Consider the following 144,179-nt stretch of genomic DNA (forward strand, 5'->3'; position numbering starts at 1 on the left):
CTTTATCACTTTTTTTACACATGATAATGTAATTTGAAGATAAAATGGGACAAGAATGCAGTTTTAAAGTTCCATTATCAAAGAGTCTAAAACAGTTTTTCAATTAATTTATTTCACCAGAAATAATGCAAATGTAAGTATTTTTTTTTTCATTCAATTCCTTTAAATGTGATTATTGATACAAGATCAGTTGAAAATTGATATATATATATAAGACTCACATTTACTGATTTATTTAATTGATGTATATATTGCATGTAAAAATTCTTATATATCTTATGAAAGCTTAATCACTTTTTTTATACATGATAATGTAATTTGAATATAAAATGAGACAACAATGGAGTTTTTAAGATTCCATTATCAAAGAGTCTAAAACAGTTTTTCAATTAATTTGTTTATTTTTAATTTCATTCAAAAATGATTTGCTCTTAAATTTATTTAAAATATTATGTTTAACTGATAATTTTATTAGTTTTAAATCAGATATACTTTTGCATTTTAGAAACTACCTATTGTACTTCTTGAAATTTGTAATTTCCTGATAGCGTGTTTAAATGAAAATAAATTTATCAAGATTTGTTGAACTGATATGTTTATAAATCCTAAATCGAAGTACAGTTTCTTTTGAATTATATTTAATTTTTCTTAAATAGTTTTGAATTTTTAAAATGTTATTCTGTTTCGTTAAAAACAATTAAGGATACTAACTGTTAAATTGCCTAGGGCATTCGTTTTAGATCCAAGCTCTCGTAATTAGGGCTCAAGTATTAGTTGGGTAATTGACTTGCCGTCTTTTCCTAAATCCTTCGAAAGCAATTAAAGTTCTTAGAGCTTGTGCCTGAAAAAACTCCTCTGTGTTGAATAATTGAAAATGTGTCGATACTTGTTTTCTATCACCAGACGTTTTTCAGAAAAAAGCAAATTTCTTTTTTTTTAAATTTAAAATGTCTTTAAAAGTTTTCTTTTAAATTTGTAGATGTCTGAACAAATCGTCAATAGTAGTTAGCAGTCTAAAATTGTGATTCCAGATTACGAATTCAAGGGCGTGCTTTAGGTCAAATTTATTTTAAAATCTGTTATTTAACTTTGCTTGTTTCTGGAATATAAAAAAATAATTTTGAAATTGATTTTATACTTTTTTCCTGGTGTGTAAGAATTATGATATATCTTATACTTTTTTGTATATTCGATGATTACATACAGGTTTATATTTTCCAAACATTTAATACTTTATAATCAGTAAGCTGACATTTATTTTCCTTAGAACCGGCGCAACTTGACCTTTTTAAGAAGTAACAGATCTTAAGGTTGAGAAGAAGAAAATAAGCAAAAATTTAAAAAAAATTAATTTAAATAATATGATAAAATGCCATTCCAAATATCAATTTTCATTATATTATTAAACTTCAATTTGAATTGAGCCAAAAAATAAGGAATTTTTAAAAGAATAAGGAAAAAAATCAGATTTTTTAAATTTTAAAATGCTTATTATTAATGAGAAACGATTATCTATTTTTTAAATCAGAATTTATATGCTGTATAAACATAAACGAAAATTTATGCATTTTACGAAACTCAAATAATATATTAGATTCTTTATATATATATTTTAGAAGCAAAACAATTTAAGAATTATTTCAAAAAAAGCACCTTGTAATAAACTAGAGCAATAAAGTACCTTTAACTCAGACACTGTTGGATCTTAAAATTTCTTAATATATCCAACAAACAATTTTTCTCAAATTGGAACAAATGCAAAAAGAAATTTTCACACTGCGAATAATTGTCTTCACTCACAAAAATAAAATAAAATAAGATGAGTGCACATTTTTAGGTAAAATTCAAAATCATATATTCAGTCTGTCTTTATATTCAAAATTATCGTTTATATGTTTTCATTAAACACAATCAATTACATTAAAAATATAAAAATCATGAATATGACAACATATTTACTTTCTGTAAAGAAGCTTTCATTTTTTCTTTATAACTATTGCAATACATGTGGTAATGTTACGTAATAATTATGTAATAAATCCATTTCAAATACACATTTTTGTGGTTGCATATTCAAAATAGTCAGTCATTTTATTTTTTAATTTTTATTTTTTAATCGTTTATCCCATTTTATGCGAACTTTACACACTTTTACACGAATTCTAGACAATTCGGTTTCTACATACAAAAGCATTAAATACATATAGGTAATAATTACAGAATCATTTTAAGTTACTTTTACTATATGATTATTGATTCCATAATCAATCGACTATTTTTTTTTTATCCAGAATTACTGAATTCCCTATCAAATAGGGAAAACGCGAACCAGATTTTTCCTTTTTACGGATTGTTGGGACCCGATGTCGCCAAAATGCCACCTACTTAAAACTTTTAGTGGGTTTATTTTATTTTATTATAAAAAGCAATTATTTAAAATGCAGGTCCTAGGTGTCTGGTACGAGACTCGCATTTGATTTTTAAAATATACATGTATACTTGTTTCTAATTACCACATATAACATTTGTGTCCCAAACATACTTTCAACATTCACAAAATTAAAGTCTTTCTCGAAATAGTATTATACAAGGAGTTATAACTATGTTGTAATAGATAAAATGTAAGATATATGCTTTTATTTATTTTTTTAAATCAGTCAGATAAATTTCAAATTCGACACGTATCCTATTTGTCTCCACTAAGGAAACTTAATCTTATTTTCTCTACTAAGGAAACTTAATCTTATTTTCTCTACTAAGGAAACTTAATCTTATTTTCTCTACTAAGGACATTTAATGTTATTTTCTCTACTAAGGAAACTTAATCTTATTTTCTCTACTAAGGAAACTTAATCTTATTTTCTCTACTAACGAAACTTAATCTTATTTTCTCTACTAAGGAAATTTAATGTTATTTTCTCTACTAAGGAAACTTAATCTTATTTTCTCTACTAAGGAAACTTAATCTTATTTTCTCTACTAAGGAAACTTAATCGTACTTGTTTCTACTAAGGAAACTCAGAATGCCTGTGTTCGCGTTCCACGAGGGAAACATTTAGAGCAAGCAAAGGTAAAAACGTAGGTTGTTGAACTGTACCTTTGAAGCTTTGAATGTGAATCTTAAAAATATTTTTTTTAATTCCTTATTGTAACGTTATTTGAAATTAAGTAATTATTCGATAATATTTTAATATTATTTAAAATCCTTTTTACAACTTAAAACTAAAAAAATAACATTTTACCTAAAAATATTCAAATTTTTTATTATATTTCCACTGTTTAAAAGTAATGAATGAAGAATGTAATTATATTTTTGAATTATTTTCTTAAATCCTAATTTTATTTAACTTTATATCATCAAATGCTTTGTGGGTTTTTTTTTCATATTATGACATGTTCTATTAAATATAATTAGATATATTCTGAAAGTTAAATTATTTTAGCTATTTTTTAAAAAAATTTTGACAGTGTATTTCAACTAAGGTAAAATGACTTTGGATTTAAAATACTTCGTACTTTTTAATGTTGGAATAAATTGTATAGTTCCAATAAAGTGAGAAACTGTACGCGGTGCCAATCTGCAATTAGATATCAGATGGCGTGGACAAATACATTAAATCAGTTGACACCGTTAAAGAAGCTTACGTACACAAAAAACTAAACATTTGTAAGGATCTAATAAAACAATCCGTTGTGTTTATAAAAAGTAGAAGGTCTGATATTTTATGTTTGTAAAGATGAGAAGTTTTAATGTTTTAGGCACTAAAATAAGTAATATAACGTCATGCATAAAAAGAAATATAGTCTCTATTGTTAGCAAAACATCTGTCCAACAAAAATTGCTAATTTATAATGAAACAAAAGTAATTTTTGATGCACTTTTTTTACTAGTCATAAAAGAAATATTCATGCTTAGCACATTACTTTTTAAGTATCTTATATTTTTGCACAACATATTTTCACATCACACAATAAGAATTTTCATATAAAATAGCATTTACAAACTTTTCTTATGGTTTATTTATAAAAATCTCTCAAGTGATCAATTAACTTCTGGAACATTTTTCATTGTGCTGAGACGGTCAATTTAAACTTATAAAAGTCATGTTAATAATTCTTATTCAAAAAAATAAACATTTTTTTTTGTTCAAAGTCATTAAAAATGAGGCACGGAAATCATTGTTCCAGAAAATGATGGATGGATTTTCATGAGGATGAATCGATGAAGGACAATCGATTTGCTACTAAATGAAACAGCTTTGTTCTGTTCTTTTCTTACTTCATCGATTAATCGACCCAAAGAAAGCTAGAACACTTGCTGAATGAATGATTTCTGGAGTGCCTTATTTCTTCAAACATAGATCTAAAACCTTTTGAATGAAATGTATATATTTCCCGTTATATTAAGTATTTTTTATTAATATATATATATATATATATATATATATATATATATATATATAATGTTAAAAAATTTCAGAAATAAAATCACCATTTTTATATCATATTATTGAAAGCAATTATTTTTAGCTTAATTTATCAATTTATGGCAATGTTAAAATATTAAATCTTGGCTACGAATTAATGTCTACTTTATCTTCAAATAATATTAGTAATTCATATTGAAAACAAAAGCAACTATTTGATAAAAGGAAAATTCAAAATGAAATGTGGTGGTGTATGATGTTCCGTATCAAGTCAAAATTCTAAATAAATATCCAGTTAAAGTAAGAGTTTGCGAACCCATTAGATAAGGCTTCCCTTTCGCGAATTCGTTTGAAAGCCGTTGTGTTTGCTCATTGGAACTTGAATTATTATCGGTATCTATTTTTCTGATATATTTAATCAGAAAAAAATTCACCTTTTTTTTATATCATTTTTGAAAGCAATTATTTTTAGCTTCATATAATCAATTTATGGCAATGTTAAAATATTAAATCTTAGCTACGAACTAATGTCTTCTTTACCTTCAATTAATATTAGTAATTCATACTGAAAACAAAAGCAACTATTTGATAAAAAGAAAATTCAAAGTGAAATGTGGTGGTGTATGATGTTCCGTATCAAGTCAAAATCCTAAATAAATATCCAGTTATAGTAAGAGTTTGCGAACCCATTAGATAAGGCTTTCCTGTCGCAAATTCGTTTGAAAAGCGTTATGTTTGCTCATTGGAACTTGAATTATTATCGGTATCTATTTTTCTGTTATATTTAATTATTTTGCCCAGCTTCTATTTTCTTTTCTTTATGGTATAAAAGAGTGTTGAAAGTAAAACTTAAACATTAAGCTTACCAGAATTTGGCAGTGATATTTTAATTAATTGATAAAAGGCATTCCATCGGTTCTACATCTGATACCATGTATCACCCATTCTGTGGCACAAAAGTCATTGGAACATTAATCAATCCATAGACGAATAATTGTAACGAATTTGATGCATAATCTAATTGAACGATGATAAATCAACTTAGAAAATCAACAGATTTTTTTTTCTCGGTCACTGTTTTGTGCTCTGAAGAAAGATGTACTGTTTGGGGTTCACTAGATTTTCAGTGAAAAATATCAAATTACGCAATATAATTCCACAATTAGGTTTTTTTTTGTATATCATTAAAGCACTATATCAAATGAAATATAAAAAGAAATAAGAAGTCATTGATAACATAATTTTATCACTGAGCAAATGGAATAATTTTGTAATTTTAAACGAAACTTTTCATCATTAAGAACACTAGTTTTGAAATGATAGAATTTCAAATAGACGTGTTATAATTCAAAATGAGTTTCATCTATTCATGAGTTTCATCTATTCATTTTTATCATCTATTCATTTTTTTCATCTATTCATTTTTTTCATCTATTCATGAGTTTCATCTATTCATTTTGTTTCATCTATTCATGAGTTTCATCTATTCATGAGTTTCACCTATTCATGAGTTCCATCTATTCATGAGTTTCACCTATTCATGAGTTCCATCTATTCATTTTGTTTCATCGATTCATAGTGTTTAACAAAATCACCCTCAGTTTCAATAATTTTCAGATTGAATAATTTTCTCTGAGTGAGAATAAATTATCAAAAGAAAAAAAAAACGAAGATAAATTTATATTATTTTTAGAAAAGAAAATGGGAACATTCTCTTCACTTTCTCTCATTTCCACAAATAGTAAGCACAAAGATAATAATATTAAAGAGAATATATACATGTGCATGTACCTTTCGGTGTTGTACAGGCCAGACCATTTGACAAAGGAAATATGCATCCCAAAAAATATGCTTTGGAACTTGAATTAAAATTTTCCTCTTTATAATAATAATAATAATAATTTTAGGTAAAACATATATGCATTATAATTTTAATAATAAATTTAAAAATACACATATATGCATAATAATTTTAATTAAAAACCATTTTGATATATGTTCATATTTATATTGATAATTATTTTGCTGACATATAGCTATTTTCTAATTTTGCAATCAAATTCTCAAAAAAAAAAAAAAAACTTTTTAATGGTATTTTACAACAATAGATTCATTGTCAAAGCTAAACTAAATTCCTTTATATTTTTGTTTTTAATATTTTATCCTGGCTTATTTAATCAATTATAATCATAGAGCACAAATATTAGTATTATTTTTTACATGTTGGGTAGGATTCCGTATATGATGATTTAATAATAAAATTTAATAAACTAATAATTTAACAAATATTTTGAAATATTGTGGTATTTACATTTAAGATTCAATTTTAAAATTAGGAGTCAAACGAAATTTTCAAGTACATCCATTTTTAAACACATCCTTTCTTTCCTATGGCAAAATGGTGTAAATAAAGATATAGACAATAAATTAGGGAAATGTCTAACAAAATGAAAAGAAAGTTTAAAGCTTCTAAAACAATATGATTAATAGTTCTTTAAAAATTTGAAGATTAAAAGTATTTTTTGAAATTATATTTTTTATGTATTATAATATAATAATACAAAATATTTTATTGAGTTTTCTTAGCAATAATTTATCCGAACGTAGCAAATGGATTGCATAACCAGATAGTATTATTATAAAACGATACATAATTTTTTTCTCATGAAAGCCTAAATCTAAACTGAGAAACATAGATGAAAATGTACTGCTTTTTAATGTGTGAAGCGCCCGGACGACAATATAAGACAGTAGCGCACACGTACCAATCATTAATCAGTTCAGGCTACTTAAAATAATAAAGAAAGTCTTCCATTATAACCTGGAGGTTATTCTTTTTCTAATTGTTATTTCTAAACTGGATATATTTTACGAATATAGTTGAAAGATCACATATTGAATTTCATTTAATTTAGTCGTTGCAATTTTCAACTATCGCTTTCTCGTACATTTGAAAAATCAGATCAACAACTCATTCATAAATTTGCACCAAAATTTATCCCAAGAAAAAACCAACAACTTAGATGACAGAACTGTATATTAGTCTATCTAACTCTATAATTCCTAGTTTCCTAGTTTCTACGCACACATGCTTACAGTAGGACAAAAATATTTTGATATGCTGACACAGAAAATATTTTATAGAAATCTATATTTTCAGTGTAAGTATCACATCCAATTCATCTCGTGCTTGAGATATCGAGTCTAATACAAACCAGCAACAAGACATACTTCATTTCAAAAGCGTCGTTTTCAAATGTGTGCTTTATGTCAGAATTGTTTTTAAGGATTTTAGTCGACATGGGACTTTTTGACAACTCTGATAATTCTTTTTATTCCTATACTTCTAGGAAAAAGTGATTACTTTTTAAGGAGTTTCATGACTGATCGATTGTGTAGTTGAAAGATTTTCTCGGGTATTAATACAATTTTTAGGCAAGAAATAAAAAGCAGATTAACCTAGATTTATATAACGTTCCTTGAAAGATAGCGCTCAATATATACCATACATACATCTCTGTCAATCTTAAGTAGCAACAACAGACAGACACTGTATGTTTTTATAAATTATGTCATTATATGTCTTTGGAAACAAACATTTGTCACTGTTCTTAGTTCTTCAAAATCTGAAATAGATCACATTTGTTACACTTGAAAAGGCGCAATGTATTTTCTATTAATCATGTTGGATTAAAATAGAAAGAAGAAAGAACACTGTTGAGCATATTTCATGTCAAGAATCTTTCTTTTACCTGGACCTATCTTTTTGTGATTTATGACTCGCCAAGACGGGGAAAAACTTTCCATTCAAGTTCGTTATTAATGATATCAATAGAATAAATCAGGAATTAAGAGTAGGTAATAAATAAAGTCAGACATAAACTGACATTTTATTTAGGTATGTTATTACTATATTTTTATAAATGGTTTTTTTTTAATTTTATTTAGATATCCTTTTTTTTATGAATTTTCAGTTTTTAATATTTTAGATGAAAATGTTTCCAATTTTTCTAAAAGGACAGAAAAAAAATAAAATGTGACAACAAGTAAGCACTCCATGAATTCAACATAAAAAGTTATTTTCTCGGATATGATTTTATTTTGGCTTATTTCTTGGCAAAGCTTTGAAACTCTGCCCTATAGCTAGAAAATATTGATGCATATTCTGAAGTAAGCAAAAAAACATGCATTTACTTCAGACCAAAAGGCTAAAAAAATGAGGTGATAACATATTTTGATCGTAAAGTTCGAAAATCTAAGATAGAAAAATGAAAAGCTCCAAGATTGGTTGATTATTTTCGTTACTCATTTACCTCGAAATTCGTTTAATGGCTGGACATCTAAAATATTTGCACATTTCTTTCAAATTTCTTTAATTCTGCATTAACACTCAGGCGGGGATTCAAACAAGGGATTTTGTCTGTAAGGGGTCTGACTTTTGTCCAACAATATTGACCCCTCGTGACCCGAAAATCTTCTGAAATCGAGGCCTTAGAGATAAACCATTTTTAAAGAAATAAAACAATAAATTACAATCTGCAATTTAAGAAAAATTATAATAACATAATATAAATTATGAAAGAACATTCAGAACCAATTATAAAAACAAAAAAGAAAGAACATACCCGTAGCAAGTAAAATCTCTACAAAAAAGGCTCAGATCACTTTTCCCACGTCATTACTGCCCCTGCTTAAAAATGCTTCGTCATTCAAAATAATAAATAATTGGAGGGTCTCAGCGCCATGTAATGAGTTAGTTGACATGTAACCGAATGTCTGTTTTTAGTTGTGCCAAAAGATTAGTAAGAAGTCAATTCTTCTTTCATTAAAACTTCTATGTTGCAATAGTTTCTGAGAAATTCATTAGTAGTTAAACTTTTAATATTATTTGTTGCTTCAATATCAGAAATTTTGTTATTACAAACTCTTTTAATTGTATTAAGTTGTGAGATAATTAAATTTTGAAGATTTTAGAGTTTAGATTAGAATGGTAATTACTAAGCTTAATTATTTTAAAGTTGAATTCATCCCTTATATATGAACGAATGACGAATGGTGGGTTTGGATTCTAGGGACCATGATCAGTAAAGAACTACTGAAATTTTCCCGAAATGTTGTCATGAGAACCATAGCAATGATAGTCTTCCTATAGGAATTTACCTAAAAACTGCCAATCAAAGCATAATCTTCTTCATAATATCTTCAGTAAGCATAAAGATTTTAAATTATCACGTAATATTAGCGTTGCACAATTTCCTGTCAAGATTTCTTTTCGATTTTTTTTTTTTCTTTTTTGCATCTACAATTTTAATTTTCTGATTTTTTTTTTTTTTTTTTTTTTTTTTTTTTTTTTTTTTACGCAACTACATTGACTCTATAAAAACGTTTAATGTTCTCTATCAACAGTGTTATGTCATAATAACATATTGCTTTAAATGAAATAAAATTGTTGCTTAAACTATCAAATGATAATTTCTCTTTTTTTAGATAGTTAGGAAGAAAATAAATTTTTCTCTCTTACAATTATTCCATCTCCAATTTCTTAAGAATTGGAAACCCAAAAATGAGAGAATGTGGTGGAAAAAGCAAATATTAAGATATTTCTAACGTTATGTTGCAGGATTATATTATATAGCAACATTAGTTATTCTTTCATAATCCCCTTTTATCCAAACTCATGCTTCGTTATAATTTATCATTTCAGTTATTTTTACTTGTAAAAATTTATATTAAAACGTTGTTTCCTTTATTATGAAACACCAAATCATCTTCTTCCTAATATATTTTAACCCATTAACCGCTGGTGTTGCGTCGAGGCAACGGTCTATATAAATAAATATAAAAAAACAACCGTTAAACAAATTTTTGAATAAATTACAGTTTTATGTTAAAGAATAGCACTACTAACAAATCAGTGAAAAAATTGACTTAAATAAATTACTTTACACCTAGTAATCGATGTTTTACGTAAAGCATTTTTTTGTTCAAATTTCCAAACACATTTTTTTTCCAGAAAAAATAAAAATTAAAAACAAATTGGGGTTTGGTTGTGAAATACATTAGCCAAGGTCACTCTTTGTTAGTACATTCCACGAAGCAGGTGTTTCTGTGGGGGAGGAGGGGAAAGTAAAAACAGGTGTTGCGTTCGCGCAATGTCAGCGGAAAAGGGGCTATACTTATCCTAGAAAAGGGGCTAGACTAGAAAGATTTCATTTCATTACTGTGCGTCTTATTAGAAGCAACTTTTTTTATCCTCTGTCGTTTAAAATGCGTAGAACAAGATATCTTACTTTAAAAGAAGCTTTGGAAAAAAAATTCGAACAAAATTCCGATGACAATGATGCAGATTGGACCGATATTGTTGTCGTACCTCCAGAAACAGCAGATGCTAGTGATGAAGAAGGTAATGAAAATATTTTAAATAACGATAATGAAGTTTTACCTAGAGATACTGCAGGGGAAGTTCATATAAAGAAGTTAGATACTCCCAAAAGTTCTGCTGAAAAAACGGAAAAAGGAAGAATTACGATGGACAAGAGAGGAACCAATTGATAGGCCTCAACTAAAAAATGCAGAAAAAGCTTCAATTGATCGCATCAAACAAATCATAGAAGATAAAACTAGTGCAGATATTTTCAATCTTTTTTTTTTCAGTATGAAGAAAACAAAAAAATACCTGTTGTTCGATGGAACAATTCTGTTGTGACAATAGGGTCAACGTTTGAAAAAAATTGAACCATTAAAAAATGTTTCTCGATACTCTAAAAATCAGAAGAAGAAAATATTAGTAGCACAACTACACTGCATTGAGCAATATAATCAGAAAATAGGTGGTGTAGATTTGTATGACAATTTTGTTTTCAATTACAGAATTAGGGTCCATGGCAAAAGATGGTGGTGGCCGATATTTTCAAATTTTATCGATGTTGCACTAACAAATGCTTGGAGAATATCAAGATTTTCTGAAGAAGGGAGTAAAAAGTCACTGTTAGATTTTAGACGAGAGGTTGTACTTCATCTGTTACAGATGCTCTTGGATAGTGAGATAGATAAATAAGAAAAGATCAGCTACAGGACGTCCGAGTAAATTCAGCCTTACAAAACCAATATCCGAAGGACATTTTATTGTTAAGTCTACAGACAGTAGAAGACTACATTTCAAGTATTGCCACAGCCAAACTATTTATCGCTGCAATGTTTGTGAAGTTGCTTTACACCACAATAGTAGTGAAGCATATCATACTTGAAATTTATATCACCTTATTCTTACATAATAAGTTTGTCAACTACATTTATTTGTTAATTTTTAAAAAAATTAAAATTTTCAAAGAAGTGTTTTGGCTATTTTACACACTCTAATAAGCTCACAAAAATCTCTAGTTCTTAAAACGTGAAGAAAATGCGGCGTAGTGCTCGGTGATAACGATCAACATTCGTACTTCTTTTCTGCTGACGTTGCGCCAACGCAACACCCTATATTTTTAAAGGAAAGTGCAGTTTCCATATTTTTACATTAAATTACTATTATAAGTTGTCAAAATAATAACTTGCATTGTTTGCATCGAAAACAAATAATGATTTTTAGTTTTGGCGTTTAATGGGTTAATCTATTTAAAATAAATTCTTTTAAAATGTATTCGCAGTTTAATATATATATATATCAATCACCATTTTGTACCGGGAAACTTACTTTTTCTTGGATCTTACTTTTTTCAATCATATCCTTATACTATTCAGATACTTATAAAAATTCAATATAAAGAAATTATTTTACTATAATAATAACGTTATGCTAAAATGTTCAAAGAATAAGAATCATATTCATATTTTCATTATACCCCATTGCAAAATTCAAAACGCGACTTTCAACTTTTAATCGATTAATACATTATTTTACAGAAAGTATAAATATAAAGTTATCATATTTTAAATTAAATTTTTAATTCATTATGTTATTATTGAATTAATACTCGATTTACATATCGATTCTTTCGAAATAAAATAACTTTTAGACCCTATTCCACGTTTTAATATATATAAAAATCGCTTAAATCAGCAATTAACATTTTGAAAAATGTTTATTGTGCTGAAAATGTCAAGCTAAAAGACACATTTTTAATTCTGATTCCAACAAGAGAAGACATTTTTATTTTTAATGGATATTATTAAAATGATTTACTGAAAATCATTGTTCTAGACAATGATGGATGGTTTCTTTGGAAGATTAATCGATGAAAGACAATCGATTTGCAGCTAAACGAAACAGTTTTGTTCTGCTCCTTTTTTCATTGATTAATGAATTCAAAAGAAAGTTAGAACATTTGTCCAATAATTGCTTTCAATAATGCACTGAAATTCTCTGTTTTCTTTGACTCTATGGTTTTAAAAAAAATTAGAATGCGATGAAATCTTTTTATATTCCGATTGCTAGTAATTAAATATTATCAGTGTTCTTCTAGGTTAAAACGTCACATTTTAATACCGAAAAGTGTCCAAAATATAAAAAAGAGTTTCATATTAAGAATTTATTTAAAATAATTCCATAAATTTTCAACCTTTTGAACATTTTCACAGTAGTATTGAAGAAATGGAAAGGTAAAATGTCAGTGCGGAACCAGGGAATAAATGAATGCCTCAGAGTGTCTAGTAACCAAGTTACTAATGATATTTACTTGCCATTATACCAAGAATAAACCGTTTGATAATTTATATTAACATCTATGCAAGTCTGTTTCAAGCAACCTTGATATTAAATGCAAATTTCAACCAATCTCTACCTTATTTTATGTTTATATTTGGCGATAATTATAGCTCCATTTCTGTGTACTATTGTATACGCATCATTTAATTTTTAAGCCAGGAGGAATGTTGTTCATTCAAATTTCTCGTTGATTTAAGAAAACATTTGAGCTTTGTGTTTAGATCCTTTTAACCCTTAACTGGGGACGTGCGGTCTGTGAGACCGCTAGCGATGGATTTTCTGTCATCCCTATTCTATTTTTAGCTCAATTGAATGGATTGACACTGTAGCTTCCTGTTTTATGACCTTGAATACACATGCACTTTTTCAATCGATTTCAGCAGACGTTTTTTTAAAAAATAATTCAGTTATTTCTTCGAGCGCGGTCTCTAAGACCGCATCTCCTTGTTAGTGTCCCAGTGATAAACAAGGTTTGAGGCTCTAAAACTTGGACCCCGAAATATCATCCAGTTTACAGATCATATTATGAAGCAGTGCTCCAGACACTTTTAAATGAAGAATAAAGTGATTTTAGTGATAACGATAAATGTACAGAAGAGTTTTTCGATGAAAAGTCGCATTCAACTGATTTTGATATGTATGTTCAAACATAAATAATTTTTCTAGTGATAATGTATTTTGAAAAATTTATAAAATATATTAATACACCAAGAGATATATATACAGAATTTATAGGTTGATTTTTATACTAGTTCTTAACCTGTATATTTAAAATGCCCTAGAAAACCGTGCTATGAAAGTCACACAAGCCGATAAAAAAAGGGAAAATTTTACCCATTGTCATTTTTTTTATTTTTCCTATAATTGTTGAATTTTGCATGATATTGTCTTCTATATACCTTCATATACTGTAAAAATAAATATGATTTAAAAAGTAAAAAGTACTATGCTTTTTCAAGAATATTATTTATTGTAACATGTCATTTGAGAAGAAGATGTATGTTCCAAAGCATTTACTTTTTTCAATGATAATATATTTTGAAAAATTTCTAAAACATATCTATATATCAAGAAAAATCTCTGCAAAATATATTGGCAGTTTTTTATACTAAAGCATTCATTAGAAATTTTACATTAAGTGTAAATGAAATGCGGTCTCGTAGAAATCAAAGAAAATCAGTTATATATTTTAAACTGATAAACTGAATAGGGGTCAACATTTTTTGATATAAATTCTATCTATCAAGCCCTTAATATGTATGAGCAATAGCATTCATATCGACATGGATAAAAGGACCCAACAAATATTCAAACTATGAGTGCATTTTATCTTAATTTTCATTCCGATATACAGCCTGCAATATATCCTATCAAACGTGAGCTGCTTTAAGTTAAATGAGTTCACATTCGCATGGATAGGGAAAGAAAATATAGATTCTTTTTGCAGATTGAAAAAAAAAAAAAAGTAGTTTATACTGGTCTACAATTTGCACCTTTATCATGCTCCTGATTTTGAATTATGATGTTCATAGGCATGATAATAGGTTCATAGGCAGGATTATATATATATATATATTGAATGTGATCTGGAGATTCTTAAAAATACAGGGTCAGAACTGTTTCGTGATTAAAATGCATTCTTAGGTTGCTTTTTAGATGTGAGAAAGTAGAATATCACATGAACAAAATAAATTACAATTCGAAGAACCCTTTAGCAGAGTTGGCGAGTCATATGTTAAATATGACTCGCCATTCTTTTCTTATTATATCGACATTTGAATTATATTTTTTGATAATCTGTTTATCTTCTTAGTGTTTGATGCATTTAAAATTAAACATTGTTAATGAATCGATCTTTCAGATTCATTCTGAAGTACTTTTGAATTGAAATAAAACAGAATAAAGGAAATTAAATATTTCAAATCTGCGTAGCGTTACCCCCAACTGGCTTAGAAAATTCACACATTTGCGTTACCATAATTGGCGGTGAAAATTCACGCATGCGCATTGTGTTCTGATTGTTGACAACTCTATTTTCAACGGATACGGATTTGATTTTGAAAGCTTAACATGTTTCCGACCAATTAATTCAAACTATTATGTTTATTTCCTTAGAGTTTCATGCATTTAAAACTAAACATTGTTAATTAATTGATATGTTCATGATGAATCTGAGAAAATTTTGTAGAAAACTTCTTGAGATATAATATAAATTAAGAAATATATTCTTTAGTGCCCATAAGGTTTAAATACTCGGCTACTCCGTTTTCAGTACTCATATTAAAAAAAAATGCCTGTTTTCAGCAAAAATATGTTTTTATATTAATGGCAGTTCAATCATTTTCTCTTTAATTTAAAGTAGAGATTTTACAGGAGCTAATAGAAAATTAGAGAGATACATAACTTAATGATATGGCTATTAATATTTGAAGCTTGAAAATATTTTGATGAAGAAACTATTAAACGACAAGTTACATAAAACATTTAAATGAAAATTTTCACAAACATTAACATTGGTTGAACCGGCTGGTCGCCAAAGGCAGCTCGTTTAAAATAAAACATGTATGCGATCTATGAATTTTCGTGAAATAGGGTTTCGCGGCACACTACGCGTGGGTGTTACGGTAACTGAAGATCCCTTTTCTTGCGAATGATACTTCATACCTGTGAATATCACAAAGGCTGTGAAACCAGAGCCTGTAGAATGTTTTTGCAGATGTCTATACAAGTACCGCATGGCTCTCCATATTCCACTAATACCATTTGCTGATTAACCATTCCCTAACTATTACGTAAGAGTAGGAAATGAAGAAACTTTACAAGAATAGATGAGGATCCCGAACACGCACAATACTGTTACGAACCTGTGATGCTGCTTCCCAGCATAGTTGGTTCCATAGGAGGTCCCATATCTTCGCGACGAATTTGGCGACTTTGGCGCCAAAATAGATTAACCCCGAAACATCGAGAATTTTCGCGAGCCGTCCAGTAGGAACCGAGTTACGCCTCGAACGTTCCTGATTGGTTGAGAGGTTTCTAGCCCCACCTCCTGAGACCTATAAAAGGAAGCACCCGCAGCTGCCGGGCAGTGGTGAATTGAGTCGTGAACCAGATCGGAGAGAGTGGTCGTGAACCAGTGGAGTTGAAGAGTAGTCGGATCCGACGGTAAAGAACTGGCCTTCCAGAGATAAGCGGAGCAGCGACGGAGTGAAGCTAGTCCTGAACTAAGCTGTGTGCTATTGTCTGCAGTAGAGTCTGTTGTATGCTGCTGTTTTGTATGCTGCACATATCGGCTGAAGATAATCGTCTTCTGTGCTGTATATAGTTGTCGTCTTTGTGCTGTCCTGTGTGTCTTCGTGTAAATAAACGTCGTTGTTTTATTTTCTACTGCCGCCTGCTGATTGAGTGTTCTCCACACCATATAACCCCCACTATCCAAACGAACCCCGGAAATTGCATAACAATACCATCTACCATTTCTTGCACACATTTCCTCCCGAACATTGATGTGAGATTTCGGGTCATCTGGGTGCATCAATATCTCCAGAAATTTTGTAGCCCTTGTGATGAGACACTCTATATGTGTTGATTCTCCTCACGTAAGTATAATTAAGATTCAAGACGATGCAACTTACAGTTTTACTAAGAGTTCAAATTTTGTACTCGAGTAAATACTGAAAATAAACAAAAAAATCTGTAAATTTAGTTTAAATCAATTCTTCCGTGAATGGAATGGAATGTTTTGTTGTTTTCATACTCTTGTTCAATAACCAATATTATGACAACTATACAACGGCAAATAGTCTCATATTATTTGTTAAGGACGCAAAAACGTAAAACAGATAAATTATCATTTTATGTTTCCTAAACAGTACAATGAATTTTATCACTCACAAATGCAAAACGTTGTGTCTTATTTCCATTTCGCGTGGAAATAATTATGACTAAAGTCTAGTTGAAAAATAGTTAGTTAACTTGGAGTCTTAAACATATTTCGTAAATTAATACTTCTATTAACCTGAAGTGCCCAAGAATATTGTTTCATTAACTTACTGATATTGACCGCTGTTATGAATATTTTACGTTATCGTGGAAATGTCGTACAATATCTTATGCTTATAGGGACTGTTAAATAAAATCATTCATAAAGTAGATGAGATGATGATAGGACAAAGATAAATAGAAAATAGTAAGAAAAACGTGTATGGTTATCAAAAAAATTTGCTACAAAATATTATAGATTTATGCGATTTTTAGACAAAAATATAGGATAGCGGTCATAAAACAGCGTTCTATTTTTGGAGATATCTATAATTAACACACATGAATGGAATAAAATCAAATAATTTACGGTGATTTCTGTGGGAGACTTGGAGAGATTAAACTTTCATTATATAACTCGTCGATAAGGGGATTTTAGTGCTATTGGAAAAGAAAATGTCTAAATAATTTTAAAGTATTTACAAAAAAGAAATATGAGAATTTTAATAATTTTCGAAAGATAAAATTTTTTATTGGAAAATTTAATTATCATTTTAAGTATGCATATGTATGCGATATTCACTTTCACTGTGTTCATAAGTTTTAGCTACAGAAGTTTAAAAAATCGGAAACGTTATTTGTTGGATCTCCCCCTCCCCTCATCCGTGAACAAAATATTAGAATGTCAATAAATTAAGCTCGTGGGTTAAAATTTTAAATTTTACAATAATGTCTTTAGTTAAATTGTTATTTAAAATTTTATATGAATCATAAAAATAATCTATATATATATATATATATATATATATATATTTAAATTGCTTTCTTGTAGAATAGATATCAATGTCCTGACAATTGAGTCAATCATATATTGGGTTGGCAACTAAGTAATTGCAGATTTTTTTTAGAAAATCAAAGACAATTTTTTCATGGAACTAAAAAACTTTATTCTGTAATGTATGGCCCATTTTGATCAATGACCTTTTGCCATTTTTCAGGCAGCATCATAATCCCACGTTCATAAAACTTCTGGTTTTTATTAGCAAAAAACTGAATCAGGTACGATTTGACATCATCATCATTATTGAAATTTTTACCATTCAAGGAGTTTTGTAATAATCAGATGGTGCAAGGTCAGGACTATATGGTGGATTTGGCAAAACATCCCAACTAGCTCCAATAATTTTTGCTGAGTGACCAAAGATGTGTGTGGCCTTGCATTGTCATGATAGAATACAACACCTTTTCGATTTGTCAATTCGGGCCGCTTTTCTTCAACTGCATTGTTTAATTTCGTTAGTTGTTCAATGTAGATATCAGAATTGATTGTTCGGTTGGGTGGTAAGAGTTCACAGTAGACAATTCCTTTGTAATCCCACCAAACTGATAACAAAACCTTCTTTTGATGAATATCAGCTTTTAATGTTGTTTGAGTTGATTCACTTGGCCTGCTCCACGATGTTTTCCGCTTGATATTGTTGTAAACAACCCATTTTTCATCGCCAGTTATCAGTCGTTTTAAAAATGGATCATTTTCATTACGTTTCTTTATCAAATCGCAGCTGTTAATGAGTTGCTTTAAATGCGTTTCTTTCAGTTCGTGAGGAACCCATGTATCGAGTTTTTGAACATAGCCAAGTTGTTTTAAGTGATTTTCAATGCATGTATGTGATACATGAAGCTTCTCTGCAATCTCACGTGTTGTACTCATTGCTTTGATTAGGTCGTCATCAACTTCAACTGGACGCTCAGAGCGTTTTTCATCTTTCAGTGAAAAATCACCAGCACGAAATTTGGCAAACCAATTTTGTCACTGTCGTTCTTTTAAGGTTTCGTCATCATAAACAGCACATAACTTTTTATGAGCTTGCGATGCATTTTTCCCTTTGCGGAAATAAAAAAGCAAAATATGACGAAAATGTTCCTTTTGATTTTTCATTTTTCAACGAAAGCTAAACGAAAACTACGCAACCGATCAAAAAACTTTTTTTACTGATTGACAGCTGAATTGCCAACTATCAAATAACAAAATGTGTTTTGCATTTGTACTACGTCTGCAAACCTAAAAATTCAACTGAAGCCATCTATGAGTGAAATCCGCAATTACTTAGTTGCCAACCCAATAAAAATGAAAGTTATTTATCATTCTTAATCTTCAATTTTTATTCCTGTAGGATAATGGCATTTGTCAATGATGATCTCCCAAATTTGGGATATTTTAGATTTCTTGGGCTTGAATGGTCTCATTCATTTTTCTATTCATCATCAATGGTTAAGACAGATTGAAAGAAAGATTGTTGAGCATATATCAAGAGGTATTGTATTACCTCGGGATATTTTTTACCTGATTTACGACTCACCAGGAAAAAAAAAACTTTCTTTTCAAGTCTATTATTGATGATGGTAATAAAATACATCATGAATTTACACTGCTGAAGGAATAAAGTGAATGATAATTTGATATTTAATCTAGATGAATTATGTTCATATTTTGTTATGTTGTTTATTGACTTCGTGTTTCAATTTCTTTTTAAATGCAAATTTTTAACTTATGGCTAAAGGTTTTCTTGAGTATATGATCGTATTTCAAAAAATAATTATTTTATCAATTAAGGGAATTAGATTTTTTACAATTGATTTTAAGTCGATTTTTCTCAATAATTTAATAATAATTTGGGTGGAATGATTTGATTAACTCAAAACTTACCTGCAAAATTATCGGAATATCCTGTCTCATAGTTAGTTCTAACTTTAAACCATCCAGTTACAATTTAAATATGCATCCATTTGTTTTCCACAGTAATGATTTTTTATTCCCAGGTGATTTTGGGTGATTTAAAGCAATTTGACTATTAAATTATACACTAGAAAAGACGCCCGTCGACCTCGATGGCTTGGTGGTAAGGTCTGGGCTGCGGAATCTGAGGCTTTTAGGTTCGAGGCCCGATTCCACTATAGAGCCGTAGTATAAGCGGTTGTGGTGCACATTAAATCCATCGGGGCTAAATGCCGACCCGCTGGTGTGGTGTGGAAGTTTGAAGATGTTGGTACCAGCTCAAGCATCGTCCTGGTTATCTGACCATGGTTCATATTTACGAGGTCCATCCCAAAATAGTCCTAGTGTTGCTTTGGAATCGAAACGTTAATACAACCAAACTAAACCAGAAGATGTGCCATACTAGAAGAGATATTAACAGTATCTGTGATCTGATTGTCACTGATCACAAAATAATGTTAAATTAGCCATGCACATTTGGAAATTGTCTAAAATTAATATATATATATATATATATATATATATATATATATATATATATATATATATATATATATATATATATATATATATATATATATATATATATATATATATATATTCACTTAAATAATTAAAGTAAAGAAATTAAATGCTATTTAGACGCACACATATACTAAAGTTGAAAGTTTTGTTTTCTTGCAGTGGGATTTAAATTCCTGGACATTCAAATCAGAATTAATCATTAAAATTGAAATGAAACAAATAGCAATCGATTAACAGAAAATAATTCAATATGAATGGAAAATCAAGGAATGACAAAAAAAAATCGATAACAATAACTTTCTGTTTCATCCTTGAAGGGAAAATGTAAAGAATCAGCATATATATATATACATACACTCAAGAGCCAAAACATTATGACCACCTGTAAATAACGAGTTGGCCCAAGTTTGGCACGCAACACTCGCCTTGGCATGGATGCCACAAGTCCTTGGTAGATGGCTGGAGACAGATTGAACCAAATGTTTAAGCAACGGTCACGCAAATCCGAGATATTGCGAATTGGTGGTCTTTGAACTCTGAGCTGCCGCCCCATGTCATCCCAAAGGTGTTCTATCGGATTGCGACCCAGTGAGTTAAGCGGCCAGGACATTAACTGGAATGCAGCATCATGTTCCTGGAACCACTCCAACACAATTTTAGCTTTGTGACACGGGGCGTTGTCCTGTTGGAACATTCCATTTCCAGCTGTAAAAACAGAGGCCATGTAAGGGTGCAACTGGTCCGCAATGATGTTTAGATACCCTGTAGCATTCATGGTATGCTCTACCACAACCACGGGTCCCAGAGACGCCCAAGAGAACGTCCCCCAAAGCATAATACCGCCACCAAAGGCCTGTGTATGATCTACTGTACATTGAGGGAGCAACTGTTCGCCTGGAAGACGGCGTATCCTGACACGGCCATCGGCGTGATGCATGACAAACCATGATTCATCTGACCAGGCAACTCTCTCCCACTTATCCATGGACCAGCCGCGATGTTCCCGGACCCAGCGCAGGCGCAGTTGGCGATGACGCTTGGTCAGCAAAGGCACACGAGTGGGACGTTTGCTGCGTAGCCCCATATCCAACAGTATCCGCTGAACAGTGTGCTCCGATACTATTCTACTTGGCCCTGCATTGTATTGGGCTGTCAGCTGAGCCACTGTCTGGCTCCGGTTTTGCTTCACCATGCGAGACAGTCTCCGACAACTTTTTTCTTTGATAGCGTGTGGACGTCCCACACCATGTCGTCTACTGTTGCTTTCACCGTCATTTACCCACTTTGCATAAGTACTAACAACTGTAGATCGCGCACAATCCACGAGTCGTGCAGTTTCGGAAATACTTGTTCCGAGCCTTCGAGCCATTACAATCTGTCCTCTATCAAAGTCACTTAGATCCGCAGCCTTTCCCATCACACACAGAAGTAAGTGAAAGAATGATTCTTCAGACTCTCTAGCAGCAGTTAAATACCACTTCCACCTGATCACGTGCCTTGCACGTCATCCAGGCAAGTTCATTGCAAAATGTAGGGGTGGTCATAATGTTTTGGCTATTGAGTGTATATATATATATATATATATATATATATATATATATATATATATATATATATATATATATATAACAGAGGTCAGATTAATGATCTCCGCTATTTATTCATGCTCAGATTTATTCGCTCACTGATAAATCAATCAAGTGAAACATTAAAATGTTTTAGTTGCTAGACACGAAAACCCAATAGGATTTCGCATCCGATAATGATACAAACCTAAAGTGCGGGTATATTTAACTCCACCCAGTGTTACAGATGATCGTGGAAGATTATTTAGTAAATGACGAGAAAATGCATGTCTTTTTTTCAGTGTAAAATTGTTTCGTAATTTCAAAACTATAAAGGTTTAATATGTTTCATTTCATTGAGGATTGCAACCTAAGAATATGTTCACTTTATACTTAATTAACAGTCGCCGGATAATAATTTTATTCTTCTTTTAAGAAAACGTTAATTCATTCATTTCAGGTAAGAATATGTATTTCTTACAAAATTTATTTGTTCTTAAAAAAATCTTTTCCATATATTTTTAATAATGATTCTCCTAGACACATCAAAGACCAGAGATATTACTGAAAATAACTATTAGTTCTAAAACGTTAATGAATGTTTGAACCAAAACAAAACACAGAATGAGACGTGTATCTCTCACGCCACTCCAGAATTCGAAAAGAAATCAGAGAAATTTTGAATTTTTGTTTCTAATGGAAACATCATTTTTTGGCCAATTTCTGAGAACAAATCTCAGTGCACAAGCCTCCGGAAAGAGAAAAGTATTGTAGAATTTCGCTTATCATTGGTACCTATAGGAATTTTTTGATAATCTTTAGAAATCTCTGATGCAAAATCCTAAAAGCGAATAGAAATATGAATTTGGTGAGTTTCTTAGCTTAAAAAATCTTAACAACTATAAAACTAAAGATTCACTAAATAACAAGATTAAAGCCATAAAATAAATTTTAAAAAATGCATGATATGTTCTTGTCGTTAAATTGAGAAAATTCTCGTCCAAGCCCACAAATTAAAATGGTAGACAAAAAGAAATAAACACACAAGATAAAAAGAAATTAATTAACATATTTTATGATGCAATAACAGTTTTTTCGCCACACCATGGATTTACAAGATGTTCATATTTTCTTTGAGTGATAGAAGCAGTTATAATGTATACATAAGTTATAAAGTATACAAGAAATCGTTAACGAAAACAGATAATTTTTGTATTACAAGAGTGCGATAGTTAAAAAAAAAGGCTGAAACAAAGTTCGTAAACAACAAACTATATTCTTGAGATTCTTTTTGAGGAGATTAATTAAATAAAAGTAAGAAATGAAACAAAAAATTAGTAGCGCCATCTAAAGGTGACATCACACAATAGAAAATTTACATGTATAATATGGACAACAAAAATAAATCATCACATTATTAAAAGGATAAAAATTACATAAATATAAAAAAGAAACTGGAATTTTAAATTGTAAACAAAAACAAACAAATAACTGATACAAAGGAACCGGGAGAATTTAAACTGATTTACCATGCTAAATAAGATGTATTTTACGTTAAATAAAATGCTTATAATTCTAATTTTTCTAATTATATTTTATTATTAAAATTTCATTTCATTTCATATAAATCAATTTCTGTGCTATTAAATTTAAAAATCAACATGAATTGAATATTATTAAATTGAGGCACAATTATACAAGAAAAACACAAATAAAATATATTCAGACTATACGTTTCAGTTTTTTAATGCTTAATACTTATTTCCTGGCTTTCGCTTTTAAGAATTGTAACCTTTTTGGAGTTTCTTTTTTTTAAAGAATGCTTGAAATAATATTTGGAAAGTACTTTAAACAAATGAAAGATGTTATACTCCTTCAACGAGATTACCCAATATAATAGCTACTCACCCTAGACAGAGCTTACAGCGATCAATAATATGCTCTAAGCGACATATATTTTAAACATAGATATGAAATAATATAAAAAGAGTGTAAAAAATTGAATTGAAATTGATCCTGTCGAATATACAAAAAATAGTAAATAAATAAAAATTCCCAGCTGTAAATGCTCTATGAAATGTCACTAACATTTTATAACGTTGCAACTCATTTTTTACCAGTGAATTGCAAAGAAATATTGACCTCCACAGAACCTTTTTCATTTTCTCTCCTGTCACTGTATCTTCGACACCCAAAAGGTGCTTGAGTCTTCTATGGAGCTTTTCAACCCAATAATGTTCTTTTATATGAGACAGGAAGAAAAATTACTTTTCAGCCCAACATCTGAAAATAAAATGATACTGTTTGGAAACTTCAAGTTCAGCCGAAATAATCTAAAGGAAGGAAATAAGAAAAGTTTTCAAACTATACTACTTCCAAATAAAGAGGGAGTCTTAGATGCCAAACACTACATTCCAAATATAAGTGAGTCGCTCAGAGTAAATAGAAAAGAGAGTCAAAATTTTTCTTAAAATATGTTTTTCTTATATAATTAGGTATTCATATACATATATATGACTGAATATTCATAAATTGGCAGTCTAATTTCATCCTACTAAGGTACTCACATTACATTTAAATTTGGCAAGATTTTCATATCTAAACATTGAAGTAAAACTAGGTCAACTAAAAACCGTTTAAGGTATCCTACAAGGAACGGAGAAGTTATTTTCGATAATAATAATAATAGTAATTTTTTTTGGTGTTTTTTTGTTAATATAAAATAATGAATAAAAGTGAAATTATTTAAATATATATATAGCTTTTGAAGAAAAAGCATATTTTAATTCAAATTTTAACATTTATTTACAAAAATTGGGATTATTTTAAAGACAACAATTGTTACATTTTTCTTTGTGACATTTCATGTGTAATATATCCTAGAGTGTAAATACCTATTATCTAAGAATTATATTCAAAAATAATTTTTTTGTCCGAAATATATGAAATTATCTCTGGAATACACTTTTATGAGGGGTTTAGAATTAGAATTAGTATGTTCATGCTATAAATATCTTAATCAAAAAACTATATAAAATGCAAATAATATTTTTAATTCAGATTTTCAAATAAATATTAATTAGTCTTCAATAAATTTATTAGAATAATGCTTTGAAAATCCTCCTTTACGCTCTAAGCAAATCAAAAGAAAAAGAATCACCGCTAATTTTTTTCTGAAAGTTCTAACTACATACTCTTTAGTAAAGTTCTATTCTAAAGCTATTTCCTCAACCCACATTAAAACATAGAATTTAGGCGAGGTCATCAAAATCACAAGCAGGTTATTTAGAGTGCTCAAAACTCTTTCCTTTGTTTTCAGAATTCGGGAAATGAACCGTTTCTACTTCTTACAAGGGGAGGGTACGAGGTTGAAAATTCAATTCGAGATGAGGTTTAGTATAAAGGTAATATACATTTAGAATGTTCCCTCACGAAAATATTAAAACGCAACGGCCAAATGACCCTCTGACTTTATGCATAGCTTATATTCTAATAATATGGAGTCGTTGCAAAGGAGCGAATACTATAGTGGTTAAGGCACTTACGTAGCAAACAAGAGACCCGAGTTCGATTCTGGACTAGCATTTTTTTACTTTTTTTCCTAATTTATTTCAAATTAATTGGACAATTTACAAACACATTTAATTAATATATTTTTTTATTTTTTATGCAAAAATAAATATTTATTCTCCAAATACGTGGATTACAGTTTAGATTTTAGAAGAAAAATAATTATAAATATGAACACATTTTTTTAAATATTCAGAATTACTTAAATTAAATTAACATTTAAAAATAATTTCAATTAATATGATACTAATTTTTATATGAAACAATAAATGTATTTTCGCCTAATACCTGAATTATATTTAAAAAAAATTAAGAAATGAACGCGTTTTTCTTTTAAAAAATTGTTTTAATAAAATTACAGACATTTTCAATTAATATATAACTATTTTATCAATCAAAAATGAATTTTTTAAAAATAAATCTCCCATAGAAATAAGTACTGAATTATAATTTTATTTTTAAGCAGGAAAAATAATTACATATATAATTTAAATGATGATAAATGTTTATTAAATTACTGACCTCATAAAACATTACATGACATTACATCATAAAAATATTTCTTTAATTTTTTTATTACATACAAAAGACAGAATGGAAATTATCGTAAAGACATTTCAAGCAAAATTGATATACTTTGACATCTTCCAAAATTCATAAATAATGATAATTCACAAGGGAAATCTTAAAAGAATCAATAAAAAACAAATTTCATTTATCTTAAAAGAAATATTTGTTTTTCTTCAGAAAATCGTGCAGCGCACAAAGCATATCGTATGGTACTACAAATTTTGAACCATCTGCCTATGCATTTTATAACTTAACATCTGCTTTCAACTTTATGTTTTTGATTATTAAACGTTTTGAATGTTTCCGGATACATTTTTATTTATTTCAGCTGTTCTCTTTAATTCACGATAGAAATACAGCTTCGTTGAGTTATTATAAATAATTTATCTTTATTAAAATCCAAACATTTAAATTTTAATGATTTCAAGATAAAAATTCATCTTTTTAAAAAAGATTTGAAATATTTTTTAGAATATTTTCTTTTGAAATGCTTTTATAGTTAAAATTATATTTATAATTATCTTAACATTTAAAAATTAAATTGTAGTTATAATTCAAAAACAATATATATGAATATGATTATTTTTCTTTTACAAAAAAATTATAACTTATATTAAGAGAAAATACATTTATATTTTCCATATAAAAATGAGTATCATATTAATTGACCCATCTTTAAATTGGTAAGTTAATTAAACTAATTATGAATATTTAAAAAATACATTCATGCTTATAATTATTGTTCTAAATGTTAAATTCTTCTAATGTTAATTTCTTCTAAATGTTCTAATGTTAATTCTTCTAAATGTTAAATTGTAATCCACGTATTAGGAGGATAAATAGTTATTTGAGCATAAAAAATGAAAAAAACACTTTAATTAAAACTGTTTGTAAATTGCTAAATCATTTTGAAAGAAATTAAGAAAAAAAAGCAAATAAATATAAATCTAAAATGAAATCTACAATCGCAAATTTCAAGTTATCATGTGAGAACATTATTAATTTTTAAGTCATTATTTGCCTTAATTAATTTAAGTCATTAACCAGTTTAAACCGGTTTGAAACAATCACGAAGCTTCTCTATCGGTCTCTATCCCTCTATCTCTCTCTATATATAATGATAATTTTTTCAAACTTTCATTTTCAATTTTTCTAGCTGGCAAAGCGAAGTTTTGGAGCTCGACAGATTTTGAGATGAAATAACAGCTATGATGCCATAGTTCTACGTCAACATTTTAAAAACACATCTGCTTTCAAAGAAGCATTCGTAATAATAAAGTAATACAGGTAAAAGCAGGTCAACCTTTGAAAAACGCATCTGCTTTCAAAGAAGCATACATAACAATAATGCAGTACTAGTAAAAGCAGGTAAAAAATTTTATGCGATTAAAAGATCGTGATGAAAATTGCCATTTATGCTTTATTCATTGCCTACGCGATTTCGAGCTTCAGTACTTCCTAACCAAAACAACATCACTTTTCAGAACCTCCTAACCAACACAACATCACGTTCTCACATGATATTTGAGTTCAAACCTTTTCATTAATATAATATTTTCTCTTTGTAAACTTTATGTACGAGAAAGAAAAAATGAGTTTATAAGCTTAAGTTGCTTATAAAGGCCTTTATGTAATAGGAAAAACATGTATTAATATCTTGTCAAAATAAAATAGATACTGCTTGTCTTTATATGTGCAGTATCTATTTTATTTCATTTTTTTAAAAACTCAAATACATGGCATTAATGTTCTTTTTTTCCTATTGTTGCCATTTTAGGTTTATATATGCAATGCAACTAAAACTGTGCAAAATTAAAGTAATAAAGAAATCATAAAATTTAAAATCTGAAATCTCGAGTCAAGCCAAATTAACGAATCATAGATGTGACAATTTTTTCTTATTAAAATTATGAACTACTATCTATAAAAATTCGTTGATGTAATTTTTGTTTTATATATTGAATGAAATTGAATATTTAAAATAGACTAGCTGATTCTTCAGCAGCACAATAAATTATAAAGTAAATAAATTTTATGATACTGCCTAACGATCTATCAAATGTTAGGAAGATTATTTTCCTTATTATTCCTTTTCTTAAGAAAAACATATTCATCTTTCTAACGATTTCACAACACTATTTCCTTTTCCTTAAAATCTATCTTTTATCCTTTATTAAAATTCATACATCGAAAAAACAGCCAACAACGAAACGATTTTTATTATTTTATGACTTTATCTTGCAAACGTTAGTGAACAGAATTCAGAAACAGAACATCATTTCCACTGAAACTACGGGGATTCAAAACGCAAGACCAATTTTTATTTCAAATGTTTATAACCTTTTTTGGAATTTTATTTTACCGTAAATTTTGTAGCTATTATTTGATTTAAGATTGTCGTGCCAGTGAGTGGAAAAAAGAACACATTTTCTTATAACAATCTGGCAAAATTTGTTGAAAACAGTTTTACAGTTCATACATTTTTCTTTCTTTTAAATTAACCGAATGATAAAGCAGGGAACGATAAATTCTGTATCTAATCATAATGTTATTTGTTTTTTATTAACAGCTTTTGCAGTAGAACGATAGAAAATAAATTTATCACAGCAAATCGTTTTCAGTTATCCTCATAAATCGTGTCTTATTCTATGTTGATAAAAAATGTTAAGTGTATTATTTCGGCTACTTGAATTAAATGTAATAAAATGCTTTTCTAAATTTCATTTAATCATCTTTGTAAATTGAATCGCATTGAATAGATTGTTGCTTTTCGTATCATTTTAAAGTAGATTCATAATGTTTTAAAGAATTTTATAAAGTAATGATTTCTGATGAATTAAGTCATTCTAACTTTGAAAGAAAAAAAATGAACTTATCCAAATGAGTACATTTTTCCATCAGAGACTTCCGGCAAGTGACTGCTTTAAGAGGTTTATCTTTTTGCAAAAATAAGTAAACATTATTATTCAATATTCTTAATCTCTCATAATCTCTCTCACATCTCTTCTTTCTTTATAAAATCACAGCAGTTTTGTTTATATTTTCATTTTGTTGGAAGTTGAATTGATTTTTATATTTTCACTAATTGATGAATAATAATTGTTTAATTTTATTACTTCACTAATTGATTTTTATAATTTATTTTTCACTAATTGATTATATAAGCGTAAAAATAAATTAAATTAATCTGCCAATCGTCATTTTTTTTTTTTTTCAATTTTGCTAAAGTGTTTTGGCAACTCAACTTTAAAACTAAGAAAAAGATTATATTTGTTCACGTAAGTTGTCCTTTTCTAACGTTTGCTTCAAATGATGAATTTTTTTTCCGTCTTCCGATCACATTTTAGAAATAAATAAATACATTGATAGATTATATGTATTATAACAAAAACGTAATTTTAAAAAAAAAGTGCTTGAGAAGTTCGAAGTCTTTAAATTTCCTAATTAAGGAAAAATTTTACATTTTCTTTTTTCAAAATAGTCTGAATTGAATATTTAAAAAAAAATATCAGCAGTTTGAGGATGCATAAGTATGTTGGAAATATTTCAAATTCTATATATTAATTTAAGATACAGTCGAAATTTCAAATTTATCGTCATTAAATTTTTATTTGCAAATATCAGGACTACTTTTAAGATTTAAATGATATTTTAAACTTCATGAAACCAAATGTTAATAAGTTCTGCATGTAGTTGTTCACTAGAAAATTGTTCTCTTAATTTGATAAATGAAAATAATTTTATAGAATAAAGAATAATTCAAAATCTTTCATTAACTCAAATTATAAAATTATGCTAGTACTTATATGTAGATTTGTATAACCAATTAAATTAAAGATTATGTCTTTATTTATAGCAAATCCTTGAATAACATCTATTTTTTCTGATGTTTTTAGGAAATTTTAGAGTCTTCTGTTAAGGACATAAATTTAATTTCATTATTTTTATATTATTATCATTATTTCGTATTGTACAGCTAATGTAAAAGAAAAGTAATGTCGTTCACTTTAATACGATTTTTATCAATAGCCTTGTATATGTTCAGAAATCCTATATGGAGTTTATCTGCTATGATACCCATCAATACTAGTCAAATATAAAAGCATGGAATAAAGGCATATAAACAATAATTTGCATCAAAACAAGTGTCAAATATTTTCAATACAGAATAAAGAAAAAAAGATATGGCAACTGAATTTGACATTTTTAACTCTATGAAAGAAAAATGTAGTGCTCTTCTGTGAAAGAGTCGGTAGTATTATATCAAGCATCGCATCATTTTTATCCAGAGAAAGGCGAAAAAATATTGACTACCATTGAAACTTTTTCACTTTCTTTCTTATTACAGCATTGCTGACTTCCGGCAGGTACTTCAGTCTTGTATGGAACTTTTAACCCAATAGAGAATTTTTTTTATGGGAAATAGGTTGAAAAATTGCTTTTCCCAGCTACAATTCAGAATAAAGAGGAAAATTTTGTTTGAAAACTTCACATTCTGTCGACGTAGTTCCGAAAGAGTCACTATAAAAAGTTTTCATAATAGTCTTTAAGAGAGTCTCGATATATTTGACACAAAAATACTCCTTTTTATTTTAAGTAGATTCTTGAAAGGAAGACTACCTATTGCAATGATTGTCATGACATGACTTCGCAAAAATTCTTGCAAAACTTCACCGATCATAGACCCTAGAATATAATAATCAAAATAAAAATTATCAAAAATAAAGCAAATAGCCGGATTTGCCCCTTACTAAGGAAAGCAACTTTTGCATTGAAAGTTTTTTGATAGTTGCAATTGCTTCGAAGTTAGGACCTAAGAAGTGATTTTAAACCCATAATTTTTACTTTTCTAACATCAAGAATTTATGTTGTCAGTTTTGGAACAGATGAAAATAAATTTCTACGTTTCTTTTATTCCCATTGTGTGAAATCGTTCAGATGCACGTAGAATAAAAATTAAAAGTTTGAACCAAATTAACCAAATAAAATAAAGGACGGGAAAGAATTAATGGCAACATTATGAAAAAACGATCAGCTCAATGGAGCGTTTGCTAATTTGATGGTCCTTTGGTTTGATGTATACGGCGTTACTTTGGATATATTGCATTAAAAAATCTCGACTTCAATCCAAGTACGGATGCTTTTATTAAGCGACAAATAATGATTAATCGCACCAAAAAAACCGGAAAGATATAACATTAGTCTATATATTCACCAATAATATACGATTAAACTACAGTTTGCCAATGGCAATTATACCAAAATGTCAAAGAGTGCATATATTTTTTTATGCTAATGGTAATTTTTTTACCTCAATTAATAGTTATATTTGAAGTATTTAAATGCACAAGAGATTAGATCATAGCAAAATATTAATTATGAATTGCAGACGATTTTCACCCTCTAATATAAATGAAAAATGAAACGATAAACTAGTGATTACTATTATAAATGTTATTGTTTGCAATTACTTGTAATAAAATTTCCAAACGATATTTAATTTCTTCAAATCGTCTGCAATTAATAAATAAAAAATAAATTTAAAGGTATTTAAAATACATAGATAAACTTTTAGTTCTTGCAGACTAATACAAAATTTTGGCACTTTCTTTGAAAACTTTGAAGTTTTTCAAAAATATAAAATGTGTTAAAAGCCTTGATTTGTATATTATTTTTTATAATATTTGTACTGTAGTATAATTTATTTTTCAATAAATACTGAATAATTCGATGGCAATATAAACATTCCAATGGTTGCTTCAATATGTAATATTTCAATTTTATCTTATCGTATATGAAATATAGAGAAGAAATATAGAGAAGAAATAAGAGAAGAGACTGTAACCGTCAAAAAATTTAAACTCCAGATATTGATGAAACTCTTTACTTCTGATCTCTCTGATTCCGAGTTATGGAATTATGGTTGTCTTTCAGTCAGTATGTCTGTAACAAAGTTTACTCAAAAACGCTTTGAGACAAATAAATGAAATTTCATATATGTTATTTATACCAAATGTGTAAATTTCTATCAAATGCTGAGCAAAATCTATTTAGAGGAAGTTTGTCTGTCCGGCTGTTTGAGTTTGAGTACAAATTTACTCAATAATTTCAAAACGCAAAGAGCGATGTAAATAAAATTTAGAACACAATTTTAGATCTGAAATGGATATTCAAGTATAAAATTTAGAACTGTGTATGTTGTAACTTAGGGCACTTTGCAAGCCCGCTTACCGTGAGCGATTTAAGTCGGGTGAGCGTCTCTTGTTTCTTCAATGGCGCCGACTAAGGCCAAGAGAACGACTTAGCTACTTCATGCGTCACATTTGCTTGCAAAACCCCTTTTCACGAGGGGGGGGGTGCATTCACACTCCTCACAGATAGAACATAGAAGAATAACAACCATGCCTGGACCGGGGCGCCCCGGTCCGGGCATTTTCGGTGTAAACATTTCTTAAAAATTATCCTGGACAAAATAAAAAATGAAGACAACTTTATTATTTCTAGTAACAAAGAAGTACTGGATTTTCTTAAAGATAACAACATTAATAAACTTAATACTTTTGATTTCGAAAATTTATACACTAATCTACCTCATGAAAAATTAATAAAGGTCTGCACTTTTATATATGACGAATATTTAAATGAAAATATCATTGCTAAAAATGACTGACTTGAGTAATGTAATTTTAATATTACTGAAAATTACGTTTTTAATGGTATTAATTTTTATAAACAAGTCAAGGGCATTCCAATGGGAACAACTTTCTCAAGTGCTTTAGCTAATATTTTCCTACATTACTATGAGAAAAAAATAATTAAATATAATTTAATAAACGGGTGGAGATATATTGATGACCTACTTTTGATTAACTTCGACAATACTAATATTGTTACTAATTACTATCCAATAGATTTAATTCTAACAGATACAAATAAAAATCAACTTTAGGCTACCTTTCTGGATTTAAAAATCGAAATTGCTAATGATAAAACAATAGTTGGTATATACGATAAAAGGGATGATTTCAACTTTAAAATAATAAAACTATGTAACTACCATTCCAATCTAAACTCTAAAATTTTCAAAATTCTCATTTTCTCACAAGTTAACAGGATCAAAAGGGTTTGCAATAATAAAAATTCCTATATTGAAGCATCAAACAACCTCATTAAAAATTTAATTAAAAATGAATTTCCTAGAAATTACTGTAATGCCAATTTTTTAATTAAACAAGGTATGGTTTGAGATTAATCCTTTGGCTTAAATAAAAATAGAACTTTCCTGGCATATTAGATCACTCAATAGATGGCGCTGGGAGCCAACAATTTTTTTACCTAATTTAGCGTTAGCATTTTTACCGTTAGTGTTTTTAAAAAGCGAGAATCACAATCGATAGCTTAAAAATTCCTTGATTGCTGATGGTATGTGCTGGCCTTTTCATTTTTTTTCCTTTGGTGCTATTTTGTTATTCTTGTTATTGTATTTTTACTTTGTAGTGGTTATTTTCTTCTAATTTGTTGTTTTGTATTTTCCTTTCTATTAAAATGGTATATCTCTTGGACCGGATTTCAGGGGATTTTCGGGTCAAGAGAAATCATTATTAGACTAATGTCTGCGTTTCTTCACAGAAAAAAATCCCTTTCTTCAAAATCCCTTTCTTTGAATCCCTGCCTGAGGGTGACCCTTGAAAAAGTCTTCAGGCCGGATTCTTTTTTATATTTTTTTTGGTTCAATTTTTATTGTTTTTATTTTTTTTTATTTTCCTATGAACTTGATTTTAATACTTATATATATATATTTATATATATATATTTATATATATATATATATATATGTCCTTTATTTTAGAATAGAGGTATTGATTCCACAAACAATAACATTTGGTTAGACAGTCCAAGTAAATGAAATATTTAATATTATATTACTGCACAAAGAGACATTTCGTATTATAAATTGGTAAATATATAGAGCTAGCCATAAAATTATACTAGAATATACTTGTGAAAGTTTCTACTTATAAAAATATATGAAACTCGGTAAAAATTAAAAGGATGTTTACTTAAATTTTAAATTTAAATTTAAGTAAACCTCCTTTTAATTTTTGGATAAAAAGTGAAATTCTCATTAAATATCTTCATACAAGATTTGTTAGTTTCAATAAAAATATTTAATTCTCTACAAACATAAATCAGTATTCTCTAAGAATTATTCATTTTGAATAAATGTAAATGGGATTAAATATGCAACAAGTTGGATTTTCATTGATATTCAACTTCCAAGTGTCTGCAATAGGACATGCAAATAATTAATTTGTAAAAACTTTCATTAGAAGAATTAAATTTACAAAAGCATTATGTTGTTGTAGCTTATCCTTGTGGAAATAAACGCTAATTCAAACCAAAGCCTAAGAGATCGGAGAGAAAAGGTGCAGCAGTTTCGGAGAGTAACGATCCCTGATCATCCTAGAGCAGAATTCTTCTGAATTTAGCTCTGCATATACCTCAAAGATAGAACACAGGAAAGAAGAACTACCATATCTGAACCAAAAGACGAACCTGGGACGACTAGATCACGGTGAAGACACGCTACCAGGAAGCCGGAAACATTATGTAAATACACTAAGAAAGTAACAAAATAATATTATCACTACAAAAATATTGAGTCACTATTTCACAAATTTCAAAACAATTGGGAAAAAAACTTCTTTCATCTCAACAGCTTTCCTGTCCAGTCCAATTAGCTATCAGAAATTATAGCTTACAGATATTGTAAGAGTGTGCTTCAGTAAAGAAAAAAATATATTTTTCTTCTGTTGATAACACAGGAATGTTTTTGTATCGAATCTGTCATTCAATCTACAAAACAGCTTGGAAGAGGAATGTTATGTTTCCGTTTCTAATCCAACTATAGGCATAAGATAAAAGAAGTTTTTCCAGGCTTATAATCCTATGATGTGAGGGGACATTGATTTGCTTTGACAGGTTACTTCTCTCCTTCACATATATTTTTCTCTGTTAAATAACATTTTGAAAATGTACTTTTAGGAAGAAATAGAGTCATTATAACAATATTGTCCAGCAAATTTTTTTCTTGACTAATTCCTAACAGTTTATCCTCATATTCTTATTTCTGATACTTTTTTAAAGCATATGAAAGGAAAAGTTTGACTTTCAGAAAAAACAAATGTTTGCATAATTTTAATGACTCAATTTTTAGATAATCATTAAAATATAAAAAAAATAAACTCTAAGCTTATTCAAACTTTTATTTTAAAGTTATATAAATTTTGCTATTCTTACAATTACTCATTCAACGCAAATTTTTGACATTCATCGAATCTTTATCTTGCTTGAAAACATTTTTTATAACAAAAATGCAATCATCTTAAGACATAAAATATAATAGAAGAGAGATAAAAGTAAAAATAATAATCTCTAACAGTTTAAAGTGAAATATTTGATTACATATCAATTATTTATTCCCGATTCTATGTTAAATAATTAATAATATTAGATATTTTTTATGCATTTCGTAATATATATGCTATTAAAAGCGTATAACTTTTTCATTATTACTATTTAATTTATTCGTAGTAAGATTTTCAATAATAATTTATTTCATGTATATTTGACAATACATAAACTTGTATCTGGTTGAGTATTACTAGCAATTTTCTTGAGATTGTGCCTGAAAAAGCAGTATAAAAAATTAGCGAAGAGAATAAGGATATATTATTTTATATTTTTCTTTTGATAATATATGCAAAAAACTGAAATTGAGCCTTCGAAGCAAAACTAAATTAATCGATATAAATTCAATTTGGACAAGTGAACAATATGAATAATTAGTAGAAATATTTAATAGAAATTTATCTTAATGTGGTTAAATTCGCATAAATTTCTTAAAACTTTCAACATATACCGTTTTCTGAGTATAACTCTTATTAAAATCTTAGGTAAACATGTGGAGTAAATATTTATAATCAATTCTCAAATAAATGAGTAATTAAAATCGATTTAAAATAAATAAATATTTAAAAGGAATTTTATTTGAAAATGTCTTCCTTCAGGTGTTTTGATTTTCATACAATTTCTCTTAACTTAATTTGCTTTAAGGGCCTGATGAGAAAAAACAATTCTAATGAATTTTTTACTGACTTTTAAATGTATTGGAAATTTTAAATTTAATATGCTTAGATATTTTAAATGTTAATAAACTATTTCAAATGACTCAGAAACTTCATTCTTAATTAATCAAATGATTTTATTAAAGCTTGGTTTAAAAAAACGTAACGATTATGAATATCAGAAAAGGTTTGATTCCATGATTCTGCAATAATCCTTGATATTGCTTTCCTGCAATATCCGACTTACAGTTGAAAAGAGAGACTTACTGATAGTCTTCGTGATATTGCTTTCCTGCAATATCCGACTTACAGTTGAAAAGAGAGACTTACTGATAGTCTTCGTGATATTGCTTTCCTGCAATATCCGACTTACAGTTGAAAAGAGAGACTTAATGATAGTCTTAATGGATAACGAATGAACAATGCACTGACATTGCCGGATCTTAGTAACAAATTCATGTACCATATGTTGACTTTGATATAGAAATGAAGTGAAATATAAGAATTAGGAAACGAACAGGGATCTGAAAATCCTTCTGTCAAATTCCATTCCATGTCACTTGTCAATATACAATACTAGAATTATCACTGAAGTATATGTGTTGAAGATATTAAACAAATTACTAAGCGTTTCATTAGAGTGTTGATCGCAGGGCAAGCTCTCTAGTTGTTTACGTTGAGCGATATCTATATTTTCTGTAAAGCGTTTTTCTGTATGTTTGTATTGTATGTGTCTATTAGGGGTGATCTATTGTATACGTTTTAGTTGTGATTTTGTTACTTGTGATTCCATAGTTTGGGGAATATTTGTGGAATTAGGCGTTGACTTCCATTACCCACTGTGTTCTAATTCTTTCTCCATATGCGCATCAGACGAAGCAAAACCTATAATATCTTAATACCTTAAAACCTATAATACCTTTGCTACCTTCCGTAGCAAAACCTATAATATTGAAACATAAAAGCCAGAATAAAAATTAATCAGCCATAAAAATGAATAATTAAAATTGGTATAATAATAAAAAATTTATAAAACTATTTTTCATAGAAATGTCTTCTGTATTAATTCAATTCTAGTAGCCTGAGATTTTCGCCAAAAATATTTGTTACTTTTGTTTCCAGATAATCATTTAGATATAAATAACTTCATAAGAATAATTTCAGAAATGGTTTAATATTAAAGATTTGTGATCTGAAATATCTTACGTAGTTTTTGTCTCATGTGAATAAGAATTTCTTCTAAAGGAGACCAATCCATAAAGTAAATCTCCAATGCATCTATCTTCTAAATATCGCGTCTGATTTTAGAAGATATATTTTATATATAGAAGTCTAAATTTTTTGTCTGTCTTATAAACATCACATATATTAAACAGAATCTTCTTCCTTAGTTGTCTACAACGAAAGATAATCACGCCAGGAAATATTTGATGAAATAATGAAAACGGTTTGAATTTCAGGGTAACGATATAATCTATTGCTAAAAATTTTGCAAAAAAAATTTCTTAAAACTGTCAAAATTCAGCAAAATTTTCAACAATTATTGGTATCATTCAAAAGAATTAGTAAATTTATATCATAAAAAGTAAAAAAAAGGAACATTTTAAAGAAAATTTGTATTTGTTCTATAATATTTTCAGAATTTCTTGAGGAAAAACGTCAAAATTCAACTCAATTTCAAAACACTTATTCCGAGGTGCACATTCACTACCTCCAATATATAAATGTTCCAAATTTGATAATTATAAGTCAAACGGTCTGGCCTGTACAGAAACACACATACACATTCAACATTATTATTAGTATAGATTTTTCAACTTGTAAAAATGTCATTAATTTCCTTCTACCAAATAAAGTTTGGAATTCTTTTCAGAATATTAAATGATGAAGTTTTGCTTAATACAACAATTAGTAAACCCTATTACGTATCTTTTAAGTGTAAAACAAATTAATTATAAGCTCACGTATTAAAAACAGATATCGGACAATAAGATGAACTGATCTTAATTAGGGGAAAGTAAAAGCTACTTTTCCTAAGACTCTTATTCTCGGAAAGTTAATGAAGTAACTTTAGGATACTTTGAAATAAAAAAAAAAGTTAGTAGCTACTTTTCGGACTTTAATGCTGTGGTAATGCACTGTAATTAGTGCCTGCAGCTCAAATCTGTTTACAGGTATAAGGCTGTTTAACTGTGATTAGTTGCAGGAGAAAAGAATTCCCATTTATTCTCTAGTGAAAGGTTTATATCTTTTCAAATACCATAGAGTATAAATATGAAGTAAACAGGAAATCTATAGTTTACAGTTTTTGGAAGCAGCTGTGCATTCCTAATATTTCTTTACTTAATTTCAAGTATTATTATAAATATTTTATAATATCAGACATGAAATATTTTATAATATAGTGACATAATATTGAAATAAAATCAATACAATTAAAAAAACATTTTTTTTTTCAGTACACGAGTTATTACAAATTTTTCAGATATTTATGTATTTTTGTTTCCAATTCTCTTTGTAGATTCAGCTACAATGAGTCAAACAAAATTGTGCATTTATTTTTAAATATTTAATATTTAACTTCACTTCAAGTTTTACTGCGATGTACAATGAAAAAGAAAGATTACAGTTATATTTTATTTTCTGTTTTGTATATAAAAAAAAGTCAGATGAGCGAATGTATATTGCTCGCACATTTCTATAAACAAACGCAAGAAGAATGAAAGTTCTACTTTAAACAGCCTCAGCTCTCAAAATATGTTATTCAGTTTGATCAAAATGCTATAACGGAAAGTTAAAAAGAAGAAATATTAGTCTTTTGATGACATGATGACAAAATTAATAACATAACATAACAACTATATATATATATATATATATATATATATATATATATATATATATATATATATATATATATATATATATATATATATATATATATATATATATATATATATATAAAGAGAGAGAGAGAGAGAGAGAGAGAAAGAATTCTGAATTTCTTCAATAACATATATTTTATAACTTCGATAACATATACATATTCAGTGTTTTATTTTTGAAAAAGCAACGTTTTTATATTAAATTAGATTTTAAAGGAACATATTAATTTTCTAAAAATATATTTTTATTAAATTTATTATGATGAAATAAATCATAAGTTGATTTTAAATTGAAATTAAGTATCAATAATTTTATCATTAATTTTAAATGAGTCAATATTTGTAAATGGGAAGAAATATGCTTGTAACTCCTTATTGTTATAAATGTAACAGTCATTTATAGGAAGAAATATGTTTGTAACTCCTTATTGTTATAAATTTAACAATCATGTATAGGAAGAAATATGTTTGTAACTCCTTATTGTTATAAATGTAGCAGTCATTTATAGGAAGAAATATGTTTGTAACTCCTTATTGTTATAAATTTAACAATCATGTATAGGAAGAAATATGCTTGTAACTCCTTATTGTTATAAATGTAACAGTCATTTATAGGAAGAAATATGTTTGTAACTCCTTATTGTTATAAATTTAACAATCATGTATAGGAAGAAATATGTTTGTAACTCCTTATTGTTATAAATGTAGCAGTCATTTATAGGAAGAAATATGTTTGTAACTCCTTATTGTTATAAATTTAACAATCATGTATAGGAAGAAATATGCTTGTAACTCCTTATTGTTATAAATGTAACAGTCATTTATAGGAAGAAATATGTTTGTAACTCCTTATTGTTATAAATTTAACAATCATGTATAGGAAGAAATATGTTTGTAACTCCTTATTGTTATAAATGTAGCAGTCATTTATAGGAAGAAATATGTTTGTAACTCCTTATTGTTATAAATTTAACAATCATGTATAGGAAGAAATATGCTTGTAACTCCTTATTGTTATAAATGTAACAGTCATTTATAGGAAGAAATATGTTTGTAACTCCTTATTGTTATAAATTTAACAATCATGTATAGGAAGAAATATGTTTGTAACTCCTTATTGTTATAAATGTAGCAGTCATTTATAGGAAGAAATATGTTTGTAACTCCTTATTGTTATAAATTTAACAATCATGTATAGGAAGAAATATGCTTGTAACTCCTTATTGTTATAAATGTAACAGTCATTTATAGGAAGAAATATGTTTGTAACTCCTTATTGTTATAAATTTAACAATCATGTATAGGAAGAAATATGTTTGTAACTCCTTATTGTTATAAATGTAGCAGTCATGTATATCATTGTTATTACAGATATATCATCCATGTAACTCATTATTGCTATATTGCTGGTATTAAATATCAGATTTTTAATTTTGCATATATATATATATATATATATATATATATATATATATATATATATATATATATATATATATATATATATATATATATAGTTTGATTCATCTCTTTGTATTAGATCTCCCAAAGTTCAACTAACACACTTTTGAACTTTTGAAAAATGTCTATCTGATTGTGACAAAGATAACTCAAAAATATTTTGTGGCAGATGGATGAAGTCCAGCATACTGTCTTTATAGAAAAACTGTAGACTTCTATCCATGACCAACATCCAAAATTCCTACAGAGGAAGTCTATCTGACCGGCTTTTCCAATATAAATTACCATAATAAGTACAAAGCAGAGAGATCTAGATACATAAAATTCGGTACAGGCGTTTATCATTTATAGCGTAGATACCTATTAAAGTTTGAGCCACATCCAATAAGAGTTTGACCATATGTCGGTCCTTACATTCAGAAAAATGTAAAGGCGATAACTAAGAAGCAATAGCTTAAATTTATCAAATTTTATGTGTGAGTTGGTAACTACAATTTTAGTTCTGTGTCAAGTTTTTGTTTCAATCATGTGGGTAAAAAACATCTAAAATAGAAATTGGATTTTCGGATACTATTAACCGCATGCTAGGGTTCAATCGCCAAATAACTCACCAAGGATTACACTTTAGATCGAATTAAAATGTTAAATTCACAACAAAAGTTCATATTTCTTGACTTTTGTGCACCAATGCTATGCAAAACGTTCTCCGGGATAACACCATTATTGGAGTGTATGTGTTAAAGCTTCGGATAGATTACTTTCTCTTGTTTATGCTTTATATACAAAATTTTTGCTATAGTAATTACTAAAAATAAAAATTATCTTTCTAAAAGTAATAAGGAAACAAATATGTAATTATAATTACATGTTTGTTTCCTTATTGTTTTTAGAAAGATATTTTTTATTTTTAGTAAATTCTTGTGATATTTAATTGATTATTAATTTGTCACTTATAAATGAAAAGTTTAAGACAATAGATGTATAAGCTAACAGTTAATAATATTTGTGATTTTTTTCTTAAATTAAGGAGAAAAAACGTTAGAATCTATCTTCATGGCAAAAGTGGAATTTAGCCAAAGTCGAGTAAAATATTTCCCCAATCTTTAAATATACGTTTCAACGATAAAAGTTTTCATGTTTTCCAATGTTATTTTGAGCAACGACAGCTTAAAAAGTGCATTGGTCCCAGTTTTCAAAATATCAGCTGCATTTGAAACTTTCTACAAGGATTTCTATTTCTGAGTTCGACGTTCCATTTAATCTTACGAAACTGTAAAGGAATCGAGATGTAGATTCTGAGTAGGCCAGTCGAATTGTCCTGATTTAAATAAAATTTAACTCTAGATTTGACATGCATGATGAGTCTCCCATCATTAACAAGGATTTCCATTTTATTTTTTTTAAAGACCGATAAGCAATATTATAAAATCATCCTAATGCCAGAATCGTTGTCATGTAACAAATGTCATTTTATCAAACTATAGGACACATCTGAAGGATAAATAAAATGTAATGATATTTGGATGCTTTTATTCATATTGTTACACAATTATATAATATAATGTTTTGCTAATTATCATGGCTAACACAATATTTTTCTGATTCATGATGCCCAAAATATTGCAATGTATTCTAAATGCGTAATTTATAAACATGAAGAAAAATTTAGTATATTTCCAATCTTTCTATCATTCAATATAACTGTGAATTTATAATTCTGAAAGGATATTTAATATATTGTCAATATTTTGTGTAATTCAATATAGTGTTCGAAAACTCAAATTTTAAAAATATCAATTTTTGGTAGAGCCCCCGTTATTTCACATCCCTTAGAGCTAATTTGAAATTTAGCTCCGGTTATTGTAAATAGTGTCCCAAAATTAACGCAAGATTTAAATTTGCCACCATTCATGCACGAAAGTTTTGACAAAAAATGCTGTCTGATAGCTGATAATTTAAGGTTAGCAAAAATGGAACGTCCAAAAATGGAGGTCGCTTTTCGAAAATTTGAGAATTGGCCCCCTAGGTCATGTGATTTAACACCATTGATTTTCTTATTATGGCGTTATTTCAAGTAAAACGTCTATGCCAACAAGCCCGCTGGCATTGAATGGAGGAAGTTCAAAGCTGTATCAACGAAATTCAGCCACATTTATGTGAAATAGTCATGGAAAATTTCTACAAAAAAGTGCGTGTGTCATTGAGGCTGTTTGCTCTATGTGTTATTCAAAACAAAACACTACCCCGTGTACTTTCACTTATTGTATTTTTAATGGATCATAAAAGCAAAAAGCTACGATCTTCATTAAATTCAAATCTTTGCAATAACACGATACTCTACCTGTAACACTCCATTTTTACCAATCCTAAACCATCAGCTGTCAAATGTTTTTTTAATAGGGTTGCCAACACTTTCTTGCACGAATAATAGCAAATTCAATCTTGCTTTGATTTTGGGATGCTCTTTATATATCTTTTTCAAATCTTAGGGATATTCTATTAGTTTTTTTGTCTATAAACGCATTATATACATCTTTCCTTAAGAAAAGAAACAATTAATCGTTTACTATTAATACTTATGTTTTTTTAATAATATTAAAATTTACCTCAAATTATTATAATGCTTTATCTCATATTCTGTAAGCTTATAATTATTTGATTGGATACAATCTACAATATATAAGGAAGAAAATTTTGGATTACTGTGATTGATTTTAAAAACTTCTTCAATATATACAATCTACTTTTACAAAAATGTAAATGAGTGTTGTCCATGCCTAATAAAAAGACTGTAAAACATTTCTCACTGTTATATTTTTTTCCCTGATAAATGGAAAGGAAGGGCAAAATACTTTCTATCCCATCTATCTTTTGCTCCCTAAATAACCCTCGTCATCTGACCGCGTTTCAAAATGACGAGGTCCGTCCCAAAATAGCCCTAGTGTTGCATCAAACGGGACGTTAATATAACCAAACAAACCAACCAAACCCTAAATAACCCTGTGAAGATAAAATATGAACTAAAGTGTGTAGTCGTATTTTAGGTTGGAATTTCTCCATATTGTTGAAATATAAAGACAATTTGTGTCGACGTTCTGGAGATATTCGAAACAATGCGAAACTTTGAAAAACCTTCCAGATATGTTTGGTATAATTTCGAACATTCGTCACTTTGCTAAGAATTTTAATGGAGTTTTGAAAATTCAATGTGATCCGAATCATCATTTTTATACACTCCTATTACACATCAATCAGTTTCCTTACTATCAATAGAGTATAGTTTTAGTTTAGTTATATTAACGTCCCGTTAAAAAGCAACACTAGGGCTATTTCGGGACGGACTTCGTAGTTTTCAATCATAGTCAATTAACGAGAACGACACCTGAGCTGGCACCCAATCTCCAAACTTCTACGCCACACCAGTGGGAGGACTTTTGACGCCGATGGATTTAACTTGCACCTTCCTTCAGTAGAGAATGTACCAATTACAAATGTGCCTAAACCCAACAAATCTCTACTTCCCGTTCCAAACTATATATTGTTATGAAAAATAATCAAGTGGATGTGCCGTTATCAAATACAATAGATAACGGTTAACGTTGCTTTTTCCCCCAAAAAAAAGTCTTTGAAAAAGCAGCCGAAGACAACACAAAGACTGCATGTCCAAAAATCAACAACAACACACGCGCATCAACAACAAAACACTACTTAATAACATAAAAGCACAAATATTTCTAGAATGCGAATAACGATATAGAAAGTTCAGCTATGATCAACACTCTAAATCTGATTCACCTGAGCACTCACATGTTCATTAAGAATTTTACTAGAAATACATAAAATATTTTAGAAGAATCTATGAGCCAGAAATCCTAACGGGCTTATTGCCAAAGATCCATATTTTCTAGAATCTTCAATTCTACCTCCAAATTTGGAGTGTTGTTGATAAATCGACAAATATCCATTGATTTCATCATTAATTTAAGGAGGTAATTGACACTTTAGTTTAGTTTATTTATATTAACGTCCCGTTTGAAGCAACACTAGGGCTATTTTGGGACGGACCTCGTAATTTTGAACAGCGGTCAGATGACGAGGACGACACTTGAGCTGCCACCCCTCTCTCCACACCACACCACACCAGTGGGAGGACGTTTGGTCAGGACGGATTTAACGTACAACATACCCCCTTACACTATGGCTCTTCGGTGGAATCGGGTCTCGAACCTAAAACCCTCCGGTTCCGAAGCCGAGACCTTACCCCCAGCCACCGCGGCCCTTGAGATAATTGACATTTCATACATTCAGAATCAATTAAAAATATTTGTAATTACAATATTGGGTATTGCACAAACTTCTTTCGCATAGACTTAAATGGATATGTTTCTGTATACATGGTTCCCATATACTGTCAATCCTTTCTAACATCGTTTTTTTCCTCCAGGATATCCTTTTGGGGGCACCTCGAAATGATGATGAGAAACATCAGGCATGGTGGTTGAATCTTGCCACCCAGGAGGGTGCACGAAAAGGTGGGGGTCTGGTTCCTCCCATCGATGATGGGACGTACTTCCTTAGGGAAGGGTTGTACCGTGACCGATGATGGCCCTTAGAACTCTACCACAGTTCCCGCCAGTGTTGCTGTTGCGGTGGTCCGGTCATTCAGTGTTTATTTATTTATCCGTCCTCTCATATATCTTTAAAAGTCTATTTTCAAACATTTTTCAACATCGTCAGATAGCCATATTGGGCATTTACTTTAAAAAATTGGATAGTGGTTAATTTAAAAGATTTAGATCTCACAGTTATGTCTTGAAAGATGAAGACTGCAGCCGGCACCTGAAAATGACGGATCCGGATTTTATTATATTCTTATTTGAAAAAAGTCCACCACATAGTGAGAGCAAGACACTTTCACTATTCCTTGGAACTTGACAATTCCCCTAAAATTCCCAAGGCAATGGTACATAATTCCCTTATCAGAATGGTATAAGTAATTCGATATGATATTTAGGTTCCATATTTATTGAAGGTGAATTATTGTATGTACCACGAATTTAAAGTATGGTTTGCTTCGAAACCTGGGCTTTAACCAACTTAAGTTATTTTGTCCATTCGGTCAGTCTTCTACCAGCGCCTTCCTCAAAGTGAAACCATCAATTCTACCATATAGAGTATGGGTCAAAATATACAATACTTAAACATGCGCATCTTGAACACGTTGTTGCATTTGTAGACGAAGTATGGCTCTAGCTACACATACTCGCAGTGATGAAAAGGAAGTCATGTTGTGCAGTAGTTGTTGAAATGGGTCTCTCGCCGGAGGAAAAAGTATTTGTAGCTGAGGATTATTTCCGCTCGTAAAGGTGGACCGAGTTTGAAAAACATAGCAGAACAATGCCAAGAGATGTTTTATAAGACGGTACCACTTAACACAGTTATGATGTCTATTGTTAATAAATTTCGCCGTTCTGGTAAAGTACTGCGTCAACAGAAGAGGATGCCCATTTGTGGGAAATGTCAAAAGAGAGTATGTTTAACTGTGAAGATCCAAGATCCATGTGCCTGCGTTACATGAGAAAATCATCTATTTTTGTAGGAGTCTGCAACAACTTTTGTTTGAGAACCTGCATGAACGATATGAACACTGTCTACAGCTAGGCGGTGCACACTTTGAACACTTACATTTTGTGGAAAATTAATTCGCAGATGTGGCAATAGTATAATTTTGTTCATCTTTTCATTCCAGTACAGTTTGGCGTGCTGTACTGCAATAAGTTTGATAAATTGAAAATTGCAATAGAAAGAAAATTTCTAGAATTAGTGAACCAGCAAGGCGTCTTGTTTCTTTACAATAAAATAAAATCGCATGTTCCATCGTCTGTAAGGGAAACACTGGCGATGGAAAATGTTTCCCTTGATGGGCGATTCCAATCCATAAACGAAAAAAAAAACGCACCTTGAGGAATATGTCAAAATTCAGCCTCAATGATTTCGTGTAGAGGAAATTATGGGTCTTCTTGAGAGATAGAAGAAGGTGATAGAAAAAATTTATTAATATATAACACTACAAATCAATTTTAAACAACAAATATCTAATAAGCATTTCGAATTAAAAACAAGTAATATATATTTTTAAAAAATTAAACCAATTCCTATCTAGGTCAACAAAAAATATTTTAGTTACTTTTTATTAAATAATTACAATTAATATAAATACTTATATACATATGGCAGAATTACAATTTGAAGTGGCAAAATACAGCTTGGCGACATTGCGACGAATTTGGCGACTTTAGCGACCAAATAGAAATTACTGACAAATTTAATTAATTAATTAATATTTGAAGAAAAATCTGTATTAACATCAAGTGTCACCCACTACAAGTTTTAAAAAAATGTATTTAAACTTGAGTGGATGAATAAAATGTATTTTATAAATGATTGAAAATTTGAACAAGATATATATAGAGAGAGTGTGAGCTAATACAGTAGACTCCCGATTATCCGCGGGCGGGTTATCCGCGCCTATCGCATTTTTTTTTTTTTTTTTTTTTTTTTGTACAAGCGTAAAGCAAAGAAAATAAAAATGTTCACAAAACTGAGCGAAACGTTAAATTTGCTAACACCATACTTATTTATGGCAAAAATATCCCAGGCCTTCTCGGAACTTTCCCCTCTGATGAGTAAATGATTTCTTACTCACCCTTGCGGTGCGGAATGCTACGAGAAATGCAATCTCGGATCAAGAGAAAATGCTTCCAAAGCAAGAAGCAAACACAAATGACTGATTTCTTCAAAAAGGTACAGTTTTACAGTTATGCTTTTGTAATTACATAATACATTACAGTATTAAAACAGTACATATGTATTAATTTTTCTGTGTATCCTAGACGCCTCTCGTAAGTACAAAGAACTTTTCTGTTTTCATTAACAAAATGCATTTTAGGTTAGTTTTGAGTGATATACTAAATTATTAAGCAATAGTTAAGCATTTCCTGCTGTTTATTTTACGTTTTATTGTACATAAAACGATTTTTCAAAGTTGGAATGACTGTTTTCTCTTTTGCTATACCCGTTTTTAGCTTTTTTCGGATTATCCGCGATTTTAGTTATCCGCGGCGGCCGCGCCACCCAATTCCGCGGATAATCGGGAGTGTACTGTAGTGGGAATTGAAAAATAGGAAAGAAACTCTATGGGACACTTTTCATTGCTCTTTACTATAGGACAAACAGGCGCAAGGAAATAATATAATAGAGTTTTAACAATGCTTCTTTATTTCATAGGCTAAAATTTCAGATTTTTACTTTCAAAAGTAAGGATATGAGATATTTTATATTTTCATGGAAGAAGTATCTTCACATTTATTTTCTATTTTATGCTACTCCTGCATGATTATAAGTAAAAAAAAATATTAAATAATATAAAGAAAAATATCCTCCTTAAACAATCTCATATTTTCTAAATGAGATATATTTTCTTTATCTGATTATTTTTGCAATAAATTTCATTTAAAGACTTTAAACTTTAGAAAATATTTGAAAATTTTAGAAATTTCAAAAACAACGATTACAGTTAAAAAATGAAGATATTTTTATAATCAGTTATTAAACTGGAATACATGTTTCAATTTCAAAATATTTTTCGTAAAAAAATAAGGAAAAAAAATTATTATGAAGTTACAGATAGTAGCGGTTAACAAACTATGTAAGTGCATTTTCATTTTTATGCTTTCGTACGTTTAAAATGACTTTCACAATGTAATAAAACTGCAAAAAACTATTCATTTTAATAAAATTGTGCATAGATGGTACTTTGATAGGACAGAAACTCCAGTGAAAGAAATTTGCTTTTATATTAAACTAGCCACCTTTGGTGACCAGCCAGTTAGCCAACCTTAATGCTCGTTAACATTTTCAGTTAAATATTTTGTGTAAATTGTCTTTTAATAGATTCTTCATCAAAATATTTTTAAGCTACACATTTTGATTCTCATTAATTCACTCATACTATTATAAAGGCCTTAAACTATGATGTACTATATATATCGCTAATTTTCTCCCGTAAAATTTCAACTTTGAATTAAAGTTAAAAGGATTAAACAGCAATTGCTATAAAAAGACATTTCTTAACGAATCAAATTAATTTTAATAGAGTCGTTCAGCATATAAATCTTATGTATACTACAGAAAAAGTTTCAAAACTTTTATAATATCTGAAGAATTATTCAAGAGAAAGTTCTCAGATTCATCATAAAATTCAGTTTGAAGCTTTACTTTCAAATGATTTAAATGGCGGGAATAACAATATTTTATTTTGTTTCAATCTTTAAACATATTTAAAAAAAATATACATTTATTTTATAGAAAATACTATACTTCATATTTATTTCATTTCATACATACACGTACTGAAAATTACATTTCCCTAGATTTAATTACCAGTAACAGTTAACTTATATTTTAATTTGACTTTTTGTGAATGTTATGGCAGCTAGTTGATAAAAGCAATTTTTTCCCCCATTGCACGCGTAATGTGCTCGTGTAGCTTGAATTTCATTTTTATCTTGTGAGAAATAAATTGTTGAAAAATTTGATTAAATTATTTTTTTAAATTCATTAAAAATAGAAATCTAATTCATAGGTAAATATTAATATCATTAGAAAGATTATTTTTTGAACTTCAATTTGCTATAATATTTTCGGAAATTATGGTGGAAAACGCCTCAATTTCGCTTAATATTTAATTAATTAATTATTAAGCGAGAATTTCGCTTAATATTTAATTAATTTCGTTTAATATTTAATTAATTAAATTTATAATTAAAAATTTAAAAAAATCGTTCCAAGGTGCACATTCCCGACTTCAAAGGTATGCACATGACAAATTTGGTAGCTGTGAATCGAACAGTCTGGCCTGTAGAGCATCAACACACACACACACACACATACACACACACACACACACACACACACACACACACACATTAATTAATTTTTGTAGTTTCGACAAGAAGCGAATCATTTCCTAAGTGTAATTTAAGGGATTAACAGCAGAAGTTTCATTTTTTGATTTCTCTAGTGAATTTATTTCAAGATTAATTATCTAATTAAAGTAGATCTCCAGAGTGATTTTTTTAAAATTTTTGTTCGCAGACACGCTTCTCATTGATAAATAAATCTACAAATCCACTAATTTAAAGGATAATGAGGATTATTTGCTTTCTTTTTATCCTGCTAATTTAGCCGCAGTCCAGGAAATTAGAGTCCTATTACCAGGCTTTTTCTTCTAAAGAATTAGTGATTTTTTCCCTTTTATTTAGAAATCCCCAGACTACAGTCTGTTCTATATTGAAGACAGTTCAATCTTTTAAGCTTCTTTAAACCCGACTTTGTAAGGAGACATAGTAAACAAGTTTATCAAAACAACTTCCGGAATTCCGATTGTTTTTCTTCCTTGCAGTGTAATTAGCTATAAATCGTTTGCAATTAAATGTTATTTGTAACTTTGGATCAGCACTTTATTTTGAAAGGGGATACTTTAAAATTTTTGGAACCATTAAGGAACATAAAATTAATTTAAATCATTAAAAAAGCAGGGAAATTACTAAAGTAATCAAGATGATGTTTACGACAGATGAATTAATGTACATTTTAATTAATGTAATGAATTAATGCCTCTTACAAATAAGTTATAAGTTTAAATAACATAACTTATACCATTTATTGTTAATTCTTAACAATCAAATTATGTTAAATACAAAACAAAATATTACATTTTTTATTGATTTCCTATTTAAATATGAGGTAAATAATTGTATCTGGGTAATTAACTCGCTTAAGCTTTATAAACTTGTGTATTAAATTGTGTATTAAAATCCGTAACAATTCACTATAAAAACATTTATGATTTTGACTGTGATGATATCTTAGTATATCTTATACATTTAACAAATAAATATGACTAAAAAATAATGAAGATGCTTATTTCTTCTAATGATAAATATAATGCATGCATGTCTTTATGAGTGTGTGCGCATTGGAATTCTTAGACAATTAGACGTAGAACTACCCAATTCGGCAAAACAATGCAATTTTCTCTTCCGCCATGGTTACTGATTCATAATATTTTTACGAATCTGCAAATATCTAATAATTATTATTCGTCCCATTTCCTATAATGAAAAATGGCATTTACTGATATTCTTATTGAAGTTTACATGCATGACATATAAATTACATTCGACTTTAAGAACAAAATCTATGGTCGTTTGATGATTTGATTCTAAAGAGGGAAATTTAGGTCCAGGAAATGCAAGGTTAATGACCCTGTCTCTATCTGCAGATCTTTCTAAATAATTACTTATGGCTGCTCAATCCATCAAGAGACTATATAAGTAGAGACGCTCACACAAACACATTCTTTTTCAAGTATTGATCGCATTACAAGTAGGTGGGTCGATCGCAGTTGTGCTGCTGGTTTTTTTTTAAATAATTATTTGCTACCTGTTTGTGTTTCTATTGTCTATAAGTGCTTTTCATCATTTACAGTACTATTATGTACCGTATCTTGACACCTATGATTCAAATTTTCTGAATGTGTGAAGAAATGTATGAAAATGTCTGAAAGAAAATCTCATACGTTGGAATTTTTTCTTACCTGTATCCAACGAACGATTTTCATATCAATATATTAACTATAAATTAAATTTGTTTTATTCAGTTACTTTTGAAATATTACAAGAAATGCGATTCTACAAGAATCATTCATCATTTAAAGAATTAATATTCATTCAGCCGTTAAGAATAAATTAATTTCTTTTCATCAATATTCTGATCGTTGTTTTTGTTGCTTTTTCATATTAGAATTCTTCAAAACACATTCTAAATGCATTCATTAAGTGTATAAGAAAAATGAAATAATTTAATTTATTCATCGATTACTAAATAGAAAATAATTTATGTCCTTGGTGAAGGAATAAAGTTTTAAATGAAGTTAAATTGCTCCTTGTTGCGCAAGTAAATAAGAAAAAAAAAATTTCCATAGCTGTTAATTGTAAAAAAAAAAAAAAAAAAAAAAAAAAAAAAAAAATGAAAGATTAAAACTAGTTTCTAATCTTTTGAAGAAAATCAAAAGTATTCGTTTCATTTAATAGAAATTCATTCCTTGCATTTTTTTTTTAATTATCAAACCCAAAAGCGTTTTCAACTATAATCGGTCTTCTAGTATTGAAGCTTATGCAAAGATTTGTTTTTGAAAATGCAGCAGAGCAAATACGTTAAATGGGTCTGAAGACAGTTTTCTTTCTTAGTTTTGACAGATAACAAAAATCGATTTATTTTTCCTTGCCTTTTCTATTGAGTTTAATAAGTCTATAACGCGCCATTAAGAAATATAAAATTATCTAAAATTATTATCTTTTAAGTTTGAGCATTTACAAAGAAGATATCTGCATGATTAAAATTATAATGTTTGCGACGGTTTAAAAATGATTTAAAAAGTTTTTTTATTATTATTATTTGTGATTTATAGATCCTTTTAAATTTAAATTTCATGTTTATTTGTTTATTGAATTTAAATAACTTATTGCATTCTCATTTTCTTTTAGATATAAAAATAAATATATTAAAATTCGATTTGAAGATTTATTATCGATTCTTAAGTGAAACGTTTGTCTTGAAATACTAATATCATATAACGAAGATGCAACAGTTAATAGAAAGTTGTTATGCATCCCTTGCGAAATTAGACATAGAAATTAAGGTTTTATGTTTGAAAAATGGATATTTTTCAGTATCATATTGCAATATTAATCCTTTCCAAGGTCAATGAATCCCGATATTATGGGAAGGAAATATCAATTTAAAAGCTTTTTTTAAGTACTTTTTATTGCCGTTCGGGCAGATTTGTATATGAACTTGATTGAGATTGAATGGACTTTGATTAAGACGGCAGAAACAGAAATTTATTAATTGTTGTTGTTTCCTAAATTTACAATTAAAAAAGTAATACAATATTCTTAAATAGACTTCTTTAGGTCAAACAAATTCACTTACAGATCACGAAAAAATTCAAAACACTCTGTCAGAAATCGTATTCGAATCAATCAATCCCTCTCTGTCAAAATACCACTGATAATCACTTGTTATACTTACTGAATGAAAGCAAAACAGCAGCTGACTTTATCTCGGAAGACACCAGAATAATCTAGAAGAGAGTTGAAATTTAACAGGGTAAAGTTGCCAAATATATGATCAATTTTACCGCCAGATCTCCACCAATGTATTGAATTTTCAGCTAAAGCACCAAATGTGTATGAAATGTATAAAAAAACAGTACATAAAATATTATTAAGAAGTTGAAATGCGCTGCGAAAATAGAGCTATTTGTGTAGAAATAAAATTTTAAATAATTATTAAAGGAAATATTTTAAAATAAGACATGTATATTTTTATAAGACATTCTTCGATGCCAGTTGACTTTTCTATACCGCATATTCAGAAAAATTTTCTGAGTTTTCATCTAAATAAGTATATTTTCAATGATTACAAGCATTCATTATTTTTTTGTGTAAAAGCTTTGTAATACTTGTCAAATCTACAATAATAATTAAAATGATCAAATGTCTATGAATTGGTATTCCAGAGTCAAGACCAACCTATCTAGAGTTTCCAAATTTCTTGCAAAATAACTTTGGAAAGATGAGAATGAACATTGAAAGCGAATTTTGGTGTTGATTCCCAATAATATAATTAGTTTGATAAAAATCATTAAAGGGTTAAATCAATGAGAGAGGACTTCCGTAATCTTTTTCGCATACTTATTAATAAACGTACATTTGCGTTGTGAACCAACAACAATTAATAAAATGCCAATAAGAGTATGAAATCTGGCATTTCTTTGGCAATTACTAGTTGGGATGTTGTTAATACAAAAGGGATGATAAATCAAATATGATTTGGTCTACCATTTTTCAATCCGATCGAAACAATCAACTATCGATTTAAAACTACAATTATAATCACAAAATCGAAAACCAAATTCCATATATTTCACTTATTTATTAAATTAAATTGGAAGAAATTCACTCTCTCTTCTTAAATAATATATACAGTGGCTCAAAAATTGAGAGTACACCTTACTTTTACTTGATAAATCAGACTTTCAATATAAATAACACATTACCGGGATGTACAAACATGTTTTTATTATACACATAACAAATGGTTTAATTTAGAGTAAAAATAAAGAAAAATCAATGGAAAACTTCTAAATTGAAAAGTTTCAGAATCATTTTAAATAAACATGTGAGGAATTTTGCCTCAAAAAATTGAGAATACACCAATGAAATTTTATAATATCTCGCATAGAAAGAACGCGTCAGCATTTAGTTGCATGCCTTTTGGCTTTTATAATGGCCTCTAAACATCGTGGTACCGTTTTGACAAATTTTTGGTGGTATTTGAAGATATTTTACTCATTCTTCTTGCAACACTTCTTTTTGAATTAGTTTTATTTCTAATTTTGTGTTTTTGGACCAATGCTTCGAGTGTGACCCAGAGATATTCATTCGTATTCATGTCGGGGAATTGTGGTGGTGTGTGTAAATGATATTTACAATGAAAAAGACACCAGATTTTGAAGTTACATGCATTCTGTTTGAGATCATTGTCTTACTGGAAAATGAAATTTTCATCTATACCTAGATTTTTAGTACTTTCCTTTAGATTGCTGCGAAGTATATTCAAGTAATCCATATCGTTTATAATGTCATCTATAAAAATTAAATTTTCTACCCCGGATGAAGCCATGTAACCTCAAATAATGAAAGAGTCACCCTCATGGTTAACTGTAGGACGTACATTTTTTGAATCCAAAGCAGTATTAGGCTTTCTCCATACAGTACGATGGCTATCACTGCCCAAAATGTTGAGTTTTCTTTCATTACTAAATATAGCTTTCTTCCAAATGTTATTGGTCTTCAATTGACGAGTTTTTGCAAACTTCAAATGTTTTTTTCTGAATTTGCAAGCTGATGAAAGGCTTCTCTCTAACAATTCAACTTTCATACCCAGCTTGTCTAATGGCATTTAGCACAGTTTCAGCACTTACACTTCTGTCTATCATTTGAAAAATTTCTGCAACAAGTTATGAGCCATATGGTCGCAGCAATCTAAAGGAAAGTGTTAAAAATTTGGGTTTAGATAGATATTCCATTTTCCAGCAGGACAACGACCCCAAACAGAATGCACGTAACTTCGAAATAGGGTTTTTTTTTCATTGTAAATAGCAGTTACACACACCATCACAGTACCCCGACATCAATGCCATTGAATATTCTTGGGCCATACTCGAAAAAGTGGTCCAAAAACACAAAATTAGAAACAAAACCCATTTAAAAAATGTATTGCAAGAAGAATGGGGTAAAATATCTTCAGATACCACCAAAAATTGCTCGAATCGGTACCATGACGTTTAGAGGCCCTTATAAGAGCCAAAAGACATGTAATTTAACAGTGACTCTTTGTTTCTATGCGTGATATTGTTTCATTGGATAAAATTTCATTCGTGTATTCTCAATTTTTGGAGGAAAAATTCTGCCTTTGTTTATTTAAAATACTTCTGAAACTTTTCAATTTAGAAGTTTTTCGTTGATTTTTTCTTTATTTTATTGTTTAATTTAAACTATTTGTTATGTGTAAAAATAAAAACATGTTTGCATTTCCCGATAATGTGTTATTTATATTGAAAGTCGGATTTATTAAGTAAAAGAAAGGTGCATTCTCAATTTTTGAGCCACTGTATATATATTATTTAATATAATATAATGGAAGTAAATTAGCTGAGGCATCGTTTTGAATATTTGAATAAAACCTGATTCCTACTGTTAGAATATAATAATCTTTTGAATGCAGATAAATTGAAATTATTACTCTTTCTTTAGTCTGAAAAAAACTTTTTGCTATATGTTTTTGACTAAAAATGAATTTTTCTGTCTTGTAAAGGATGTAGTTATAGAAAATTTCATTCATATAACCGGCTAGTATTCAAGTATTGGAGACAAAAATTATAAATGCAAAATTACAGCTGTCAAGGGACATTGAAAAAGTATTTAAAGATGATTTTTCTTTGTCAATGAAACTTTTTCAATGATGGTTTCTCCTTCTCTTTTGTTAGATTTCATATTCTGCAAAGGACTTACACCTTTTCATCAAATAAAACAACGACGGCTTGTTTACTCAACCGCGACGTTGGAATGTTGGTTGCTATGGTAACAGGGAATAGCTGCGGGGCTCCTTTTCTGGATGGCATTCTGTTGGATGAAATAATCTACACATCTGCGCCTCTGGAATGAAGGCTTACACTCAGGTCAACGCACTTTGATAAGAAGAGTATGAACTTTTTGATCAAATCGAATACTATGATAACTTGTTTATTCTGTCAATGTAACCGCAGAATCTGTAACAAATGAATAGTTTATCTGCGTTCCTTTGATTATGAAGAAAGATTTCTATCTCTGGAGTAATGGACTGATCATAGAGGAAACGGTCTGAAAGCTTCCATTGCATTTTAAAGAATTTTAACTAACGTGGCTAATTCATTGTGTACTTTAAATTTTTTTACTCATTCGTTTCTATTTGTGACGAAACGCAATTTTAATAGTTTTGAATTAATTAGTTTAATTTAATTCAATTTTGGACCTTGCCGCTAGTGACACGAGCAATGAATTTTAGAAGAAAAAAAATTAAAAAATATTATCGTATATAGTAATTAATTTTCTTATATACTTAGTTATAAATCAAAGAATAAAAAAATAATAAATAACTGAAATATGAAAGAATAAATTACCAAATCATTTCCTATAAAATTTATTATTTTCTTTTATTTTGAAAACACAAATATTATTGAAATATCTGAAGTTGTTTTTATAATGGATTTACTGTTCAGTTGGACATTGATACTGAATATATAAATAGAAATAAATCATTCAGTTGAAATAATTCATAAATCATTCAATCATTCGATGGAAGTTCAATCATTATATATTTTTCAAAAATATGAAATTGAGTGATTTTTTTCTGATTAATGTAACAAATGAATATTGTTAGACAGTGTCATTTTAGTACCAATATAAATTTTTAACCCTTAAGATATGCGCTGCACATGAATTATTACAAACGCTGACTTCAATTTTTGAATTGAATTGAATTGAATTAATTCAATATTAAATATAAAAAAAAATTAAAAAATCAGGATCAAGGCAAATCAACCAATTCTTTTAATAATATTTAAAGTACTTATAAGAGAGAAAAAAATATTGGTTTATTTTTATTTTGCATTATTATGTTACAGTATTCCTAATTTTATTTTTCAGAATTCATAAACTTTGATTAATTTTCTTGATAAATTGTTTAAATTTTGTTTGTGCGTTTATTTTATTTCCGAAATAAAATTTATTTTTATATATTGAAATTAATGTTTCAATGAAATTTTTAATTTTTAAAAGCCGTGTTCACATTCTAAATTTCGTAAAAGTTCTAACTGAAAACTTCATTCGCCAAATTAAAATGCATATTTTGTTCAGATTTTTTACGCTAATTAGCATTTATATTTTGCAATTTCTGAATTTGAGAATAGGCATTCTTATAAAATTTCTTTTAATGAGAAAATAAATTAAAAATGCTTATTATTATCAAATGATTCTCTATAATTAAAGATTGGATAAAAATATGAACTATTTCTTGATAGAGGAATACACAATAAAATTTTGAAGATATTTTGTAAGTGTTGAACGAACCATTTAGTAAATTTAGAAAGAAAGTATGTTTTCTTTATATATCATTTTAACCAAAAAAATCATTATCACTAAAAATTTTAAAACAGCCTTAGCTTTTAATTCAAATATTTGTGTTTTATTAATTTTTCTTCGGTTGGTTTTATATAGAAATTCTAAAATATAAATATTTCACAGCATTTAAAAAAAAATCAAAAACATGATAATTGTTTTTATTATTATTATTGAAATATAAAATCGCTAAAAAAACGAAAAATTCAATTGTCATTGATATATTAACCATAAATAAGTAATTTTAATATGATTTATAATTATTAAATATAATAATTTTATTAATTATATATAATTATTGAAATTAAATATAATTAATAAAATTAAACATTTCTTAAAAGAAATTGCAAGTTCAAAGAATCACTCAGAAAAATGGCAAATATATAATTTTGCAATCAGAAGAAGTTCACAATATTGCGAAGCATACATTTTTTTAAATATTATAGAAAGATTAAAATATACAGATCATAGTATACAAATTGTAAGTCTTAAATTTTCAATTTCAGGGAAGAAAATACACGTTTATAAAAGTAAGAAATTAAGACTTGTTTAGTTGTGGGAAAAGCACATGTTTTCTATAACTTCTGAAATTCTTTTTAAATTTAAAAAGCATGTATATTTAAATATGTGGCATGAACAGAAATGCTTTAAAATTGTAATAATATAAAGAATATTTATTATATTCTTTGAATGATTACAAAGAAACTGAAATAATTCCTCTGCATCAAATGAATTGGTCAATGCACCAGCATTCCAGCACTGGGTTGCATATCAAACATGAGGTTTACAACAACTCATCAAATAAGATGACAGTTTCTAGTTCATTTAAACGCGGAAAGAGAAATGTCGGTTGCTATGGTTACTAAGCATAGCTTTGGGCCTCAATTCCGGCTGTCATTTCGGCGGAAGAAATAATGCCGACTCCTGTGAGAGTAAAACGGGAACTTACGTCCGGGTAACACAAGATAAAAATCAGGATATAAATATGACCTTAAGGACCATTGATATTATGATTTATTTCTTCCGCCAATGTGGTAACATTGAAAAACGTTGTAGCAAGACACTACCGCATGGCATCTACAACAAATATTATTTTATGTGTGTTTCGTTGAATTCGACGAGTGAATCGGGAATCGGAAATACTTGAAAGATAGGAGGAGTTTGCTTCTGCTGCTACTTCCTGTGTGCGAAGTATGAAAAGAGAAAATATCGAAACCATAACAAGATTCGACCTCAAGATTTTACAAGAATTCGACTAAAAGAAATATATTTTTGGAAGTACCCTTATCTATTTTTTGTCTGTTTGACTGTGTGTTTGTGAATGTAGAAATTCAATAATTCATTGAGCTAGAAGACTGAAGTTATGTGCCTGTCATAACACAAAATTTGTAGATTTCTCTCCAATTTTGAGCAGAATACATTGTGATTAATTCTGTCTGTCTGTATGTCAATTACAAGTTAGCACAATAAATGCATAGCATTAAGATTAATGAAATTTAGCACATGGGTGTAACATCTAAACATCAGAACCGTATCTATTTTATACAAAATCCAACAAGTGTGTGACCCTTTATAGGCCTGTACTTCCTTCAGGATTTAAACGAGGAAAAAAAAAAAAAAAAAAAAAAAAAAAAAAAAACAGGTAACTTTTATAGTTAAAAATTTTGTTCATAATTTTAGCAATTCAAATGTAGACTATTATTAAATTTTTAACCATATATCTCAAAGGGTTAAAAGGCTGTCTGTTTGTGTTTTTGTTTGCCTAAATGAATTAACTCGAAAGCACAATCACTTGAATATGACATTCGGTATGAGATCTTGGGACAATTATACAGTTTTATAAGCGATTTTAGTTTAAATCTTTTCGAAAAAGGCTGCCCAAAATAATATTCAGTATTCGGGTACTTGTGTATTAACTGCTTACCAAGGCTTTATTCCCACAAAAGTATGCTAAATGTAATAAAAATGCTAGGTTTGATCCTAGGCTCTATATTTCTTCAACTATTGCTCGCCAGTATTATGCATGTCTTTCAGGAGTTTATGAAAGGTCCACAATTCTATGCAGAGAAAGGACAAATACACATTTATTAAAAGATATACAAGAAAGTTTCAAGGAGGCCTCTTCCATTGGTTGATATAGGACATATGGAAAGTATTAATTATTCATCTAAATTGTCTTTGAATGATTCCTAGACACTGCATATAGACTTTTATTATCTATACGATACTAAAACGGTAAGTCTGAAATACTATTAGTTTATCAGGTGCAAAAGGATTAGATTCACATTTACTTTATTATTTACTATCTTAAATAACAATTATAAATAATATATATAGTATCTAATAATATCTATATTTTTTATTGTGAGAAAAATATGTTTTTTTGAGGGGAAATATGAAAAAAATCTGACCATTGGAAATTTTGAAATGAAATAAGAGTAGTATATAGATGCCCAGTCATCATTGATGCACAGGAGGTCTGGCATAAACACTGATTAAATAAACTAATTTAATCTTCATTGAAATGAATTCTTCCAGAAATTCTCAACCAATAATGAAAAAAAAATCGATAAATGTTAAAAGGACAAATATTACTTGGAAAATAAAGAATATTGTGAAAAATCGCTAACTGTAATAGACAAGATTGCGCACAGTAGAAGGAAATATGCATGCGCGCAGTAGAAGGAATAATGAAATATCGAATGTAAGGAAATGTATATGAAATAATAAGTCTGTGATGCGTATCTATAATATAAATTACAATATTTAATTATAAACGAATTAAGAACATGAATAGAAGGATTTCAGCTTTTCTGAAATACTCGTCTTTTTTTATTTCGGTTTTTATAACAAAGTTTTTTTCAAAACTGTCTTTGGAATCATTTTAAAATTGTAAAACATTTTCTTTCTTTGATATAAAATAGGCTACTGCTGATATTACATCAAAACTGAAAGCGTGTGGGTGTTGGACTGTTCGGGTTGAATGGCTGTGGACCGTGGTAGCATGATGAGGTGCCCACACTGTAATATGTACCAAAGCTGTAAAGCTGTAAATATGTGCATTTGATCCTATATTTAACTTTAGACACCGTTTCTTAATGAGTTCTTTCAGAGGATGGGCATCTTCACCCCCATATATATATATATATATATATATATATATATATATATATATATATATATATATATATATAAACGAAACGAAATAGTTTCGGAATCGCAACTAAAAATTATTTCTTAATCAAACTAAAACCAAAAAAGGAACAGGAAAGACTTCATAGTATTTAGAGAGCGCAAATGCAGCTACTTCTAAAACACAGATTAATTGAGACAAAAGTATTAAAATAAAGTTAATAGGAAAATCAAATAAACCAAATACAAAAAGAATATATATATATATATATATATATATATATATATATATATATATATATATATATATATATATATATATATATATATATATATCAGAGCTAATTAAAAATATAAGCATTATGAAAATTCCAATTAAAAACTATTTCTAAAACAATCTGAAAAAATTAAAATGATTTCTGAATCAAACTAAAAAAAACACAATTATATTCAGAGAGTGCTAATGCTGCTACTACTAAAACACAGATAAACATAGCCAACTTAGTAAAAATAAAAAGGAATCAAAATAGAATCGAAAGTAAATAAAAAATAAAAATAATAATTATAAAATAAAAATAATATTAAAAAAATAATAATAAAAATAAAAAAAGGATCCGGCATAAAGTTGGTTATATATATATATATATATATATATATATATATATATATATATATATATATATATATATATATATATCAGAGCTAATTAAAAATATAAGCATTTTGAAAATTCCAATTAAAAACTATTTCTGAAACAATCTGAAAAAACTAAAATGATTTCTGAATCAAACTAAAAAAAACACAATTATATTCAGAGAGTGGTAATGCTGCTACTACTAAAACACAGATAAACATAGCCAACTTAGTAAAAATAAAAAGGAATCAAAATAGAATCGAAAGTAAATAAAAAATAAAAATAATAATTATAAAATAAAAATAATATTAAAAAAATAACAATAAAAATAAAAAAAAGGATCCGGCATAAAGTTGGTTATATATATATATATATATATATATATATATATATATATATATATATATATATATATATATATATATACATATATGAAACTGAAGGATACAACAACGTCAGTTAAGCGTAAACACGAAACAAAAAGTATCGACAAATGTACTGATGGCGAGAGAAAATAACCTTAGAAAAGCTTTTCTAAGCCTTTATAGGAAATAATCGTCGGTGATAGGAAAAGAAGTGTTTTTCTCCCCGTTCGAATCAATATCAAATAAGGGAAACATGCCATCTCAAGAGAGGACTAATTTCTATCTGTCATGATATGTAATGGGTATTCCATTTCTAAGGAAGGTGTCATTTTTCTTTCTTTGCTACTGTCCAGGGGATATCCTCGTTAAATATACGTTAAAAAATAGATTTTGAATTCTAATTTAAGGTTCTGAACTGAAACTCATAATTATTTTCGAAAAGAGGCAATATTAGGAAAATAATATTCACTTTCAAAATAAAACCCGCTTCTCAGAAGCAAGTTAATTATGAAACTAAATATGACGAAAGGAAAAGTAGCTATATGGACTAGTTCTAGATTATTTTAACAACTTGAAATAAACAGAAATAAATCAATATGCAAATGAGTAAAATGGAGTGTTTATTTTCTTCAATAATCTAAATTGCGTAACACTTCATGGCATGCAGACATTCATTTTCCCTGTTATTTGAGACATGATAGAAGTTTGCGTTTTTAAAATTTAATAATTTTGAAGTCAAAATGCTAACTTAAGATTTTTTTTTATTTCGATATAGTTACCAAGTGGTCAAAGAAATTCAAAAGCGATATATATTTCGTTGTCTTGCTGTATCTAAAGTTTTTAAATATTTAACTTTAAAATACATTTTAAATATATAACTATAAAATACATTAAAATATTTTTTAAAAAAACTAATTTTTTTTTCGGAATATAATTTCACTTTGCAGTTTTCTTAAGTTTGTTGTTTTAAACACTATTAAACTTAAATTCACTGAAACCTATGCTTTAAATTAAGACAAGAGTTGAGGTATTAAATTATTGCAATTGAATTATGAAATGAAATGAAAATAAATGATCCGCTGATTGTAATAAACATTCAAATTATTTTCATGCAAATTTTTACGTTTTTAGTTAATAAATGCAAATCAGAATTAGAGTTGAAAAGGGAAGAATCATTTTTCAATCTAAAAACCAAAATGGAAAGAGATCTTAGAAGAAACTAACAAAAGAAACTATGCAATTAAGGAAAAAAAACATAACAGATTTGATTGGCATACTTTGGGAGGGTAATGAACAACTTAAATCTATATTAACAATAATAGAAATATATCTTGTTGCAAAATTCATCATAGAAGAAATTCTCCTTCTCAGTGTCTGCAGACAAATAATGTTCAATAATCCGTAATGTTGTTTTTCCACTTAGCTGCACTCCTAACAAGGATTTGATTTGATTTAGTGGAGTTTTGTGGCGCAAAACCATTCTTGATTATGCTGCGCCAAATGTATGGTATTAATTAAAACATTGTTTATAAACTCTTATATAATCATAAACTAATCATAATTATAATATATATAATCATAAACCTTTTATCAATTGTCATGATTTGTTAATGTTTATGTAAACGGTAAAAAACTTAAAATTGAACCATTTTTTTAATTAGATCAAATGTTAAAAACCGACCATTTTTAAGAAAGTGAAGAGACTTGGATGGTTAATTTTGTGAAGAATGTCATTCAAAATGATAGAGGAAGACTGAAAGCACCGTGTACGCTGTGAAATGAATTGCGGTCAATGAATTAGAATGTGTTGAAATGACAATTGGCATTGGCATTCTTTACACTGAGGGGTGTGTTCACCCAGCAACAGATGCCTGAGCGTGAGTCGAGTCCTAACAAGGAATACAGATTTATAGATGTTTTAATTGATCCTCAGTTGATTGCAAGCCAATGTCTAAAGTAACAAACCTGTCCTAGTTCTACAAATTTGGTGACACAAATTAAGAGAATTTTAGCTTTATCTCCATTAGGAACTAATATCTGGAGATTCTTCAGGAACATTTCTTGTCCTGTTAGAATGTCTATAAAAACACAATGAGCTGAAGCAATTCAGTCAGTTCTGTCTTTCAAATATTGATAGCTGTTGTGGTCAGCATTTTAAGGACAGATGGATGTGGACGCTGTTCATTGCTGTGTTGCTATTGTGTCATTAAAGAATTGCTGCTTGCATATATTTTGCTGATTTCTGCAAATATTGTTCTTGATATATATACTGAATTTTTGCTTGTGCCTTGAGTCTTTTCATCGCATAAAGGCTGTTTACCTACTGAACGTCTTGCCCTAAATATCAACTGTTTGAATTTTTTTTTGTAAAAATATTTATCATTTTCGTGAGATATGTTACTAAATGAACTAATGTCAGTTAATTAGAGACGTATTATTAAACAAAAAAAAATCTCAAAAAATTGCAATCATAGTAAATTTAAAAAACTTTTTTATGAACTTATTCATGCAATTGTAGAAATAAAATTATCCATTACTAATACAATATAATGCATTTACATTATGTAATATTTTCAATATAATTTGAAAGATGATTTAGACAAAACTCAGAATTAAATATATTTTTATTCCAAATATGTAACATAATTTGTGAACATAATTTTGCAGATGCATTACCAAAAAGGGGAATATTTTTACTAAAATTCAATTGACTTCAGTACAGTAGACAAATTTTGTACACAGGGAAAACAATGATAAAATTGCGCGTCTGTTTACATCTCAGCACAAAGGGAAATTGAAAATAATTTTTCCTGAGTGATTCTACTATAAAATTCTGATAAGAATCTTTTTATACTTTTAAGTTTAGAAAAGGTAACATTACATATCATTGAAAGGAATGTGTCTATATTAGGAATTTTTATCCATTTGCTCGGAATATGAACAATTACTGTGTCAACACTCTTTTAGAGCGTGTGTTAAAAGTAACATGGACACATTTATAATAAAAATTATGAAATCAAAAAAAGATTTAAATTAGAAATTTATATATATATATATATATATATATATATATATATATATATATATATATATATATATATATATATATATATATATATATATATATATATATATATATATATATATATATATATATATATATATATATATACAGGGCGATTTAATTAAATTTCCCCTATAAACAGCATCTTTTAACGCAAACAGATCGGATTACGAAATTTGACATTTAGACTATACACGTGATAAGCTTACGAAATTTCGAAAAAAAAAAAAAAAACATTTTTAGTTTCAAAAGAATCACCAGAGCGCGCCTTTTCCGTAAAAACATCAAATTTCACACAATAAACGACCACAATGGAATACAGAAACAATATAAACATTTATTGGCTGATTTCTGATCACCTTCTGAACCACATTAAGTAAAGTTAAATAAAAAATAATATTACTCTTTTTGAAGGGAGGGGGGATGTTCAGTTTGCAGAAGCAAGAAGAGATTAGTACGAAATTGCACAAGAGGAGCAGTTGTTGATCGTGTCCAGGACGATATAGGCGAAATGAAAAATTTCAAATCGAAGGACAATGTGTTCAATTTGTGGCAGATTGTAACTGATCAGTTGCGATGCTTCGCACATGAAGCGTTATTGAGTTCTTTAAGTGATTCAACTTCTCAACAAGATACCTTCAGTATTACAGCCAGTATATTATTATATTCAGTATTACAGCCTACATAAAACATGATAACGACTGCAAACATTTCTTACCCTAACCTGATTTGCATAAAGCTTCGTCTTCTTCGGAAACATGCAATTTTCAAAATTTTTGATAGAACTGGCATGTTTACTGGTTTTACATTTTGTTACTAATAATTCTTGTTATGGATTGTTAATATTGTTTTAGCATACCGTTTTGATCATTTATTGTGTTAAATTTAATGCTTTTCTGTAATATATATCTATAGTAATCTTATAGAAAGTACCATTAAAATACGTATGAATTTCAGAGCGGAACTGCGAATGATATCTGAAAGGTTATGGGATTATCACATTATAATATCGTGAGAAAATTTTGTGCATCTTGCATTTTATTTTTATCTACGGATTTCGGGCATCAGTTTGACATTAACAAGAAATGAGGAAAACAGGACGTTCCCTATTTATGCAATGTACTTTTTGAAACAAAGATTAGAACAAAAATAGCAAATTAATTCATTTGTTTATATCACATATTATATGGAGAAAAAATGTATTTGCTTCTCTAACGATTTTAAAATTTAGCAGAAGGGCAGTGCTGTTTTTAACGATTAAGTAAGTAAAGTATGATACCTCTATCTCTAAAATAGCATGGAAACATAAAGATTTCTCTATTGACTTTAGAATTTTTGAAACTAAAACAGAAGAATGAAGAATGAAAACTAAAGCAGAAGAATAAAGAATGAAAATGTAATCTTTTAAAATAAACACTTTCTAAAACATTTAGGAAATGATACTTCTTCGAACCTTACGGATATTTTCAAAGACTGAAAAAAGTTTCGTAAGAGAATGAGAAAGTAGTAATAAATCAGAATCCCAGCAATTCTTTTAAAACGCTTGTGAAACAAAAGAAAAATGCTGCAGTTGGAAAAAGACTCCGAAAATATTACTGAAAGAGAAGTTCTGCTTTTGAAGAGTACTTTAAACAAATATTTATGTAGACTAAAACTAATTTTGAGATGTAAATGAAATATTATTTTGTTAGAACTTAAGATAAAGATGTTTGGGTTGAATCAGTTCAAATCCCAATGAAATTTAAAACAATCCTTTTCTCACGAAAGATACCTAAATCCGAATGAACAAAGTTTTTTTCAATAAAAATGACACCATCACATATCAATAAAGCTATTTTCATTCAACCGCTTTCTTTGTAAAATTTTTCAATAATGCAGTAATGCAGATTCATAGCTTTGCAACTGAAATATATAGTGAATATGAGACTCTCTTTATAAAAGAAATTTTACTTTGCAAGCAGGTTTTAAACAAGGATATCAGCAGACATTAAATAACTAATATGCTTAATCCTTTATAGCTCTCTGGTATATATTCTTACCACCTGTAAGAGAATTTTTATGAGGGTTCAAAAAGCATCCTAAAATGGTAAACAGGGTAAATAGAGGCTTGACATTTGATTGATAGCTCTTAATAGTTCTGAAATACATTATGTATATAATTAAATATCGTTTAAATTCAAAAATGGAAAATATGTTGACCACTGCCCATTCACGATGCAAGGAGTTTCGTATCGACATTAAGTTCCAGCGTTTGTCATTAAATTTTAACTCCTGAAAAAGTTTTCAGAAATGAAACACCATTGTGTTATGTTCCTTATGTTTAAAATTTTCTTATACTTAATTATCATTATTTGCTATTGAATTTATTTAATTTAAGTTCAGCCTTTTTTTTAAATGAAAAAAAAAATGTTGATGCAATTGGAATTTCTTAAAATTCGGGATCTTTCCTTTAATGATTTTTATGCATATTTTGACTCTGTTTTTGAGATAGTAATTATTTGAATTCTATATTTTAAGACATTTTAGTTTACTGCTTAAAGCAAAATGTGGCTAAGATGTTATTAATAAAAGTGCAACAGTTTTATTTTTATGCAATGTAGCGATTCACCCAGTCAACTTGTCTATTGCTACTATTACTATTGTAACAGTATAAGTCTAACCAAAACTGCCTATAATACTGCAAAGAATAAAACTGCCTCTTATTTTCTTGTATATGAAGTACAGTGTCACGTTCTATTTCATTGTTTGAACTATTTTTTATGGATTATATATCATATAAGCTTTTGCGGCTACTGATCCAATTCCGCCCATTTGTTTTATATGTAAGACAGAGAAATCGAAACATGTACGTCTCTAAATTATAGAGTTTTTAAATTCTATCCATAAAAAGTTTGAATGAATCTATTCTAAATAAGTTTATGATATCCTCACTAATGTGTTTTTTATCAATGTATATTGATAATACATACTTTAAGGTCGTTATAAATTTGTATCCCGATACTCGTTTCCTCGTTTGATATGGCAGATTCCTTAAAAATACTTATATTCCTAACAGACCCAAACTCCAAGATGCTACAGTGCTGTTAAATACAGTTGCATTCCAAAAACTTATTTTCTTTCACGGTTTTATAGCTTCACATTTTAATAAGATCTGACAACTTAGCATATATAAAAAGGAATTATTTTATATATAGTATTTTATATTCCTTTGAAAATATATATCTGCCAAAGTGATGGTATGCCCATTTCCCATTATTTATATTCTTTCCAACGTATATCTATACCAAATTTGACAGTGGAACGGAAATCTTCGGCCAAAACACACATACACATTTTTCACTGTTATTAATAAAAACAGAAATAACTAAAGAAGCACATTCGACACACATTCAACCATAGATGATGATGTGCCCACGTTACAACGGAAAGAGGGGTGCAGTAACTTTTGAGTGTAAAGACCCCTGAGCATCCGAGAACAGAAGCCTGACTTCTAGCTCATATGAAGATGACACTGACACACTCGCTTGTACAACCCTTTTTTATGGGGGTGCTCTTTCACACACCTCACACACACACAAAAAAAAAAAACAGGGGGAAGAACAGCTATGCCTGAACCAGGACTCGAACCCGGGAAGCACTGCTCCTATGCCAGGACGCTGGCAACTTAGACAGTGATTTTTTTTAAAATTCAGTTTAATATTTATTTGAGTGAGATGCAAATTAATCATTTCTCATATAAAGACAAAATAACAGATATCTAGATTACCATTTCTAATATAAGTGCCAAAAGTGACAAAAAAAAGTAAGATTGTCTATTACATAAGGAGATAATTCTTTGACAATTAAAATAATTGAAAAAAAAACAATTTCTACCCTGAATTTTCTACGAAAAAGAAGATTTGAACAATTCATCCACAAACGATGACAGTTGCTAGTTTATTCAATTGAGAAAGAGGAATGTAGGTTGCTATGACTACGGAGAATAGCTGAGGGCCCCATTTCCTGATGCCACTGCGGAAGAAAAAATAGTTCTGATTGCTGTGAAAGTGAAACAAGGACTTGCATCCGCGTAAACACAAGATAAAGATAAACAATATAAACAGTGCCGCAAGGTCCGTCGGTTATATCCTATTTCATTCCATTGAGTGTGTATATAGTGAAAGGATGAGGCCATATACACTTTTCCTTTATTTTCATGCTTTATAAGGAATGTTATTTTATTTGCGTGAATAATGAATTGTTGACTAGTATATCATGGATTAGAAGCAAATAAATAATATTGATTATTTGTGTTTTATTTTTACGCAGAAATTATTAATTAGTTAAATTAAACCATAAATTATCTGTAGATACGAGGGGTGATCCAAAAAAAAAGTTTACAAGTCAAAGGAAAAATGCTTTATCAACAATAGACACAGAATACAAAAGGTAATTAGGAGACATATGTGGCAATCACTTCTCCACATAATCATCAAACCTGTTGAGGCATTTATCACTCCGTTAGACCAATTTGTTAAACCCGTCTTGGTAGTAATCAAATCCCTGGCTATTGAGTCAGTTCTCAGTACCTCTTTAGACATTACCGTCTGATACGAACCTTGTTTCGGATAAGTGTTTCTTCAATGCCGGAAATAATCACTGGGAGCCAAATCCGGGCTGTATGGGGGTGGCTCCAGACCTCCCACCTAAATATTTCCAGCAATCTCTCCGATTAAAAAGAATGACACCATTTCGCTACCTCTTGCCTACTCATTGCTTCGTCCCGTACACTTCAGCGATTTGTCTGTGAATGTGTCCGATGGGGACACATTCTCGGCTAATTGAAATCGTATCACGGCTCGCACCTCTGTGCCAGATCACTTCTCTAGACGTATTGCCATTACTGTCACTGTTTCAGGTCTCAGTACTAGCACTATCTGCTCGAACGACTGATCTAAGACAACTAAGATCATGTGTCTCTGGGTAACAATATTTCTATCTACAATTTATACTTTCCAAATGCTACTCCTTGTAAACTTTTTTTGGATCACCTCACGTATATCGCTTGAAATTGTATATGGAAAGTAAAGGATTGAAAAAATAAAATGAATGCATGTATAAATAAAATATTTTGAAAATATCATATTGGTTTCGTGTCTGTGCGAATCATGTACAAAAAAATAACTTCAAAAACGTTTATCTTCCGAGAATTAAGGCACATCTAAAAGTTGTATTTTTTTTAAATTTATCTTGAGCTTTTTCAAAGGGTATCAAGAAAGAAAAAAAATGGAGATCAATATCACAATCGTATTGAAAAAATAAATTGCAAAATTAAAATTTAAAGTAATAGAATTATCAAAATCAACTGCTTGTAATGTTAAAGATAGAATAAAACGCTCTTTATTTGATTTATTTTATAAATTACTGGAATTATTTTTATAGAAAAAATGAATCAGAAAATATTAAATATTCTTTCAGATGCTTAATTTTATATTTTGCTTATTTGAAAAGTGACGAAACAGTTTAATAAACTGTAATTTTGTTGGGATCAGCTTGAAGAGTATAAAGAGATAAATATCACATTTTCAAAGCTTAAATGATCGATTTACATAATGAAATACTAAAACCGAAATATTATTTTTAAAGAAATATACACGATTTGAAGCTTTAAATGAAATAAAATCTAAAGTTTTCGAGCTTTACATTAAGTGAACTTACAATGTTTACTTTACATCAAATGAATAATATATAAATAACATAAATAATTTCTACCAATTTTCATGAATACGGAATAAAATACGAATTTCGAAAACGAAGCCGTTGCCTAAGGAAAATCGTTTATCAGATTCAGAGTTTCGTTAAATAAATACGGAAGATTTTAGAATGCAAACGAAGCCTTCTAAAACAAACGGTTTAAAAAAAAAATAGGCGACAAATATGTATTCGAGCCTTCCGGATATCTTTAAAGCCGTCGTTTTTATACAGAATAAAATAACAGAAAAAAAAACCATGATTCCGCCATTTGAAAAGATGTTAAAAAGAAGAAAAAATTGTTTCCAGAAATATACTCCCACAGAAATACTGATCGGGATATTCCATTTCTTACAGCATTTAAAAAAACCCATTCCGAACGCTGAAGATTATTTTGAAGTATAAATAAAAATATTATTTTTTAAAGAATATTATATAAAAATCTTTGCTTTAATCTAGGAGAAACAGCTGGTGGAATTGTAAACAATACCTTAAGATTTTTATATTACCAAAATCGAAAAAATATATATATCGTGTTTCTTAGTATTACTATAACTGATAAATACATCCCCATAACAAGTATCAGCCACTCTTATATTTCTGGAATAAAAACTATTTGTCAACAAAAAATTAATGCAGATATGCAGTTTTCTAGTATTGAAGCTGTAAATATAAAATAGTAATGCCAGTAAGTTCAGTTAAATAATAAAACAGTAATACCAGTAAGTATTATAATTTTTTGCTGGAAAGTGGTAGCTTCAATATTTACATCTGCAGGTATGAAGGGAAAGTGTTAACAAAAAATTTGAAGAGAATATTGATTTAAATTTGATTCATATTTATTTTAGCTTAAAGTTAGCCGGCCTTGGCGACCTGTTGGTTCACAGGGACTAATGATTGCTAAAAGTGACCATTACATATTTCATGTAACTTTCTCTTAATGGCTTCCTCAAAAAAATTCACTTTAAACTTTTTTAAAAACCTTTTCTTTTACTTAATTATGACATTCATATAACTCATATTGTTTTAGAAGCTTTACATCATTCTATTCGTTACTCAAACTCTATCATTTCCCCAAAAATGCGTTAAACTTTAATATGGAGTGATTAAGCTTCGGCTAATATAAAAGCTTTTTACAGAAATCAATCACGCTCTATATTTTTTATATGTGGATACAGAAAAAAAATGAGTAAAGAAAATAGAACTCCTTAATTTTGGAACATTAAGGAAATATGAGCATTCTTTAAAAATGAATGCTCTCTAAAAACAATTTTACAAAAAGAGTTTAGACTTTTATAATCTCTATAATAGGTTAAAAGTCTTAGAAGTGAAGTTATTAAGAGTAAAAATACTTTGGGCGCTCTAATTTATTTAGATAAAAGCCTTATTTTTCATGCATTGCGGGAAAATGTAGGACTGGACCTAGTTATTTTGAGCTGTTTTCAGACAAGGAGGACGACATCATTGCTGGCCTCTAAACTCTCTAATTCACTAACAGAAAGAGGCGTAAACCTCGATGTAATATGCACAATTTTACGTCCTTTAAATCAAGTATTCAACCACTGTCCCTTCTAAAATAAGGCATTGCATCTAATTCACAGGAAATTATTCTTTGCAGAGAATTATGAAAAACAAAGATAAAATAATTTTCATTGATATCATTAATTTCTTCTACATTTACACAGCCGATCATGTTTTGTTATAGATTAATTAAGGGTTATATCAAAGTTTTCCTAATAATGCTAAATAATTATTTATACTTATTTATACTTTGATTACTTAAGATAAATCTTAGAAATACGAAGTCGACAAGATTGAATTTCTAAATCAAAGAATAAGGAAATTTATTACCTTAATCAACGAATTTCTGCAAGTCTAGAAGGCAAATACCTTTAAAGCTAAAAGACATATTAAAACTGCATAAGATCCAAATGCATTCGTGTATTCAGTGGAAGAACCTCATAGATCATAAAGTTTTAAGTAGCAAAGGAATTCCAAAATTTTTAAAAACGAATTTAAAAAATGGCATTTGTAAAAGACAACTATTATTGATTTAATGACTCAAAATTTAATTTTTATGAACATTATTTTTTCATAATTAAGGATTTTTTTTTCAAATTATTGATTATTTTCAGCAAATTATTCAAATATTGCTTAATATTATATCATTTAACATTACATAGATTTTGTTCTTATTTCAATTTTATCAGACAAAATAATTTGTTAATTTACATTTCTTTCGAATTTTTCTTTTTTCCAAATTCTATTACAGCCCTCGAATTATTTTATGATTCTGTAGGTCTAATTTTTTTTTGTCACTTTTGCTGGATATCGTTTGATCTTTTTTATAGTTATCATTTAAACATTCATTATTCTTTGGCATTCATTATCTTAAAAGTCTGTTCATTTATTACATATTATTATTTCTACGCATATTATTTATCTTTCTGCATTTTATACGCTGTTACTTCTCATTTAAAGCATTTCATTCTCGTACATATTTATGCAAATTTAGGTGGCAACCAAATAGCTATTTAGATTTTCAGCTTTGTTATATTAATTTAGTGGTGAGACGAGCTGCTTTTATGCCGGCGTCATGGTATAGAGGTAGCGCGTCTTCTAGGTGATATGGGCGTAACGGTTCGGGCACGGTTGTTCTTCATTTGTGCTCTATCTGTGAGGTGAGTGAATGTACAGAACCCCTATAAAAATGTAGTTGTGCAAGCGAATGTGACGCATGAGTAGCTAAGAAGCATTCTTGGCCCTAGATGCCGCTCGCGCTCTCACTCACGGCTTAAAATTGTTCAATTCGACAGCGGGTTGTCTAAGACAAGTGCCATAAGAAACAAAAACAACAGTTTTGTTGAAGAAATCATTTTCTTCAAATGTTTACTTCATAATTTATCTCAGTGGTTATTAACCCCTTACCTGCTGCGGGCGTATATATACATCTCCCTAAGTCAATGTGTTAACTGCCCCTGGAGTATATATACGTATCGCTCGCAACTATATACGTATATATACGTGTCACTGGGGACCGAATCTCGTAAGTTAACCTCGGCAGGTAAGGGGTTAATAATAAGTGATATTAATATAATTCTTAAAATTTGATTTTATTGTCCAATATTGCTGTTATTAAGCACTACATGACCATAAAAATTACAAGTATATCATTATTCTACAGTACATAGAAATAAATTCCGTAATAATAACTCAACAAGAATTCGTTAATTTAATTTATTAATAATTTTAATTAATTAATGTTTGTGTCATTCTTATATATATAGAAAAAGCATTATTTTCTGTAGAATTTAATTGTTTTTACTTATTTCTATTCTGATGCCTTTTGGAGAATAAGAAAGTTATTAGAGTTATTTAAAAGTTAAAGTGAGATAAAAAAAATGGCTATATTATTCGATATACTCCCACACTATTAAATGGAAACGTTAAGAAATGCCATTAATTTTTGATTGAATATTTAATAAAAAACTTACAAAACCCTTTCCAATTAAACACTTGATCTCCAAAATTAATTACCTGTTAAATACATGTATTCCGAAAAGAAAAGGTCTGTGCATTATTATCGAAAAAAAAAATCTGTCACCAAAAAATAAATGAAACTACTTTTTATATTTAAAAATAATTTCTTTATATGAAAAAATATATTTTAGGAAAAAAAAACTAAAATAGTTTCAAGTAACATTAAATAAAACAGCATGTAAAAATTATCATTGCATTTCATGATTACACAATAATTTATTCGATAGTGAAGATTGTGGTCTGGGTGAAATGACTTGAAGACACAGGTTGTCTTTTATGTGGTTTATTGGTAACATCAACAACAAAAGGCACATGAGTACGCCATAGTGTAGTAGGCCTAGAGAACTACACATAAAATTTCTCGGGAGAGAGAGAGCCGAGATCACACTCACCCCAGTACAGGAGTCAAGTTCGCTTCTACTGGAATATATATATATATATATATACTAAAAAACAACAGGGAGACCACGTGATACATGAGTGGCAGCTAGCTCCGCCCAGGAAGATCACGTGGTTAACTGAATTCTTAGTACAGCAGCTTATAGTGTATTCAATAACAGGCTTCGAAGTTTGTTGCTTTGACTACACAGATAGTTGACATTTCTTTTTTTCGGCTACCATTCCAATGAAAGAAGTTATCCCGGCCTTTGTGAGATTGAAATGAATACTTGGATCCGGATAAACACTTAGCAATAAGGATAATAAAAGCATTACCTTCACGCCCATCAGTTTGATAGCTTATCATTTTGTACGATGTTACAACGAGAAAAAATAAGATAAAATTCTTAGAATTACTTCCCGATAAACATATGGCAAGAATCATAACAAACCATTGCCTCATGATCTATCATTCTGATAATTTATCACTTTGCCAAATGTTCCACAACGACAAAAATTAGATGAATTTCTTAGACCTACTTTCTGATAAACACATGCCAATAGGATAATAAAAACATTGCTTCGAGACTCATTAGTCTGATAACTTATTACTTTGTCCGATGTAACCACTACAGGAAAAATTAGACAAAATTCTTAGACTTACTTCTTGATAAATACATAGCAATGAAGATAATAAAAGCATTGCCTCGAGATCCCTTAGTCTGATAATAAGTAAATACGTCTGATGCCACCATAACTAGAAAAAATAAATAAACTGATTAGACCTATTTCCTGATACACAAACGTAATAAGGATAATAAAAATATTGCCTTGACTTTCAGACTGATAAATTATTTCTTCGTCCAATGTTGGAACATTAAGGAGTGTTCAAACAACATATAAATTCTTATGATTTTGATGGTATACAATAAATAGTTTTTTCTGTGTTTCTTTGAAAAGGAAGAATAAATGGATTCCAGATGAATTTAAAGAATCGGATATAAAGGGAAAATTATTTTTTTCTTTTCTATTCAAGATATATAGAAAACTTTGTAAAATTATCTAAAGATTCACTGTTGCAAATATAGAGAAATAACGTATGATATGATTAAATCTACAAAATATAATTTATTATTGGATCCATTATCAATACATCTTAATGGTTTATTAAAAGTTTTAATTAATCAATGAAAAATATAAATTTTCAATAGGAGATTTTTATATGCAAGATGTGATTATTTTTACTTTAAAAATTCATAATCCCAATTCAATAATGTTGTTAAAATTGGCAATCTTTTAATAAATCTAATGTCAAATTACAATTTTTATTAGCCGATATTTGTATGTAACACGTTGCAATTATTTCCATTTAAAGAAAATGCATTTATGAATCGATAATAAGGGATCAAAATGGCGAATACCAATATTTAATTGATCTAAGAAAGGCAATGTTCAATAATTCATTTTCAGACTTGTAAGAAAAATAGTAAAGTCGATCTTACTTTGGATCTAAATATAAAAAAAAAATAATCTGCACTATTTTAAGCAGACTGAAATGGATAAAAGCATGATGTTAAGAAACAATACCACAATGCTCATCAATCAACTTATTTCTTTGCCTGCTGTTGCCACATCAGTGAAATTGAAGCCCAAAACTAATTCTTGTTGTTTTGATGAACAACAATAAATAATTTTTCTGCCGCTATGAAAAATGTATGGGTTTCAGAAGTATTTAATGGATCGAAAAGGAAGATAAAACGAAGAATAATTTTCTATCTATCTGTCTATCTATTGATACATATACACACACATATATTTAATTTTCAGCACTCAAACGGAAACGATACCCGAATCATCTAAAAAGTTCATTCGCTATATTGTGCTGATAACAGATTGAAATGAGATACCACGTGGTAATGTCAGTGGAAAAATATCCAAATTTTTATTACTCTCTCATATACGACATTTAATTCGAATTCTGGATTTTGATGATTCCCCACGTTTTAGATCTTCCAGAGTTCGAAAACCACATTTTTAGAAAACACATATCTGTCTGTGACACTGATAACTCAAAATCGCTTTGAGCTGGTTGGATGGAATTTGTTATACTTTGAATAGTGAAAAAAGATTTATTTGCTACGCTGTTCTCTTTCGTAAATAAGACATTGGAATTTTAAAAGTTAAAAAAAAATACACAATTGTATTAATTATTTTAATCTGTATTTTTTAAATTGGTTTTTAAAAATTCACTGTTTCTTTTATTTTGCTAACATTCTAATTTAATTGAATTATTTGCTTGAAAACTTAAATCACACATAATCAGTTTTTCCCAATGGGACATAGACACATTCCTTACACACAAAAATATAAGTTTACCTATACTTATATAAAGTTCAATGTGTGTGTGTGTTGGCGCTCTACTGGCCAGGCCATTTGACCTACAGTTACCAAATTTGGTACGTGTATACCTTAGAGGTCAGGAATATGCACCTGGGGTCCCTTTTTTGAATTTGTAATTAAAAACTAACTTTCCCGCCAAAAAATCTTTCCATTTTCCCCAACGCCAAATGAGTAAGGATTCATTTTTTTTTTGTCCCCAACACTAATGAGGCTAGGGTTGACATTTTTCGGCCGATTATTTCAAACGATTCTGTTTATATTTTTAATGTTTGATGCATTTAAAATTGAACATCGTTAATGAATCGATCTTTCAGATTCATTCTGAAGTACTTTTGAATTAAAATAACACAAAATAAAGGAAATTAAAAATGTCTAATCTGCATAGCGTTACCCCAACTGGCGAAGAAAAATTCATGCATTTGCGTTACCGTAACTGGCGTTGGAAATTCACGCATGCGCATTGTGTTCTGATTGTTGACAATATTATCAACGGATGATTCTTGATTTAAATTATTTTTAGGTTGGTTGCATGCTTTTGTGCTTAACATGTCTCAATTAAACTACTTCAAAAGCTGTTAGGAGCAAAAAGAGAATTGCACACAAACTTATGATAAGCTTTCATTTCTGTTGAACTATTTTATCAACCTATAAACATCCTCTATTATGACAAAATTATGTCTTCGCCTTATTTTATTGTGAACTTGAGATTGCCGTCTTTATATTCCTTGCATCATTCATGCTCAATAACAATAGCAAAAAAGAGTAATTGAATTTTCGGACCATCTATGGTGAATTTCTGCAGCACTATTTTCTTCTGTTTAAAGAAATCAAATAACACTATGGATAATTCGCATATTGTGTAAGTTATGGTTTAGGACATACGAATTCCACCACAGCACAGCAGCGCCTCTTACTAATTGCTCTGCGGTTCGATCAGAGATTGAAAGCAAAATGACTACTGAATGTATTCAATAGCGATTTTTGAGAAATTAATTTGCTTCTCCTAAAAGGAAATTTTTACTATTGTTAAGATGTGAAATGTATTAATCCAAAATTGACAGATTAAATACACAATAAAATAGAAAATTTCTCTATGCATATGATTATCCTATTTCTTTAATTCATACATTCTTTTTTAAATAATCAGTTATTGAATATATTATAGTAACAAACTAAAAAAAATACAGCGTTGCTTTACATAAAAAATAATTTATTTGAGTAATTACTAAAGAAGTTGTTTAGGCATCGATAAAAGTTTGAAGAACTAACTTTTTGAATTTAAAATTATAAAACGTCATGATAAAAAAGTCATTGAAGATAAATGTTAAAGCAATAATTGAAATATAAATCTAAATACTAAAAACATTTTTTTAAAAGATACCATTTTTAAAACATATTTGATAAAACCTTAATTAATATTCATTCAATCAGCTGTTTTATCATAATGAAATAAAAATTATTAACTTTGACTCTCTAGTAGTAGGGCATGACAGCCTTTGTTGCTAAAAATGTTGCCGCATTGAAAAAAGGCAGTCGACTCTTCATGGCCGAATGATCATGACACTGGTCTCATAGTCAAGTGATGGTGGGTTCGATTCCCACTAGAGACAATGCGATTCACAGTTTGTGTAAGTATTTAGTTCATTGATTTTATGTTTCTCTTTATTTCATGTTTCAGAAGATTGTGGACATTTCTTCAGTTTACCAGACCAGTGTTCTGGACTTAACTTACTGACTCCAGAAACGTATTATGGAACTTTATTCAACTTTGACTCTCTAGTAGTAGGGCATGACAGCCTTTGTTGCTAAAAATGTTGCCGCATTGAAAAGAGGCAGTCGACTCTTCATGGCCGAATGATCATGACACTGGTCTCATAGTCAAGTGATGGTGGATTCGATTCCCACTAGATACAATGCGATTCACAGTTTGTGTAAGTATTTAGTTCATTGATTTTATGTTTCTCTTTATTTCATGTTTCAGAAGATTGTGGACATTTCTTCAGTTTACCAGACCAGTGTTCTGGACTTAACTTACTGTCTCCAGAAAAGTATTATGGAACTATATTCAACTTTGACACTCTAGTAGTAGGACATGACAGCCTTTGTTGCTAAAAATGTTGCCGCATTGAAAAGAGGCAGTCGACTCTTCATGGCCGAATGATCATGACACTGGTCTCATAGTCAAGTGATGGTGGGTTCAATTCCCACTAGAGACAATGCGATTCACAGTTTGTGTAAGTATTTAGTTCATTGATTTTATGTTTCTCTTTATTTCATGGTTCAGAAGATTGTGGACATTTCTTCAGTTTACCAGACCAGTGTTCTGGACTTAACTTACTGTCTCCAGAAAAGTATTATGGAACTTTATTCAACTTTGACTCTCTAGTAGTAGGGCATGACAGCCTTTGTTGCTAAAAATGTTGCCGCATTGAAAAGAGGCAGTCGACTCTTCATGGCCGAATGATCATGACACTGGTCTCATAGTCAAGTGATGGTGGGTTCGATTCCCACTAGATACAATGCGATTCACAGTTTGTGTAAGTATTTATTTCATTGATTTTATGTTTCTCTTTATTTCATGTTTCAGAAGATTGTGGACATTTCTTCAGTTTACCAGACCAGTGTTCTGGATTTAACTTACTGTCTCCAGAAAAGTATTCTGGAACTTTCCCCGCTAGTATAAAAGCAGAAGATTTGTCAGTCACTGTGTTCTCAGTTCAGAGTGGAGTTAATAAATTGGTTTAGCTCTACTTCTTGTTTGTGTCATTGCACTAAAGAATCTAATTTACAATATTAATTTATCTATTTCAATAATAATGTAACACATAAATCAACTATATGGAATATTAAATAAGTTTCATTAGAGTTGCACAGAAAAAAAAATCAACTATAGTAAATATCGTCTTGCAATTAAGTTCATTTTGAATTTCATTTCCTCCTATCTCCTTTGGAGAAAGGACATTTCTGGAGAAAAAAAAATATTGATGCAAAAGAAAATGAAAAAACTGTAGACATTTACTATAAACTATTTGAATGTTTTAATATAATTCTTGATTTGCTTCTTTTCCCAAAATGACGTCTTTCAGAATTAAACTTCAGACCAACACCGAGAAGGCTATGTTGTGCACAGACATACCTGATTTGTGAGGTAGTAAATTGTTTGAAAATAAGTGTTCAGTAAGAAAGTGTTTATAAAAATTTTAATTAGGTAATTATTTAAAAACTGATTCAAATTTCAAAGGTTTTTTTCGCAAACATTGAATTTTATTAAAGATATGCAACCATTGCCCTTATTCTTAATTAAAAAATATCTGCTCAGTGTTACAAAGAATACCTGTTCAATAAAAATATCTGCTAAATATTACTTTTAAAAATTATATTCAGTATTACCATAATTCCAGATGTATTTCTTACATTTTAAGCATTTTAATGGATTTTTAAATATATTCTATATTTAAAATTTTTTTTGTTACAGAGATAATATTTATGCTTTTTGAAACGACATCAGATTCATTTTGCATACATTCTATTAATTCTGTATAAATGATTGCTAAATTTGAAAATAGAATAAAGATATAATAATGCAACTAAAATATTTTCCTGCTATGAATTTTCGAATAAGAAATTAAGATCTCTTTTACCTCCTTTTAATAATTCCTCCACTTCATGCCCATTAAAAATGTTGATATTATCATTTTTAGATTAACATCTCTTTAAATAAACTGCTCTGCAATCATTAATATTCACCTATTTCAATTACACTACAGAACTATAGATCTATAATATTGCTGGGTTTCAAATAACACTGAAAAAAAATATGATTTGTTGTGAGGACATATTTCTCAATAATACCTCTATTGAAAAATTCAGTTTATATTTAAGTTTGACTTGTTTAAGAAAAAAAAATATTTTAAATTTCGCTAGTTATTTTAACTGGTATTATTAAAAATTCTCGTAAAAATTAGTATTTTTAATTTCACTAGTTATTTTAACTGATATTATTATTAAAAATTCTGGTGGAAATTAGTATTTTAAATTTCACTAGTTATTTTAACTGATATTATTTTTAAAAATTTGGTGAAAATTAGTATTTTAAATTTTACTAGTTATTTTAACTGGTATTATTATTAAAAACTCTCGAAAAATTAGTATTTTAAATTTCACTAGTTATTTTAACTGATATTATTATTAAAAATTCTGGTGAAAATTAGTATTTTAAATTTTACTAGTTATTTTAACTGGTATTGTTATTAAAAACTCTCGTAAAAATTAGTATTTTAAATTTCACTAGTTATTTTAACTGTGTCAAGTCAAATATCATAATGTGATGCTCTTTCAGAATAAGATTTTATTTATATATTGAAATAATACTCAGTTCTCAAAAATATTTATTTAAAATAATGTTCCGAATACAAGCCCTCGATCAGTAATCCTCCGGGAATCTTTTCCTAAAGCATATTTTTCTTATCTTTATCTAACATATTTAAAAGACAGCCGGAATCTTGATTTATTTCTATTATCCTCTTCTCCGAGAAAGCGGTGTCTTCGTAGATTTCGGAAAAACTCGAATAAATATATCTTCCCTTTTTTCTATAAAAAAATATATGTTTTAGAAGATTTCGTTTGCATTCTTTAATCCTCTGTTTTCAATTTAAAAACTAAAATCTGGTGGACTATTTTCTTTAGGGAATTGCCTCCCTTTTGAGATGCAGTGCTTCTTACCCATAAGCAAATGGTTTGAAAGCTTTTAATGTTATTTGCATGAAGTTCACTTGGAAATATGTATAGAACAATACAAACTTTTATTTTATTTCTAAAACAATAAATTTCGAGCATTTCTTCGAGAAATGATATTAAAGTATCAATTTCAGAGTTTATAGAAATTGAAATATGACTTTAAGTACAATCATCTATCTGTCTTAATCACTCCTCTGGTGCCTCTTTGGGAAATGCTAGTCTTTTGTATTTTCGTGGTCTTTTAACTAATGCTAAATGCCTAAATAAACTTTCTCTAATCAAATTAAAATTTTGAAAGAAAGTACGGTACTTTTTGAATTCTTATTTGCTATAAAAACGAATAGATTTTTTTATATTTAGAAAATTTACAGGAAATAAAAAAAACCCGTATAATTTACGTTTGGTTCATATATGTAAAAACTAGCAGTACCCGCATAGTGTTGCTCGTAGCATAACATCCAAGAGGAAAAATTAGCTTTAAACTTAAGTCTAGCCTCCACCCGATATGACATGGGAATGTCGTGCGGGATTAAAAAGATGTTTCGAAATCGTCAAAAATAACTACAAAACAATTTTTTATAGCACACATTCAGAAATATTTAGGGCTAAGCTTGGATATATATTCATTTGGCGCCTTGCGAGGTTAGCAATTTTTCAGTTACATTTTGTTTGGGTTTACATGGCCGCCATTTTTTTATGTTACTGTATGCTGCCGTATTTCGATCTTTCCTGTTCATTTCAATTGATTTTTTCTAGCTGCACATACTTCTGCTTACATTCATTATTTTCGATTTTTTTTTTTGCATTCATTTCATTTCACTGCATTTATTGACTTTTTTTTTCTATATTTCCGTTAATTTGCTGAAGCGTTCGTCGGAACCATTAGATTGGAAACGCTATTTCTGCCGTTCGTGCCACATTCAGCCATTTCGCTAAAATGTGGCGATAAACTATTTTTGGATGAAAATGACTGCATATGAATGCTGTTCCATATTTAGACTGTTAATATGTTTTCAATTTTCCCTTGTAAACAACACATGCCTTTTGATTCATCGTTCCATTTTAAAGCTGGGCTAAGTTTTGATATATTTTGGGCCTTGCGAGGTTGGCAATTTTTCGGTGGCGCTTTTGCTACCATTTCCCTATTGTTGCCGTTCTCGCCACATTCTGTCATTTCGCTAAAATTTGGCGATAAATTATTTTTGGCGAAAATGACTGTATATCAAAGCTGTTCCTAAAGCTGAATAATATGGAAAGACTATAGACATTGTTCCTATTGAAACCGATGCGTCATTTCTGTACTCCACACATGGATCGAAATGCAGAGCGAAGTACTCCATTTCAGACCAAATATCAGTAACGCTTGTTCTTTCACTTCTTCTCCTGTGTCTCAAATTTAAATGTCTTTCTTTGTCAGCAGATAATTATGTCTCTGTAATTCAATTGCAGTGCGATTTAAAGAGAGATGGTTACTTCGATCAGCAGAAGACTCTCCTTTGAAGAAAGTGTGGACATTCTTTCTCTGATGTTCACTAACATAACGCTTCTTTCCTACACTTTCATCATTATTAAAGAAGCGTTTTGGCATTTAATGTGCTCCGGCCAAGGTTGAATTTCCTCCTTTTGAGGATAATGAGATTTGAATAGCTGTTTATAATCAGACGTAAACAAAGAAATGTATTGCATATGCATACCACAGCTCTTGCTCTTGAACTTGCGAAGTTTGATATTTCCGCTCACGCGTGGATAAGTGCAAAGCACAGATACTGCTGCTTTACGCATGCGCGAATCGAAGTAGAAAAATAATTAAAATTGCAATTATAAAACTCTTTTCTTATTTTGATAGGGCTTCAATATACTAAAATCTTCCCCAATAAATGCCCTACAAAATGGTGCAAATATCTCCAAAATAAGTTAAGTATTTCTCGAGTTTTTCGGGTTTCAACATACAGACGCTTTCAGGAAACTTCATTTTATACTATATATGGATGCAAAATTTTCATTCGTTTACGATTAATTATATTATAAAAACACAATAACAAACTTAAAATTTTAAATTGTCATTCGTTTTTTAGAAAATACAGTTATTTATAAATTCGTAGAAAGGTAAATGGAAAATTTACTGAAATGATAAATTTAGGTTAGACTGTAATTGACGACCTTTGTTTATCATTTGGCTCTTATTAAAGGTTCGATGTCACTTTCGAAAGTTATTTTTTTTAATTCAAGAGCTTTATAATTACGCTTTCTTATAACCAGCTTATGACTGCTTAATATTTGAGATGGTCAGATGAAAAAAGTAAGGGGAAGTAATATAAATGTGCAAAAATAAGGATATTATTTCTTTTAATTTGTATTTCGAAGTAAAACAATTAAAATTACTAAAACAATTCATATGTTTAGAATACAAATCCAAATAATACCTTTACATAATTTGTTACTCAATATAAAAACGGAGTAAATATAAAGTTAATATATTTATCTATGTTCTATTTATGTTCTATTATGTTATATTTATGTTCATAACACTTAATTGAAAATCAATATCATTTTAAACATCACATTTTTATTGTTTATCTTTAAAAAAAGTTTATTAAATATTGACAGTGAAATGTTTGGAATTCAAATAATTCCAGAGAACAAGCAAAGATAAATTTAAAATAGCAAACAATTTATTAAACTTTATATTGAAAATTCTTGACAAAATATTCTAAATTAGTATCTAGTTTTATTTACATTGATAGCATTTATTTTTATGAAACTGCTTCAACGAATCATTGAAAAAATGCTTTTCATCTTATAGAAGACAGCAATTTTTTACTCGCATTTTCTTGAATGTAATTAAAAGACTCAAATGGCAAACTTGTATTAGAAATTGAAATGTGTTTTTCCTCTATAATCTAGATGGAGAAAATCGTTTGGCGCTTTAAAAGAAGAAAAATGCTGTTATTTAAAAACAGGAATGTTAGCTACATATCGTTTGCAGTCACAGAAATTAATTTTACCTTCCGAGTGCTGCTACGCTTTATGGAATAGTGATTACATTTTTAAAAAAAAAAAAAAAACATTTTTATTCCTAGATGTAAAGTTTTTTTTTTAGCATAAAATAAATTGAATGCAATCTCTAAAGTTATTTTATTCTACTAACATTATATTCAGGAAACATTTTTCGATATGTTTTAAAATGTGTTGCAAACTGAAATATATTTTTTTATCGCTCGTTATATTTTTTTGATGTATTGCAACATTCTATTTTGTGTTATGAAAAAAAAATACATTGAATTTTTTCAATGATTTAGAAGAAACTTAAAGAAAGAAGATATTTTTTTGTAATGTAAAAAATAAATATATCTCTGTTTAGTTTTTCTAAAAAGGAAAAGAAAAAAGAAACAAAGAACGGAAGTTAAATCCAAAACTTCCGTTCTTAAGCTGTTCAGAATTCTTGGAAAATGTTTTTAAATACTTTTTATTCCAACCATGCATCCAAGAGATTCCTTAAGAAAGCTTAAAGGATATAGAAAATTCTGAAATTGATATGCCTTGAAAATCGTTCTTTTATATTATTTCGCCATTTTATTTATACATATGCTTGTTGATTTTTTCAAACTAAATTTTTAAATTATTATTTTTATTATTTTCTCATTTAATACTTACCATTCTGTTCATATAAATATATAAATGTAATTCTGCAGATTCGTTGCAGAAAAAAATAAACTTTTCAAATTTACTTCAATTTATTTTAAACGGGAGGCATATTATGAACAGGGAAGAGATGATACGACGACTCTTTAATATATACAATACAAAAATGTCCCCTACGGTATAAAGTCAAATTCTTTATTGGCTAAACATAAAAAAAAATCTCTAATATCTTAATGCTTGACATTATACAACGTTAACCATTACCATTATTAAGGAGGCAAGTAATACTGAGCATCCCTTCTTCACATGCTAGAATCTGAAGATCTATCTCAAAAAAAGCAATCAAATGCTGCCCTTTAAATCTATCTCGGCGTTTAAAATCTCCTTGTTAGTCGAAAAACTTTCTACAGAGTGACGGATCCCTTTCCTCATCGTGATTGGTCTCTTTTCTCAGCACGAGAAGCAAAATAGTTAAGTCATCTTGTGACTTCCCATCGCACCTGATATACAGAGAAGGAAATGCTAATCTCCGTCATATTTAACATTCATCTTTAGCCCTTTCGCGACAGGCGTGTCATATATGCATCAACTACGAACGTCTCTCAGCTGGGCATGTCATATATGCATCACCTACGAACGTCTCTCACAGCCGGGGTACCACCCATACATTTCTAGAAATGAAACTGATGGACCGTGATGCATATGTGCATTTTAATTTGGGACCATTTTTAAACGCCACTAGATGTCACTTTGTGTCCATAACTTTTGAAAATAATATAGTAAATATATCCTGACTTTCAGTTTGCTCATATTCAGCTTGACTTGGATATTTACTCATCAGCTGCTGCGTGGGAGGGGGAGAGTAATGTAAATAAACAGAGCTGGATACTGTAACTTACCATTTCATAGAATCATTCGTTGCTGGTCCCTCTACGTATTCTTTACTGCTTTTTTCGTTATTACTGTGTAACTGTAACTGGTCATTCTGGGTTTTTTCGTCAGTTTTGTTGTATTTCGCGTTGTTTTCAGATACATTTAGCGCACTTTTCTTTTTATTACGGAAAGATTTGTTTTCGAGAAGAAAATGTTATTTTTCAAAAGAAGAATGCTCTCGTAGTATGAATTAACTAATAATCTATAAAAATATCAAAAATAACGACGTTAGGGCTTAAACTTTATTTTTCTTATGATTTTTTCCAAAGCTAGTCAATCCCCATTTCGTGGGATGGATACTTTCGCATACGCACTGTCCTATGAATGCGTCTAGGATAGAGGCCTCACACTTCGAAAGGGTTAGTACATGATGAATGCCGATATTTAACGAATATTTAATGTGAAGAATTAGTAAATATTTCTAAAATACATCAAATTACTATGTGAATGTTGACAATCATGGATGAAAGTTGACATTCTTCAGATTTCGGTTTTTCAAAGTAACACACACATAGAAATCACGCATACACACACGTGTATGCATGTGTGTTAGTGTATATGTGTATGTGTTATATATATATATATATATATATATATATATATATATATATATATATATATATATATATATATATATATATATATATATATATATATATATATATATATATATATATATAAATCTCTCTGACACAGAAATCGCTCGAATAACAACTGTGAAAGGAGGAGAAAGGAACGTTTCAGATTGCTTCATTATTTTTTGTTACATATGCTCTTGATTGAAAGTTTAGTTGATTAATGGAGATGAGAAATGTTATTAATGTAAGCTGTTAGATCAAATTATAACTATCCATTAAATTGAATCTATTAAATCTTATTAATTTACAACTATCCATTAAATAAATATTCTATACCTAAAATAATTACAAAAATCAGGAAATTTATAAGCATCCAAAAAAATAATCCTCAGTTTATTAAGACGAACAATTTTTGTAAAATTTGTACAAACGTCTGCTTCTTGTCAATTAGCATTGCAAGGAAATATAATAACATATTTTTAAAACCCTCCTAGAAAATACGTTTCGTTTTCAAGTCATCCTTCTAAAAAGATAAGACTACGGAACATTTGCATCAGATAAGTGTCAAATCATGTGAAAAAGAGACACTGAACAATGGGAAGAAATACATTTCTTTGACAAAACAGAAAATAGATTTATCAAAAGATGTGAAGATTTCGCTCGTCCAAAATTCATGATACGCAATGTCCAATAGTCATTTTTTTTTATATCAACTAGCATTTGGAAATAAAAACTGTTTTCACATAAGAAATACATTTTATATGGGATCATATTTATATGGGAATATTATTATATATAATCATTTTATATGGGATCATATTTGTATGGGAATATTATTATATATAATCATTTTATATGGGATCATATTTGTATGGGAATATTATTATAGATAATCATTTTATATGGGATCATATTTGTATGGGAATATTATTATAGATAATCATTTTATATGGGATCATATTTGTATGGGAATATTATTATAGATAATCATTTTATATGGGATATCATAAATTTCTGCAATGATTTGGAGATAAAATAATGTGGAAGTCAGTAAAATGTTAAAAATTAAAATCGTTTTCTTTTTTTTTATATTCTGCCTAATTTTCAGCAAGTAATAAAATGTTATATTGATGATAAACATCGGATAGAAAAATGTAGATCTGAACGATATCTTGTATTGAATACGGCAGAAACAAGCTATTTCATCTTTCTACTTCCGGAATAAAAACTACTTCCGAAAATGTATGAATGTATGTCAAAATTGCTTTCATATTTATTCTTGTTGTTAATTTTTAACCAATAATTAAAGGCCATAAATGTTATAAGCCTCAAACAAAGAATAAATAGCAGTCGGATAGCATCTTGCATTGATTATCGCAGGAACGTCTATTTCATATTTCTGATTCATGGATTATTTCTATAATTTATTTAACTTGCTTAAGATTTTCAAATCAGCTCAATTTCAAAGATAAAAACTTTCACAATTGTGCTAAATAACTTTCGCAATTATGTGTATGTGTGTGTGTATGTTTATTTCTATAATAAAGAAAAACTAGATACAATTTCATTGTCTTCAACTTATTTCTGAATTATCAAATATTTCAGGGAACCATGTATTCTTATCATTTAAAGAAACACAGACATAATATTATTGACAGTAGATCATAAAATCAAAAGGAAGTGATATATTGTGTTAGCGTTTCCCGTTGATATGGCAACGAGAAGAAAGCTATCACCCTAATAGTAATTTCTTCATAAATAAATGTCACAATCATATGAAGAAATCTATTTAAAATATACTTACCGTTTTACATACTCTTTTTACATAAAATATTTCACTGTCATTAAAAAAAAAATCTCAGTCCGTCGAATTCCTAAATAAATACAAGTAAACATAAGTTTAAGATAAGAAAATGCGACGAAACATACTACTACAATTTGAGTAGCACTGGATATGAAACAATCAGAAAATTAAGTATTTCATAAATCTTTGATATTTAGAAGGAATCTAAAAACTAAAAATGTAAACATCAAATTTAAGTCTAAAAACAATATTCCATGTTTAATGAAGGTGCAAATATTTCGATTCAGGCTTTCTATCCAGAATAAATGTCATATTCGAACATGCAGAAAGCTTTCATCTATTTTTAATGATATGAGAGAATTTTAGAAACAAATATGTTTGATTAAAAGATAAAAGAATCAGTTTTTCTTAAGCTATTGTTCTCAAAATAAATGTAAAAAATGAAACGAATCAAATGCTTTGAAATGTAGGGATAATTCATCTACGTCAATAAACTAATCAGAATATCATCATTTCTCCCCTGGATTCTATATTGAAAAAGAAAATTTCCAATAATTCATCAAACAGAATGGGATCTGCTAGTTTATTCAACCACGTCGGTTGCTATGGCTACGGAGAATAGCTGGGGGCTCCATTTCCTGTTGCCATTTTGTCGGAAGAAATAATCTTACATCTGAGGGTGAAACAAGGACTAACATCCGGGTAAACACAAGATAAAAAGAACAACATAAACATTGCTGAGAGGTCCATCCGTGTTGTGACTTATTTCATTCGCCGTCGTGGTTACATTGGGAAACATTGAAGTAGCGTCACTACTTCTAATGGTTTTAACGGTCTACAACATGCATTATTTGTTCTCTATTTCTTTGATTGCAAGAATGAATGGTTTATAGAAGTTCTTAGTAAATCAAAAACAAATACGAGACAATGAAATCATATCTTGTTTTATTTTTTCTTCCATACAAAAACGCAAAAAAAAAATAACGAATAATATAAAGAGGTCTTTTAGTTTGTTACAAAAATAGAATATCAAAGATAATTATGTGATTAAATCGGGTAAAAACATCACAATTTTTTTAATTATTTATCTTTCTTCAGTTAAACGCTTGCTGCTCCTTAACAGTAAATCATAAGTTAACAATATTCAATCAAAAATTTTGATTTAATATTCCATCACTTTTACGAATATGATTAGCGATTTCTTTGATGTTCAAAGACAAGTTTTTTTTCTAATGATACAAAGAGTGAAGACATTCTAGAATGTTTAAGCTATTAAAATATGTGTGAAAACATAACAATTTTATTTTTGAAATTCGAAACATGAGAAATATGGAATAATATCTAGTGATATGCGAATGAATTATTGCATTGTTTACAGTGATGGTATACTATGTATCGTAGAACGAAGGTGGTGAAAAACATTCGAATAAAGGAAACAGTTTCAAGTATATTCAATATATGATATGGATGACAGTATTTCCGGCGTATTAAAATTATTTAAAATAAAATTAATTTTTGTTAAATCGTAGTAAGAAAAGAATGCTCTATCAGATCTTCTTTTAGTATTTTTGTTTTAAAATTCATTTCTATTTACGATTTTTCAGTGTGATATTTAAATGTTGTTATGAAATTTTCTTGATATTGATAACTAAGATGATTACATAATTATAATTTAGATTCAATAAATAGATAGAAATATAGTTTCCTTCAAATTCAATATTTCGAATTAAGAATGACAAAAAGTTTCTTATCTGAAATAAGGATATAGAGATAATAGTTAGAATTAACAAATAGCATTGATGATTATGTCTTAAAATGTTGAAAATATTGTACTCAAATTGGGTTGATATATTTAATTTCATATTGTATATCATAATCTTAAAATCTACTTTGAAATGTTTTTCACATTCATATATAATTTTTATTAAGTAACAAAGTTACAAACATTTAAACGTCATTTAATTGAATTTTCAATCAATTACATTTTTTAAAATCTTTTTAGCACATCATCATTCATTTGTAAATGAAAATCATCGGGATCATCAAATCTTACTTATAATCTACGAAAAAATATTCATGGTGATTTTTTAATAATTCAAGATTAATAATTAATTAAAGAAATCAAAATGAGAATCCATGTTAAATCTGAACCATCTGAATATAACAAATAGTGAAAAGGATCTTTATAGTAATTCTGATTTAATACAGGCCATAGAAGGAATATCCATTAAGTATCTATTAGCCTTAATTGATAGAGATGATATAAAACACCTCATGGAATTTCCATAAGGTGAGAAAATAGCAGGTTTGAGTTCATTCCGAAACTAATTCATTTATTACCAATATTGAAATCTATTCCAAACTAGAAACTATTTAGCTTTGTAAAATAAAATAATAATAAAATTACAAAAATTATTTGAAATGCCGGAGTGCATGTAATGAAAAATATTAATCAGCAAATATTGTTTTCCAAAAAGTCAAGAATATATGTAGAAACAAAATGCAGGACGCTAAAGAATAAAAAATATTTTTAAAATCGGCATTCCCAGAATTTAATACTCCAAAAACCATTCTAGAAATATTTTACGATAGCAAAAAACGTATAATGGTACGTGGGTAAAAAAACTCATATTTCAAAATTTATGAACATTTCAAGAATGAAATTATTGGATTTTTTTCTAAGATAGGAGTATGGTTTTGTTTATTTGGCATAAGAAAAGCTGCTTCGTTTTGAAATCATTGCAAAATTCATCAAATTTTCCTTTTCTCTCGCAAAATGGATCCCACAAGCATATCAAAAGTATTGCAGAAACTAAACATATATTTCAGATAAATGATTTATTTCAGCAAATATGAAAATTCCGGCAGAATATATTGTTAGCCAAAGAAAATAAATTCAGAAAAGTTATATGCCTGTGAGCTAAACAATAATAACCTCTTGGTGAATAAATGTTTCCTCTGACCCAAGAATCAATTCCTTTAAGATGAAGCAGCCATTCCAAACCAAAACTAATTTCTCTAACTGTCAATGATATGTAATGATCATTCTCGTTTGCCATTATTTTTGACATTTTTTTTATAACTCAGAAACGCAAACGATTTTTTATTTCTAAAATACGTGTAAAAAAATGCATTTCGATTTCTAATTTAAGTTTCTCTTTTGAGATTTGTAATTACTTTCGGGGAAATGTCAGAGACGAAAAAAAAAATAATATTGCTCTTTTAATTAGAAATCGTTTCGTTGCAACGATCTAGACATGGAATTAAATGTTGTTAGAAGAAGTGAAATTGAAGATTAGATTTGGATTATTCGATACAACATTTATCATATAAACAATCATATGTATTTCTTTATTTTCATATATGTTCTCTATGAGTTATTAAGTTGTATTTATTACAATGTAAACTTTGTAGAATTTGAAATTTTTTTTAAAACTTTCAAATGGAGTTTCATTTTAAAAATACTCGATTCTCATATTAATTAAGTAATCAATTATGATAATTTTTTATTAAAACATAATTGGCGTTTGAAGCAATTTCAAATATTGTAATTGCTTTATAAAGAAATCTATAAAAAATTTTAAAAAGAACTTTTATTCCATTTTTTTTAAAAATTAATATTATTTCCGCGTTTTTTTCTTCTTTTTTACTCTTCTTGAGATTTGTGATATAAATGAGGAATAGAATTAAAGGCTTTTGTGTACATTAAAATTACCAAGGTCCAAAATATATTTTTCATTCTTTATTGACCGATTTCAAATTTAATAGGCATTAAGAAAATCTCCATAAAATATAATATTTACAGTTTCGTTGCAATATTATTATTTGTTTCTGAATTGCCAGTATAGTTATAATATTTACTAGCAATTGATAAACTTTGTAATAAAAGTTTCAGGCACTCTAAAGTAATTCAAAATCAGTCTGATTTTTTCTCTTAGTGTCTCTAACCATTCACAAATAAATGGTTAAAGCCACTCCAGTTCCATTCTGTGTTTGAAGAGGGAACTTCAAAATGAATACATGTAAAAATGAAAAAAATATTGATTTGGGGGAAAACTATACTTATTATAAGAAATAAGAAGAAATATGCTCTCTTTAATTTTCAAATATTTTCTGTGTTTATGTTAAAATCGCTTCTCTATAATTTTTATTTCTTACCTAAGATTTCAGAGATATTAGCACCTAGACCATTTCGAAGGTTGTAAAATCTTTATTTTTCATTTCATGACATAGCAACCATTTTAATAAATAAATATCTCATATAAGTTTCAAATATTTTTTTTATATATTTAAACTTTTTGCATAAACCCAATTCGTATAATAATATATATACTCCAAACACACTCTATGACATTCTCAAAAGCAGGAAGTTCCGTAGATCCAATTTTTTATTTTTTGCCATTCTTAATTGCATTTTTATAATAAAGAAATAATTTGTATTTGCAATTTTGCAAGTACTTTTATTTGCATTTGTAGTTACATGTAATTTTATTATTTTACCATTATTTGCTTTGTGTCTCAATTTTATGTCGCTTTTCTATCTCTATAACTTTATTCGGTTTTGGCACTAGAGGATATAATTATAGACTGATAACTCCGATCGGCGCAAAGACACACGGAAAAAATTGAATGACCGAAACGCAGCGATAGCAATACTGGCGGGAACTGTGGTTGAGACTTAAAGGCCATCACAGGCAACGGTACAACCCTTCCATAATGAAGTACGCATTATGGCAGCCACACCCACCCTTTCATATACCCTCAAGAAGGGCGACAACCAACCATCATAACGAAGGTTTCCCATCCTCAATTACAAGGTGGCCCTAGAAGAACTGGGTTGGATAATATCATTTCACATAATGTTTCCGGTAATATCTTCAAAAACTGCTATAATTTCACTTTGGATGCCCATTGATTTCAACCCTGGATTACGGATTAATATGTTGTTCTGAAAACTCAGTATTCGATTTCCGCTTTTTAAATTGATTTTTTTATTTATTATTGCACCGTTTGAGGAATTCCAGTATTTTCTCCATTCGCTTTGCACGTATTTTCGCATTTTTAATAAGTTTTACCTCTTTTTTTTTACCCCGGTTTCTTCTCTATTTCGTTTTATTTTTTTAGCATTTGTATTTTGCTAGTTTGTCATTTTGTCTGTCTGCCTGTACATACATGCATACATACGTTTATAGGCTTAAGGAAGAGAACACTCTTAGAATAATATTAGTTTATTCAAAGTAAACCAAAGAAAAGTTTTTATTGGAATGGAAAGTTATAATTACAGGTTTTCAACGTGTTCACCTTCGCAGGCGACAACGCATTACATTCGGGAGATTGTGGACAGCAATGCCGAACGTAGCATGAAAGGAGAAATCTGCATAGCTTCACGTGTTATGGCTTCTTGCAACTCTGACAAAGTTGCAGAATTCCGTTATTCCTGAATTGCAGCAACGAAATGTCATTAGGGACATTGTATGGATGCAAGATGGGGCTCCTCCACACGTCGCCCAATGTGTCCGACCAGTGCTGCAACAACACTTTGGTGATAGAGTCATCTCTAGTAACTTTGCAGTTTCGTGGCCACCGCGATCCCCCGACTTACTCCTATGGATTTCTGGTTCTGGGGTTATCTGAAATCTAAGGTGTACACGCCTAGTCCACGAGATGTGTCAGAATTGCAAGATGCCGTAACACGTGAAGTTATGCAGATTCATCCTTTCATGTTACGTTCAGCATTGTCGTCCACAATCTCCCGAATGCAATGCATTGTCGCCTGCGAAGGTGAACACGTTGAAAACCTGTAATTATAACTTTCCATTCCAATAAAAACTTTTTTTTCTCTCTTTCTTCTCTGTGTTGTCATTAGTCCTTTATAATGCTCTTCTTTGCAAATGCTTTACGGCGGCAATTTTTGCCACACGCTAATCGTTCCAACGCCATTTGTGGTTTTTCAATACGATGATCAATTTGAGCAAGGAAAAAGTGGGTGTTGATATTCGAAAATTTCAAAATTCTCTCACTGTAACCGTAACCGTGAGCTCTGCGTTGTTTAGAATCATCACAATCTCCAGCGCATACCTTCAAACAACCATGTCTGAAATTTTGGTGCGATTGGTTGAGCGGATAGGCCGCTAGGGCTTCATATAAAGGAAAAACTTTTATTTGATATCGATAAGGAATTAATATGGAAAGCTGCTGCCAATATTGGTTTTTATATATACACAGATATATTTTACACTTACAACTAAAATATACGATTACAGCTAATATATGGGTATGAAAAAGCTAGTTAGTGGATAACAGGTAGATAATCACTAAGATTTGAATCCGAGTATCGAATCTGTTGATCGTTACGGACTGTTTTCTTGAGGTTAATAATGAATCTATCACATTGCTTTTCTGAAGAAATAAACCTGATTTGTAAAGAAATAGACTTCGTTGAAGAAATAAATATGAATTATGAAAACATAAACTTCGCTAAAGTGATAAACCTGACCTTTCTAAAATAAACCAAATGAATTAAAAATGCCCATTTTTCATTGGTTTTTCTTGTGTATGCCATAACTTAAAATTTATGGTACATCTTTCTAAAGTGAACAATATGTAAATAACGTTAAGAGATTTATAAAATATTTTCTTGGAAAGACAAAGGCGACAATACAAAAACCAGACGATTTTTTAAAAAAAGTTCCTTCATTTTTTTTCCCTTCTTCAAATAAAAATGTAAGAATGAAGAAGGTAAAAGCAATCTTCTAAAACAAACACTTTCTTAAAAAATGTAGGGAAAACATTTCTGCTGGCTAACAGAAATTTTTTGAAAGCGCCATTCTTCAAAATGAGATAAGATAAATAAGTTAGGACTTATGCTATACTTTTAAAATTGTTTGAGAAAAAATGAACAACTTCGGGCAAAGGCTCTCAGAGAATTACTAAAAGACATTTGTATTTTGAACAAGATTATAAAGAAATAATTACCAAAAAAGAAACAGATACTTCATATATACATGTAATAATATTAAGAAAAACTATAAATACGATTTTATTAATTGTTCTATGCTCTGCAAAAAATGTCCACTTACAGATATAAACACAAATTTTATGTGAAGATTGCAATGGCAGATAAATTGCATGTATCTAAATATTTGAGGGCTTCTCTCATATATGTATTGAACCTTCTATAGTAAGTAGACAATGTTGATATTGTGTAATTAAATTTTCTAATAGATGAACAGGTGAGTTGATTAGGTATGAATGGATTTTCCAAACTACAGATTAATGTTTGAAGAGTACATGTTTGATTAAATTGCAGTAGCTTCACAATTTAAATTCATTAGTAGGATAATGCTTTTAGATTGGCACAGAATTTTTACGCAAAGAGTGTGAAGTGAAAACTGTTATACGTATAATTGAAAGTTTCGTTGAATAGAGATTTATGAAATTTGTCAAGTTTAAGTATTTGTCCAATGGTAATTGTTTACGAAGACAGAGTTTTCAAGGTTTCTATTAGTTTTTTTTTTATTAATTTAATGTGCGAAATATTTTGGTATTTAATATCATGAAAACAAATTTTACACCATATCAAAGGATGAAAAATAATATTTTAGTGATGTGAATTTTACTTTCGGAATTTTTTCAATAATTCAATTATTTATAGCTACTTTGAGTATAACTTTTCTTCAAAGTTTTCAATTGTTATACCGTTAAAATCAGGTCATTTTTTTATTTAATCACATATTTTATTGACCTGCCATACACCTTTATTACATTATATTAAGTGCTTTCATTACATTATGTTTAAAAAATCATTTCCTTGTTCACATCAAACAAATCAAGGGAAAGTACCAGAATTCATTATAGTCATATTATAATTGATACACTTATAATTATAATTTAATATTGATAACAGTCATTGAATAATAAGACATATATAGTTCGTATCACGTAAGACAAAAAAAAAAAAAAAATCGGAATACTTATCTTTTACATCAAAATGTCAGTCAAAAAGTAGCCTTCAGTAATTTTGAACGCGATATATCACCATATTTTTTCAACGAAGCTTGAGTCTGTTTCACATAGATTTGGTAATATCTGCAATAATACAATAAGATCTGAAATTAATATTTTATAGCTATCTTAATAGGAATGACTGAAACGAAAACGATAAAGCAATAACTCATACTAAAAATTTATCGCCATGTATTTCATATTAAGTCAATTTACTGTATTGAATTAATGCATATATTTTTCAGTGCTTTTTAACAGCACCATTTTAGATTGCCATGGCTCGGAAATGAACTTTCAATTTTATGTTGTAGATATTGTGTCATTTAATTACACAGCTCATAAAATTTTGTGTCAGAGGTTTCCAAACTGAGAGCCAAGATCAACTGTTTGAGTTGGAATCAAATTTTTTTGTATGCCGTGTTATGATTTAAAATATACATTTAAAAATCCATAATTAGCAAAAGTTAGCATTGGACATAAAATCTTCACGAAACCAATTGGTTGCCAAATCGCAAAATAGTGCAATACGTAAATAATCTACTCGTGCCGAATGGAAAAATATGAAGTATCTTTTGAACTTGTGGATGCGTACAAAAATAGAGACTCTTCACAAACTATATATCTATCAATTCACCTGCTGTGCCAATGCACGACTTCGCTAAAATTTAAGTTTCCATGAAGAAATTCAAACAAAATCCTCTCTTATTGTGATAGTTCATTTCACTCTGTGTATGCCTTAATATCGAAGCAATTCGCATCATTTAAATGAATATTTATTGCATTTAAACAATTTTTTTTGTTTAAAAAATTTCCTTTTTGATTGATAGAAATTCTTTCCGAAAGAATTTGCTCAGGAGAATTAACCTTAAAAAATGCAATGTTTCCTAGAACGAAGAGAGAAGCTATGGATTTGGTTCCGAAATATTCGATCGCAAAGTTTAAAAGTTTGAAAAAACCCTGACATAGGCATTTTTGATGAATTAACTTGGCTCTATGCCTATCGAATTCGAAAGAACTAAATAAGCATTAGAGATTTCATATTGTTGACTTACTTCGCTTACTCTATGTTTTTTTTTAATATTATTAATAAAGGAGTAATTTGTTACTCAGCATTGTCTAGTAATTTTTTATGACAGAATTTGCATTTGAGTGCAACTTGGATTCTAAGGTCCGCGATAAGCTTTTGATAATAGTTTAAATCCAAAATAATAAACCAAACATATATATATATATAATTTATTCGGTATATTACCAGAAAAAAGGAATGAGACATTATTTGAAGTAGAATGTTCAATTGAATGTAAGAAATATATTTATTATCCTGGGAGTATATACATGGCGAATTCTCAATGACTAAAATTTCGAATTTGTTTATTATGTCAAAATTTGCTTGGTTATCATTCAAATAATTCAAACATATATTACGAACATATGAAAGAGAAAATATCTCGATTATTATTTAACTAGCTCCATTTAAATATAAAGGGAATTCATCAACAACAACATATATTTTCTTTGCCTTCCATATAAAATATGCTAAAGTCCATACAATTTAGGTGAATATTTTATAGCAACTAAATAAATAAGGCAATTGAGAATATTTTAACTTAGAATAAGAATGAAAGTTCAGAATATTTTATAAAAGGAGTTATTACGATTACGAAGAATTCTAAGAATGGAAAGAATAATCCGGTTGCCATAAATTTGGAAGAAATATAATCCCCACTAATGTGAAATAGAAAAAGGACATACATTCGATTCGAATGAACACATGACGACGAAGAAAATAAAAACATTGCCTTAAGGCCCATCAGAGTGATAACTTATTCTTTCTACCAATCTTGCCACAACAGAGAACAAAAGAAAAACACATATTCTGGCTGGTTTGATGGTATGTAATAAATATTATTTTATCTGTATTTCTTTGAATGTGGAAACAGGACGTCGGTAGTATTTAATGGAGTAGAAAGAAAGGAAAGCAATGTAAGAGTTATTCATTTTTTTTCTCTTCACTAGAAATCAGAAGGTATTAACGGATCGAAATCTTTAATTTTTTTGGATTTTAATTTTTTCGAAATATAATCTAATGTATATTTAAACGAGGTACTGAGATCCTATAAAAGGTAAAAGGATTTTTACAAACAATACATTGGAATTTCTTTTATTGTGAGAAAAAAAATTAGAGAGAATTGTTTTCAGATATTTAAGAAAACGTCACTATGCACGGTTTAATTGATTAAAAATGATAAATCCAATTTTTGAAACCACTTTATGTCTGATTTTGGGAAGACTTTTTGTGATGAATCATTTATTGATTCAAGTCGAAAAACAAATGTATTCCTGATTTTTTTTTTTAGGTTGAAATGTTAATACATTACGTAAATTTCAACAGATGAGATATTTAGCAGTCCATTTCTTCCTTATTATTCTTTCAATGTAATTATTAAATTTAACAATTATTAACTTTGACAATGTAAATTATTAAATTTATTAAATATTGCAGAAACTCGTATTAGTATAATGAAGACGTTTACATATTTTAGAACAATTTCTGGTTTCTTCAGTTAATGTTTAAAATGTAAAGAATAATTTTGAAATGCCCGAATTCAATGCCAATTTTTTTGATTATAAGTCGGAATTTTGATTTACATATTTAAAGGACTTCCATAAAATTATTATTTTTTTTCTTCTACTGCTTTCTAAAATCTTTGTTTCATAGTGGGTTTGAACAACCAACGGCACATTAGTCCATATGTAAAATTTCAGAATTTCTCAGGACTAATATGATGAAAAAGCGTAGTCATCCATTCATTTTTTAAAAAATGCAATGATGCTTTTCAAAATATAACTTGTGACTGTCACTTGAAGAAGTTGTACGGTTTAAAAGACATTTGGATAAAGAAATGGGATTTTTTTCTGCAAGAATTGGATGCATAAAGAACAGTTTTGATAGGAAGCTTTGAGTTAGTTTCGACATTTTTTTTTAATTTTCATATTTTACTCCATTATTGGAAAGCCCTGCGACGATTAAAAGTCATTAAAACCCCTTTTTGTCCGATTAATAACGTTATTCGATAAAGGACTCCGATTGTCGAATATAGGAGACATTTCCCTAAAGAAGTATTTCTGCACTGTGAGCACATACCTTGTGCACCTTTTGGCAAAAAATAGAAGATTCTAAGCAACAAAAACCAGGAAACAGTTTTCTTGAGTAGGCATCCATTTTTCACCTCGATCCACACCTTATTTTTTTACAATTTTTAATAAGCACTTCCATATCACACTTACGAATATTTCTTCCTGACAATAAAAATTATTTTCTTCTTAAACTACTAATTCACAAGAAATTTGCCGGATTTCCCCGTAATCATTAAAATAAATATGCTCTGCATTTCCTGGCAAACTACTCATCTCTCACACTCACGTGAGCGTCTACTTATCTTGAGCACCGAGCAAACAAGAAATATTTCCTGCATAAGTTTCAAGACAACGGGAATGCGCTGCCATCTGGATTTAGGAAGGAGAACTAATCCCAACACTGATTAATAATGATAACTTCAAAATTTTTCGAATTCCTTTTCGGAAAGCGTAAAAACATATCCGTCAATTCGCAGCGTGTTGCCATGAGACATTCCAAAAATAGAACTAGCTAAAAGGAGCAAACATTTCATATTTCAAATATTGAATTTCAACCTGAAAGTTTCATTTCGACCATTTTTTTCCTTCAATTTTATATCGAAATAGTTCTAAAATGTGCATATAACCAATATAATCACCTACATAAACAATTTGAAGAAATATTAATTGCAATAAAATATCTTTGATTTTAATTTGTCATTTAATTTAGGATAAAGCAATTTCCACACTATATTAATAATATTTTGAAAGGGAATAAAATATTATATAATTTTCTTCCGTTTTCGATTTCTTCCATAAAATATTCACCTCATAATAATATCAAATTAAAACTAATTATTACATAATATGAGGGATTTATTTCGATCAAAAGACGTATTCAAAGAATTTCATTTATTGTCGTTTTTATGAGAGGTAATAAGTAAGTTGCTTTTATCTTTCCAATTAATGAAAATACAAAATGGGTATTTTGGAAACAAAATTAGTTCAGATGCAATTCACACATGGGTAAATAACCTTCCGCCAAAGCATCAATCAATTAAAAGATGGCTAAAGGCGATGAAAAGACCTCGCAAATTCTGCACTTTTAAAGATTCTGCATGTTATTATTGACTCAAAATTGTCAAATGTTCGTTATGTTTGATGTTAAGTTTGAAGACATTGACCTATCATCCATTTAATATGCTTTAAGAATGCAAAATAACAATATAATATAATATAATAATAATTGTATAACGAAATAAATAATATGTTAAACAATAATTATTTTGTATTTATTTCATATTAGAAATCAGAAAGAAACTTATGAGATACCCTAATATTTAACTGCCAACTATGTGAAATCATAACGTATGTTTTAAAACATTAAGAACATGTATTACACTTTATATATTTAAAGTACTTTCATGAGTTTGTTATTAATTTATTGGAAAAGAAACTGCAGAATCTCGTGTCTGATAGACAGAAATTGTCGGACAAAATAAAGAAGAAAGAAACTTAATAGAAAAAAAGATATTTACAAACGATATCAAGCTGAAAGACCAAGCAATCAAAAGAGAATGTCACGCAATATCTTCTACTCTTTTCCTCGAATTGTTTTCCTGTATTTTTTTTCTTACAGTTGTTTCAGTTTCCAACGGTAGATTTGCTACGCAATTTTCCACCTCCCTGTTTGGTAAATATTCAATTTACTTGGATTTCATTCTTACTTGCCGTGTGAATGACATATAAAGAGGAATTTATCCACCTACGTTATTGCCAAAGAAGAAAAATCCCTTTAATTTCTGCTTAAAAGAACCAAGAACTCATATAACACACGGTTGAGAAAGAAACAGGATAAATGAAGAAAGATACTTCTAAAGTGATCAAACTGCGATACAAGTGCACAAGCTCCCAGAAAAAATCGTTGCTATGTTTCTTCTAATTTCTTATTTCGATATATTAAATTCATTTAAAGAAATATTTTTTTCCTTTTTGTTTAGAAAAACAGCTGATATATTAATTTAACATGTAGCAGTCATTTTACATACGATAAAATATCCATCATAGTTATTTCTGTTGGATATGAGTATTAAATCTTCTTTATCCTTTTTTTAAGGAACTGAAAAACAATTTTATAATGAAGTTTAGTAAAATGTCTGATATTTTGGCAAAACTACTCATTATCAAAGGGTTAAAAATGTTTAATAAATACATATATTAACAGGATTAACAGTAATATAGATAGATAGGTAGATATAGATAGATAGATATAGATATAGATAGATATAGATAGATAGATAGATATAGATATAGATATAGATAGATAGACAGATATAGATATAGATAGATAGTTAGATATAGATATAAATATAGATATAGATAGATAGTTAGATATAGATATAAATATAGATATAGATAGTTAGATATAGATATAAATATAGATATAGATAGATAGTTAGATATAGATATAAATATAGATAGATAGACAGATATAGATATAAATATAGATATAGATAGATAGTTAGATATAGATATAAATATAGATATAGATAGATAGTTAGATATAGATATAAATATAGATATAGATAGATAGTTAGATATAGATATAAATATAGATATAGATAGATAGTTAGATATAGATATAAATATAGATATAGATAGATAGTTAGATATAGATATAAATATAGATATATATATAAATAGTTAGATATAGATATAAATATAGATATATATATAGATAGTTAGATATAGATATAAATATAGATATAGATAGATAGTTAGATATAGATATAAATATAGATATAGATAGATAGTTAGATATAGATATAAATATAGATATAGATAGATAGTTAGATATAGATATAAATATAGATATAGATAGATAGTTAGATATAGATATAAATATAGATATAGATAGATAGTTAGATATAGATATAGATAGATATGGAAATAAGTAAACATAATTTTTCGATATTATTTGCAAGTCAGTGCGTAATTGCATAAAACGTAATTTGTAAGTCAATGCGCAACTGCAATTTTAGCTTCGGAAATCAGCACATAATTATGCAATAAAAACTAACAAGGATGAATTTTAAAATAAAACCATATTCATTGAGCCCTGACTAAAAAACAGAAGATAAGATTGCATGCTTGCAATTAAGCACATTCAAAATTTTGAAAATGTTAAAATGTGAGAACAAGATTATATCAAACAATTATAGAAATTGCGAGGATTTTAAAAGACAATATTTAATTGTGGTATTCATATATTTAATCTTTTGTTTTCACTCTAAGTCTTAAAATTAAAAATAAAAATATGTGTGGAAAATAATTTGGGGTTTGCAGAACAGCGCGAATATTACAAATAATTACCCTGATATAATGTTCGCGTTTATTTGCTATGCAAATATGTCAGCAATCCGATCAATATGAAGTATGTTCCCCATTTTCTAGAAGAATATTCTGTTTAAATATAAAGACGAATTTCAACAGAACAAATTTGAAATAATATGAGCATATCAATATAAAGCATGATTATCTAAATGCACTTTTTAAAAATCTTATTTATTTTTTATGCTTATTATTTATGTACACAATTTATATGATGTACAGAGTTTACACACACACTTGTACTTTTTATTCCTGTACAACCTATTTCTATTATCATTGATTGATGAATACAGCCTGAATCAGACACCTTTATTAATCGTTTATTTAAATGAAAATTGGAACTGCAATTGAAAATTAAACGTAGAAGTTGATGATAAGTAATTTTACCTTTTACCCTGTGATTTTATTTCTGTATTATATGTGATTTTTTTTTTTTGTATTACCCTGTGATATTTTTTCTGTATTTTTTTTCTCCTTATTTCTAGGAGATATAGAGTTGCAAATATTATTCTCTTTACCTAACTACACAAATTTATGAATATGATTCTCACGGTTTCTTGTCCACTTCAGCGACAGTAACTCGATTTGGATTTCATTTAATAATAATTACTTTATCTTTAAAGTAGCTACTAAATTGGATTTCGCTATTTATTTTTCAACAAATGAACGGTATCTAGAACAGAACATTCTTCTATTTTGTTCCAGATATCAATTGAATATTCTCAAAACATTTCTGAGTATAAAAAAAAAGATTTAATATTTTTCAAAATTATAGCCCCTATCGAAGACAACTGACATTCATATAGTATAAATCAATTACGCTGCTTTAATAAGACATTTGGAAGAACTTGGCATCATGCAGAAGGTAAAGAGACGAAATATCACAGTAATATGGAAAGCAAGGGCAATAAGATGTTATATGTTTTATTATTTCTCATGTGAGTGTGGTGGACGTAAACCAACACAATCAAAATGAAATCAATGCCTTTTTTTAAAACAAGTTTAAAAGTAAACAATGTGGAAAAGTTAGTAAGAAGCTCATAAATTTTGTAAGTTTTACCCACATTTACTTCCTTAAAAGAGATCAAGTTCCATTTAAGATCTAGATGAGTAGTATAATTAGAAAATATATCTAGATGAATTCTAATCAGATAAAGAGATTTATAGAGTAAAAAAGAGATAACACTAATTTATTTTTATTATTTCAATCGCATTTAACGATTTGTGCGAATAGATATCAATATCCAAGATATAAAATTTACATAGATTTTCTGTATATATCGACTTTTTTATCAGATGCAAAATGTACCTTCATTTATCTAGTGTAAACCATCCGTATTAGGGGAGTATTCTGAGAAACCGTATTTCTGAATTCCGCATTTTTCTGAGAAACTTATTATATTTAGTATGAATTAGATTATTTATTCATAACTTAGTAATAATTATTCTCACCGCAAAAGTTTTTTTTTTTTTAAATATCGAATTATAATTGACACTAAAGCTGTGCTAATTTACTACGCTTCCACCTGTTCTGTTTGATTAGAGACGAATATTCTTAAAGATGTCTTGTCTCTCAACATTACAACACCGTGAAAAACTCAAATATCCATGTAACTCATCTTGAGAGTTGAGATATGAGCTCTTTCCCAATATTACTACACTTTTTTCTCATTCCTCAAGTAAATTTCCTGCGTCTTGACCTAGGGGTAGCGCTTCTTTCCCGTGATCTGGGTCCGTATCTTGGTTCGGACATAATTGTTCTTTACCCTGTGTTCTATCTGAGAGGTATGTGAACGCGCTCCCCACCCACCTCTGGAAAAAGGGATTGTGCAAGTTAGTGTCCTCTTCATATGCGCTAGAAGTCAGACTTCTGCTCTCAGGTGCTGAGGGGCCTTTACCCTCAGTAGCGACTGATTTAATTCGACTTAAAACGCTTATTTCATCAGTGGACTCTTCTGTTTGATTAGCCATGAATAGACAGTGCCATAAGAAACAACAACAACAAATTTCATGCGTAATAAATATATTTCTTTCCTTATTTCTGCAATGAAAAAAAATCAAGAGATTAAGTATTTGATTAAATCATGAAACCAGTTTGGAGCTCTTTTTTTTTATTAAAATAAAAATTATTGTTCAGAATTATCCAAATAATATTTTTAAAATTAATTAGAGGAAAAAAATTAAATTCCATTAAATTAATAATGACATTTTTTTTTAAATTTCAAAACGTTGTAAATTTCATTTAGTCAATTCATAATCTTTGGACTCATCACCAATCAGCGCCAAATACATTTCCGCTTAGTTGTTAATTAACAAAAATTCTGATTAACATTTTACAAAAATTACTCCCGTTAAATATGCACGTTCATAATATTAAAGCATACGTGTATCAAATTTAACAATTCTAAATCAAATAAATTTATACAAATCTGCTTTCTTTTTCATTTTTAATAAAGAAGAGATTAATGGGTCTAGACACAGAGTTAAGAAGACTAAAATAGTGAAGAAATAAGAAAAAGTTTGATACCTGGTTAAGAACTGACTTGTTCTTATATTCATTTATCTTTCCAAGAAACTACAGCCTATTAAGAAATAAATGTCAGCTGTCTTTCTTTCTAGCCAACAACTTAGTCACATATATTCTGTTTAGTCTGTCATTCTCAAGGCAATCTAAAAGAAAGTGAACTACTGCCAACATGGCGTATAAACTTCTACATATGGTGGAAGGGACACGTCGAAATTCCGCTAATAATAATTAAAAAGCATTTTGTGAAAGAGATTCCAGGAGGAAAACAGAAGAAATTGCGTAGCATTTTGTCTTAAATGGTTGGTCCAACACGTTGTTTTTTATTCTTAGTTTTTTATGTGATTGTGTCCACTTTATTATTTTCACAAAATTCTTTTGTCTTCTAATATTTTTGAATTGCTTGCTTTCTGTTGTTGCTATGTTAGCAGAACATCCTAATAGTTTATTGAAAGTAAATGATTAAGGAATCTCATTTCCAATTATAATGTAGTTTTTTTAATTCTTCAGGATAATAAATTCAAAAGATAAATAATTTAATAAATTATTTTATCGATATAAAACAATAACACAGTTTCTATTTTTGGTCAATAATGTCTGGAAATCATTTGTTCAGATTAGTCAATAAAAATTTCAGACAAATGAAATGAAATGATAAAATTATGTCTAAAGAGGATTAAATGAGGTGACCAACAAATTATTAACGTAATAAATGAAAGGACTTACAGAAAAAAAGGAATTATTGTACTAAATGAAAGGAAAATAAATAATTATAATGCATTTTCAAACATGTTAGCATGTTCATTTCAAGGTGAATCAATTCTGTACAAACTCAGAAAGAGTACAATATGCACAAAATAAAATATAATTAAATTTTTATTTTCATTTTTATTCCCTGATTTTAAGTAATCGAAAATCAATCAATCAAAATAAAATTTGATTGAATTGATTTCTTAGAAGTAATTAAAAAACATTTATGCTCAGCATAAAAAAGTAGTGACTATAATATAAAATAAAAATAAAATCATTCATTATTTATCCATGAAATAGTCAAAGGAAATTTGGTGTGTGATTTGACTTTAATTTTTTTTTCAGTTTTGTTTATTTGTGTCTATTTATTTTATCTGTACGAAATTTAAGATTCAAACAACAAAAGGAAAGAAAAAGACAACGATATCTTTTACCGGACCACGAAGTACAAAACCAGCTATATTATTTAAATATACGAGAAAGTCAACCTGAGAAATTTTGGCTGTTTGATATGAAAGAATACTATTCACAAATCGATAAAAATTTAAGCTTGACGTTTACTTCAATAACACTGAATTTCTCTTTACATAATTTTGTGTTCAACCATCTGTATTTTGCTGTTTTGTCGAGCAGTTATAAATATACCATGGAACAATTCAGATTGAATTACAACCTTTTCCTCAAAAATTATAAAAGCTTCATCTGGTTTATGATCTCGAATTATTAACAAAAAATGCCTACTGAATTCAGAGTTCCCTCAAGGTCTCGCATCCTTTAAGCAAGTATGGGTGTTCGGATCCCGAAGCAGCCAGGAATCTTTTCTTTTCTCATTCCTTAAGTGGTGTTTGGTAAGGACGACCCACTAGTAATGATTTAAAAGCGTCATATTGAGTAGGAAAGCGAATTTTTGACCACTTATATGGCATGCAGTTAATTGTGGGTCTACAGGGAGGAATATCTTGCGAAGTGATATGGTGAGTTGGAGTTCTGCTTAGCAGACAGGAGATTTAACACTGCTTCGGCAATAAGGAATATTTGTCGAGATTTCTCGTTTTTCTGGCAAAGAAGTGGGTCTGATCCATACAGAATAAGACGCAAAGACTTTTGAGAGAATTAATGTATAATTATACCACGTAAGTGGAAAAAATGAATAGGAACTAATTCTCAATAAATTAGAGCTATAATTTTCAGTAACATTCCTATGAATTTAAAATAAGATAATTTAAATGTTCTTTTATATATTTCGCTTTACCTTATAAAAGATACATGTTTATAAATCTAGAACACAGCTTACAGATATATCTATCTAAAGCACTCTTTTTTAGTCATTTATGAATATAAAACATCCAAAAAATCAAAAACGCAAGACTAAAATGTGCTTTACAGATTTTTCATAAACAACTACATAATGCCATGATTTTTTTCAATATTCTGAATGTGAAACGAAAGTATCAGCCATATTTATAAGTATCGAATTTTCATAAAGCTTCGAACTAACTATTATAAATTGCGTCAACCCTGTAAGCCAACACTTTTTTTTTTCAAAACAGAACTATATCGAGAATCATTTTGCAAAAGAAATCGAACCCTTTACCATTTTTCATGAACAATTTTTTTTCCATCGAGGCATTGCTCCCTTTCTAATACATCTTTCAGCGAGCTTTCATACTGCTGTTTTCTCCTAATGATCTGCTTGAATACAATTCGTATGGGATCGAGAAAACAATCTCTTTTAGTGGGACAGCATTCCCTGTTCGAAAAATAATGACACCTCCTTTATCCTAAGGGCATCTAAAATACAACATAAAAAGATTTAACAGGCCTCTCATTACAGAAACATCATACTCTACCAACTAAAGAAAAATTTGAAAAGGTTCAAAGAAATTTATGGTAGAGGGTAGAGGAATGGATTTTATGTAGTAAAAAAAGTAACTGGCTCATAAGATCCCAGAAAAGAACCTTTTACTGGTAATGAAAGTCTCAAAACTCAATAGTGCACTTCTAAACATATCTGAAATGCTCTGCAAAGACAATTTCATATTGTTTTGTTCAGAACATTCATTTCATGCCATAATTCTTTGCTGCAATCAACTTCATTTTTCATTCGGTAATTTCTTATGAGGAAATTGCAAAATGAATTTGATACCGAATTTTTAGCAAAAGCTATTTTAAGTTTGATTAATTATTTCTTTTCAGAAAAAATATTTGATTAAAATTGTTTTATACCACTCGAAATCATTTTCTTTTATTTAAAGAAAACTATCGACAGTGTTCTTTTAACCTTCTGGTATGCTATTACAGAATGCCGATCTTCTTGTAGCATTTGAATAGAATCGGGTATGTTTAGGGATTGCAATATCGGACCAAAATTTCAATACCGGTATTCGGTATTATTTAAATCTTAATACCGGGATACCGGTTTTAATACCGGTATTAGAAATTTTGGAAAAAGAAAGAAAACACAGGTGTTTCTTTTTTTTTATTTGCCAGTTTTGTTATAGAGTGTAAATATCACAAAAAATAATTGGTAACTTATAAATTATAACAGTATATAAAGAATCACTAAAAAGTAAAGAAACAACTTATTTATTTAAATCACAAAAAAATGCAAATATCACTATTCAGTCTGTGGTACTAATACAAATTTTTGAAATGTGATCTTAAAAAACATAATTCATCCATTGTACTGTCATTAAGCCTGAAAAGTAATTTTGTCTAAAAATTACCAGCTGTCGAAAATGCTCTTTCGGCATCTACGGTAGTTGGTGGTACTGTTAGCAATGCGCGATATACTTTTTCCAAGTATTTATCTCTACATCACTCATCTTCAAATAAATCTATTTCTCGTCGGATGGTTTTGGATATAGCTAATTTCTGTATTGTATTTTGGTTCGTTGAATTTTTTTTTTTTATTTATCGCTAATTCTAATTTTTGTTCAAGAGACAATTCCTTTTCACTATCGACAGTAGTGACTTCGATAATTGAACCGAATTCTGAATGTGTATAGGTTTGTGGGAAAAAGATTTTAAGAAACTTTACCCTAACTTAATCAGATTTGAATTGATTATTTTGTTTTCTTCTTTTCATTTTTAAAATCATTAGAATTATGTAAATACCATAAAACATTTTCTATTTCGGTATGCTTTTCTTTTGTGCGATTTTTGAATGTAATATATAATTCTTCAGATACTAATGTGTGCTGTTCTTTCAGTGACTGCAACATGAAATTTATTGTTGTATTAGCTGTTAATAAATTAGAATTTCTCCGGCATAATGCCTCAATATTCAGTTTTATTGGAAGTAGAGCTGATATAGTTCTGGATATTAAGTCGAATTCACTATCTGAAAATTTAATTTACAGGTTTAAGTCGATTATTGCTTTTTGGATTGGATTTCTCAGTTTCAAAAATCGTTCCATCATTAGGAGTAAAATGTTCGAACGTGTTTTAGAATCTAATATTAACATATATTCTGTTTTATTTTCAGTTAGTATATATTTTAGTAATATATCCTTTTTATAGGGGAACGTTCAAATATCTTAATAATTTTTCGAACTTTATAAATTATAGGAAGCAATTCTTGATGGGTTAATATTTCATCCTCACTATCAATATCTTCTTCAACAATTATATTGTCATTATCTTCATTGTCAATATCACTCTTACCCTTACTCTCTTTAAAGTTGGAATCCGAAGTTTCTATATGCACAGTATTTGGATTCTTCCGTTCTTTATTTTTTTTTTAGTACAATACATCTATTGCTTCTAATTGAATTCCATGTGCATAGCACAACTGTTGATTTGCACTATCAACTTTCCAACTTTTTTCATAATTGTTGCTCCATCAGTCGTTATGGATACAATATTTTCTTTCAGGGATAATCCCTGTTTCACTAATTTAGATTTAAACAATTAATTAAACCATTAATTAGCTAATTAATTTCGCCCGTTAGGGAGACATAAAAACAAAAACGTATACTGTATTGCTATGTCCGCGATACCTGAACATATAAAGGAGACAATTTTAAAAATTTCTAGTAAATACCGAAAAACCGGTATTTAAACTTGTGTATACCGGTATTACAAAATTGTACAAATGGCTCACAATACCGGTATTTGGTATCCCGGTATACCGGTATTGCAATCCCTAGGTATGATATTTACATACATAAAAGAGAACTGATTTCATCTAAAATTTGTTATAGATCAACCTAAAGGACACTAATACTAAACGAAAAGTTTAATCCATGTATATGGACATAATTTTCAGTCGTTTTGCAAAGCATAAAAACAAATTATCATATAATGTACTCTTCCAATTTGGCACTAGTGAAAAATGTATCTAAAATTTGATTAAAGAATAATTTATGATATCCAATATATCTATGTTATTTATACATTTTTCATATGCACTAGTAGACAAATCAAGATATAGCCATCTTTTAGAGTGAGATGAGTTTTAATGTATTTGAATTTCTATCTAGTTTTTAATGGATATGTGCGATTATAGTAATAAAACATATGTCAACTCTTTTCCATCTTGCTCAAATTCTTTCTGCATCGCCTGCTCAGGTAAAGATTGTTCTTTCTAAATTTGATACAAATCTTCAATTTTGGTAGAATTATAAATTATGAAAATTCGTATAGATTTTTTTACTCGTTTATTTCATTGTATCCATATACAAAACAGCTATAATCAGGCATACAAATATAATCCCAGAACTTTCTTTTCAGACACTGCAAGCTCTGAACATATTGTTACGAATCTGTGATGCGGTTTCCTAGCATAGTTGGTTCCATAGGTGGTCCCAGAGCTTGGTGACGAATTTGGCGACTTTGGCGCCAAATTAGATTATACCCGAAACATCGAGAAATTTCCTGATCCGTCCAGTAGGAACCGAGTTACGCCTCGAACGTTCCTGATTGGTTGAGAGGCTTATAGCCCCGCCTCCTGAGACCTATAAAACAAGCAGCCTGCAGCTGCCGCGGTGGTCGCGAACCAGATCGGAGAGTAGTCGGAAGCGACAGAGAAGAGTAGTCGGGATCGACGGTGAAGAGTGGCCTTCCAGAGATAAGCGGAGTGAAGCTAGTGCTGAACTTAGCTGTGCGCTACTGTCTTCAGTAGATTCTTGTTGTATGCTGCTGTTGTTGCTGCACGTCTCGGCTGAAGATAATCGTCTTCTGTGCTGTATATAGTTGTCGTCTTTGTGCTGTCCTGTGTGTCTCCGTGTAAATAAACGTCGTTGTTTCATTTTCTACTGCCGCCTGCTGATTGAGTGTTCTCCACACCATATAACTCCCACTATCCAAACGAACCCAGGAAAATTTTTGTAACAATATGTAATTCTGCAAAACCTGGCAATGCCGAGAAAATGCAATCAAAATCCCAGACTAATGTGAGGCTTCAAAAAAACTTTCAGGGGCATCTCACATCACAGGCAGAATCGTTTTCTGAATGCAGGTAAGAAACCTGATCCACAGAAAGGACAAATGCCTCAGTCAGAACTAATTATGGTGATACATAATCCCTTGTACTAAATTCCTTTTTTTAATTTTTTTTTATTCTTGTCATTTTGTTGTGGTTATTATAACTTGAAAAAAAGGAAGCAGCCCTAGCATATATTGTACTTAAAAAAACTGAATGTTGGTTCAACATTTTTGTACAAAATATTCCACTTTACCCTTAAATGGGGAAGTGCGGTCTGTGAGACCAATAGCGATTGATTTTCTCTATCACCTCTATTCTATTTTTAGCTCAATTAAATGAATTGACCCTGTAGCTTCCTGTTTTGTGACCTTCCTGTTTTGTGATACACGTACACTTTTTCAATCGATTTCAGCAGGTGCTTTTTTAAATAATACAGTTATTTTTTCGAGCGCGGTCTGTAAGACCGCATCTCCCTATTAGTGTCCCAGTGATAAACAAGGCTTAGCAGATGGCGCTAAAACTTGGGGCCCGAAATATCATCCACTTTACCGACGTTACTAAATCACATTTAAATGAACCAGAAAGTGATTTTAGTAATAAGGCTAATTGTACAAAAGAGTTTTTAGATGAAAGTTCACATTGGACTGATTTTGATATGTAGGTTCAAACATAATCAATATTTTTAGTCATAATGTATTCATTGTTTACGATTAGGGGAGATTAAGGTAAAGAAGTTATTAGGTTTTCTAAAAGACATTATGCTTCAAGAATACCCCACCAAGGAGCAAGAGTTAACTTTGACTGTCTTGAAGAATAATGTTTTTAACAAATTCCTCCCTGGATTATGAACTAGTTCCTTATTGACCACCATTCAGCTTTACCATCAAATTCTTAAGTTATCTCCTCTGATTCCCGACAAAAAGAGAATGCTTTTTATCAACATTGAGGTTTTATTTCGCTACAGAGAGCCTTAACATTAAATTACACCATTTCGATTATATTGAAAAGAAATATAAGTTGTGATTTTTTTTTGATGTCCCGCTTTGTCTTAAATCTTTTCTACATATATTTGAAGAACACTTTAGATGAATTTAAGTAAGATAGATAATAGTATACAAGATGTCACAAAACTGCGTGGGCAGACTTGGGAGTTCATTACCAGTCATAATCTCATAGAAAAACATGGACGTAAATATCCTTCGGAAGTGATAAATAAGGGTAAAGACACAGGAAGTACAATAACGAAAGTGGTGTAAAAATGTAATTTATTGCACTATAAGAAATTACAAAATAATAATCCCCAAAGAATATGTTCGAAATCATGTTCATTGGCAATGAAACATAGGTGGCACCTACTCCTCATGGAATGGCAAGCAGTTTTAAGGACATGTTACATTTTGCGGATCTAAGCTGCAACAATATTGATTTGAGCCATCAGGTTCGCTTCAGTATTTACTGCAGTGTCTTAAAAAATAAATAAAATATAAAACTAAATAATAAAACATGAAACAAAATAATTTAGAGGAATAAGTCAGGTCATCTTGGGATCCTTATGCCATGATCTATTTAACGGTTTTCTAAGTTCCGGCTCAAATGGTCAGGTACGAATGAGGCGTAAGGTGAAAACGCTCCATCGTATTGAAATCCCATTCGGCATCAAACATGTGAAGAGGCAGTATCAAGCAATTCCGGAAGAACCTCCTGAAGGAAGATCAGAGGACTATCCAGTCTAGGTGATAAGTGGTATGGACCGATGAGATTGTCCGTCACAATTCCCGCCAACACATTAATACAGAAGCAGCATTGCACAAGTGATGGCCTGGAGAGGTCACGCATCTCCATCTGTTTCCTCACATGTTTTCCAATGTGAATATGATTTCTAATGATGTTGTCTACCACCCCTCCAAGTTCATACACAAAGTTTTCGGACATCCTGTATATATCAATTACCCTATTTCATTTTGCCATTAAAAATGATGTTTTTAAGGATGCGAAATTTTTAATAATTCATGAACAATAATAATTTATAATCTGGATTCTGAATTAAAAATGACAGTTCATTTTCAGATATTCTTGTTCCAAACAGTAAAATCAAATATTGATTCGTCGAATACGGAGACTGAGAAGTAAATAGAAACGTGTTTTCGCCCCTAAATTTGTACTGTCATCGACTGTTCAAACTGCAGCGATGTGAGAAATTCATGTTGATTCAAAATTTTATTAGATTTCTTGTGCGTTTTCTGACTTTCGTTCACGTTTCCTTAGGGTCACTGGCTTCTTCTATTGGGTTTTATTTTATTTTTGGTGATGAAAAAAATATAAACAATAGTTTGAAAGTTATTTTTGAATCATTTCCGTTTTCTTAAAGGAACGAAATAAAAATAAAAAGTGTTTTTTTTTAAAGAAAAGTGGAGCTGCAAAAAATATAGTGTTCTGTTTTCTCAATAGAAAATATAATTTTTATTTCTGTCTGCTCTTTCAACAAACATCTTATAAAAAGAATAATTTTTGAAAAATATTTTATTTCTTTATCAAAAATAACAAAGCACTGTTTGTTTGAGTATATATTCACAGCATACTATTTTTTTATACATTTCCTTAGTTTTTACTTCATTTCATTTCACGAAGGAATTGATTATTTTTATTTAAAACGGAAAAATGGAGAAAATCTAATGAAAGATTTTCTTATTCTCTAAATTATTTTATTCGCCGATATGTCAAAATATTTAAGATATATTTTTTCGAATTTTATAATACTTTAATACTCCAATTTTCATAAATCTTGGAACTTCCAGTTTCCATGCACCATGTTAGATTTCAAGGATCAGAGAAATTCACATTTTCTCTAAAAATTGCCCTCATGGCTCTTACTGATCCGATAACTACTGATAATCTATTTTCAAAAGGAAGGAAGATCGATCAGAACCTTACTTAAACGATTTAAGATCCGCTCGTCTATATGTTCCACTCTTAAGAAAAATTATTTACTTAACAGGTGGGCAAAAAATAAAAGAGAAAAGGGCTGATCTAGGTGGTGAATTTGCATGGACTATTCGGACGTTTCGGGCGATCACCGTACTTTGCGTAAACGATCGTTTAAAGCATTTTTGTATTGAGAAAATTAATTCTTAACTACGGATGGACTTTCGATCACTCCTAATCTATTTTTAGCTCAAATGAATAGATTGGCCTTGTATTGGCCTTGTAGCTTCTTGTTTCGTGGCCTTCAACAAATTTTCATATTTCCAACTGGTTTCGGAGGATTTAAATATTTCAGCTGTTTCTTTGCTCGATATCTGTGAGACCGCGCTTCCCTTTTAGTGTTCCATTACTATACAAGGCTTAGTTGATGACTGTAAAACTTGGTCCTCAAATATCCTTCAATATACTGATTCATTTATGAAGCAGACCTCCAGAGACTTTTAAATGAAGCATAAAATGATTTTAGTGATGAGAATAATTGTACAGAAGAATTTTTTTGATGTTCGCACTCGACTGATTCTGATATATATGTTCAAATATAATGAATTTTTCTAGTGATGCGTTTTGAAAAATGTCTAAAATATATTAATATACCAAGAGAAATGTCTACAGTATTTATAGGCTGATTCTTATACTTGTATTTAACCTGTATGTTGAAAATGTTCTCGAAGACCTTGCTATGAATGTTTACAAGTTTCTGCGTAGAAAGGATGCCCGAAAAAAAAGTGTCCATTTTATCAATTATCAGTGCTTTATTTTTATTCTAATTAGCAAAATTTCCATTATAAAGTTTTCTATATATCTTTGTAGATTGGAAAAATAAATATGATTTAAAAAGTAAAAAGTGATATATTTTTTCAAAAATATTATTTGTTGTAACATGCAACTTAAGAAGAAATTGCATGTTCAAACGAAATACGTTTTTTTCTATGATAATATAATTTGAAAAATTTCTAAAGCATATTGATATATGAAGAAACATATCTGTGGAATATATTGGATGATTTCCATACTAATAGTTTCATTAGAAAATAAAATTTGAGTGTAAAGAAAACGCGGTCTGGTTAGACAGCACTTCCTCAGTAAAGTCCTAAATTTTCACCTCCCCAGTTAAGGTTTAAAAGAAAGCAACCTAGAATAGTGCATTGATCAGATCATCAATTTAAGGCAAATTTCGATGGACATGTGATTTGCAAGCAAATTCAAATGGAAAATTAAATGGATATTCAAATGGAAAATACTATATTGAATGTTCTCTTTCCAATATTACCCGGAAACGGTAATATTGGAAAGAGGGTAATATTGGAAAGAGAACACTGTTTACTGTTTTTGCAATAATTAAAAAAATGAAAATATGGTTTACTGTTTAAAAATTCTAATAAATTTCATATTTATTTCTTATGGTTTATTGAATTAAACTTTCCTCATGTATAAAGACTGTTAAAATTTTCAAAATGTCGAAACCAACAAACCAATTAGCCTTATAAATGGATTATATTTAATGAAAATATTTTGCCGAAAACTTAAATGATTCCTTATTTTATTCAGAAATTTATATTATTGTCCTCTAGAAGTAGTAATTGTCATTGAATTCGAATCGTTTTTTACTGTGAATGACACTTTTCCTCCTGAAGAAATGAAACTAAATGTTTAAATAATTAAGCGAAAGTATCCTGAAAAAGGACAATATGCTCGAAAATATCTCACAAGTAGTTAGCGAAAATATCCTTTTGAATCTTTGAAAATGCACAACAATACACAATTGTTGACGGAAGGTAAAATCAGCAAATGAAGGACAATTTTTATATAATTGACGAAACGCACATGAATTATTTATAGTTCCTTAAAAATACCTGCAAATAAGTGCCAATACTATGAAGAATTTTTTTCAAATTATTCTTATAAAAAATTCGCATTGGAACCTTATCGATTTCCTTAAATCCTAAATCTCAATTTTAGTTTCAAATTCTCCGAATCTCATGACATATCATATTTCTCAATCTTTCTTTTCAGAGTGCACGTTGAAGGAAGATTTTTTTTTTTCTTTTACATATGCCAAGTAATCCTATCTTCGTTATATATGTTATGTGTGCATTTTGTATTATGTATTTTTTTCTGTATATTTTCTATTATGTATGGTATATGCGTAACACTTTTTATCGTGTATTCCTACTCTCAGCAATTTAGGGTAAAAAATTGTTAAGAAACCTCTTTTTAAACATGTACATTATTTTCATGCTTCAAATTTACTTATGTTCTTATGGTTTGGGTGGATTTAAATTCTTTTTAATGATGTATTTTACTTTAATATTTGGCAAATTAGTTTACCGTACATTATGTGCCAATGATCAAATGTAAAATGAAATAAACACGATTCAGTGTGTCTTGCATTTGAAGACAGACACTGCCACCTGGAACCTGACACTCTTTTTTTTCTTCAAATATTATCTGTAAGGCACTCCAATTTTGGCAACTCCGCTCACCACTTTTATCAACCCCGTTTTCCTAACGAAGAGTGGGGAGGCAGGTGGCGGGTGAGTGGAGGAGGACTTAAACATAAGACGAGAATGGTGGTCTATGAAAGTCAGTGTTTGTGTTTTTTTCGAGTTTTGTGCTTTACTTTTGTGCTCTGTCCCGTATCAAAAATGTGAATAAAAATTTGAGACTAAATTTTGAAGCGATCACTGTCTCTACCGCTCACACTTAAGAAATCCCACATGAATAGGGTACTTTACATGGTCAATCAAATTTGAATCTTATTTGCTTTTAAAATCATTCCATGTTTGGGAGTTATTTTCGTTGCAAAAATAATTTTAATTTAAGATCAGGATTTTTTAATAAATATCTTCTAATTTTAATATTTTTTTTTATTTCTTTTACAATTCCGTCAGTACTGATATTCATATAGAGTTATTTTTTTAAAGTAAATACTGCAAAATAAGAATTCTTGTAATAGAAATGTGGATGGCAGGAAATATATGTAAATTTTGATGAAACTAAAAAGTGAAATTACATTTGACCTGTCATTTTTTGTATTTTCTAATATTCGAAGTACCAAAAGAAAATTATTATTATTTTTAAAAATGTCAAATTCAAGATTTTGAGGAATATCCACTTTTTAGGTATACTTGAGTCCGACAGAATTATGTTTATATGTCGCTTTTTCTTCTGCGCCGTGCATGAAGTTTTCAATTAAATTTTAGGAGAAATCCATTCAGATAAATTTTTTCTCTCTAGTTGTTCGAATAGAGCTAAATGCGATTGCCAGAGCATAGAGTGCTAGACATATAAAATATAGAACACAATAGAGCAGATATAGAACACAATAGAGCAGATTGAACGAAATGAATCAAGAAGTTCATCATCTGAAGGTTTTTTTCTTCCACGTGCATATAAACTCCATAAATTGAAAAACGCAGACTTAAATAAATGATATTTTATGTGTGCTATTCTGACTAAAATTCTAAGTTACTAAGTAATTCTGTTTTAAATTTGGTTTCAATTGGTTAAAAAGGAGGGTTTAAAATGCATTTTCAATTTTCATTGCTGTTATACATTTCGAGCTCAAAACCCTCACGCACTGGATTCTGAAATTAAATTTTTGAGCACTCGTGGAAATCTCGATATTGTACAGGATACAGAATTTCATTATTTAAGAGATTATGAGAATGTTTTGTGGTAATCACTTTTGCTGGCTTGTGATATTTTTTAATGAATTCTCGCATCTATGAAAATTCAAGCTGTTAAATTTTCAGCTGTCAGTTTAAATTTTAACTTTTTTTTTAGCCTGTATAATTTTTGATTTTTATTCCCTTGGTTAAGATTGTAGTTAAAACTGCTATATATTTTTCAGAAGAATAAAGAAGCATCACGAGTTGGAAACACAACAAGAACAGATCCTAAAATAAAATAATATATCTGATACAATCTTGAGAATTTTCATGCTTGTTACAAACAGTTTAGTTAAATTAGTTCAGTTTTACAATACAATTTAATAAAAGACGAGATGGGTTTAAATAGAGCTCACAAACATATATTTTTCTTCTAAACACTTCAGCCAGTTTTAAATATCGTGGTCGTTATTCTTAGAATAACTAAAAGTTTATCTACAGAAATTTAATTATTTCTTTCACTTTATTATAACTTATTAATTTAGTTAAGTAAAATAAATTAACAACTCCATTCCCGATGATATCATAACACTGAATGCTAGCTACTAAAAAGTACAATAATGAAAACAAAATACCCAGGGAATCACCGCAGCTGCATCATAACAACATTTTCAAGCAAACAAGAACATTTATTCGCCGGCTTTCCGGAGAGTTCTTATGATTTGTGGAAAATAAGCGAGCTTGCAAAAAACATCAAGCATATTCTTTTTTTGCGTGGCAATAGCTTTGAGGCATAAATTTCGCTTCACCTGTCATTTACACAGCAAGCCAACAAGAAAGCCAATCATATGAATAATCGCCAAGAATGGCGACGACAGATCTCGCGTGTTGTGGAAAACAGACGACGTTTGCCGAAGAAGGAAAAAAGGAAATCTGAAGGAAAGAAATGTTTCCTGAAAGTAAAGCAAAACACGATGCTTGATACTTTATTGTGATCGGAAAAAGAATATTTACTAATATTACTTTTCGTTCGTTCTTATTATTGCTTTTTTTTATTATCTTTCTCATGGATTTTTTTTATTGGGAATTAAAATTCGGTATCATAATTTAATGAAACGATTTTATACAGGAAGGATTCGTCGGATGTTTTAAAAGTTTAGTTTATACTTCATTTTATGTTATGACTAATTAATTAATTAATAATATTAATTTGTCTGATTGATTGTCTCTTTTATCAGGAAATAGGGTGGAAGAAATCTCTTCTTTCACTAGAGAGATGCGTTGAAAAAATGATTCTTGTTAAAGCGATGTGAATAATGGTGGTTAATAGTTTAAGCACTACGTAAAGCAGTATTATAATTTGGTGGGAGAGCCAAAATATTGTAGTTTGCTTCGATATTCTTTACAAAACTATTCGTAAAATCGTTTTTAATTTTCACTTGTTTTAAAATTATAATTCATTTTTAATGCACATCTTCAATTTCGAAATTATTTCTAAATACACATATTTTAAATTCCTTTAAATAAAATTAAAGAAACAAAATCAAAGAAACATGAAAGGTTTGTTTCAGCTTAAGAGGATGCTGATGAAAATGTTTTAAGATCTTTATGTACCACTCTTCAGTTATTTTCAGACTTAAAATATTTCATTGACTCTTATTAAGGGCATAATTTTATTTATTTTGGCAAATTTTTAAAGTTTGTCTTGAATTTAATGTTAACTGCAGTACACTCCTTAGCATCTGGTCTAATGTGGTGGAAGGGCAGACCGGATAAAAAAAAGTCGGATAGTTCGGACTTCTATGACCTCATTTCTTTGTCCACCAATACCAGAAGACAAAGTTTTTATATTGGATGCATTACGTAATACGCATTTTCTCACTTCTTATTCAGTAGTAGGTTCTCCATTTATGTCAAACCATGCAGAATGTGAATCGTTCCATGTGCCGATAACTTGTCGAGTTAAGTAAAAGGCTCTGTTTATACATGTTTATATACTGAGTTGCATATTTCAAGAATTTATCAGAGAAAAATTAAGTATCGAATGCTTACATTTTAACAAAATTCTGTAATGCCTTACTTAAATGCAGTAAACATAAATAAAATATTAAAGTAAATTGTAGGCCTGGTTCTTAAAAAAATTGGTTAAAACTGATTTTATTTTTCACTGATAAATGGTTATGCAGATATGAAAAGATACACCTAAAATAAGAATCAAAACTTACAGCTTTCAGTTTTTGAAAAAGTCCTTAATAGTGAATGCTTCTACAACACCTTGCCTTCCTGCTTTAATTACGATAAAAGAAAACTAGGCTGGATATTCGAGAAACCGGATACTCTACTGTACGATTAATGTTTTCGAATATTAAAGTCATAATTTGTGCAATACATTACAGATGGAGGCAAGATTATCTAATCCAAATAATTACCATCTAAAATATCGTTTGTTATATTATATCCCTTTTGATGAAATTGCTGTAGAATATTATGATGTCTAATATTATTTTTCAATAAAAAATAAGCATTTCAAGGAAAGGAAAAGAAATCGTAACATACAAAAGGAAGAAAAAGAACGAATTTAAAATAGAAAAAGCAACAGAACAAGTCCTCTCATTTCCTATTGACTTTCTTATAATCTTCAACAACCAGAAGTAAGTTAGGTAAATTATTATTTTTAATATTATATTTCTTCTCTTTTTGAAGCTATGAGAGGAATGTTTCTGGGGGGATATAATATTTGTGTGCTTTATAACGTGGCAAGAACGACGCCTATGTTGCAACCATATGCAGATTTCAACGATATATCTGTAGATGAATATTTAATCTATGGCAGATTAAAAGTGCGAAAAGGTATGTATACAACAGAAATTCCTGTGAAATTCCTGTTATAACATATACATCTTCATACGTAATCCAAATTTAAATTATTTATTATCAAGGTAATAAAATATTTTCGATTGTCATAACTAAAAATACTTCTTATTGCAAATATATATATATATATATATATATATATATATATATATATATATATATATATATATATATATATATATATATATATATATATATATATATATTAATCAGGTATTTTTTATTTTCATGCTCTGTGTCAATAAAAAATCTCTTACAAGGAACTTTTTGTCACTTTCTAGATTAAATTCAAAATCAAATCATCGAGTCATCGAATTAGTTTTAATTTTTCTGTGAAATTCATATTTTTTAAGTAAATAATATTTTAATAAATGGGGAGAATGTAACCGTAAAATTATTTTCATGACTTAGGAAACACACTTTATTTAGCATTGAAAGGAAGGATAAACATCCAAGCTCATTTAAGAGGTCAGGGTACTTTCACAGCTTTTAAAAAATGTACACAATATGCAAGAAATTTCATAACAATGTATGTTAATACTGATTTAAAAACAACATGAAAAAATAAAACAATTTTAATCTACCTGCTTTGATAAAATTTCAGTTTTTAAAATTTGATCATGCTTTTTAAAATATGAGTATTTTTTTTTTCAATTTTTTTATAAATACTCTGAAACATGTTACACAAAACTGTGCACAGATCACAAGATATAGATTCGACTTATTTTAATTTAAAAAAAAATATTTTACTATTTTATGTGGTGAAAAATAGAGAAATTCAGCAGCACCGCATTTTAACTCTGGCATCTAGAACAAAGTAAACAAGTGAATGCTTTTTGCATGCATGCTTTTATTACATACATATTTCTAAACTTGTACACAAAATTTGAAAGTTCTATCTTATTTAGAAAAGAAACTTTAACATTTTAAAACATGAAGAGGAAGAAAAAATATGAAGAAAGAATATAGAGAAAATGACAGTGATTGTAAATAGTATTGATTTGAAAATAAAAATCTATTTACTCTTTTCTCAAGCAAGTATTTTTAAGCAAGTATAGCCATAAAAACTATATAATTTAAAATATATACATAAAATTTAAAACATCTGCCTTCATTAAAAAATATTTTATAAAGATTTAAATACTCATTATTGTAGTAAAAAGAAACCTAATCGAGAAAAACAGTTGTTTGAAATCTACAAAATATATAGATTTTTTAATAAATTAAGATTCATTGAAAAAATTATTGAAAAACACCAAGGCTGGAATGCAAGTCCTTTTCTTTAATTACAGTATTCTCTGCTTTTATGGGCAAGTTTAATTTTTTTTCTGTACTAACTCACACACAGCAGATTTCTTACGTCTTCTCTGATACACAAGCCTATGATCCCTGACATGGCTAAATGTTCAGATTGTGCGTTCAGAAGAATGTTACTTTCAACTTGAATACTTTCTTAGGATTTAGATGTCTCAGCATTGAGCTCAGAAATTGTATCTGCAACTGTACTTTGGACTCGACAGAATGAAGCAGAAATCTCTTTTGAGCACTTACTCCATAATACACTATGAAGACTTTAGATTGAGTTCTGTGTCAAACATTTTGTACAAAGTTGAAGAAGCTCATTATATGCCAGTCGTTAATAAATTAGCATAATTTTGTGGAAATATTTATCATTTATTGGTGTTTTTATATGTGTTTTATGTGAACCTGGCATTTTACCATTGACCAAAGCTTCCTGATAAAAGCGCCAAGAATCTTTTCCAGAAGGATACAATTATCTGCTAGAAAGAATAAAATAATTCAATATTTCTTTGAACTGTGTTTCACCGAGTCTTTAAATGTTTTCCATTTTTAAAAGTTCAGATCCTTTTAAATCGATATCGTTGCAAATGAAAACCTTAATATCCTTCGATTTAATTCAGATACATTTTCAGTTATTTGAGTGGGATGTGAAAAAGGATGTAAGCAAAGAAATGAGCCAATAAAAAATTCGATACTTTGATCACTTTTAGTACCATGATCCCTTAGAGTTTTTAGTTCATTTACATGTGTTTTATTTTCGATGCTATGCATGTATGTGAAAAAACAGAGCAGAAGAAGGAAACAAAAATATTTATTTTTTCCTTTACTTCCATTGAAATTTTTAGTAAATGCTTTCAGAGGTAAAACGTTCCTTTTTACGTTCTTTTCGATTGTAAGAAAGTATTAAGAATGAAAACGTTTAGCGAAATTTATTGCATAAAATCTTTCATTAAATGTTTTTTACGACATCAGATTTGATTGCTTCTTTATTACCTCTTAAATATAAGAGATGAGAGGTTGTTTACATGGTAGGTGTGAATAATTTAATGCTAGATGTGATTCACAATCGTTAATCACATGGTGCTAGGTGCAGTCTACCTGTAAAGTATATTTCTATTTGACTATATTATTAATTAAACCTTTGTATTAACTATATGAATATAAACCAGATTACTAAATATTGTCAGACAATATATCATTCGATATTTGGAACAGTAACATATTTACAATTATTTCTCGCGATATAAAAATATGATGACTGAAATCAAGGTAAATGTATGAGCTTTGGAATTTTGCTGAACGTCAATAAAACTGATGAATTTTATTTAAATTTGGAGAAGAATCAATCTTTTAACAAAAAGAAGATCATTTTTGAAATTTCTTCTAAGAGATTATTTATTGAATAGATCATAACAAGTAACATTGATTTTTTTTCTTTCAATGAATCATATTCTTCACCTGTCAACTCCATCACTTTCCATTGCTTTTGCATTCCAATAACATCTTTAGGTAGAGAATTCTGTAAAACTATCTTATCGCCAGTTTCTCGCTTCAAAATTGATCATCAATCTTTCATTTAGGAGACATTCACCATAATGCATGCTAAAAGGATTTCGTAAGTCATATAAATCAGAAAAAGAAGTTGCATTTTCGATTGAGAAGAAGGGTATTAGAAAAATAATATCCATTCGATGCAACCTAAGAAAAAAAAATCGTTAGAAAGTATCGAAGCTGTTTTGCACTCCTGCGGATGTTCTGCTATTATAGTGTTGATGTGCTTTCATCGACATTCTAATATTAGTGAATAGTATCATTTTCATTTGAATATATATCTCAATTTTGGACCATAATTTGGTTCGTATTTTCTGTACTGTTGTTATAATTTGAGTTCTGACACTATTGAATTTAAACGCCATTTTACCCTGAACCAACATTTTTGTTCTACGTAATTTTTTAAAAAAAATAATAACTTCCTATCACAGAATATATATCTCAAACTTCCTAATTTAATACTTGGCGGAAAATTTACTTTGGCGGATTTTTTTTCTTTTCTTTTTGATTATATGGAGAAAATTTCTGCATATACAAAGGCATCACAACAAAGACATGTTTTCCCTGCTTGTTTTCTGAGAGTCTACAAATTCTGATCGTTGTAGAAAATTTGGCTATCTGTATTTCGTGTTGTTCATGAAATAAATCGTCATTAAACATAATAGGACTTTTTGGACTTTTTGCCCCATAAATTCTCTGATGATTATTCGTAACAATATACAATATATGACTATTTCAGTTGCATTCATTTTTTATATAATCTAGTGAGGAGAACAAATGCACATTGCATAATCAAAACGAAGCAAATTTTTAATTGCAAAATAACGTTAACAAAAAAAATAGATATCCTGAAATGTTTTCTAAATGTTAATAAAAATTTCACATAGCATTTAAAAAGATTTCTATGAATATGAGTCATATATCCTGCGTTTGCAATTTCTTTCAGAGTTTATCTTAATATATCTGAAAAGCACACATCTTTGAATAAAATATTAAATAAATTGTAAAAAAGAAGAAATTTTACAAGAAAAAAAAGAAAAAGAAAACTTTTTTCTTTCCAATATTTAATATAATTAAGTTAGTGGCATCATCCATCTTTTACTGTCAAGTAATTCTTTTTTGTAATATCAGGAGTTTCATTATTCATAAAAATGCATGACATCTTAAGGAAAAATCGGAAACAAGAATCCAGCTAATAGTAAAGCCCTAAAGTTTATTGAGGTTAATGCATAATTTATAAATTGTAAATGTTTCTTGACAAACAGTTTAAAATTTTACAACTATTTTCATACAAATTGCCAGTAAAATATTCTATCTGCTTTAAAGCTTAAATGAGTATATAGATATTGCATTTTTCACAAATAAATATTTCGGTATTATTTCATCCTATCATTGATATCATTTGTTTATTATAAAAATTATTCTTATAGAAATTCGTTTGCATTAAAATATAAATGAATATAATATAATAGTTAAAAGTTTTTCCTTTTCTTGAACTTTATGGAAAAAAGTTGAAAACTAGTGTGAAAACTGATTGAATTATTAACTATCCATTCAATAATAATACACCCAAAATAATTACAAGAATCAGGAAATTTATAAACATCCAGAAAAATAATCATGGGTTTAATAAACCATGCATTGCATCTTTGTAACGTTCTCACAAACGTCTGCTTCTTTTCGATTTGTCATTTCATAGAAATAGAATAATATATTTTTAAAACCCTCTGAAGAAATGCGTTCCGTTTTCAAGTCATCCTACTAAAAAGACAAGACGATGGAATATTTGCGTCAGATAAGTGTCAAATCATGTGAAAAAGAGACACTGAACAATGGGGAGAAATACATTCCTTTGACAAAACAGAAAATAGATATATCAAAAGAAGATATGATGTCGCCCGTCCAAAATTCATGATACGCAATGCCCAATAGTCATTTGCTTTTATATCAACTAGTATTTGGAAATAAAAGTTGTTTTCACATAAAAAATACATTTTACATGGGATAGAACGAAGGCATATCATAAATTTCTGCAATGATTTGGAGATAAAATGATGTGGAAGTCAATAAAATGTTGAATATTAGAATTGTTTTCTTATTTCTTCTATTCTGGCTAGTTTTCCACCAGTCATAAAATGTGATATTGATGATAAGCATCGGATAAAAAAACTGTACAGCTATTGAATGATATCTTCTATTGAATACAGCAGAAATAAGCTGTTTCATCTTTTTCTTCCGGAATAAAATGACGTAAAAAGATTTAAACTGATGTATATCAGAAATGATTTCATGTTTTTTTCTTATTGTGGTGATTTTTAACCAATAATAATAGGTCATAAGCCTCGAATAAAGAATAAATTACTGTCGGATAGCATCTTGCATTGATTACCACAGGAACGACCTATTACATCATTCTGATCCATGGATGATTTCTATAATTTGTTTAACATGTTATTGCTTAAGATTTTCAAATCAGTTCTATTTTCAAGATAAACTTTCACAATTGAGCAAATAAATAAATAAAGTGTGTGTAAACCTATGGTTCTGGTTGGAAAAGGCATTTTCTGAGAAAGATTTTTTAATAATGTGTCTTCAAGTGCCATATTTTAAAATAATAACCACATTATTTTATTAATAATTTCTTATTTTGGTTAGATTTATGTATATGAAATTGGAATACTGATATCACGTTTTCTCTTGTATTACACTAATTTTCCAAAATAATGTACCATTGAAAATCACCAATTGTAATCTCAGTTTTCAGAAACGGTAATGTTTGCAGAAACGGTTTTACAGAAACGGTAATGTTTGCAGACCACTAAGTTCATGCAAAATGGAGAAACTCCTCACATTGGGAACCAAGTCAAAGAACTGCTTTGGGCTAACTTTGGCGAGAATCGTGTAGTATCCATAGCTTTACCGGATACCTGGTCTCCTCGTTCACCAGACTTAAATCCCAGTGATTTTTGGTTGTGGAGATTCGTGTTTATGAAGGAGAAATTATTACATTACCTGAGGTGAAAGCCAGTATTACAATCCATGTTGCTGCAATCCCTAAAGGGTTTCTTCCATTGAACACGCTATAATACACTTTCAACACGTAATTGATGTCAATGGAGCACACATTGAGCATATTTTGTAAATGAATGAATTTTAATGATTTGACAGATTTTTTTGTCCTTTTTTTGGCTATAAAATTCCTCCTGGCGGTAAAAATTTGATTTTTTTTTAATTTCAAAAATCTTTTCCCGATGTATCATATAACGCAAATATGATGGTTTTTGTTTTGTTTTTTCAAATATGATAAGCAGAATGACTTCTAAAAGGGTCTGATTAGGGTCACTTTAATTATAACTACCCTGTATAATTACTGAATTAGATTAAATTCATCAGAAGGCTAGGACCTTTTAGATAATTTGTAATCAGTTTTCTTAGCCTCTCAGCGATGTTTTTTACCAAGAGAAAATATATCTGATATTCAATATAACACATTCAACTAATTAAATTGAAATACCTAGCAATTTACGCCAAATATGCCTCCATTATTCGCATATGTTACTATTTTTGAAGAACAATTGAAATTTCAGTAGTATTTACTCGAAATACAGAATATAATGCTATATCAACAGCTGTCACAAGGAAAAGAAATCAATAAAGCCCACATTTATATATTGTGTGAGAGGCAACCGACATCTCTGGAGAATTCATGCGCACCTCTTGTACGAGAGGATATCAAGTTGAAAATAAAACGGAAGAAAGGCATCTGGGAAATTCGTTCCGGTTTCAAGTGATCTCTCTGAAGAAAAAAGGATAGGGGAAAGTCTAAGCCAAATAAGTGTGAAATCTAGTAGAAAACAGCTGTAAAAGAATGAGAAAAAGCGAATATATATGTTCTGTTCATAATATATTCTATATATTACGAGCAAAATTGAGCAAAAGTAAAATTGGTTGCCTTGAATTCCCTAAATATATTGTAGTAATGTGGTATTTTACCGCTCAAAGTCTTCCCAATAAAATTTTTATCTTTTTATTTACTAGCAATATTGAGGAATTTTAAAGACTTTTTTTTTAGAAACCAGTTACAATAAGATTTGAATATTACAGTTATTTTTAGTTATATCAAACAATTAAACGTTTTAAAAAAGCCTATGTATTTAAAATGTAAAATACAAAAATGTTTAATGTTTTTTTTTTCTTTTAAACTTTGTAACTGTAAAGATGATCAAAAGCTATCTAGATACGTATATCTGCCTATCATATTACAAAAAAAACCTTTACAACGTTGACGATTTTCTTATTTATAAATTCTGAACTAATTTGTAATTAATTAAAAAATACCATTAGATAATTTGCAATTTTTATTTGTAGATTAAATTAAAAAAAATTCTACCTGCTAAAAAACTCTATTTGAGTATAAAACACCCGGTATAAAACGTCTAAGATCTTTGATGTATAAAAATACTTTATTCTACAGCACAAAACAAAACGGAAGCAAACATAAATATAATAAATGACGAAACAAACAACACACGTGCAAACGTAAAGTTGTTAATAAAAATAATAACAGCAAGCAATAGCACTCGACACATTCGTTGGTAATTCCTAAATACCAAAATGATGGAATTGTTATTTGTTGATTACTTCAACTTTTGTTGTATCTCAACGAAGTATTGAGTTTTCGATAATAATCCTGAATTCTCGGTTCTTTTCAGAGATATGCCTTTATTCACTCACTTTTCAGAACATTCTTATTCTTAGCCACTGTCTCCAACGAGTCACGATTTATTTTTCTCCAAGGAAACAAGTAATTGGCCTGATATCCATTAAGAACGCATTTAAGCATTTGTTTTTAGCAACATTACTAACGTTGCAAGAAAGCAGTATTCCAGATTCGTATAATATTTCTTCTAAAAATATGTGTAGTTAATTTGAATTATTTCGAAAACTTTTCATCCAGTTGCAATAGAAGTTATTTTTGAACACAGAATTAGATTATTAGATGAATATACTATTCAGATTCCACATTCTTGAATTTCAAATTCGTCTACATCTGGGAGCAAAAATTTCCTTTGAGTGCTGACTCTTAGCTTCAATTTAATAATGTTAACATTAGTTAAATTGCATTGTGTATTTTTCTGTAAATTTACTATTAGCTCATGGATCCATAATGGTAGTTTCAAATTAGGAAATGTTAATTATCATGCATTTATTCATAAAAAAAAGGTAAGATTCACTGTCCAAAAACGACTTTTTAAAGAAGCATTTGCTATCAGATAAAAAACATGGTAACCATGACAATATCAGATAGGAATGCTTAGTAGTTCCAAAATGGTTGGTGAAATTTAGAAATACACTCTAGAATTCCTTATTTATTTTGAAAGTATTGATTAATACTTTTCTTTTACTGTGATATATCTGATTCTTCCATTAGAAATATTCATAAATCATAAAGCAATTTTTTTAATTTTTTTTTTTTTGTATTTTTGTAATTTTTAATATTCTTATAAATGAGGAATCAAGGAACAAAGGAAAATATGGATTAAAGTAGGGCAATCTTATCATATTCAACCTTGAATTATTTTTAATCATTGAAATAGAACTTCTATGCCAACATTTCATTTTGTTTCCACTTGCAGAATTTTAAAGTAATTTTTTTTAAGGAAATACATATATTATGTAATGAATACAATTAAAAATTATTTCATAGAATATTCTTTTATTTCTTACATTCTTATTATTATGACTGATTCCCTTTAATGAAACACATATAAAATGGAAATGATTTCCTTTGTTAAAATAGCAAAATTGAAAGAGGAAGCAAAAGCAATTCAAAGTGAAGGGACAATGAATCACTTCAAAGCGCCTAAAAATTCATTTTGATTTATTTTTGGACATTATTTTTCTTTCTCCCATTTATTTTTATTTTTCTTCCGAGGATTCCTATACATTAGAACCGCCACATTACCTAAGGTATTTCGCCGCCAAGTTTGGCTATAATTCATTTCTCGCGGCTTTTTCTAGCACTGACTGTGTAAATGACAAGTTAAAAGGGATTTATACACTCAAGTTATTGCCACGAAGAAAGCACATTCTTGTTTACACGGAAGTCAGTCCGCGACTCTCATAAAAGTATGCAAGAGGCAGAGAAATAAATGTTCGTGTCTCCAATGAAAACGAGGTATTCTGCATCCGCAACTTCCCTGGGGGGGGGGGGCTTTGTTTCTTTTGTTTTCTAGCGCAGATGGCATTGGTCAAGTATCATGAATTATCCGCGAATGAAAAAAAGCGTTATTCTACTTAATATTTGGTTCAGCTGCTCTACGCTTAGTAAAGAACACTGAATTAGCAATCGATTTTATTAATTTGCCGTCGCTATTTATTGTAATTGCAAAATATTCAGCTAAGTAACAGTCATTCTGATATGAAATGTATTTGATTGTACAGTTTCCCTTCGTATTGTACAAGACTTTTCGAAAAAGTAAGGTCACTTGTGGCCTGTATATATTTTTGATAATCAAAATCTGATCATTTATTTTTATAAAATTCTTTATTCTTAAAATGTTCTTAACATGATATTTCGACCATTATTTGAAGAATATATATATATTTATATATATTAAAGTTTGATTCTATTCATACACATATATAAGATTGTTTTATTGCAGTTATAACAGTTCGCTAATTAACAATCAATCGCATATGATATTTATTTGATTATATAACTTCCTGTCATGTTATGAAATATTGTTCGTTTCAGTATTCTGAGACGACCACTTTTCGACGATTCTGTCTCATTCAGGGAAGAGACGTGGAAGGATGAGGGCATTTCCAGAATTTTTCGTCATTCTTTGATACATTTTATAAATTCTTATTAGATATATTTTTGCTCAATTTTTTTTCACATATATGTGAATATCGTGTCATGTGTGACTGCATTATTTTAATTCCGTTTGCGAGTAATCCGAGTTTATTTTATTGTTAAATATAAACTTCCCCTCCTTTCATTTTTCCTCTCACCCCTATTTTGAATTAAACCCATCCTAACGCATGCGCAAAAGCGCAGAATCCGTTGTCAAACAATACTTTCATTTATTTTCTTGATACATTTATGATGACAAAAAATCTGGTGATTCTTTTTTGTACAACTCTTTATCCTGGAAAGATATCTTTAAAGCGATATTTCGTTGATTGTTTGATGGAGTAATATTAATTTAACATAATATTTATGAATATGCATGCAAATCACATTTATAGAATTTTTAAGCTCGGTTTACGTTTGGAATTTCGGGAGGTATTCTTAAGGTATTTGACTACGTTCGGGAAGAACGCTATAAAATGCTTTAATATACTAATGTTTTTAATTTTTATGTAACTTAGATTGAAAACATCCTTGAATTAGAAAATATATTAGATAGAAGCAAAACGAATTTTTGGTTTTATTGCATATATATATATATATATATATATATATATATATATATATATAACTTCGGGTTTAGAATTTTGTCGAATAATTCGTTGAATATTTCACAAATAAAATTAGAACTAAACAAATTTGAACAAAGACGTAAATTATATATGTACTTCGGTACAAATAAAACATAACCTAAAATTTTCAAATTAGTTTTCAGTTTCAAAGAAACATTAAATCAGTTGTAATTTTTAATGAATAGTTTATTCATTTTGCTATTCAAAATTTGTAAATCATATCTGAGAAATTATGATATCTGATTTTTGTATATCTGAGGAAAAAATAAGCCTTAACAATTATTCTTCGATAGAATATTTGACACAAATTTACAATTTGGCAAATAGCATTTAAAAGTATAAAATGGTATTTAAATAAAAATTTAACAAATATAAAAATTATTGTAATTTTCCAAATAATGAAATTTAAAATAAAATTTAAATAATTTCATAATGATTTTTAAAAAAAAATTTAAATAATTTCATAATGATTTTTAAAAAGAATTAAATATACTAAATAAAAATGCTTTCTATATTTTCACCAAACCTTGATTATTTAACGTAGTCACTTACTTTAACATGGATATTAGCTGACAATTTGGTGAGATACGTATTTTTACTCTGCATTTATATGCAGGTGAATTGTATTTCTGGATTTGTATAAGCTTGAAGTTTGGAAAGAGTTTATGCCTTAAGAATTTTTCATCTTAATAATGCAAACAAATCAAAAATGGCTTCCAAGCACATTTGGATGTCTTATATTTGTCTTTCACTCAAAGAAAACTCATAAATATTATTGAAATATAGAATTGCAATACATTTTTCGAACGGAAAGCTACCAGCAATTTGAATAGCTGTATAGAAATTCATTATTTGAAAAAAAAGTTGAACCTTTTAGTTCCAGTTTTCTAGAACCAGTTCCTTTTCATTGTAGCCTAACTTTAAAATCACCTGCACCGGTTTTTTTTTCTTCTTCCAATCGTTAGAATACATACCATTAATATGTGATTGGAAAAACAATTTCCTTCAAAATGACGTGAAAAATAAAGTTGGAAATAATACCAAATCCTTTAAAAAACATCGCTATGTGTTCAATATGAAATATTTTTAAGATTTGTTACTAAAAAAAATACCAAATACTATTTTCAGAAAGTGTTTAGAAACCTAAAAAAATAGAAAAAAAAACGATAATAGTTTCCAAAAATATTATAAAACAAAACTAATTACCAAAGCATTTTAAGTGTGAATTTTTCCCCTTTTTTATTGACATCTATATGGTCCAAATTTTTGCTGATTTATGAAAATTTTGTAGATTAATTTTTGACTGCTCTTTCTCTATATTAATATAATGGTAATAATAATATGTTAAATTATTTTTATTTTTCATCAAATATTTCATGATTCGATTCTTTTTAATTGTTGAACTGTCAAAATTAGAAATGCTGTTTATTATTGGAGAAATGCAATTGGAAAGGGAAAATATTAGTGCGGTAGACCAAATGCATTAACAAAGTGACTTACCGGGCAGTTTGGCAATGATGTCACAGTTTTATGGCAAAATAATGTCACAGGAGTTGACTCCATACGAAAAATTCATGCATATAGTATAGGCGTAGGCAATTAATATGGAATACATTAATGTCTGCCGCAATTTATGTTTACCCAAAGGAAACGGTCTTCTCAAACTTTCTCGCATACTCTCCAGTAAATGCATTATCATCCGACTCCACGCAAGAAATTGTGAAACTTTAATAAAGAAGAGGACATCTTGCATGGCATTGGCGTATTATAGTTACGAAATATGAACCTTTGGCTTAAATTTAGTATTTTTACTGAATCTATTGTATGATCCATGACGAAGTCTTTGGCGATTGAACCGTGGTATGCGGTTAAAAGTATCGGAAAATATAATATTTGCTTTAGATCAGTTTTTCCCATTCGAATGATAACAAATATGACAAATATTATATTCACAAAATCATGTATCAAATTTGATATCTTTAAGTGATTGCGTTTTTAAAGGATTGCATTTACATACTGTTGAAGGTGCAGACTACCAGCCTTTCGTTATATTCTATTTTATGGGTGTCTACACTATATATGCATTCCCGGGGGGGGGGGGATTAGGATGAGATGTTTCCGGTATGGTGGTTCGATCTCGCCAGCCTGGTGGGTACATTAATAGGTGCGAGGGGGTGGGGTCATGCTCCTCCCATCGATGATGGGACGTACATCCTTCGTTAGGATTGCACTTCCTTATGGAACACACTTCCTTATGGAACGCACTTCCTTATGGACGCACTTCCTTATGGAACAGTTGTAGCGTGGCCGGCCAATGGCCCTTAGGATTCAACCACAGTTCCCGCCAATGTTGCGGTTGCGGCGGTTCGGTCATTCAGTATTATTTATCCGTGTGCCTTCTGGCAGGTCAGTCAGTGATATGATTACACTATAGATGCTTAATATGTGTACAGAGTTTTATACATTTAGCTACTTTCATTTTGCAGTTATCATGTTAAATTGTATAGAAAAGCTGAACTGACCAACTTCCTCTAAAACAGATTGCTCAAAATTTATCAGAAACCTACAAGTTTGATGTGACCACCGTATACCAAATTTAAACCGTCTAATGAAAGCGTTTCTGAATGATCTTTATCAAAGACAGACGGACAATTTACAAAAAAAAGTATTTTTGGAACTCAATGAGATGTAAACTGTAGAGTGACCACGAAATATTCAGTTCGAGTTTTTCGGCGATTACAATACTTTCTGCACACTTCGCATACGAGAAATCAAAAAAAAAAAAAAAATGAATTGTTGAATTGAATTGCATACAAGTAAGGATAATCATTTAATTAATATAGCAAAGATTTGATTTAAATTATCGATTAGACTATATTATTAAACTATAATTATAAATATATAATTGTTTAATTAAAAATATTCATAGAATTGAGTTCAATAGATAATGAGTATTGTAATATCCATTAGTAAATTCATTAGTGTTAAACATTACAAAAGTTTTATCATCAGGTTACCATCGGCTGGTAGATTTTAAAATAGGAGATACTTCAGCAGAAAATGTAATTGGTGAAAATGCAAAATTTCTTAGATGTATTGTCTGGAGGAACCTGGTATATTGTTTATAAAGTTGAAAAATTTTCAATATCTTTCATAAATTTTTGTGGTATTGTTTCTTATAAACGAATTATCAAGAAGTCTTGGAAGATTCCGTTAATCCAAGAAGTTTAAATTATTATAATTTTCATTTTGGGTTTGTCATTATTTATCAAAGAAGCCATTTTTTTTTCATTTTTAGTGGGGGAGGGGCTTTACGTGATATAAATAATTGACTGTAACTGCTGGAATTTATTCAGAATTTTATCTCATAAAAATTTATTGAAAAAAAAACCCTTCAAACTAAAAATGCAATATAAAAAAAAACAAATGAATTATTTATCTGCAATGTGACATAGCATAATGCATAAACCACAAGGTATATCGTACTCACAAGAATTTCCTAATTCAAAATATAAAATTTTGAATTTCATCTTTTTTATTATTTTTCACAAAATATTAACTGGCTTATTACAATTGAGTATAAATAACTAAAACTGGTAAAACATATTCTTGACAGATATTTTAATGCTGCTTTATTCAAGTACAAACAGAAGGCCAATTAGGCAAAAAATAAGCATAAATAATGATATACCTTAAAATATTAAGAGATAAAACAGAAATCTGAAATTTAAATTATACTTGACTATTCAATCATAATCAAAGTTTTCTTTAAAGAAGCGTTTTTTTTATGCAAGAAAATCTCAAATTTTTGTTTATTATTTTAAGAAGACTGCCAATTATCTTTGGTATTTCTTGAAAATTTATTAAGATGACTTTGGTTATGCATATTGGACAGATTTGTAAGATTCTCCATTAAATAAAAAGTACTCTGAAGATTATATGAGCCAACAGAAATTATTAATTCGTTATTATTTCACTACGGCGATTAAACCCTTTTAATGTCACCAATCGCTAAAGAGACTGATCAAAAAATGTAAAAAAATCATATTACCAAAGCAATATAAAGAATAGAATAAATTAGTCAAGAAATAAATTACAAATTTTTCATTAATTGACTAATTTATAAAAATGAGGAGTTGAAAAATGACGAATTGATTTAAAAGAACAAAGTTGCGAATTCTTTAAAAAAAAACTGACAATCATAAACGAAATACAAATCAGTGTTTTACCACCTATAAATGGGCTTTTTAATTTTATTCAAAATATAGAAATAAAGCCTTTTATGAAAAGCGAAATAATTTCTAACACATAATTAAAAAGTTATGCTTAAAACAGTAAATGATAAATATAATGAAATAGTCCTTACATTTCAAAATATATATGATATACCCTTAACATAATGCTAACATTTATATGAAAGGATTAGAATTCCTTTTAAATTTAAAATAAAATTAATTATCTAAAATTCAATATTCTCTGTTGCAGCAAATTTATCGAAACACCATCAAAGCAATTGAAATACCTTTATTTTTAAAATTCTTCAAGTCTTTTCTATAAAATTCACTAATTAGGTAGTAAAACCAGCTTAACTTCGTAGTCATAGGCAGTTTCAGTTAGAATTTCAATTTATAATATATGTCACTCAATATTAAATTTTAATTCGTAAATAGCTCATTTGCATATCTTCAATTAAAACTTGAATGTTTAATATACTTCTATAAATTTCGAAATCCTTCAAATTTTGTATAATAGTAAATCTCTTGGATAAATTTAAAATTAAATATCACATTAACATAATATAATGGTATAATTTTTAGAACGAGGTAAAGTATCCGGCTGAAATAACATCATCTTCTGTCGCTCTGGCATGCCTTCGAAAACTTGATTAAAATTTGAGTTCGGTGTTTACCCAGACATGAAGAAAGTATTGATCTTGAATATGCTTAAAACTTTCTGCCATCTGCATGAGTCACTTATTAAATCAATATTTAGATATGATTCTTTGAAATCTGGGAAGATAAGTTTTCAGTTTGTGTTTCTCATCATATTTCACTTTGAGTTTTATTAATAAGTGGTTAAGTAATCTCACCAATATTTAATAATTTAATATAAATTTTATTTAAAAATACATTCTGTATTTTGAAATTATGCAGTATTTTACTTATGCTTTCGAAATATTGCTTGGAATGCCAATATTGAAATTCACTTTTAATTCTTTGTCAAAGCATTATTAATATTTTGAGATTTTAAAGGATATAGTATTTATTTGTGATATATATTAATTTTTGAAAAATATGTAGAAAAGCAATCAATTTTGTAATTCCATCTTTATTTTGATTATTTGATAAAAATTTTATTGTAAAATACAATACTATATTTTGTTTTTCGAAAATATTTTTTTCTTGCTTAAACGTTCGGCTTGAAAGATCCAATGAGATTATGCAGATTCTTAAATTTCATTTTAATTCAGTTTATCAAGGCATATAAATGTGTTATTATTTTGCAATTAAAGTTTGTAATATGTGGTCTTTATAATAATCAATTGAAGACTTAAAATACAAACTGTTAGAGAATGTTGTAAGCGAAAATGCAAGCGAGAATCGCTTAGATATACGTTACTAGAAAAACCAGTCTGATGATCTAAGGGGCACTGTAAGATTTTACAGTTTTAAACAATCACATTTTAGATTGTTTAGGTAGAAAATGAATCTGTTTCATAAATGTTTATGGAAATAAATTATGAAGTGTATTTTTCGCTCATTTACTGATGTGTTAGAGCTTTGAAACTTTCTACAATTATACTTACATACACTATTTCATATTTTCAGTACTTAATTATGAATGAATATTCATGGAGTGTATTTTTCGCTCATTTATTGATGTGTTAGACCTTTGAAACTTTGTACAATTATACTTACATACACTATTTCATATTTTCAGTACTTAATTATGAATGAATATTCATGAAGTGTGTTTTTCGCTCATTTATTGATGGAGCTTTGAAACTTTGTACAATTATACTTTCAATTTTTTGAAATTGAAAGAATAAGAAAAATTGAAAGTGTATTGAAAGCTTTGAAATTTTCTACAATTATACTTACATACACTATTTCATATTTTCATTACTTAATTATCAATGAATATTCATGGAGTGTGTTTTTCGCTCATTTATTGATGTGTTAGAGCTTTGAAACTTTGTACAATTACATTTACATACACTATTTTAATATTTTCATTACTTAATTATAAATTAATATTCATGGAGTGTGTTTTTCGCTCATTTATTGATAGACCTTTGAAACTTTGTACAATTATACTTACGTACACTATTTTCATATTTTTAGAACTTAATTATGAATGAATATTCATGGAGTGTATTTTTCGCTCATTTATTGATGTGTTAGACCTTTGAAACTTTGTACAATTATACTTACATACACTATTTCATATTTTCAGTACTTAATTATGAACGAATATTCATGAAGTGTGTTTTTCGCTCATTTATTGATGGAGCTTTGAAACTTTGTACAATTATACTTTCAATTTTTTGAAATTGAAAGAATAAGAAAAATTGAAAGTATATTGAAAGCTTTGAAATTTTCTACAATTATACTTACATACACTATTTCATATTTTCATTACTTAATTATCAATGAATATTCATGGAGTGTGTTTTCGCTCATTTATTGATGTGTTAGAGCTTTGAAACTTTCTACAATTATACTTACATACACTATTTCATATTTTCATTACTTAATTATAATTAATATTCATGGAGTGTGTTTTTCGCTCATTTATTGATAGACCTTTGAAACTTTGTACAATTATACTTACGTACACTATTTTCATATTTTTAGAACTTAATTATGAATGAATATTCATGGAGTGTATTTTTCGCTCATTTATTGATGTGTTAGAGCTTTGAAACTTTGTACAATTATACTTACACTATTTTCATATTTTCATTACTTAATTATCTATGAATATTCATGGAGTGTGTTTTTCGCTCATTTATTGATGTGTTAGACCTTTGAAACTTTGTACAATTACATTTACATACACTATTTTCATATTTTCAGAACTTAATTATGAATGAATATTCATGGAATGTGTTTTTCACCCATTTATTGATGTGTTAGAGCTTTGAAACTTTGTACAATTATACTTACACTATTTTCATATTTTCATTACTTAATTATCAATGAATATTCATGGAGTGTGTTTTTCGCTCATTTATTGATGTGTTAGACCTTTGAAACTTTGTACAATTACATTTACATACACTATTTTCATATTTTCAGAACTTAATTATGAATGAATATTCATGGAATGTGTTTTTCACCCATTTATTGATGTGTAAGACCTTTGAAACTTTGTAAAATTATACTTACATACACTATTTTCATATTTTCATTACTTAATTATCAATTAATATTCATGAAGTGCGTTTTTCACTCATTTATTGATGTGTAGGTGCTTTGAAACTTTCTACAATTATACTTACATACATTATTTCATATATTCAGTACTCAATTATCAATTAATTTTAATAGAGAGTGTTTTTGACTCATTTAATGATGTGTTAGAACTTTGAAACTTTGTACTATTATACTTACACGCACTATTTTCATATTTTCAGTGCTTAATTATCAATTAATTTGAAATTCAGTTTTATTATATATCAGAAACATAAATTATTAATGATCTTGAGTTAAATATGCTTTATAAATTATGAACTTGGACATTGGTTGAGCCAAAAGAAGAAAAAGGTAAAAATAAATAGATTTCTGCTTTGATTTGTGTATGTAGGTTTTCTTTACGAACTCACGATCTCTTTTTAATTAATTTTTTCTATGATTGTATTATAATTTGCCCAAAATTTATACGCAATATTTTTTAAGATTAACTAAATGGATTTTCTAATTCTGTATAATGCTGTCACAATGAAAGTTTTGGTTCACCTTTAGAATTACTTTTACAGATTTTACACTATTACTAACAAGCAACTTTATATAATTTTTTTTATTTATTTTAATTTCTTAGGTCAATTCTAACATTTGGATTTAAAAAAAGTAGCACTTTATTTCAAACATTTGTTTCTTTGAACGTACACTTCATTACTGTTTTCAAAGAATACGCAAAATAATTTCTAATTTTCTTTCATCTCAGCTCAGACATTATTTATTTATTACTTTATTTGCGCAACTTGCTGTTGTACATGAATTACAGCTATTGTATGTAGTATTTAACGGGTCTGATCCACTTATTTTGTAATTTCATATTTTAGCCTTCCATTGCAATTCTTACTATGATGAAAGTTTACAAAAAATTAATTTTTAGTTCATTTCCTTGTTGCATATTGTTATAGAAATTGTCTAGCGATTTTAAGTTGAAGAAAGTATGTCACATTGGACAGGGGAAAATTTTGCTTTATTCAAATAATATTCCGGAAAATAAGGAAAGCAAATTACAAAAAAAAAAAAAAAACTGGATATATTAATAATACATGCAGATAGCAAATAGCTCAATAGAAAAGATAAATAATACTAGGCTCAAATAAATAAAAAAATCGATCTATGATAAGAACATTAGAGATAAATTATTCCTAGCATGAGTATTTCTTCTTATAGGGGCTCCTGATAGGTCATAGCATAACAGGAAACTCTTTGGAAGGATTTTCAGATCTACGCTCTTACAGGAAATTTCGGAAATTTCTTACGTTTCCCAGAATCTTCAATTTAAGTAAAGTCCCCAGTTTTGCCATGAAGTTCGAGCATTCATTGGCCTGACTACCATTCAAAATCCATGAATAATTTTTGCCAAATATTATCCAGCGGTTACAGTAACTTGATAGTGAAATGGTATTAGAAATCCATAACAATTTCGATCATATTTCTTTCAATCGAATGAATTTTCTTTTTTTTTCTATTAGTAATTATGATAAAAATTCCTCTTATTCTCCTCAGAATTAGCACCGCATTTTCATTAATATAGTAAAAATTTCAATTAAATAAAAAAATAGATTACTAAATTTCCAAATAAATCTGTAATCAAATTAACTAAATATTTAACATCTATGAAGGATTACTGTAAATCTCACTTTCACATAATGGTGTTTACTTGGTAGAAAAGATATATAACAGATTTCTAAGAGCTTTTAATCTAATACAGAAAATAATTCATAAAATTTCATTCAACTAATGTATAAATGTATTTAAAATATTTTCCATAAGAACATATTATATTCAATAAAAGATTGTTTACTCATATTCCAGCTCGGTAAGTAGTTTCAGAGTATATTGATAACATTTTTTTTTTAATTTCAAATAGTGAGTGCAAAATATCAAAAATTTTATTCGAAAAGACAATTATTATTTTAACATAACGCAACAAGACATATTTATTCTTTCAAAAGATAATTTTTATTGAACTTAAGTTAAGTTTTATAAGTTAATAAATAAACTTATAAAAATGTTACTAAAATGAGATTCTATAATAAAACTATGCAATAAATTGCATCCATTTCAACACATATTTTATACAAACACACGTTTATACTTATTTGTTACGCATTTATATTATGTATCTTTTATATATTTCAGTCATATAAAATAGTATACCACAAAATTTTTGATTACCACTAATTACCACTAATTTTATTAATTTCTAGACTACTAGACATATTAAGAGGTCATTTACAATCAAAATTTTATTAATTTCTAGACTACTAGACATTTTAAGAGGTCATTTGCAATCGAAATTTTATTAATTTCTAGACTACTAGACATTTTAAGAAGTCATTTACAATCGAAATTATATATTCCACAATTTTCAAATTATATGATTTTTAATTTATAATAGCACAAAAATTAATTTTAAAAAACTATTTTATTTTAAGTTTATTAAAAGGAAAATAAATTCACTGTGATTATAGATCCTATACTCACATATATTTGTAATTTTGGGGCAAATTTATTAAGAAACTTTTTTTAGATAATTGATTTAAAATTATGCATATGAGGACTATCGCATATTAAATCATTTCGATTTATTATCAAGGATTAAAATTTTAGAAACAACTATATTTATATTGTTTTATAATGATAATATCCAATTATTTCTATTAAAACTAAATTTTACATTAGATTTTACACTTAACTGGAAAACAATCTCCTTTAATTGCAATTCACATTTAAATTTTTCGTTTGAAACGCTTCGGCTACATTAAAATTCCTAATATTAAATAATCATTGCAAAAGTTCACAATAAATTTTCTTTCTTTCCTGCTTCTTTCATTACCTCTAAAAACTCAAAGAGGGGAACCTACTTTCAATTCATGAAAAGTTCAAACTTACAATTTAAATGCTCCTTATTTGAAAGATTCTGACAAGGTATTTTAGGTCCGAACAATTATTTAACAAGTAAATCTCAGAGAGAAATTGCTGAAATTCACTTATTTTGGGGAACTGTAAAAAATGCTGGAATTCATTCTTTACTTAAGCTAAATTTCTTAAAAGCTTTCTCGTGACAAATCAAGTCAAAACGGTTTAGTATTTGCCGTAACTAATGTTAAGATAAATCTAATTTTTTGCAAGATAAGTAAATTATTCAAAATAGAATGTGAATTATTATGATAATTTATTTTTTTTTAAAAAGTAAAATTTCCGCATTTTACTGACACATTTTGATAAATCTATTTAAACCAATAAGGAATTTTAACGCATAATGTTTTATTTGAATTTGAGAATAAATTCGTTGAAACTTCAGGGGTAAATTTGATAGAGATTCAGAAAATCTGTCCGATCCACTTCATTATTTTTTGCTGGTATCGTTTATGGAAATTCGTCCAATGAATGTATAATGAATTTAATACAAGTCGGATCATTGCTAACCATGCTTAACTCCAAGAAAAAAATAAATCCCCACCCAAAAAAAATACATAGCCAGAATTTACTCAAAGAACATAAATTTGTAGAAAGTAATATAAACATAAAATGAAAAATACAAACATAATTTGAAAATAATGTAATAAAAATAGTAAAATAGTAAAAACATAAACATTGCTACGTAAATTAAAGTGATATATTAATATGTCATATGTTGACATTCTAAAAGAGAATTGTATCCTCGTACAAGCTATTCGCTCTTTAATTGTATCCTAAAATCATATGGAGTTTTCTAGAAGGATATCTGAATCTTGGTTCTTAAATGAGATAACGCCGTAATTTGCCGGAATTTTCATTCTTGTTGGCAATTTGTTGTCCCGATTGAGACCAATGATGTTCAGTAATTCTGAATAATATTGCAATCTTTGCAATAAAGATATTCCGATTGCAACAAAGCATTTTTATGTATTCATAAGAGTTGCTGACAATTACACAAAGGATTTCATAGAAAAGAGCAAAAATGTGAAACAGATTTTGTATGAATTTGAGTTCAAAGATTCTAAAATGTGCTTATGCCCAATGATTTCCATTTTCAGTTTAAAGCATAACTTTTATTGACTAAAACGTTTAGAGGAAATATTTAACATTGTTCACACAATATGGATAAAATATTAGAATAATATTCCTTCCAATTCATTGAGTTAATTTTGATATATTAATTTTAATTTAATCATCTAATAGATTAAATGTAATATATTTTTAAACTATTTTATATAGTAGACGAATGCTTTTTTTATTGAATTTGGAAGGGATCAAAATCAAAATTATTTTTATATTGTTTTATATAATATTAGACCAGGTAGTTATTGAAATGTTATAGTATTGAGATAATGAACTTAAATTTGTGTTTTAATTCTTTAACATCGGTTATAATTCAATCTGAATTATAATAAGTAGTAAAATTATTCAATGCTTTTAAAAGGCGGTTTTTTACTCTGTTTTCTAAATTTGTAAAAATTAGGGAGCATTACAAATTTAAGATTAATTAGAATTTTACAATATATTGAACATTTATAATATGCACTGAAATATTTTTTTCTATTACATATAGAATAAATTTTAATACAAAATCATCATTGTGGTATTAAATAAATAAATATGATAACAAAGAATTCAAAATGCTTTTCCAATCTAATTCTGTTGAAAATATTCAACAAATAAATTATTATTAAAAAAAATTTCAGTATGAAAATTGCTGATTACAATCGATAGTTCTTACATCGATCTGATTCAAGAATGTTTCCGTTTTGTCAACTTTCATTTCGAGCAGCAGCAGGTGATATTTTTTCTTAAAAAATGTTATTTTTTTTCTGCTTAATCTGAACTTAGGAGAATTCAAGCGGATAAATTATTTACGATATTTGGTTTAAATATGTATTTGTAAGTTTCTTGTCTATGGAAATAAACTTTAAGACATACGTATCCAAACAAGACACAATTTTTGGTGGTGTGAAACAAAAACTTAAATTCATATTTATTTTTCTATAAAAATATATATATAATATAGGATGGAAATTTTATCAAACCAAATGAAGCAACAACACATCAAAACAAATAGTACACTGAGTAAACAAATGACTCTTGTCAAATTATCGATATGACGTATTTAAGTAACTCACTTCTTGCACATGGTATGATTATCAATTTTCGTTTCGTTTGTCTGTGCTTCCAGTCCTTTCAATACAACATCGTCTGCAATTTTCATAACGCAGTAATTGATAGTGCTTTCCAATGACTTATGAGGTTGACTTAGGAGACATTCGGGATTAAATCTCTTTTTCCATTCTCAAAAAATCAGGCACTAGCAAATATCGATGAAATTTATCCTTTAGTTTCCGTT

Source organism: Argiope bruennichi, chromosome 7 (genome assembly GCF_947563725.1).
Source record: "Argiope bruennichi chromosome 7, qqArgBrue1.1, whole genome shotgun sequence".
NCBI classification, from domain to species: domain Eukaryota; kingdom Metazoa; phylum Arthropoda; class Arachnida; order Araneae; family Araneidae; genus Argiope; species Argiope bruennichi.